Source organism: Schistocerca americana, chromosome 7 (assembly GCF_021461395.2).
Source record: "Schistocerca americana isolate TAMUIC-IGC-003095 chromosome 7, iqSchAmer2.1, whole genome shotgun sequence".
Taxonomy (NCBI): Eukaryota; Metazoa; Arthropoda; class Insecta; order Orthoptera; family Acrididae; genus Schistocerca; species Schistocerca americana.
Genome location: NC_060125.1, coordinates 574,250,690 through 574,394,868, shown reverse-complemented (window position 1 = coordinate 574,394,868; position 144,179 = coordinate 574,250,690).

Sequence of the window (144,179 nt, the reverse complement as noted above, 5' to 3'; positions counted from 1 at the left end):
CAAGGCGCTAAATTGTACGACGTTCACGACTCGTCACAGAAAGCTGGATTCGGAGGTTTGTATGCTCTGTTAAGTAGGATAGAAGCTGATCTGTGGCCTATCTGCCAAAAGAGCACAATGCTGGTGCACGCAAAAGTGTTTCGGAGCCCACCTTTCATCGTCCATTGTTGAACATGGAGCTCCGCAGAAGAACACACCTATCTGTTCACATGCTGACCCATCGATATCGACAATTGCGATTGCAGAGGGCACGGGTCCACCGAGATTCGACTTTCGATCAATGAATACGTGTCGGCTCTTCGGGGCAATCACATTTTTGCTACTCTAGCTTGATGGTCGGTTCCGCAAGCACGTCATCGAGGTGAACTGTGGCTCAAAACACGACGTCCGCACACGGATGCACACTGGTGGGAGCAGTGTTATGCCGTAGGAGACATTCTCCTTGTGACGCTACGTCACATAAATATTGACATTTTTATCGGGTATAAACCGTAATTAAACATTTTATGAATATAATTAGTGTAAAAGATATAGCTAATGTTCTTGAAACAACTGATATGCAGTGATAATTAAAGAGCAGCATCTTTGTTTAATGTCTATGAAAATAAAACAGGATCAAAAGAGACGCCATTGTACGGCCGAGGAGGAAGGACGTATTTTGTGGTACACACACTGTTTTGTTTCGCTATAGGAAGGCAGCCATTGAGCGGCTACACATATTTTATGTAAGTTATTCGTATTTATTGCTAAAATAAACTTGTTATTATTATTACAAAATGAATTTCTTTGTAATAGTTGTCACCTCAAATGCTCGCAGTGGCTACTTATGTTTAATAAGCATTTTTTCAGTAATTTGCGCTGCGAGAAGCGCATCTTCCGATGCAGCCACTGGTCGGCCATTACGCGCCGAAGTATTAATTTATTTCCCAGTGTTAACAGGATCTGTAAAAGCGAGAGATGTCGTTATAAGAACCTTTTTAAATTACAACAGATAATTAATTTACGTTAAAGATCATGTTTTTGAACTATATAGATTCCATGAGTTCGGTAAGTTTTATCTTGGCCGCTCCACGGCAACAATCGACATTCTCTCAAGCCTTGCTTTGCAATCAATAAATAGAAATTAGCAAAATTACATTCAATTCAGTTAACGGCAACTATATGGTAGTCATCACGTTCAAAATCTAAAGTTGGTACATGAATAACTGAGGCACTTCAAGAACCCGTTTCATCTTTACTTATGCACATAAGTTAAAGTGATAAGAAAAGACAACATCCATGAGGGAAAGAAGCATGCTGATAAATTAAAATTAAAAATATATAAAATATATATGTATTTTTTTTATATATGACGTAACAAATACCACCGACGTCACATCCTGCGCTTGCATGGAACCTGTGGTAGTAATCGACGACATTCTGATACCTGCGAAACAACTGCATCCCCTCATGCTTGATGTCTCCCCCGACGGCGATGTCATCTTTCAGCAGTATAATTTTCCGTGTGTCGGAGCCAGGCGGTGTGCTACAGTGGTTTGAGGTGCATTATAGTGAAGTCTCGTTGATGTCTCGGCGATAAAATCCGCCTGACGTAAGTCCTGCAGAACCCACTTTGTACTATGGGAAGCCTTCACCGCATACGGAAATCAGCGGCCCGATATTTAAACGAATTACATGACCTGTGAATTGACATCTAAAGCCACATGCCTTCGCAAAGCTACCAACAAAATGTCGGATCCCTGATACGCAGAATATGTGATGTATTTCGTTCAAAAGACGGATAAACAAGCTGTTGAGCAGGTGGTCGTAATTTGTTGCCTCATCAGTGTATAAGAGTCTAAAGCTCCAGGGAGAAGTGCTCTGGAGGCAGCTACCTGTCCCGTGACACAAATCTGTGGGCGCTGTAAGACCGGCAGAGTGCACACATCACTGGCTGTCTCTTTCACGCTCCGCTGAGGCGGAAGCGTCGGCGCCGGCGGACCCTTACCGGTTGGTCTCAGCCGCAGGCCGAAGTTGCCCGCGCGGCGCACCCTCTGGCCGCTTCAATGATTCACGGCGGCGCACTCTTCCGCTGTCGCGCCGCAGGGACGACTGCTGGCCGGGTCGCCTGAGTGCTTGACGGACGGCCACGGCCGCTGGGTCGGACGGAGCCGGACAGCGCCCTTCGACGAACTCCGCCCTCGGTCCTCCCTCGCTGCCGCTGCCGTCACATCGCGGCAACGGATTCCTTCCATTTCAAGTGAGCTACGCGCTTTCAGGCAATGAAACGGAAGATGGTGTCACACCAGTCCTCTTTCCGGTAATTACTGTAATGTTCAAATCTTTATCCCTTAAGCTACACTACTGGCCATTAAAATTGCTACACCACGAAGATGACGTGCTACAGACGCGAAATTCAAACGACAGGAGGAAGATGCTGTGATATGCAAATGATTAGCTTTTCAGAGCATTCACACAAGGTTGGTGCCGGTGGCGACACCTACAACATGCTGACATGAGGAAGGTTTCCAATCGATTTCTGACACACAAATAGGAGTTGACCGGCGTTGCCTGGTGAAACGTTGTTGTGACACCTCGTGTAAGAAGACATGCGTACCATCACGACTCCGACTTTGATAAAGGTCGGATTGTAGCCTATCGCGATTGCACTTTATCGTAATTTGACCTTGCTGCTCGCGTTGGTCGAGATCCAATGACTGTTAGCAGGATATGGAATCGGTGGGTTCAGGAGGGTAATACGGAACGCCGTGCTGGATCCCAATGGCCTCGTATCACTAGCAGCCGAGATGACAGGCATCTTATCCGCATGGCTGTAACGGATCGTGCAGTCACGTCTCGATCCCTGAGTCAACAGATGGGGACGTTAGCAAAACAACCATCTGCACGAACAGTTCGACGACTTTTGCAGCAGCATGGACTACCAGCTTGGAGACAATGGCTGCGGTTACCGTTGACGCTGCATCACAGACAGCAGCGCCTGCGATGGTGTACTCAACGACGGACCTGGGTGCACGAATGGAAAAACGTCATTTATTCGGATAAATCCAGGTTCTGTTTACAGCATCATGAAGGTCACATCCGTGTTTTGCGACATCGTGGTGAACGCACATTGGAAGCGTGTATTCGTCGCGCCATACTGGCGTATCATCCGGCGTGATGGTATGAGGTGCCATTGGTTAGACGTCTCGGCCACCTCTTGTTCCCATTGACGGCAGTTTGAACAGTAGTTGTTACATTTCAAATGTGTTACGACCCGTGGCTCTACCCTTCATTCGATCCCAGCGAAACCCCATATTTCAGCAGGATAATGCACGACCCCATGTTGCAGGTCCTATATGGGCCTTTCTGGATACAGAAAATGTTCGACTGCCGTCCTGGCCAGCACATTCTCCAGATCTCTAACCATTTGGAGACGTCTGGACAATGGTGGCCGAGCAACTGGCTCGTCACAATACGCCATTCATTACTCTTGATGAACTGTGGCATCGTGTTGAAGCTGCGCGGGCAGCTGTACCTGTACACGCCATCCAAGTTCTCTTTGACTCAATGCCCAGGCGCATCAAGGCCGTTATTACGGCCAGAGGTGGTTGTTCTGAGTACTGCTTTCTCAGGATCTATGCACCCAAATTGCGGGAAAGGTAATCATATGTCAGTTCTAGTATATTTGTCCAATGAATACCCATTTATGATCTGCATTTCATCTTGGTGTAGCTATTTTGATGGCCTGTAGTGTAATATATCAGAATAACATATATGAAGAACTGAAGAGTCTTCATGTTGCGGTTGTCGTAAGAAGTTTAGTCCTATAAAAATTATTTTGAAAATGGATCGTCGGCCACTGTGACGGAGTGGTTCTAGGCACTTCTATCTGGAACCACACGACCGCTACGGTCGTAGGGTCGAATCCTGCCTTGGGCATGGATGTGTGTGACGTCCTTACGTTAGTTAGGTTTAAGTAGTTCTAGGTTGTAGGGGACTGATGACCTCAGATGTTAAATCGTATAGAGCCACTTGAAACATTTGAAAACGGATATCCGCGGAGGAGAAGCAAAAATTTACTTCAGACCGCCGGAAGAGTAGCTTATCCCGTCCACGTTTTAATTTTTACATGTTTTTGCTGTGGTTTTCAGTCCGAAAAGTGGTGTGATGCAGCTCTCAATGCTACTCTGTTCTGTGCAAGGCTCTTCATCACCGAATAACTGTAGAAACATACTGTACTCATCTCTTGGTCTCACTCTGCCATCTTTACCCTCCACGCACCCACTCCACCCCGCCACACAGCCCTCCAGAACTCAACCGGTGATTCCTTGATCGCTCAGAATGTCTCCTATCAACATATCTCTTCATCTAGACAGGCTGTGCCACAAGTTCCGTTCCTCGTCAATTTTATTCAGTACCTCCTCACTAGCTACATGATTTGCCCATCGAATCTTCAGCATTCTTTTGTAGTGCCAAATTTCAAAAGCATCTACTCTCTTCTCTAAGGCGTTTATCGTCTGTGTTTCGCTGCCATACATGACAACACTCCACAAAAATACCACCAAAAAAGACTTTCTCACATTTAAGTTTATATCTGATGTTAACAAATATCTTTTCTTCCTAAACGCATTTCTTTCCATAGTTAGTCTACGTTTTATGTCGCCTCTGCTTCTGCCGTAATCACTTATTTTGCTGCCCAAATACCAAATCTCATCTGCTATTCGTAATTTAAGTGTTTCGTCTCCTGATCTAATCCCCCCCTCATCACCTTATGTAATGCGAGTATTCTCAGTTATTGCATTTAGTGATGTTCATCTTATATCTTCCTCTCAAGATACTGTCCTTTCTCCTCATCTGCTCTTCCAAGTTCTTTGCTGTCTCTGGCAGTATTACAATGTCATCGGCTAACCTCGTAGTTTTCATTCCTTCCTAGTCCAGATTTCACTCTGATTGCCTTTACTCTTTGCTCGAAGTATAGATTGAATAACATACGGGACAGACTACAACCCTGTCTCACTCCCTTCTCAACCACTGCTTCCCAGTCACGTCCCTGGACTCTCATAATAGCCATCTGATTTCACCAGAATTTGTAAATAGGCTTTCTAGCTCTGTATTTGATCCCCACTACCTTCACAATTTCAAAAAGAGTATTGAAGTTAAAAGTGTCATCGTCTTCTTCTAATTACTTTTTTGCAAATAAAACTACGTTTTCCTGCTGCTAGTTATTTTATTTATCCCATACGCGTTTCGCCTTCTCCTGTTCTAAGGCATCATCAGTGGGATCTATAATGATACAGTTTTGTTAGTTATAGAATATCAAACAGTTCACTTCACAACTTTTTGTAAAACTGTAATTACTTACGATTGGCTGCTCGGCGTTTCCTCACATCTGGTCTGGAACTCACACTACTCCTGCTCTATATTCACAACTTTGTGTTTTCGCAATCCACACACTGTTCACCACGTTTCTCACTCTTTTTTGTGGTGGACTATCGTTCCTCTGTCACTCCATACGACTGTTTCGTAGTACACTTCTTTTCACAGCGTAAATATTGCGACTCCATTACGTGTTTCATCGTCTTTGGTATGTTGTCAACCTAACGAAGTACATGTTCGTTGCTAACTTCTGTTTATGATGTTTATACTGTGTGTGTGCGTATGAGTGAGAGAGAGGGGGGGCGGATAGAGCCGATTTATTTTCTTTTTTTTGGTGGGGGGGTGGGGTGGGAGTGGCGGTTGTACTAGCTGTTAGCGAGTGGCTGAATACTGTGGTGACAGTTGTTTTGACTTTTCGTTTCAATATTATGGTGAGGGGTCATGGATGATTGAGTGTAAAGATGTTGGGTTCTATTGTTATTACATTGGACAGTATTATTATATTTATTCTTTTTGCGAACATTATCCTCTTACTCTATCTATTAGTGTATATAATGAATTGCTTGGCACGTGTACTTCGTCATTCAACAGGATTTTCCCCTCTGCTTTGGTTTTATGTATGTGGTAATTCTCTTGCATGGTCAGAAGATGCTTTTATTGTTGTTTCTAATTATTCTCATGTCATTTTCTCTAGTGGTGGGTTTGTGGTCATTTTTTTTACGTGTTCTGCAAATGTGGTGTGGTTTGTCCCATATTTCCATGCTCCCATGTGTTTCGAGCATTCTGCATGAATTTTACTTTTAATTTTGTTGTTTAGCTTTGCGAGTGTGTTATTATTGTAACCACTATTTTGTGCTATCTGCATTATTATGTCCTGTTCTTTTTGGTAGCTTTCTTTGGTGAGTGGTACTGTGTTGAGCCTATGAAGCTTGTGCCGAAGTGCTGCTTGCTTTTGTGCGTGTGGGTGGTTCGAGGATTGGGGAATGATATTGTCTGTTGCTGTGGTGTTACAGTAAATTTCAAACATTAGCTAATTGTTTTCTTTTTTGATTGTTATATCCAGAAAGTTAATTTGGTTGTTCTGTTCTCTTTCAATTGTGAATTTTATATTTTTAAGTATCTTGTTGTTGCCAGTATGTAGTTCTTCAATTATTGTTTGTGGTTCATCTATTAAGCAAACAATGTCATCCATATACCTGAACGAATATAATGTGTGGTATTTTTTTGCTACTATTTTTGTGAAAATGATCTGTTCAATGTAGTTTACAAAAATATTTGCTAAGGCCCCTGAAACTGGGGACCCCATTGGCATTCCATCTTCTTGTAAATAAAATTCATTATTGAACTGGAAGTAATCTTGTTCTGTTATGAGCTTTATTAGCATGCATATTTCCTTAATCTGTTCTTCAGGAAGTTGACTAAGTTTTCTGCTTCTTATGTGTAATATCAATTGTTTCTGGTTCTGGTATGTTGGAATACATGTTTTCTATATAAAATGAAAGGAGTGTAGCTGTGTCTGGAATTTTGATATCTTTCATTTCTGGTATTAGCTATGTAGCGTTTTTAATTGTTCTGTCATCTTGTAGTTTGAAATTTTCAGACAGTAGTTTTAACATGTATCCTGCAACCTTGTAAGTGGGGGATTTTCTGAATTCCAGTATAGGCCTTACAGGAAGGTTTGGTTTGTGGATTTTTTGTGGGCTTCGGAGGACTGGTGCAATGGGACAAATCTGTGTCAACGTCCTTCTCTCTGTGTTATCTAGTATGATGTAAATGCTTCTCAGAGTGTTTTTTACTTTTGTCTGTAATCTGCTAGTTGGGTCTGATTTTAATTTTGTAATGTTATTCTTTGAGATGAATTATTGTGATTTTTCAATGTATTGTTCTTTGTCTATCACTACGACTGTGAACCCCTTGTTTGCTTTTAAAATCATAACCTTTTAATTATGAAGTTTTCTCTTAAATTGTCTGAGTGTTGCACATTCTGTGTTTTTGATGTTTTTGTGTTGCTGTGTTTTTATACTGGTTATTATATTTTGTACTAATATTTTTTCAAGTTCTCTAGTTAATCCAGTGTTCACACTGCTATTTTGATTCCTACGGAATAAACATAGCACACACAACAGACGTTTCTATACAAAAATGCACCCCAAAACTGACAGAAACAGAGACATTTACCAGAAAGCAAGTATGTACCAGTTACAGTGTGACACTTGTGAAGGCACATACATAGGGCAAACTGGGAGAACATTTGATGTCAGATACAGGGAACACATGAGAGCATGGAAATATGGGACAAACCACACCACATTTGCAGAACACCTAAAAGAAAATGACCACAAACCAACCACAAGAGAAAATGATATGAGAATAATTAGAAACAACAATAAATAGCATCTTCTGACCAAAGCAGAGGGGAAATTCCTGTTGAATGACCAAGTACACATGCCAAGCAATTCATTATTCACACTAACAGATAGAGTAATAGATAAATGTTCACAAAAAAAATAAGTATAATAATACTGCCCAATGTAATAATAACAGAACCCAACATCTTTACACTCAATCATCCGTGACCCCTCCCCGGAATATTGAAACGAAAGTCAAAACAGCTGTCACCAAAGTTTTCAGCCACTCGCTAACAGCTAGTATAATCGCAACTCCCCCTCCCCCCCCCCCCCACAAAAAGTAAAATCGGCTCTATACCCCACTCTCTCTCTCTCTCATACGCACACCCACAGTATAAACATCATAAACAGAAGTTAATAAGGAACATATACTTCGTTAGGTTGGCAACATACCAAAGACGATGAAACACGTAATGGAGTCGCAATATTTACGCTATGAGAAGAAGTGTACGACGAAATAGTTGTACCGAGTGACGGAAGAACGATAGTCCAGCTCAAAAAAGAGTGAAAAACGTGATGAACAGTGTGTGGATGGCGAAAACACAAAGATGTGAGGAAACGCGGATCAGCAAATCTTAAGTAAATACATTTTTACAAAAAATCGCGAAGTTAACTGTTTGATAATCTATAACTACAAAAACTGTATCATTATACTGGGTGTTACAAAAAGGTACGGCCAAACGTTCAGGAAACATTCCTCACACACAAAGAAAGAAAATATGTTATGTGGACATGTGTCCGGAAACGCTTACTTTCCATGTTAAAGCTCATTTTATTACTTCTCTTCAAATCACATTAATCACGGAATGGAAACACACAGCAGCAGAACGTACCAGCGTGACTTCTAACACTTTGTTACAGGAAATGTTCACAATGTCCTCCGTTAGCGAGGATACATGCATCCACCCTCCGTCGCATGGAATCCCTGATGCGCCGATGCAGCCCTGGAGAATGGCGCATTGTATCACAGCCGTCCACAATACGAGCACGAAGAGTCTCTATATTTGGTACCGGGGTAGCGTAGACAAGAGCTTTCAAATGCCCCCATAAATGAAAGTCAAGAGGGTTGAGGTCAGGAGAGCGTGGAGGCCATGGAATTGATCCGTCTCTACCAATCCATCAGTCACCGAATCTGTTGTTGAGAACCGTACGAACACTTCGACTGAAATGTGCAGGAGCTCCATCGTGCATGAGCCACATGTTGTGTCGTACTTGTAAAGGCACATGTTGTAGCAGCAAAGGTAGAGTGTCCCGTATGAAATCGTGGCGGTGAATCGAGGAAGTACAGTACACACTGACGTAACTAAATGAGCTCTAACATGGAAATTAAGCGTTTCCGGACACATGTCCACATAACATCTTTTCTTTATTTGTGTGTGTGTTTCCTTAAAGTTTGGCCGTACCTTTTTGTACCACCTTGTAGATCCCACTGATGATGCCTTAGAACAGGAGAGGGCGAACCGTGTATGGAATAAATAAAATAACTAGCAGTAGGAAAAGGCAGTTTGAAATGCAAAATAAGTATTTATATTCTTGCTGCGGAGCTTGGCCACACAAACTAACTTGTTATCTTTTTCTAAGTATACAAATTCTTGAATATAGCTCTGTCTATCTTTGACCTACCTTCTAAGTTAAGTTGCAAGATCAGTATTGCCTTGTGTGATCTTTTATTTCAATGGAATCCAAACTGTCCATCCCTGAGGTTGGCTTTTACCCGCTTTTTCCATACTTGAGTAAGAATTCATGTTAGCATTTTGCAAACGTGACTTACGAGACTCGTTTTTCGGTGTAATTCATGCCTGTGAACACCTTTCTTTGGAACTAGAATCCTTATATTCTTCTAGAAGTGTGAAGATATTTCGCCTGCCTCATTCACCTCGCACACCAGATGAAAGAGTTTCACTTTATTATTCCATAATGGGCCACCGGTAACCATGCGGCAGTTAAAAGAAACTTTTACAGATCGCGTCCCTTAACAACATAATTTTATCGCTGCAGTTTCGAATCACTTCCCATTATAATTTACGAGGATAGCTCGGCGGTTTCATCTATGCCATTAAGTGTGCTAGAGCTATATTTTCCTTCGGAGTGGGTCTCATTAAATTCAACTAAATGAATGAAGAGACAATCCTGTCTTCTGAAATCTGTGGTTGTTGTTGTTGTGGTCTTCAGTCCTGAGACAGGTTTGATGCAGCTCTCCATGCTACTCTATCCTGACATCGGAAGTTCACTGTGGCTCTTTGCGGATGATGCTGTGGTATATCGAGAGGTTGTAACAATGGAAAATTGTACTGAAATGCAGAAGGATCTGCAGCGAATTGACGCATGGTGCAGGGAATGGCAATTGAATCTCAATGTAGACAAATGTAATGTGCTGCGAATACTTAGAAAGAAAGATCCCATATCATTTAGCTAATATATAGTAGGTCAGCAACTGTAAGCAGTTAATTCGGTAAATTATCTGGGAGTAGGCATTAGGAGTGATTTAAAATGGAATGGCCGTATTAAATTAATCGTGGGTAAGGCAGATGCCAGACTTAGATTCATTGGAAGAATCCTAAGGAAATGCAATCCGAAAACAAAGGAAGTAGGTTACAGTACGCTTGTTCGCACACTGCTTGAATATTGCTCAGCAGTGTGGGATCCGTACCAGATAGGGTTGATAGAAGAGATAGAGAAGATCCAACGGAGAGCAGCGCGCTTCGTTACAGGATCATTTAATAATCTTGAAAGCGTTACGAACATGACAGATAAACTCCAGTCGATGACTCTGCAGGAGAGACGTTCATTAGCTCGGTACGGGCTTTTGTTGAAAATTAGAGAACATACCTTCACCGAGGAGTCAAGCAGTATATAGCTCCCTCCTACGTATATCTCGCGAAGAGACCATGACGATAAAATCAGAGAGATTATAGCCCACACAGAGGCATACCGACAATCCTTCTTTCCACGAACAATATGAGACTGGAATAGAATGGAGAACCGATAGAGGTACTCAAGGTACCCTTCGCCACACGCCGTCAGGTGGCTTGTGGAGTATGGATGTAGATGTAGATCTGCCGGATAACCCAGCAGCACAACTGAATGTGATTTAATTGAAAAGACTTATTCAAATAATAATCAGTTAAACTCAAGGCGTTAGTGTCCTCATTGTCGTCAGACTTTGTTACCAAGCAGGGTCCTTGTTCCATTTTTTCCCTTATATGTTAACCGAGTGTCATAAGAAACGAATTGAATAGTTACAACCAGTATATCAATGGGTACTTTCAATTTTCAGAATTTTATCCTCAGTCTACATTCAATTAACCGTTGTACAACAGACGTTTCAGTATATGAGTAAATTGAAGCAATTTCATTTTTCAAGTTTGAGAATCAATCACTGGAAAAAATCCAAATCTAAAGAAATGCACAGATTAAGAGTGCGAAAGTTTTATTTATTTCACATAGAGCTTGGAGCACATCGCTGTTTGGTTTGGTACGTATTCTATTTTGCAAATTTGATTTCATTTTATTGTCTGAAGACTGAACCTTTTTTTACTGACTTGTACAGAATTAAACTGTTTCCTGTTTAATTCTGTACAAGTCAGTAAAAAAAGGTTCAGTCTTGAGACAATAAAATGAAATCAAATTTGCAAAATAAGTAACTGCAAATAAAAATGCTTATTTTTTTCTAAATTTCTTTGATGACTTTACGTTGACATCACTGAAAGTCATTGTTCACGTAAAGAAGTTCAGTACTAACAAACAGTGTAATTACATATTTTAAACTCATTATTTTATTGTTTCCTTTTTTCAGAATTTAATGACAAACATAACGGAAGAGTGATTTCTCAGTTTTCTTTATCATTATATACTCACTTAAAATTATCGTAAAAAAAACGTGACCACATCCAGTTGCCACGTCAGTGTTTAACGATACATGTTTTTCTTTCCCATGACCTTGTACAGCATTTTGGATGTAAATTGTCCTAGTGGGCTGGCGGCCGTTACTTATTTCCTTTTCGTTTATTAGTGTAAATTTTAAATTCATGATCAGTGGTACCCCTTTTCCGTCCAGTGTTGTTCGTGATTGAATGCACAAAATAACTTTCATTATTCCAAACTATAGCCCTGTTCGGTTTAATTACTTTGAATGTTAGTAGACTTCTCCATCAGAAGGGTCTGTTGTACACTTTCCTCCTACTTATCGGTATTATTTCTTCGGGAAATATAGTCTTATCCGATTAGAAATAGTCAATTAGGCATACACGCGATCCACGGGCATATTTTACGTCGCAAGCTGGATAGGCCGATTAGTAAGGGGGAGGTTACCCCACGTCTGGGTCCTTTTACCTTTCTCTCTTGTATTAAGGGCTGTGAAATAGAGTGAATTGTGTGTGTCAACACCAGTAAATTGTGAGTGATTGAATGAGTATCATTTCTCAGGTGTCCTCCTCACTGAGTGACAACAATTTTATTCATTTTATCCACATTGGTTCCCTTTAGTATGTGAAAGAGTGCTGATAACCTGGGAGTGGAGCGCCCACAGGCTCCAAACAAACCGACACACGTTCTCATTTGGTGAAGCAGATATCACCTCGAACAATGGACTATGGACCTTGCCGTCGGTGGGGAGGCTTGGGTGCGTCAGCGATACAGATAGACGTACCGTGGTTGCAACCACAACGGATGGGTATCTGTTGAGAGGCCAGACAAACGTGTGGTTGCTGAAGAGGGGCAGCAGCCGTTTCAGTAGTTGCAGTGGCAATAGTCTGGATGATGGACTGATCTGGCCTAGTAACACTAACCAAAACGGCCTCGCTGTGCTGGTACTGCGAACGGCTGAAGGTAAAGGGAAACTACAGCCGTAATCTTTCCGAGGGTAGGCAGCTCTGTATGGTTAAATGGTAATGGCGTCGCCATGAGTAATAGATTCCGGAGGTAAAATAGTTCCCCATTTTACTCAGGTGAATGTTGTCATCAGGGTGAAACAAAACTGTCGTTCTACGGATCGGAGAGTAGAATGTTAGATCACTTAATGGCGCATGTATGTTAGAGAATTGAAAAAGGGAAATGTGTAGTTTCAAATTACATATAGTGGGAATTAGTGAAGTCCGGTGGCAGCAGGCACAAGACTTCTGGTCAGGCGAATACATGGTATGATGGGAGTACGTTCAATAAAGAATAAAACAACTGGAATGCATGTAGGCCACTACGGCCAGCATAATGAACGCATTACTGTAGCCAAGAAACAAAGGCAACGCGCACGACACTAGTAGTTTATATGCCAACCAGCTCCGCACGTGACGAATATACTGAAGAAATGTATGATGAGATAAGAGAAAAGGAGACCAAAATTTAATTTTGATGGGGGACTGGCAAATGATAGTAGGAATAGGAAGAGAAGGAAAAACAGCAGGTGAATATGGATGGTGAAAAGGAATGAAAGAGGCAGCTCCCAAATAAAATAAATTAATCAACGCCGAGACTTGGTTTAAGAATCATGAAAGGAGGTTGTACAAGTAGAAGAAACCTCGAGACACCAGAAGGTTTGAGACTGATTATGTAATCAATTCCGAAACAAGATTTTAAATTAAAGGACATTTTCAGGGGCAGATGTGGACTGTGATCGCAATTTATTGCCTACCAACTCGAGATAAAAACTGAAGACGTAGCAAAAGGTAGAAAATTAAGGAGATGCGACCTGGATAAATTGAATGAACCAGAGACTGTCGAGAGTTTCAGATAGAGCATTAGGCCACAGTTAACAATAACAGGCGAAAAGAATAAAGTAGAAGACTAATGGGTAAAATTGAGAGATGAAATAGTGAAGGCAGCAGAGGATCAAATCGGTAAAAACAAGACCTAGTGGAAATCCTTGAATTACGCAGGAGACATTCAATACAAATGACGAAAGGAAAAAATATAAAAGTGAAGTGGGAGATAAGAAATAAAAACGTCTAAAAAATAAGACTTAAAGGAAGTGCAAAATGGCTCAAAGGATTGTTTAAAAAGTAAATGTGATTATATAGAAGCATATTTTACTATGTGAAAGAAAGACACCAGCTACAGCAAAATTAAAGAGGCTTTTAGGGAATGGAGAAGCAGTTGTACGAATGTCAAGAGCTCAGGTGGAAAATCAGTCCTAAGCAAGGAAAGGGAAATCTGAAAGGTGGAAGGCGTATTCTGAGGGGTTATACAAGGAAGACGAGCTTGAAGGCAATTTTGTGGAAACGGGAGAGAACGTAGATGAAGATGGGTTGGGAGATATGATATTGTGAGAAGAATTTTATAAAGCAGTGGAAGACCTAAGTCCAAACAAAGCAACAGGAGTTGACGACATTCCGTCAGAAATGCTGGTAGTCTTGGGAGAGCCAGTTATTACAGAACTCTTCCATCTGGTGTGCAAGATATATGAAACAGGTGAAATGCCCTCAAACTTTAACAAAAAATGTAATAATTTCAATTCCAAAGAAAGCATTTGCTAATAGGAGTGAGTTTTGAAAATAATGGTTGGAAAATACTAATACGACATCTTTGCAGCAAAATGGAAAAAATGGTTGAAACCAATCTCTGGGAAGATCAAATTGAATATCGGTAAAATGTAGGATCACGTGAGACATCAGTGGCCCTACAACGTAACTTAGTAAATAGGTTAAAGTAAGGGGAACCTACGTTTATAGCACTTGTAGACTCAGAGAAAAATTTTTGACAATGTTTGTTGGAATGCTCTCTTTGAAAGTTTGAAGATAGCAGGGGTAAAATACAGGGAGTGAAAGGCTATTTGCAGCTTGTACAGAAGTCAAATGGTAGTCATAAGAGTTGAGGAGCATCAACGGGAAGCCATGGTTGAGAACAGAGAGAGACAGAATATTTCGAATCAAAACATCTTCGCCCGTCTACATTTCCACTTGTTATTTTGTTTGACCATCCAGTTTCAGCGACATATTACGCCATCTTCAACCCAGTGACTGACGTGTGGAAAGAATCACACCTCTGATCCACTGAAGATAGGGGCCAGCATTCGGTGATTGTAAACGTAGATTTTTGACACAGCAATCCCTTCTATCATCACTTGACGACAAGTGATGATCGAAGGAATCACTGTGTCAAAAATCTGCTGATACCAGTCACTGAATGCTAGTACCTCTTTTGACTGGACTAGAGGCGCGATTCTTCCTACATTTCCATCAGTGGCCTAATTATGGCGTAATGAACCGCAGAAACAGGATTCTCAAACAAAATATCACATTTATATTTACACTGCTGAAGGTGTTATGATTCGACGCCTCATACGTGACACTCGAGGTCCCAAAACCATGTGCATGAAGATGGGCTTTCAGAGGAGTGAGATGTAGGTGTAGCCGATCCACGATGTTATTCAGTCTGTAGAATTAGCAGACGATAAAGGAAATCAAAATCCAAATTTAGAGTAGGAAATAAAGTTCGGGGAGAATAATAAAAAATAAATGAAAAGCACCAGTTTGCTTTTCTTTTGCAATATTACTTTTCTTTTTGTTAACCGGTTTTCAACTTACAAGCCCATCTTCAGACTTTTACTGAGTAATGTTACCAAAGAAGTTACATTGTTTGCAAACAACATTGGAAGAGAAGTAACACCTCTAGACTGAAGCAGGAACATACAGTAAGTAACATCTTTGACAGAGTGGTGATAATGCAGTAAAAAAGTAAGAAAGTGAACAGCAAATAAATAAAAATGGAGTAGACAGGAAAAATTTTAACACAATTTATTAGTTTTATTTATTAATAGTACCTGTTATGTAGGCATGCTGTTCCTAGTTTGTGTAAAAATTTTTTCTGTCTACTGCATTTTTATTTATTTACTGTTCAATGTTTTACTTTCTCATTACATTTACTTACGGTATGTTTCTGCTTCAGTCTAGACGTGTTACTTCTCTTCCAATGTTGTTTGTAAACATTGTAGCTTCTTTGGCAATAGTACTCAGTAAATGTCTGAAGATGGCCTTGTAAGCCGAAAACCGGTTAAAAAAAATAAAAGTAATATTGTAAAACAAATGCTAATTGGTGCCTTTCATTTATTATAATGTTGTTCTACCAAGAATGGACGGAAGATTCTGTTAACATAATAAACAAAAACTTCGAGGTTTGCTAATTACCTTGTAATACCGTCGGGGACAGCAAAGTACCTGGAAGAGTAGCTGAAGGGAATGGACAGTGTCTTGAGAGGAGAATATAAGATGAACATCAATAAAAGCGAAACGACAATGATAGAGTGTAGTCGAATTAAATCAGGTGATAATGAGAAAATTAGATCAGGAAACGAAACATTTACAGTAATAGATGAGTTTTGCTATTTGGATAGCAAAATAAGTGATAACGGCCGAAGTAGAGAGGATACGAGTATAAAATGTAGACTGGCACTGGCAAGAAAAACGTACCTGAGGACGACAAATTTGTTAACATCACAAATAAGCTTAAGCCTTAGAAAGTTTTTTGTGAAGGTATTTGACTGGAGCGTTGCCATGCATGGAAGTAAAACATTGACGGTAAACTGTTCAGTCAACAGAATAGAAGCTTTTGAAATGAATTGCTACAGAAGAATGCTGAATATTCGATGGGTATATCATGTAACAAATGAGGATACTGAACACAATTGAGGAGAAAAGAAATTTGTGGCTCAACTTGACTGCAGAAGGGATGGAGAAATACTACACATTCTAGGACATCAAGGGATCACCAATTTAGTACTAGAGCAAAGTACGTGGAGTAAAATTCCTAGAGGGTGACTAAAAGCTGAGTACAGTAAGCAGATTCAGATATAATTAGGTTGCAGCTGTTATTCGGAGATGAAGAGGCTTGCACAGGATATAATAGCACGGACAGCTACGTAAAAATAAATCTTGAGACCGAAGTCCAGAGTATCAATAACATCTCGAATTGTGTGTGGGCTGTTTCTTTTCTTATTTACCTTGGTTTAGTTTCTCCAAAACACTACTGGTATTAGTGCGAAGTATGGGTGGAATGATACTTAAATCGCTGGCTTTTGCTTCCGTTACTCTCGTTATTCTGGAAACTGTCTTCATAAGATATTTATGAGTGATATGGAGATGGGTTTCCGATATTTTAGAAAAGAAAAATCATTCCCGTTTAATTTATCGTGCACAGTGAAGACAATGTATTTACTGTCTGTCATAAAATGAGAAAAAAAACCAAGACACATTTACATGAATATCAGGCGCAGAAAAAGCGATCGATAATGTAAAATACAGCATGGTTTTCAAAATTCCTAGAAAAATAGGGGTAAGCCATAGGGAGAGACAGGTAATGTACAATATGTACAAGAAACAAGAGGGGACAGTGAGACTGGAAGACGAGGAACGAAGTGCTCGGATTGAAATGGATGTAAGGCATGGGTGTAGTCTTTGCCGCTACTCTTCGATCTATACAACGAAGAAATAATGACGGAAATGAGAGGAATTTTCAAAAGGGATTAAGATTCAGGGATAAAGGATATCAATGACTCGTCTCGTTGATGATTTTGCTATCCTCGGTGAAAGCGAAGCAGAATTACAGGATATGTTGAGTGGAATTAGCAATCTAAAGAGGACATTAAATGAACTGAGTGTGGAAAGAAGAAATACGACTGTAATGAGAAGTAGCAGAAATGATAATAGCAAGAAACTTAACATCAAATTTGTGAGCTAAGATGTAGACGAAGTCATGGAATTCTGCTTCTTAGGCAGCAAAATAACACATGATGTACGGAGGAAGGAGGACATAAATAGCCGACTAGCACTTGCAGAAAGGACATTCATGGCCAAAAGGAGGCTACTAGTGTCAAACATTGGCCTCAATTTGAGGATTAAATTTCAGCGGATGTACATTTGGAGCACGGCGCTGTACAGTGATGACACACAAACTGTGGGAGAACCGGAACAGAAGAGAATCGAAACATTCGAGAGGTGTTGCTAGAGAAGAATGTTGAAAATTAACTGGTCTGTTAGGGTAAGGATTGAGGAGGTTCTGTGCGGAATCAGAGAGGAAATGATTATGTGGGAAACACTGATACGAAGAATGGACATAATGATAGGACATCTGTTAAGACGTCAGGGAATAACTTCCACTTTACTAGGGGAACTCCAGAGGGCAAAAACTGTAGACGAAGACAGGGATTTGGAATATATCCAGTAGTTAATGGACGATGCAGATTCCAATGGATACTCTGACATTAAAAGTTTAGCACAGAAGAGAAATCCGTGGCGGGCCGCATCGGACCAGTCTGAAGACTGATGACTCATAAAGGAAAGACCTTGTTGCTGGTTGCTGAATCAATACGTTATCGTCAGAATACTTCCTGACCGTCATACTGAACTACAATGTCGAACTTCCGGAGTAGTAACCTACGAAAGGAGACAGTATGACAATGTTGTTGGAGGTCCATCTGCGGGTTAATTTACAATATGATTTTACAAAACGAGATTTCATTTTTCATTTCTTATTAATGATAATGTTAATTCATGATAAAACGAAACAATGTATTGTGCAAGGTAGAGGCACACATTCCATCAAAAATTACGACGCCACCTAACGGTTATTGTTAAGAAGTTGCTCTTCCTCGCATCAACCTGCAGGAATGAACCAGTTGCGTCTTTACCTTTGATTGCTCGTACTTTAGGTACCGGGACTACGCACGCCTCTGTTTGTAAAGAATAGCTGGATGTAGTCATAGGACCGAGCCTCGCAAGTCTGCCTTCATGACCCACAACTAATTCACTATCAGTAATAATCTGTAGCTGTGATCCTCCAGTCAAACAGTCTATGCACTGACTAGAATTACGAATTCATGAAATACACAGATAAACAGAATAGAGTTAAATGAATAATTCAATAACAGGGTTTCTATTATAACGTCTGCAACTGATGTCCACAGAGAATTATGTTGAATAGTGTTTATTCAAAAAAGGACATCACAAAGAAATAGGGAGTGGTCCTACGATATTCAGGTTAAATACAGAGGAAAATATCCTTTCAAAACTTAAGTGCATTACAAGAAACGTAACAAACTCCAAACTAATAGTCATCTAGGACTCATGAAAACTAAATCCATTTCGTGATCACCATATACAAATTATTCACCAGCTCAAAATAATGCAGAGTTCAACATGACGATTCACAAATTAGCACATGTGATACGAATAATCATCGCTTCTAAAACAAAATTATGCACGCCACTGGAGGCAGGGTCTGACTTCTTCAAGAACTTGACATCAAGTCTGGAATTACTCCGTTGAGCTCTTCACTCGAAAGTTTCAGATCTCCACATGACTCTCACTGTGTTCTGCTAGTGTCTGCTTTTCTATTGGCTGAAGACCATACCCACGACAAACACATAGTTCTTACATGCTACAGAGATGATTTTAATCATCTTGACTACTTCTTGGACCATACTAATATAGTATGAAAACATTTAAATAAAGAACTGCTGTAAACATTCTGTCATAGTCAAAACGTTCCCAGTAAACACAAATAAAGGTTTGTCCATAAATAAATAAGCCAGTATACACTAGCGTTTAACCGTACAACAAATTTATCTTACGTCGTACCAATTCTAGGCGGCCGATTAGCTTGCCTACTTATGTGTAACGTTACAACATCAGCTGATGGCACGAAGTCTCATCAAACCAGCCAGAATAATGATGACTCGAGAAAGGAACAAAGATGGAGTGAGAGAGATAGAGAGAGAGAAAGAGGGCGAGAGAGAGAGACACAGAGAGTATCAAAGTACAAGTACTTCCACACGTGATAAAATCAAAAGTAATCAGAAGTGTTTTAACAACAAACGCTAATGAAAGGAAGAAGGAAACATAGTAAAGAAAGGCAGTTTATGTTTGTTTTAGTCATAAAACTAAATGAGCTTAATATCTTGTAGCACAAATCAAAGAATTGTTTTTTGATGCTCAATTTTTTCGTTAGTTATACGAGCCACGTTTGCGAAGAAACGATGACTAATTCGACGAATAACAGTCTTTAAAGGCTTGTATTTGCTCACACACACATGCTATATAAAAAAAGCTGAATTACAGCGTCCTGAAACATGAAAGTCTCACATGTTACTCTTTCCTTGAGTTTTCAAAAATATTCACTTCAGAGAGCACTGCAGAAACATTCGTATGTCTCGGTTTCACCAACAAACATATCAGAGAGACACAATATTATTCTCACATGTAGTATTTGTTCGATTCCAAGAAGGCAAACAGAAGAGAACGAATATATTTCTTCCCACATACAGAAACGCCATAAAATAGGTCATCCTACGCGCATGGTAGCTTTTCTATTGGACTGTAACAACATGTCGTGAGTAATGTAGCATATTTTCTTTGCTTGTACCAATGGACTTTGGTTACTGCCTTCAGGTAACACAACGCCAAACAAAGAAATTACAAAAAATACAGACATGACCTAGTGAACACGAACGACACTATAGACAAACCGTTACAACGAAGTAATTGAGAATAAAAGTTACACAATAACTATGTTGATAGGAGACTATGAAGTTGCACTCTATGCGGAGTGTCATCCCTTCGTTTTTCGATGCAACGTTTTAGAAAGCTGTGGAAGTTTGAGAGAAGGTCACAACTGTTTCTGTGAATCATTATCACGTACAAGGAACGCCTTAGACCTCGAACGCTCGTAACTCTGCGAAACGATGCTTAGAATAACACGCGTTCGTAAAAAAAGGTGGTCTCTGTCATTTTCATGCAAAACGTGGATTCTACCACAAGTGACATTCCATACACAGAAACAAAGTAACAAGATATCAGTACAAAATGATGACATTATACGTAATTCCGTGACGCCAGTTGTCCATTACATTTTCGATGAAGAGTGTTAAAAACCTTCTGCTCACAAAAGTTGTAACAGTGTGAAACACACATATCGTGTACACTGATAGAGCTTATATTAGTCCTCATTATACAGATGCACGATTTCGATGAAGTGGTTAAAGTAATGTGGAAGAGAACAAAATGCATGCCTCACAAAACCCACGGTTTTAGATACCAAAGCCCTTTGGCATTCAAGCAATCAAATAACAAAAGCAAAACTAATCACATTTTTAAATGATGACATGGGCATTTCAATGTCATAACCCACCTCTCGCCAAGCATATTGCAACATACGCGTGTACTTTGGAGCATTAAACTGATTGTGAATTACATAGTGAAGTTTGATGATGAAATAAAGTTCTCGCATCTTCACTTTTGTTTTGACACATTTTAGTCTTACAAAATTGGTAGTCGTTCTGATACAGGGCTTGTACTGTCGAAAGAAGTAAACATAATGGGTTGGCAATATTTTGCTGTTTTCGGTGGCAGTATCATGAGCATAACATGTTTATTTGGAAAACTTGACCTAGAAGGTTACGATATGTATAACGTTACCAAGAATCACACAGTAATAGGCTCTTTTTATTTGTTACATCTTCACCAAAGGCTGAAATTAGAAAACGTTTCAGTTGTTCTATAGAATTTTTTCCACTTTTTCTTACCTCCAAATGAGTGTTTCGTGGGCAGGTCGTTCCAAGTTTCTTTGATGTATATGGGTGGAAAATGTTATGCCTCTTGGAAACTGATGTGCTACTCGCTCGCTAGTCTGTCTGTTAGTGATATAGCCACATCAGTTGTGTAGCTATGGGTAGAACTATGACAGACTGAAAGCTGTAGTTTTGTGTCCTACGCGTAACAATGTTGGTGATGAAGACATTTCATTCCGAAACAGACTCTGGTCGCTGATCCAAACATTTCCTATATCCACACCGTGCTCCGACATAAACATGTACACTTCCTCCGTTTTGTCTTCTACGTATACTATTATCGCCTTCTCTTTCCCTACATGTGACAAATGTAGTTATATGCATTTATCAAATTTCCGTATTGAGCCAAAAGATTGTTGATGAGAAGAATCGAAGCTTCTAAATTGTCGAAACCGACCATTTTATACGCTTTTAATGCCCAAATTTGCAGATGGCAATAGTGAACTGTAAATTCATACGACCTTGCTCTATCAAACTGCCATATTACATGCTCTTTTATAGTTCGTAATTGTAACAGTCTGTTTTCTCTGAAATGAGCGCCTGCCCACTTTTCCTAGACACATCATTTAGAGTTAACCTGCAATTTCATTTACTTTTAATACATTTATAGCGCCTTCATAAATGTTCTGTAGTACGCAGTCATCATTATCTTCTCATACGCTGTGCCTGGACTGTTTGGGTGGAGGCAGTTGGCACTCACTTTGACTGGTCTGTTAGTATTGCTCTGGAGACGACAGTCGTTCGCTGCTTCAACAGACACACTCAGGTTCACGTTGTTCCTGTTCTGCAGAAGCAGTATCTCCATCCTGCGTAACGCCATCTATTTCTGTGTCATCCCCAATATATTTCTTAATTATTATGTTATATAACACAGCCGCGAACTCTCTATCCCCTACACCATTTGATTTTCGTATTGAGGGCGACGCAACTTTGCCCCCAATATTTGGTCCACATCAGTAATTTATTTCTCTTGGTAGCCTTGTGCTCAGTTTACGCAGTAATCCACATGCTAACGCTCCAAGAGACACATTCATACTGCAGCTATACCATCCACGCAACTCAAGCACTTGTTAATACAGCTACAACAAGCCACCGTCTGATGGTGTTAGCATACATGTGCGGAGTTTTGCACGGAAATGAAAGAGATATCTGTTGTGTTTATGATCAAATGATAGTCTAAGCGTGGTTTCGTGCTGTTCCGAGGATTAGAGGACAAAGGGGTTCCTTCTTAGTGTAAAGAGCGGTGTGTCAACAGTGCTACGCAAATCGCGCAGTTGCATATTACAGCAAGAAAGCAAACAGGTCGATACAGGGACTAACACGAATGTACGCCTTGTCGAAATCAGGAGAACTGATATAAGTTCACCCCGCTATAACGGAAATATGTTTGATATGTGGTTTCCAATGAAAATTTATCACGACCGACGCGGAGTCCTTTAATTCAGACTAAGTTTGCTGGTAGCACTGCACAACGAGACTTTGGTCAATATGGCGGACAATAAAATCGTAGCCTTTGCCGAACTGGATGGATACATGGCACCTGCAACGAAACTCTGGTGGGCATTCCACTCGATAGCAACCAGCAGTTCGGTGTGTTCACTCAACGACTAATAGCGACAGATGTGAAAATTACCGAACTATTAGTGTAATAAATCACAGCTGGAAAATACTATCGCGAATTCTTTACAGACGAAAGGAAAAACTGGTAGAGGCCAACCTCGGGGAAGATCAGTTTGGTTTCCGTAGATATGTTGGAAAACGTGAGGCAATACTGACTCATTTTATATCCTCTCTACTTCGACCATCATCAGTTATTTTACTCACAAAATAGCAAAACTCATTTACTACTTTAAGTGTCTCATTTCCTAATCTAATACCCTCAGCATCACCCGACTTAATTTGACTACATTCCATTATCCTCGTTTTGCTTTTGTTGATGTTCATCTTATATCCTCCTTTCAAGACACTGTCCATTCCGTTCAACCGCTCTTCCAAGTCCTTTGCTGTCTCTGACAGAATTACAATGTCATCGGCGACCCTCAAAGTTTTTACTTCTTGTCCATGAATTTTAATGCCTACTCCGAATTTTTCTTTTGTTTCCTTTACTGCTTGCTCAATATACAGATTGAATAACATCGGGGAGAGGCTACAACCCTGGAAAATTATGTATCAATAAATCGATACATTACAGTAAATCGACATATTACAAATATAGTCGCTAAACTACTTTTTATAAATAAGAGTTTTTGTTGATATAAGTGGCAGACAATGTGTTTCGCCAAGTCTCTCCAATAAAACATGGCAAATTATTCCATAAAATATTCTTATATCGTGCAAAGTAAGTCGTTTTCTACTTAAATGAACGTCTTTACCAAGAGAAGGCACTTCCTGCAGAGCGAAAGACTGTTAAAACTAAGTTTTCCAAAACAGCCATAAGTTGCACTTCGTATTTTTTTACTATGACGGGTTTCGCTCTTCAAATGAACAAGAGCATCGTCACAATATAAAGTTTAAAATTGGCTGGCAGCTATAAAGTTTAATTTGGCTGTACTATGGTACTTAAACTTACGTTTAAAGTATATCTAATGTAGAGTAGTAAACGGTAACATTATCGGTGACAGGTCCAAAGATGAACTGCATCTGTTAAGAGTTATCCATAACACAAGAGGTCGTGAGTTCTGTAATGATGTTGGTTACAGCTGAAAGAATATGCTATGCTTGTGAACGTGGTAGTACCAACCATGAGCAAATACGTGTTTCTATCAAGGACTTGATGATAAGGCACACTTAGTAACAATTGAAGTATTATCCAACGAGACAAAGGCATTTAGTCAAGAACTTGGTATATTCAGTAGCTTGGCTAGACCGATGATAAAGGAACCTCTTAGCAGTAGGAAACAGACTCTGACACAAGTAGTGCAGCCTGCCTTTTAAACAGCTTTTTCATTTTGAGCTACATTACGCGGCGCTTCAGAGCGGGACGTGGTACCAAGGAGCTGACTGGGTAAGTGAGTAAATTCCAACTGACCAAACAATGTTGTCGTAATTGTTAGTTCATTATTCATGAATTGAATACATGACTGATCAGTGTTACCTGTTTTGAGTTGTTTCCATTCTGAGTTGTCAGTTCGGGGTAAACAGGGTCGGCTGGCATAATTAAAATATTTATCTTGTGTGAAGTTTTGTTTTTAACAAATCATTTGATAGTTATCGTAAAATGCATTGCACAGAACCTCGTTCTCCCATTCACCTTGTACCTCGCGTGTTGAATCCTACGAGGGCATTAACTTGGGGAAAGTGCATTACACTGAAACATAATTCCTGCACACAGTGCTCGCTGGGCTTATCTTCCAGTGTACAGTTCTATAAGTATTTGAAAGCTAGTCTCCTATTTCAACCTCAGAGGCAAAGTAAAAAAGGCAGTCTCTTTTAATAGTGAACACTCGGGTTTTGTTAATGTTAAAACCATTTTCCTTCAATTTTTATTGTGCTTCGTTTTGCCTGTTTCGAAATAATGAGGTTGGTCCAGTGCAAGAGAGGCTATTGGGAAATGAAATCAATAAATACATTCCTAAACGAAACTGAAATTGCTAAATTGTCACATAGTCACGTAAGACATATGGTAGCAGAATTTCTGAAATACCATAGCTTTAATCATGCAGTTATGTACCAGCCGTGCCCAAATTAATGACTGCAGAAAATAATCACAAACTTCTAGCATACTTTAGCTACGATCTTAAACAAAATTTGATCCCACAGTTCGCTTAAAATAACATGATAGATGTCTCATTCCTTATATCATATTTATTATTATTAATATTATTATTAACATGGCTACAATTATTTCATGAAAGGCTTATATCAAAATCGACAGTGGAAGAACAGACAGGTGTTTGCTACCAGTAACTGAAGGTGAAAATCGAGGGTCAAATAAAAGGTATGTGACAGTAAAGTATGTGGTAATATAACTCTGGAAGCCGAACGTTATATTATACAAATAATTTAATGTATTTATAATGAATAGGGGGATGAAATGTCAAGGATAATTTACTCCCTTACCAAAGGCTCCAACATTGAAAATGTAGCCAACAACGAAAATAACATGAAATTACAATGAAATACAGAACTTTAGCTGCTTACAGGTGTTGATAAATATCAACGGGGACAGATTCAAATGAGTGCCCCTACCAGGACTCGAACCCGGGATCGCCTGCTTACATTGCAGACGCTCTACCTTTTTTTTTATACCATTAACCATGAATGCAGCTTTAATGTTTTGTGTTTTGATACTGTGAGACACATAAGCTGACAGTCTCGTAAGTTCTGTACATTAGCTTATAAAACTTCAAAAACCATTTTATGATGTAGAAGAGGCACACATTAAAAATTTACAGTAAAAATTTAAATAATATCCTTAAGGTAACTACAATACATCAGTGCCAACACAGTATTCTCTTTTTATAATAACCAATGCCCATTCTTTCAAACATAATTTTTTACGTATTACCGAACATCTTCTTGGGATTCGAATACCTTCTAATTTTGTGGTATTCACACGGCATGCATACCTCGTACTCAATGGTGCTGTCTGATTCTTCTTTTTTAATGACGTAATTATCAAAATTTCCCAGCAACCAGTAAACAGCGTTGTTTTTTGCCTGTGGGAACTAGCGTGCTTCAGGCCTGTGTATCAATGACAGCAATAGACTCTCAGGTGAAGTCCTTGTAATCAGAGCTACTTGCTCTCGGATCCACTGACAACTATTCATTTGATCCCTGCAAGTGTATCTATGAATTACAGTGTCAACTAGATGGCATTGTTGACATAAATCTGTTTCACAGAGTCCGATTGCTTACAGTCTTCCATTGGCGCTATCTATGTTGTTAACTGTACCATGACGTTTTCGCATTAGACGTGAGCACCTTAAAACTTATTTTTCTCCAGATCTCAGTCCAATCAACGTTTGGAAACTGTCGTTCTATTTTGTTCCCTCCGTGGCTTTTCTTCCGTTCCTGCATTATGGCTCTTGATGTTAAGTGTCGTGACTTATTTTGGCACATACGTAACTGAACTCAACAATAAAACCTCACATGCTGTAAACGACTGTTGATTTTCAGCACGTCAATTGGGGAAGCAGGCTTCGAGGTTAAATGATCTCGAAAAGTCGCCTGGTTATGCTTCCTCACGAGTCTCACACTAAATTAATTTGCCTTTTGATGAAACGTGCTTTGTCCATTATATTAGTTAATACCAGTCCATCATTTTTAAGATCTGAAGTGGCCACATTAGCAGGTCTTCTGAATACTTCACCTTTCCACAAAAAGTTTGTGATTTTTGACATTATTCTCCTTGTTATCATTCTCGGTACTGGAAACGGCTGGAGAGTACAATAAGCTTTAGCAAGGATGCATGAGGTGACATACTTTATTCTTTGATCTTGGTTCATATATCGAGTTAAATTCTCTATAATGGCTGCTTGCACGTTATCTGCTGCAAAATTCCAATTTAAATCCGTCATTTTCATGGGGAATGCTGTCAGGGCGATGTCAAGTGTTTTATGTTGTCAGACTAATTTTGCCCACTCGACGTTGATATTATAAAAAGCTCTGACCTAACATCTTACTTTTTTTCATTTGCTCCAGATGCTCTACAGTACGTATCAATCACTATTACTAACGTGGTTACCTCTTCATTATTCCTTATAATGACCCCTATATCGAGAGCATAGGCTCTTATAACCGTTTTATTTTCCGGTAGAGCTAAGCCTTTTAATATAGATCTCAGTCCAATCAACGTTTGGAAACTGTCGTTCTATTTTGTTCCCTCCGTCGCTTTTCTTCCGTTCCTGCATTATGGCTCTTGATGTTAAGTGTCGTGACTTATTTTGGCACATACGTAACTGAACTCAACAATAAAACCCTCACATGCTGTAAACGACTGTTGATTTTCAGCACGTCAATTGGGGAAGCAGGCTTCGAGGTTAAATGATCTCGAAAAGTCGCCTGGTTATGCTTCCTCACGAGTCTCACACTAAATTAATTTGCCTTTTGATGAAACGTGCTTTGTCCATTATATTAGTTAATACCAGTCCATCATTTTTAAGATCTGAAGTGGCCACATTAGCAGGTCTTCTGAATACTTCACCTTTCCACAAAAAGTTTGTGATTTTTGACATTATTCTCCTTGTTATCATTCTCGGTACTGGAAACGGCTGGAGAGTACAATAAGCTTTAGCAAGGATGCATGAGGTGACATACTTTATTCTTTGATCTTGGTTCATATATCGAGTTAAATTCTCTATAATGGCTGCTTGCACGTTATCTGCTGCAAAATTCCAATTTAAATCCGTCATTTTCATGGGGAATGCTGTCAGGGCGATGTCAAGTGTTTTATGTTGTCAGACTAATTTTGCCCACTCGACGTTGATATTATAAAAAGCTCTGACCTAACATCTTACTTTTTTTCATTTGCTCCAGATGCTCTACAGTACGTATCAATCACTATTACTAACGTGGTTACCTCTTCATTATTCCTTATAATGACCCCTATATCGAGAGCATAGGCTCTTATAACCGTTTTATTTTCCGGTAGAGCTAAGCCTTTTAATATAGATCTCAGTCCAATCAACGTTTGGAAACTGTCGTTCTATTTTGTTCCCTCCGTCGCTTTTCTTCCGTTCCTGCATTATGGCTCTTGATGTTAAGTGTCGTGACTTATTTTGGCACATACGTAACTGAACTCAACAATAAAACCCTCACATGCTGTAAACGACTGTTGATTTTCAGCACGTCAATTGGGGAAGCAGGCTTCGAGGTTAAATGATCTCGAAAAGTCGCCTGGTTATGCTTCCTCACGAGTCTCACACTAAATTAATTTGCCTTTTGATGAAACGTGCTTTGTCCATTGTATTAGTTAATACCAGTCCATCATTTTTAAGATCTGAAGTGGCCACATTAGCAGGTCTTCTGAATACTTCACCTTTCCACAAAAAGTTTGTGATTTTTGACATTATTCTCCTTGTTATCATTCTCGGTACTGGAAACGGCTGGAGAGTACAATAAGCTTTAGCAAGGATGCATGAGGTGACATACTTTATTCTTTGATCTTGGTTCATATATCGAGTTAAATTCTCTATAATGGCTGCTTGCACGTTATCTGCTGCAAAATTCCAATTTAAATCCGTCATTTTCATGGGGAATGCTGTCAGGGCGATGTCAAGTGTTTTATGTTGTCAGACTAATTTTGCCCACTCGACGTTGATATTATAAAAAGCTCTGACCTAACATCTTACTTTTTTTCATTTGCTCCAGATGCTCTACAGTACGTATCAATCACTATTACTAACGTGGTTACCTCTTCATTATTCCTTATAATGACCCCTATATCGAGAGCATAGGCTCTTATAACCGTTTTATTTTCCGGTAGAGCTAAGCCTTTTAATATAGTATGGACATGTCGAACGAATGGTTCAAGTGCAATGATGAAGAGTGACAGGGGCAGAGGACTTCCTTGAGGAACACCTCGTTTTATTTGTATCGGCCTGGATTGTTGACAATTCACCCGTTTTTGCATTTATTCCAGTTTCTATATTCTTTATCAACTGTATGATCCTATGGTTGGAACCTATTCTCGGCGACGTTTGTAGAACATATTCACGATTTACTACATCGAAGGATTTATAAAAATCTAAAAGAATTGAAGCACACTTTATGTTTGTTACAGAAGTTATTGCAGTGATAATCTTGAATTCTGCTAGATTTTGGAGAATGGTTCTGCGTGCAGTTCTGATGCTTACTAATAATTTTATCTGTAAGGCATGAAGTTGTCTTGTTTACTATTCTGGCTATTAAATTATAATCAAAATTCAGCACTGAAACTGGACGAAAATTATTTATATCTTTTTTCAATTATTTTATGGCACGAGAAAAGTTTTACTGTCCTTAAAGTCAGCCAGAGTCATTTTACCCTGAATCACCTCATTAAAAATATCCGTGATTTCCGCACCCACTATTAGCCAGTAACGGATGTAAAACTCTGTTGGCAGACCTTCCGGTCCTGGGGATTTTTTTGGTGATGAGACGCACATAGTCTCATACACGTCCTCTTCACTGACTACCTCGAGAAAATTTTCGTTGTCATCTTCTGTCAGCTGTGAGGCTGGGATGTAAGGAAATTCTTCCAAGGATGCATCACTACTTTGGTGTACAGAATACAGCTCGCAATAATAGCGATAAATCTGGTCCATGATATCCTGCTGAGTTCTGAGAATCACGCGGTTTTTATTTTTCGTATTTCATCACTAAAAGTCCTTCTACCGTTTTTCGTATACTTCACTAAGTGATACAGGGAAGTAGTTTCGTCTTCTGACACCGAATTTACCTTCGGTTCTATTTTCAACCATTCCATTTGATTTCTCTTGACATTAAGTAACTTGGCTTCGACTTTTTTGATGTCTGCTAACCGAAGTAAGGAACCTGCTGAGACCTGATCATATGGATCTCTCAAAACAGAATAGTAGTATTCTATAGTGCATTTCATGTCTCTTGCGCTCTGGGCACTGTATTGAATAAGAAACTTCCTCAACTTTTGCTTCACCGTTTTAACCCACCAGTCGTTAGCAGTGGCATATCTACTATGAGCACACAGGCATATTGCCCATACTTATTTAATCAGGTCTTCTAAATAATGATTTAGTAAGAAGGAAGTGTTCAAATTCCACTGATTCCTGAATCGGCGAACTGGCTGTCTTATTGATTTATGCAAGGTAACACACTTGAATGGTCTGAAAAGTACGTAGATATGGTTTCTACTTTTATCACGGAAGTTTCATGATTTTTGGAAGTACAGTATATAGCGTATCAATCCTGCTACATGATGTTGCCGTGGCATAAGTGAATTCAACAATGGAGGGGTATTTGATTTTCCATATACCCTTTAATTCTAAACCAGTAACTAAGTTTTTGGTTCAATTCAGAAATTAAAATTAGGTAATTGATCTTTTCGATCTAAAACATAATTAAAATCACCTCCAAGTAATAACTGTCATGGATTTTTCCTTAACAAGTATATCAGTTCATCGTTGAAGAAACGGACACTATCATCTCGGCGCGAACTTCCTGAAGGGGCATAAATGTTGATGATAGCCACATCATAGATATTCAGTCCTATTCCCCTCCCGGGTTCCAGTCGTTCCACCTCACTTGCTAGAATCCTTTCCTTCACCAAAACGGCTGTTCCAACATATGTGTCATGAGACACATTTATGTAGCTGAAATATCCGGGAATTACTAAATCCGACATCAGAACTTCTTGTAACAGGGTAATATCAGTCGCGGATTCGTAGAAAAGTTCCTTTATTGTCGGCAATTTCAAACCGTACGTGAATTTATTTATGTTTATAGTGGTGACATAATAAGACTGCGTCATTGTGCTGTCACTGTGTAGTTGTTTTGATGAACTAATCTATTTTCCTGTGGTTCGAGGTTTAGTTAGGCTATTAACAGTTGTTCTCGGAATGCTGAACATGGAACAACGCTTCAATCAGTGATTTAGTTACCGTCCCGGTTTTTCTACTCCTAAGGTTTTCTCTTATACGGCTAGCAAAGTGACTCCCTTATAAACTTTCTGATTGTTCCTCCAATGATTCGTGTAGGACCGTTCCGTACCGAACATTCTTTGGGCTTGGGTCGCCCTTTCCGGAATTTCCCTTCCCTTGGTTATGAGCTACATTCACATTTGGTTGCGGTTTCTTTTTACTTCGCGGCTCATCTGGAGCAGCAACAGACGCTTTCGCTATTTCTGTTGCTGGCGCCTGCCCTGTGGTGTTGACCATGATTTCATTTTGGTCACCACTTCCTTGTCCTTTATGAACATCAATTACTTTTTGCCGGCCGGGGTGGCCGAGCGGTTCTAGGCGCTACAGTCTGGAACCACGCGATCACTACGGTCGCAGGTTCCAATTCTGCCTCGGGCATGGATGTTTTTAATGTCCTTAGGTTAGTTAGGTTTAAGTAGTTCTAAGTTCTAGGGGACTGATGGCCACAGAAGTTTAGTCCTATTGTGCTCAGAGCCATTTGAAATTACTTTCTGCTCGAGGGAAACAAATGGGGACGGCAGTTTTGCAACCTCTCCCTGAATTTGCTTACTACCAGATAGCTGCTGATCTTTGCTGTTATCTACTTCACCAGTTGTCTTTTGCAAATTAATACTGCCTACACCACCTTCATTTTCTGCTACCGTATGCTTATTATCTTTCTGTTCATCAGTTTCCATTCGCATTCTGCCTTCCGGTTCCTCTGCCTCCTCATCGCACTGTTTTCGCTTGCGTAGTGAGGGAGTTTGACAGGACAGCTCGTCCTCTGAACAAATATCAGTTGTCTCCAGAGGGCATTTATTCGGGTGCATTTTAGTTTCACGAATAGTGGTAACAGGGTTTCCCTTTGTTGTTAACGGGGCAAATTGATTGACATCGTGAAGGGGGACATTATCTTGGCCCGCTGCGTTAAAGTCCTCAACCAGTTGATCCGGGCTATTCGTTGGTAACAGATCATTTACGTTTCTGACGCTGTATGAAATTAGTTTGAACGACAACACTTCGCCACGGTCATTCCTGTCAGAAGTGACCGGTTTAGTTACGTATATGACCTGTACAAACAATTTGTGCATTATACCCACAAATAGTTAAGTGAGACGGAATATTTGTCTCAACGTCCATCTCTACACAGCGAAACATTGTAGTTTAAAGCGAGGAGGCCATGTTTCATTTGCAATTGATTTAACGTCCCAGTAGTCTGAAAGAGCTTCCTTAATCTTATCATCGTCAGTTTCAATGGGACGATTCAAGACACGAACCGTTTTGTAATCAGTGTCAGTTCTATAGATGGAAACCTTACTTTTATAACCATTTCTACCCACAAAATCGAATTCATAGCCCCATTTTCGTAACACATTATGAACAGTCACAGCACTGAATAAGTTGACAAAAACACAGTAATTTTCCTGATCCAGTAGCTAGGTATGGACGGTTTCAGAATTGAGACCAATTACCTCTGTAATCCAGTCATATATTTCCAGGGATGTCGGCTGAACAGGACGGAATTCCTTGTCAAAAAGCAAATACCAGAATATTCTTCCAGAGGTTTGTAGCCATGGCTAACTCAGAAACGAAATTTCGGTTAAACAACCGAATTTCCAATTAGTAGCAGCATGAACAGAAGGAGCGATCAGATCGCTAGGAATATGAACGAACACGGAGATTAACGGACGGACAGCACTCGGCGAAGCGCAAGAACAGCGATGGAAACACGGAAGTACAGAGCACCAGTAAATAACTCCCACTCGCTAGTGCGGCTGAAACGGAACTAAAAAGGTTCCCGTAAGAGTTCGGGCAATGTAAGTGCATCCGCACTCAAGAAGAACATTGGCTGGTAAGCATTATCTTTATGAAGATGGTATACCATATATGAAGATGGTATACCATAAGGGAACCGGTAGTTTGACTGCCGCGAGTAATTAGTGGCCAGGGGCACTATAGAGGTAGTGTGTAGACAGTAAGTTGGAAGTGTGCGTCTCGCGGGGAGCGTGCTAAGATAAGCCCCTGCAGTCGCACTATACTCTTTGTCCTCGGTGGCTCAGTCGGACAGAGTGTCTGCCATGTAAGCGGGAGATCCCAGGTTCGAGTCCCCGTCGGGGCACTCATTATCAACTGTCCCAGTTGATATTCATCAACGCCTGTAAGCACCTAAGGATCTGTATTTCACTGTAATTTCGTTCTTCGAGAGCTGCAAGACATGTCCTAAAGAACAGATACCATCTTCAAATACAAAAATAACAGTTTGACAATTGAAGTGAAATTGATATAAGAATGTAGCACACAAATAGACACGAGGTAATTAGAAAATATGCCTTTTTGAGATTAGTAACTCCAGCTGTAGCTTCACTTTCTTCAAAATTCTCTTAATGGAAGATATTTTTATAAATAACGATAAAATTTTTTGTCTTGTAATCAACCGGCGAAGAGACAGTTGTTCTGTCGTTAGCTAGTTACCGATATTTCGTGTATGTAGATAATATCTTTCCGGGAAATAAGTTCCACAACTTTTCTACACTAACTTACGTTACAGGTGTTGCACATACGCAATATGCGTTCGATTAGAACGCAGAATGTCTCATCAGGTACCAATACTCGCTCTGCATGCGAATTTACGACAGGTGCTAATGAATATTGCGGCCAGAGGCAACGTACTGGTCTATTCAACCACAGTTTCCCACATCCCCCTTTTTCCCACTGCAGAGAGGTGAATTACTGAGATCGGTACTGCGCCACAGAGGTACTTTAATCTCCGCGACAATTATGAACTGCCCATTACTCGCGCTGCCGAAATTGTTAATTGACGTGTCAGCCGAGAGCCAAAGGGCTCTTTCCCCGAGCTGTTCTGTGGCGGGCGCTAATGAAACTCGAAGCCTTTCACTCGCCGGACTCCGCTCCAGTAGCTGTTTTTAAACGCTTAATACCTCTCAGCAGGGAGGAAAGAGCCGGAAGTTGTGAAGCTGAAATTATAACAGGACCCCTCTCCTTTCCTATAAACTGTGAAGTATTTTTATTGGCTGCTGTTAATGGTACTTGTAACTCAGTGATTTACATGGATAACAACAATGTTCGAAATTCTACGACGAACATTTGTTTTGAAATATACCAGAAAAACGAGTCGTACGTGAAATATCTTATTGGTATGAGAAAATCAGCACATTAATTGTCTTGCCGGGATTTGAATATTACAGACAACAGCAATAGTAAAACAGAGATTTTGAACACGATCCATTGAACGATAGAAAAACAAATAAATATTAGAAAAAGTTTCAGAATTTGAATCAAGAGAAACTGCTAACAAGAATAAATGAAAAATAGATACCTGTGGTATGGCAAAACACCTTCAGTGACATAATACAGAAACGTCTTCTGATTTAGATTATTTTGTACCAATTTATTCTTACGCCTATGCGCTGACGTAGTAACTTATTTTCAGAAGCAGTGTCCACCAACTCACTTCACTGAAAATGTATGCCTAAAAGGTAGAATCCAGCATATGTCACGCCATACCTGAAGAAAGGAGCAGAATAAACTCGCAGAACTGTAGAATCGTCTCATTAATATTGATTTGTGGCGGTTGAAGAACATATATTGTGTTGAAATACCACGAAGGAAAAGCATTGATGATACACAACCATCGTGGGAAGTATAACTGAAGGGAGCTCATCTAATGAGACAGAAGTTTTTCGTTCTTCATCTTTATTAACAATCAGAAAAGAATCGGAGCAGGCAGCTTAGAGTGTTAGCAGTTAATGCCGTCGTTTACCGTCTAGTAAAAGCAACAATAGCTCAAAACGGTAATGATGGTGCTAACACAGGTAGTCTATCTTGATGAATAAGAAGTGTGACTTTTCTTCATGACTACAAAGAGACAAATGTACAAATGTACTTGTCGATTCATTTAAATATCTGAGTGTTACAGTTAGGATTAACGCAAACTGGAATGACCACGGAGGAAATGTAATACGGAAGACGAGAAGAACACTGCAAGAAATGGACTACAGAGAATGGTAGTAAGCTCATAGCCTGGTAACTTCCCCAGATTTTGCTCCGGAATCTGTCACTTAAAATTTGGTTCATTTACCACTCGCACTTGAATTATAAGGCGATCCATAGTTTCCTCCGAAAGTTCTTGATGCGTACATTTTGAATGTCATCTAGTTTTAATGTGGCCCAGTGACAAAAATGCCAAATATTAATGAAGTAGTTATTGCGCATGTGTGTTTTAGCAGATTATTTCATGGCCCCTTTTGCCTTCTTTCTTCCGTTTTAAATTTTGTAGATGTGTTACCAATAGGTACATATAACTTTTGGAAATATATTGTAACTTAAGCAGCGGAAGTAGGGCTTTGTGTATTGGAATATGTCTGTTTTTAGCCTCGATTAATTTCATTGATAACAGGCCGCTGTGGCCGAGCGGTTCTGGGTGCTTCACTTCGGAATGACGCTGCTGCTACGGTCGCAGGTTCGAATCCTGCCTTGGACGTGGATGTGTGTGATATCCTTAGGTTAGTTAGGTTCAAGTAGTTCTAAGTCTACGGGACTGTACGGGACTGATGACCAAAGATGTTAAGTCCCATAGTGCTTAGAGACATTTGAATAATTTCATTGATGCCTTAATGTCAAGCTGTTAGGTCTTATCCAAAAAGCTATGAACGTTGATACGCAGGTGCCGGTACTCCACTGTCTTGTGTAGCTGTTAGGCCGCGTCCCATGTGAGCGTCAGAAGCGACCGGCAGCGAGCGACTTCTTTTTACTCGACACTCCAGTGACAAGCAGCAACATCGGGCGAAAAGCTCGGGTGTCCTGCGTGCAAGTCAGCATGTCGCGCTACAAGATGGCTGGTTAGAGCCAACCACCTGTTTCTACAGAACGGCGCCCCTAAACTGTAGAATACTGTAGCTGGAGAGTAAGACTACAAAATTAGGTTTACTTAAGAAAATAAAGCGAAAACGAGTGCTCTGCATGAAATTTACAAAGGGAGGAATCTCAATGGAGAATTTCATAAATATCAACTACGAAGATCACCAGACAAATTCTTCGAATGCAATTGAATGAGCATTAAATACGAATGTCTTTTACATGATCACGAACTTTTAACAGCCAATAAGTGCAGAAGAATGATTGACCACATGACTAACTATCTAAATACTCACATAAATACACAGATTGACTCTCAATTTCCATATGTAGTTGCGGTGTAGCGGTAGCATTATAGAGTGTGATAGCGTGCATCGGGAAGGTCCTCGGTTTCGATGGTGGGTCGTTATTATATTTTGACTGACTCAGTTGCAAATCTGTATACTAATTTTTATGTATACTGTTTACACTGCATCGCTAAGTACGTTTTGAAGGTGTTGGCAAAGAACTTGACCTGTAAGTGTGTACACATTTACACCAGTTTATCACACAAATTGAATTCCTAATAAATTACAATGAACCATGAAATTTTACAGATATTTGGTGTTGCTAACGTAATTCATCAGCAGTCATTGTTAAGGCCAAGCGTTTCAAGTAATATAAATAGTCTGTAAAAGTAAAGCATACAAAATTTTTGGAAAGAAATTCAGACGTCTTGTGTAATGATTTGTCTAACAGAATGGAAAAAAAAAATTAGGGAAACGTTTGGTGCACCTCATTTCCTGTCCATGATTTCGAGCATGGAAGTACAAAATCGTATCGATTGTTAATCGCACGATAAAATAGTCCCTTCAACGTGCTTTCATTTCCAAAAATCGTCGTTTCGATATCTTGTACCGTCTATGACATACGACGATTATTACGGAAATTTGATTCCCGAAACGCAGGAAATGTTCGGACGCGCCACAAGCGACCCGTCCGTGGATATAACGACCAATATCTCAAGAATGAAAAGAGAAATCATTCCGGTCTCAACTTTAAATGCAATTTAGGTATGTTGGTTAGATTTCATACGCAATAATGGAAGACCTTAAATGAACTATACTTAAAGTCTACGCAATGTGATTTTACCTTTGCAAATACTTAAAAATTTCGTGCAGCCATGTACTCAATTTCATGCGGCACGGTACCTGTGACGAGTAATAAAAAAAATAAATAAAAAAAAAGATACGAGAGCATCTCCACATAACATATGGGAAGAATTCCTACGCAGCGGCTCACTAACTCTGTTCAAGGACGCACTGGCTTAATTATCAGAAAACTCCGGTGGGCAGGCGTGGTCGTCTGCAGGCTCACAGGATAAACTGAGACATTTGTGGAGGTTTAATACGAGTGGGGAGTTCTTGCCGGCTTCCAGTCAGACGCTTGCATCGAGAATGGGCTTTTACTGCAACTCGAAATTCTGTGTGGAGTATTCCCGATTTCCTTCGCGTCTTTGTTGATTCTGATCGGCCATGTGGTCGGGTCGTCAGTTGCTATGTTCAAAGATGCTGCAAATCTGTTTGTTAGATCGCTAGATGCTCTTGGCTTAAGCAGCAAATTGGGAACGCAGTCGGCCGCATTCATCTAGGACGGATTTATTTTCCGGTGTTGCACTGAAATACAGTAATTCTTCCACTTTTTCTTGGACTTAAATCTTTGCGTATGGATTAATGTCATGAGCCCATATGGACCAGGATACCCATGCTTTCTATTGACAGTCACTCAATGACAAATCATTTAGATTCTTCGACCAATGACTTTCAATGTACGTTTGCCTATTCTCCAAAAGTAACAGTTTTTCTGATAGAGCAAGTTATCAACAAGCCTGCCATCACTAGCCTGTTTTTCCGAAACATGCTATGTTCTCCCCGTAAACACGTGCCTATAGAATATCATGGAGTACAACAGTCCACTTTATTTTTCGATGACCTGTTTAACTATACTGACACTCACATACCTCTTACACATTCCCTGACCCAATAAGGAATAAATTTTACGTGATTGTCAGCATTGTTAGATCAGTAATCATACAGATGACTGACGGTCAATTCAGCAGTGCAGTCAGCACTTTCTGCAAAGCAGTTTTTACCAAAAACACACGGAAATGTTCGTTTTTTATTCAGAGATCTATTTAAGTTATGTTAACAGATGTTATAAGAGGGTTGGAAGTTTAATAGTGGCAACTATTTATTTACAGCTCGTACAAAATATATGCGTGTTTACTGGCCTTCAAAGTAGTCACCAGCGTTGTGTATAGCCCGTAGCCTGCAATGTGGAAGTCGTAGGATACTCTTAGCAGTGCCAGTTGTATTGACAGTTCCTGCGGCGAGGTCTTTTGCCCGATGAATTTCTAGCAGTTGTGAAGAGAATACCGTGAAGTGCTTCCTTCAGTTTAGAAATCGAGTTGAACTCATGAGGGCTTAGGAGTGTCGTTGGTGGGTTCGTGGTACAGCACTTAGTAGCCCCATCAGTCAAATAAATCAGTAGCTACCCGTCAGCTCTAAGTGTATCTGTACTAATCCACAACTTACGCATGTCAGAGCTTCTCTTGGCATGTGTATCAGATGTGGGTATGATGATTAAACGCCGAAGCTAGTAACTGTGCCTAAAAATATTTTTTTTTTTTTACCGTAAACGAAAGATATAAAAATCATTCTACTACAGTGATCGCTGCTTTCTGCATTGATCACGTCATTTACAACAGTTGGAGAAACCCAAAACGACTAAATTAGTTGATCACTAGTACTCTAGTCAAGTGAGGAGAGCTGTCCAGTCCGCAACGATCAACTATATCCTTCCTTGTGCGGCTCAACTTTCAGTTGCTAGTCTTTGAATTTCGATGTCACTACAGCGGTTTACCTGTCCCGCATCTATCACTGTTATCCAACCGAGAAAAGGGAACCTATAGTTCAGTGTGGATCCGAACGACGTGTCTTCCCTGGCGACTCCTTGCGTCGCTTTGACGTAAAGGTTGAATTAAAGGCAGACTGAAAATTTCAGCTTTCCGATAGGATTTCGATCCAGCGACTTTCCGTTTTTCATGCTCGCTCCTTACCACTACATCACCTGGGTTGTCACAGTGACAAAGCCTGTATCGCCATAACACATGAGTCCGAATTCGGCTAATAGTAGTTTTCAGCATCAGCAGGAGACGCTGCGTAACCTACGTTTCCCTTGGCCTGCGGCTGTGAAAACCAGTCTGTGGTTTTCACTAACACCATTTTTCTTATAAACACTTCTCCACCTTAAAATGATACTATGAACCATCTAAACGCATAGTGGCAAAATAAATAAAGGATTGATGCAGAAAACTATTTTCTTTATAATATTAGTAAATTGCACTGCTGCTGTGTGAAAGAAGGAAAGAAGGAACTAAGATTTTTAACGTCCCGTCGACATCGAAGTCATTAAAGACAAAGAAGAAACTTAGATTAGGGAGCGGACGGGGAAGGTATTCGATGGTGTCTTTAACATAGTAATAATTCTGACATTTGCCTGCAACTACACAGATGGAATAAAACTCACAACACAAAGAAGCAGTTGTTTCTACATATGAAAGATAAAGTCTATTCCAGTTTCGCGCCAGTCACATAAGAGTGGCGCTACTATGAGGAAACAAATCAAGTGTTCTTTAAATACATTATGTAATGGTCGCTAGCATTAGTGAGCCTTGAGATTGTACTTGGTGAGTTGATAATAGTCAAGAACGCCTTTAAGGCGACAAAGACACTATTATCAAGAACTCAGTAAGTTTGCATGAACTCGTGTATCAGGGCTACGAAAAGCTGAACGTTCCTTCTGCGTCGGCCGGTGTGGCCGTGCGATTAAAGGCGCTTCAGTCTTGAACCGCGTGACCGCTACGGTCGCAGGTTCGAATCCTGCCTCGGGCATGGATGTGTGTGATGTCCTTAGGTTAGTTAGGTTTAAGTAGTTCAAAGTTCTAGGGGACTGATGACCACAGCAGTTAAGTCCCATAGTGCTCAGAGCCATTTTTTTCGTTCCTTCTGCGAAATTGCAGAAAGACTTAGCAGAAATGTAGCCACTCTATGTGATTGCTGACAGAGGTAGTTACGCGGCTATTGACGACCACGTGGCACCACTGAGAGGGAAGACGATCGTGTTCGGTGTATGCTGTGGCGCATTGTACTACCTCTGTAGCAGCAGTCTGCGCACCATTTGGCACAACAGCAACACAACAAATTGTTACAAATTGGTAACTTTAAGGACAGCTTACTGTGAGGCTGGTTCCGGCGTAGATTCGAATCCTCCTTCAGGCATGGGAGTGGGTGTTTGTCCTTAGGGTAATTTAGGTTAAGTAGTGTGTAAGCTTAGGGACTGATGACCTTAGCACTTAAGTCCCATAAGATGTCACACACGTTTGAACATTTGAAGGGCAGCTCAGAGCGAAGCGCCCTGTAGCTTTCATTCCACTGGTCCCAAACTACGACCGTTGGCGACTTCAGAGGTGTCAAGCGACGGCCCATTCGAAGGCAAGGTGTAGATTTGTCGTGTATTCTGATGAAAGGTGATTTTGCGTCGGTGCCATTGATGGCTGTGTGTTGCCAACGAGGAGGCCAGTTGATGGCCTGCAACCAAGCTGTCTAGACACGGCGGATCTACATCTGGAGTTATGGTCTAGGGAGCGATTTCGTGTGACAGCGGGAGCACTCTCGCCCCACCATGATTGCAAATTTGTACGTCAGTCCGGAGATTCGATCTGTTGTGCTGCTATTAACGACCAGCACACCAGGGCATGTCTTCCAACAGGATAACGCTCGCCCACATACCGCTGTTGTAACCGATTATGCTCTACGTAGTGTCGATATGACAACTTGAGTTGTTCAGTCACCAGATCTGTCTCCAATCAAGCTTATATGGGACATGATCGGACGACAGGTCCAGCGTTATCCACAAACGGCATTAACTTCTCCCTATATTGACCGACCAAGCGCAACGGTCATGGAACTCTATCCCACAAACCGACAGCCAGTACCTGTACAGCACAATGTACGCACTTTAGCATGCTTACATTCAACACTCTGGGAATTACAGCGGTTATTAATGTGCCAGAATTTCTATTTTGCAATGGCCATCTCGCGCTGACATTAAGCTGCTACCATACTGTGTTATTTACGTAAGTGTTACCATATTACCTAAAGTTTATTACTCTACATTATTTTTTGGTGTTGCGATTTTTTTCCGTCAGTGTTTTTTGGTAAAACATAGTAAATGCAAATCTCACTGTACGGACAGGGATCCAACCCAACGTCCTCCTGAATGCGACTACAGTGCGCTAATCACTAAATGTCCGGGAATTCTCAGGGTGCATCTTAACCTACATCAAGAGTAGAATTCTTCTGATACATTCCATGCTCTTAAGATGCCAGGAATTCAGTCTCATTGTAATTTGCCTTGCTACAAAGCACTTAACGCTTTGGCATACACTCCTTCCGATCAGGGTTTACGTCAGAAGGCATCAGGCAGTCGTTTCCAATGAGCCACAGCGAAGACTGAATACACTTCCAGTTTTATAGGTGGGCGGTGTACAGAGACAGTCTTTTATCAGGTACTGCCGGGAGCTCATGTACGTGTTGCCTACCGCAGCAGACAAAACTTCTGCACCTTGTGGGACGTTGGTGCTTGTTATCCTAGTCTTGACAGGGGCAATTAACGGCTCATGTGCCAACGAGTTATCACGAAGAGATAAAAATGTCAAACAACAATTAAATCAAAGTAGAGGGTATGACAAAAGATTCCTCTCCTCTCGGCCGGTCGTGAATGAAAAGGGAAACTTGGTTTCGAATCAAACTTACTTATCGGAAGATTAACTACGTTTCGGTTGTGTTACTGGTCCATGTGGTGACCCGACAGGTGTCTAGGTGTCTCGCTGGTGTATCTTACTGGCTCTTTCTTAAGCAAATGTGCATCGAACGGATATAGCAATAACAGAGCATCTAAAGGCGTTTTGGTATCTCCGTTTCAACGGACGTAGGTGTGCGGCTTAAATTTCATCTGGAGCATAGACCTGTGTGTCTTGGAGCTAAGAGCTCCTACAGTTTCAAGATATTGGTTGTTTATGTAAGAGAAATGGAAAGCCGCATGATCTCACGATGTGTGACTATCTTGGTGGAGGTCGTTCAAAAACTCTTTCTACGAAGGGCTTTCAACACATTCTTTTCTGAAACAGTTTGGTTTTACTAAGGATTGCAATAAACTATATTATTCCCCAAGATAACCTCCGTTCAATGCGACGGCCTTTCGCTACCTTACTGCATGACCGCATGGTACCACTCCACTCGTCGACGTCGGAGCCATCCTTTTGCTATATGATTAAAGTCCTCACGATCCACGTGCTGTTTGCCGTCGAGTGCATCCTTCATTGGGCAAAACACATGGATGTCCGCAGGTGCGAGGTTCGGGCTGTACGATGGACAAGGAAAAACCTCCTCTCTTCTACGCGGTCTTGTACAAGGCCTTGCATTGTCATGGAGAAGGAGAGCTTCGTTAGCATTTTTGTGACGATGAAAACACTGAAGTCGTTTCTTCAGTTTCATGAGGGTAGCACAATATGTTTCAGAGACAATAACAGAATAACCCCATCAGAGTCCCAGAAGACCGTCGTCATGATTTTACCAGCTGAGATTGTGTCTTTCAACTTTTTCTTCGGAGGAGAGCTAGTGTGGCGCCACTCCATGGATTGCCGTTTTTTTCCGACTTGAAGTGATGAACCTATATTATATCGAATGTGACGATGTTCGACCGAAACTTGTCACGATCGCCTAGTAAAGCGCAAGCAATTCCCACAGATGGTCCTTCGTCGCTCTTTACAGTCTTCTGTTAAATAGCGAGGAACCTAGTCGGAACAAAACTATGATTGCCCCAACGGATGTACCGTCTATCACCTGGGAGAGTGTCCACACTTGAAAACTCTGGCGGAGTCACAGCAGTGTGCGGGCTGCCGGCCGGCACGCGGAAGATCGAATACGTTTGCACAACCTTGTGGCGATGGAGACTGACTCCTCGTCCAACGACTCACAGAGCTTTTGTTCGCTGCCAAGTCTACCAAGATATTCACCAAACGCCTACGAATATCTGTAACCCATTGTTTTTCTGCCAAAAGAAGCTTAATAATAGCTTGAAAAGCACCTCCTTTAAAGACGCCGTTTTGAAGACTAGTCATAGCGCTGCCACCTATTGGAGTTTCGTGAAACTATACGGGTTGAAACGGGAAAATTCCCCGATTTCCCACAGCCAATTCCGCATTTCCTTCAATCGGTATTGTGTCAAACTACTTATTGAACGCCCACATATCCACCTCTCCTTCGAACAACAGTGCCACCCTATAGCGATATCAATTAACGTTGTAAACTCCAGACTTGTTTGCAAAACTATTTTCACTATGATCTCGTTATCTGACGTGTGTTCGGTGTAGGGTGCAGTGAACGTCTCTGAAAGATAGATGAAAACTTTGATCCTGAAAGTAGTTGTAAAACGTACCCAAGGATGCATGTCAGCGCAGGTGAAAACTGCTACACGTGGTTCATTCTTTTGAAAATAAAAATTTGATAATCCCTAAGCATAAGTTTAACTTCCCTCCTCGTGTATGATTCCATTCATGTAGAAGATATTCTTGTAAAATCTGATGCTTATTCATGAAAAATCTTGTGCAGTTATGTTCTTATCTATACATGACAAAGGCGTCAGAATTAACAAGGAAAATATTACCTGGAAGGACACGTACGCTGATATAGACTGCAGTCCACCTATGCAGCTGCTTGTGAAGTTACGGGGCCTAGCACTAGGTAACCGTATTAGTTACCGTGCAGAATAGATACTGTCGCCAGCACGGTGTAGGAGGCCGCTTTCAGAGGGACTTTGGCGCTTATGCCGACATTCATTATCGCACGCGGCGTCCAGCCTCCCGGCGTATGTCAGCTTAGCGAGTTTTCAGCAGCGCTTGCCCAGCGCGTCGGTTTAGTGGCCGAAGGACACAGGTGCCGCTGGCAGGCAGTAATTCAGGAGGCGCGATTAAGCGTGGCTGCCACCTGCCCGGCTAGGCAAGTGGGGGCAGCACTCGGCGTGCAGCGTGCGAATCCTGGCCACAGTATCAGGCCAAAGCCTCTGACGTAGAGAGTCCCAGCAAGCCCTGTGCTTCCAGCGGCCGTCCTGTCGCGGCCCAGTGGCAAGCAGCAAGCAGCCCTAGAGGCTTCGACTCTTAGCTCGCGATCAATCAGAAAAGAAAGGAAACTGTGCGGACATAGTTTCATAGAAGCTTTCGTTACTGTCTACGAATTTTTCCTCCCATAGCTAAATTTTATTTCTTCGTGAAACTGGTATTAAAGCACATACACTACTGGCCATTAAAATTACTACACCACGAACATGACGTGCTACAGACGCGAAATTTAACCGACAGGACGAAGATGTTGTGATATGCAACTGATTACCTTATCAGAGCATTCACACAAGGTTGGCGCCGGTGGCGTGCTGACACGAGGAAAATTTCCAAGCGATTTCTCATACACAAACGACAGTTGACCAGCGTTTCCTGGTGAAACGTTGTCGTGATGCCTCGTGTAAGGAGGAGAAATGCGTACCATCACGTTTCCGACTTTGATAAAGGTCGGATTGTAGCCTATCGCGATTGCGGTTTATCGTATCGCGACATTACTGCTCGCCTTAGTCGAGATCTAATGACTATTAGCAGAACATGGAATCGGTGGGTTCGGGAGGGTAATACGGAACGCCGTGTTGGATCCCAACGGCCTCGTATCACTAGCAGTCGAGATGACAGGCATCTTATCCGCACGGCTGTAACGGATCGTGCAGCCACGTCCCGATCCCTGAGTCAACAGATGGGGACGTCTGCAAGACAACAACCATCTGCACGAAAAGTTCGACAACGTCTGCAGCAGCATGGACTATAAGCTCGGAGACCATGGCTGCGGTTGCCCTTGACGCTGCATCACAGGCAGGAGCGCCTGCGATGGTGTATTCAACGACGAACCTGGGTGCACGAATGGCAAAACGTCATTTTTTTGGATGAATCAAAAATCTGTGTGTAGCATCATGATGGCCGCATCTGTGTTTGGCGACATCGCGATGAACGCACATTGGAAGCGTGTATACGTCATCGTCATACTGGCGTATCACCCGGAGTGATGGTATAGGCTGCCATTGGTTACACGTCTCGGTCACCTCTTGTTCGCTTTCACGGCACTTTGAACAGTGGAAGTTACATTTCAGATGTGTTACGACCCGTGACTCTACCCTTCATTCGATCCCTGCAAAACCCCTTGTGAGACATATACTTCCACATACGAGGGCTGTCCAGAAAGTAAGTTACGATCGGTCACGAAAAGGAAACCACTGGGAAAATCCGGTAAAGCTTCGCACAGATGTGTTGGTCAGTGTGTCTAGTATGCCCGTCAATCGTATCGCGACGCTCTTTTCAGTTTTGAGTTAACAGTGAGCACGTAAAGATGCGTAGGGAATAGCATCCCGCCAAGCATGAGGGCCCGGTTAGAGTTTTCGCCAGTGTCATGCAGCCCACTGTCGAGCAGTTCCTGCTTCAAGCCAATTCTCGGCCGCACACTGCAGGGGCAATGAAGACGCTCCTGCAGCGTTTCCGATGAGAAGTGTTTGATCACCCACAATACAGTCCGTAATTGGCTCCCCCTGAGTCTCATTTCTGCTCACAAAAACCTCTGGCCATGAAAAGAAAATTTTTCGACAGACAACGAGCTGCAGACGTGGCCGAAAGCACAGGCGGCTGCTTTCTATGACGAGGATATTGGAAAGTTGATACAACACTACGACAAAACTCGAAGTTGGAGCGGCGACTATGTAGAAAAGTAGGTGGAAGGTGTACCTGACTGTTGCAAATAAAATGTTTCTGGTTTTCACTGTGGTTTCCTTTTCGCGACCGATCGTAACTTACTTTCTGGACAGCCCTCGTATCACACTGTCTACATACCAGTACAACAGACTCGTGCAGTGATCATTAAGTGCTCACGGCTTTACTCTGTATTCCTGTACCGGTGAGAATGAGACTATGGGGAATCGAAACCTAAGGTGTTGTCGTCATTTGCATATCTCAGCAAGCGATACATACTTGCATTTTTAAATCAGCATTTCGACTTAATTTCAGACGTCTGTATATTGTCATTAATATCGTTTAATCCAGATATGCAATTAAATATTACATGGCGAGGCGGGCATAAGACGATAACACAGACCCACTGCAATTTGTACGGAATAAAATGTAAAACTCCTGGTCCGTGAGGCGTGCACGGATAGCCAAATAGAATAACTCGATAAGCGGAAAATGCTGTGTCGAGTCCCGGTCTGGCAACAATTTTCACGTGTCACCAATAAGTGGTACATCTATACCTAACACAGCGGATGCCAAGTTATTCGCATTAACCGAATTTACGTCGTAGGAATAACATACAATAGTTTCTGCTGGTAGAATTGTGACGCCACAAGTTTCTAATGAGTTTATTGCTGATTACAATAATTGTATAATAATCGGCAGCCAATTTCTAGGATATAGGAAGGTTAAAGACAAGAAGTATAGAACCACATAGTGATCTGACAATTTTAGAGTTATTTCGTCTATTATTTTGAATATGGGACGGAAGTGCTCTAAAACATCAGAGGCCTAAAATTTTAATTTCTATTACGCTTTAAAAGGCGCATGAAACTCAGTTTGTTTTCGGTTCGCTTCCACTATTTTTCTGAGACAAGAGAGTAAACTAAGCTTACCAAGTGACGTATGAGGTTGGTATGCATGCATCTTTGAAGTGAAATTTCTGAAAGTTGCACCTGCAAATTCGACAACACATCATGTATCCCAGCATCGTGGGTTGCCCGCTTGCCAGGCGACTTGTCACCGAAAAGCGCATTTCCTGGTATTCCACTAGGGTACAGGAAACTAAGCTGCTCACGAGAGTGCATGACGTACCCACCATTCCTGATTATTGTACGAAGATTATTGAGAGCTATCATCAAGGTAGGCATTGCTTTTTCCGAATAGAGGGTCAGCGAGCCATCATTGAACACCTGGTAGACCGCATCCCCTCACACGTCCTTTCTCTTCCCGACTGTATTCGTCTCGTACGTGAATGACCCGCCGTTACTGCACAACTCGCCTCTGAGCAAATCGCAGACGATATGATGATTCATACCAGCAGCCACAGAGTCGATGCAGCTATACGGTGCCACGAACGTCAGCTTACACTTACAGAATTATGGACAGCAGCAAGCTGCACGACAATGAATGTAGAGAGAACACATGTCATTATGCTTACTCGCCGACGATCTGAACTCAGACCATCCCACACAGCACAACATCGCACTCCTTTGGACAAATCAGACGAAATACCTTGTCAGTGACATTGGACTGGAAACTCCTCTTCAAGGGACATGTTCAATGAAAACGCAACAGCGCCATGTACCTGTTTCACCAATAATACCCACCGCTGTCCACTCAACATACGAACGTGTGTACCAAACTAAGAGTCTACCGCACAATGATCCTGTGGTCTATCTTATATGGATGGTTCTCCCGGGGTATCACCTGTAACAGACATCTCATACCTCCGCAAACCCTACACAACCGACGCCTACGGTTAATCCTTGGGGCACCTAGATGGGCAAGGATCGGGGATCTCCATCAGAAACGGCAATGCATCAGAGATAACGCATTTTCCACTCAAAAACAGCTCACTTCCCTTCAAGCAATAAGGCCCATGCAATTGGTTGCTTATTATTTCATTATGTACAGCTACATTTGCTGAGGGTGGGTAAAATAATAAATGTAATGTCAATTAATAAAAAAGGAAGAAAAAAAATATTGTAGCAGTGTGTAACAGAAATGTGAAGTTAAGTGAAACAGTAGGTCACATTAAATGAAATTTAAGGAAGTAACCGACACCTTAGGAGGTTTTAAGGACTTTGTTCATAATATTTCCCTGACGGCGGAGTAAAGAGAGAATCATCCCTTCGGCATTTACTCCTCGGGAGTCCAACTATGAAATGGTAGTACTTCCGTGAAATCCTTCATGCGGCCCTAGCTAGCAGCACCGGCAAAAGTCGCAGATCATGGAAACCTAATTGCTTCCACCATCCACGTGACCGAAAATAGATCCCAAAATATCCTGCCGCTGGCCTTTTCTCGGCCGTACATCGTCAGCTCACTACTAGCCAGGACTCCTCGTAGTTATGTAGTTATGGATGTTGTAAGACTTAGCTTTGATTATGCTTGCAGCACATTGACTGTTCACTCTTCCAAGGCAATTTTAACTCCGCGCACTGACGAAAGAACACATCTCTGTGTTTAGATGGAAGAACTTAAAGTCTTAGTTTAATTTTGCTTCAAGACTGTCCCACCAAGATTTAACATTTTTATTTCTGTGATACATTTCTTTCCGAAATTATCGTCATCCAATGAGTCTCAACTTGTGAATACTGTATTATTCTTCGTCAGAGTAGACGAACAGTTTTCTTGTTTTTGGGTATAGACGTTTTGAAGAATCTGTAACATTTTTTATGCCTCCTGCTTCATGAAGAACAAAGGACACTGCATACTAATATACACACATTGTAAAACTGAAAGTTCTAATAGATCCCTCGGCGGGCTGAAAATGACGGTAATAGCGTGGTCTGTACCTGTTGCGGGAACACATACTGTGAGAACATTAGGGGATGAGGACGTGTGGAATATAGATGTTTGGGTCGCTACAGGGATCGCGCACAGGTATATGAAGTGCTAAAGCGACCGCTCCCGACAGATGGGAGGTCTAGGTTCAAGTTCCAGTCCAGCTAAGATTGTCAAGTATCACTAATAAACAGTACAGCTGATGTGAAACTGATTTCGCAGTCGTTAGTGTCTGTTTCTTCAGCCATTTGTGCATGTCTGAAGGACATTATACATAAACACACAGACTTTGTAAAATACGCTTATTGTAAACTAAAATGAGGATGGATAGTGTCGTCAAAAGTCGTTATATAAATTCCATCAACAAAAATGAACAAGGGAGTTAGAGTGTAGTCGAATTAAGGGAGACTATGCTGAGAGCATTAGATTGTGAAATGAGACAGTAGAAGCAGTAAATGAGTTTTACTATTAGGGGGAGCAAATAATAACGACTTCCCAAGTAAAGATGGCATATAATGCCGGCAGCAACAGCAAGAAAAGTGACTTTGAGAAATAAAAACATTTTAACTTGCAACACAACATGAAGTTCTTAGCAGCATACTTCTCAAAGTAACTGTCTGGAGAGTCACCTTGTATCTGCGGTAGCCAACCCGCGGCCTAAGTTTGGGCCGCTTAGTTTTGGCCCGCGGAGCTGTTGCATATGAAAGATGAATTTAACTTTTATTTCATGCAAAATCCACAAAAGAGGGTTCCATCAAGCGTCTCTCGTATCATATCCAACTACAACTGGAATATCTCAGTTCGTGGATTCAACTATCGTTAGATTTTCGTCTATATTCCTGTCTGAAAAAAATCACTGTGTTTTATTTATTTTGGAAAGCTCGCGCGGAATCTTGAAGAAAATGTAGTTCGCCTTGGCGGTATCCAATCAACAGTCAGCAACAGTAGGAACACCAGTCGACATCAGCAATGGTTTCTGACTCAGTACCTTTTCTAATGTTAGCACTACAAAATAAATTAATAATTTATTGTAATAATGTCTTTTTGGCCATGACCTTGCCTCAGTGGATACACCGGTTCCCGTGAGATCACCGAAGTTAAGCGCTGTTGGGCGTGGCCGGCACTTGGATTGGTGACCATGCAGCCGCCATGCGCTGTTGTCATTTTTCGAGGTGCACTCAGCCTCGTGATGCCAATTGAGGGGATAGCAAGAAGTCACGAGATTTGTTGGAAGGAATTACATCCACATTAAGTCGCTTTTCGTTAAAACTTAACAGCCTATCGGGACTAACAAGGGAAGGTGCTCCAGCAATGACTGGTGGACACGAAGGTTTACTTCAGTTAGTTGTAAACTAGACCGGCCAAGTTCGAAACACGTCGACCCTAAACTTTCATTGTATTATCCATCAAGAGAATTCATGTGTCAAATCTCTCGAAATGGACCAGGCTATGAATTGTTCTGATTCCTCTAAGCACTATGGGACTTAAAATCTGAGGCCAGCAGTCCCCTAGACTTAGAACTACTTAAACCAAACTAACCTAAGGACATCACACACATCCATTCCCGAGGCAGGATTCGAACCTGCGACCGTAGCAGCAGCGCGGTTCAGACTCGAAAGCTTAGAACCGCTCGGCCACAGCAGCCGGCCAATGCTATGAAGGTAGTTGTCAAAACAATGAACTTTACTAAGTCGAATGGGTTGAATTACCGTCATCCCACAATTTTTGAAGTCTTTGGATTCAGAGCGCGATAATGTTTTGTATTATACACTAGTAAGATTGTTATCCCGTGCGAAACTCTTGAAATAAGCGTTTGATTAGAAGCAAGATATAGAATTATTCTTTGGAAGCAAATGAAAGCGACTCCCGCAGTTAGAAAATACAGAATAGCTTTCCAACTTTGCGTTCTTGGTCGATATAACTCTCCACCTAAATGATGTTAATACTCGACTCCAAGTAATAGATCAGCTGATTAATGTCATGCATGATCTTTCTTGCATTTCAAATGAAACTTCGGTTTTGGAAACAACAGTTACGAACAAAGAGCTTCACACATTTTCCTACACTGTCAAAGCAATCGGACGTCTCACAGGCGGCAGCGATTAAACACGCTACCTTGATATATGACTTGAAATACGAATTCGAAATCCGATTTTGAGAGTTTAAGAAACATCGTCTGAGTTTTTCTGTATTTGTTACGCCATTTTCCGTAGACACCATTTCACTACAGGGACATTAACAAGTGAACTGCTGAGAAATGCAGTGTGTGTCACAATTGAAAGAGAACTTTAATCAGGTTGGTTTCTAAGAGTTCTGCTAAACATACTTGGACAAGAAGAAATATCCAGCGTTTTACAAGCATGTTTTAGAAATGACTTCAATTTTTGGATACAAATAACGTGTGGACAGATTTTTAGTCGGATCAATTACATCAAACTAGAAATGAAAACTCGAATTACTGATGTTCATCTGGAAAACTATTTGCGTGTAGCAACAATTTTAGCTGACATCAACATTGACTCACTGAGTTCAAACAGTTCCGTAACCACCCTCCCCCCCCCCCCAATCAATTAACCAATCAGTCACCAAGTCAGTCAAACAATGCTAGATACCACCATAACACTGTACTACATTAAATTGTATAATGAATATTGTTTCCGTAGCTTTGTTTTATTTTCTTTAAAAAATAAATTAATGTTTCTTGCTTGTTCTGGTTCGCAAAACAAAAATTGGTAATGCGGCCCTCTCATAAATCTGGCCCAACTGCCGAAAAAATTGGTCGCCAATGCCTTATACAAAACTAAAATATGAACGAATTACAATTTGGAAACCCCATGCCGAGATTCAAGTTTCTTCTTCTTTGCGCTGTTTTATGTTGGTTTTATGATGGTTTTCATGTACGTAAAGCATTTTGTGGATGAATACCAAAAATCCAAAACCTTAATAAGTCACTTCAGTAATATGTGGCTATATCCTTAACCGTGATCCTTCAAACAATGACTATATGTGTTAAAAGGAACAATGTACGTTAGACGCCATTTACCCGAGACTTCTGGTAAATCATAATCGCAAAGCTGGGCTACAGTTGGCTGCATATCTTTGATCGATATAGGAAGATTATTTGCGTTAATCTGTTTAGGCCTTGATGCGTTAGGAATGATTTCCTAAGTAATGTGGAATTCTACAGTTAGTATTATCACAACTTTCCTGTCTCTTACATACGTTCTGTAACTTATTTTCGATATGATCTGGTTTTATAACAAATGTTAGTCTTTCAGCAGCGTTTTGTACTTTCTCTTTTCTGTCGTAGTCGTCTTTGTGAACGGATGTAACAGAAGCTTGTGTCTCACAACGTTAATTTAGATTCGCTGAATTACAATAATTGTGTGTTTGCTTTATTCATATGTATTACTTAATTTTATCCTTGTTCTCCTCTAATAATTTTAATGTTTTTCATCAGATATTCGTTGTTGGTTGTATTAATACGATGAAGCAATGAATCGCCCACCATTGTCGTAACCTTAGTTGCTGACAGCACGTTCCATGAAACGAACCAGTCTTCATTCATTTACGCAATAACGATGTCCGATGCCGATTTATAAGCGTACTTTTATTGCAAATTATTGCACGAAACTGAGTCATCATCTTTCCATGGCCTTTCATCAACGCGTTAAAGATAGGCCTTTGCCGATTTTAGTTATTCATCGTTATAATTGCCCTGCCTCTTGCTTTCGTCATCCATCTTATCATTATAATCGGTCTTTCTCTTTGATGACCTTTATCTTTACGACCACCATTATAAATAACATAATAAACGGTAAGAACAGTTATAAGTAGTAACAGTATTAGTAGTAATAGGAGTACAAAGGCGTAATCATGATTATCTAGTCTTTACTTCTTAGTACTTTCGAGTCAGATTTTGCATCAGGCCAGTAAACCTCCGATTCTTTAGAGAGTAGTGGTCTTACGTATAAAAGAAATTAAAGTATCCAAATACTATAGAAATGAGTTTGCGAGTTAATGTTTCATGTGAAACATATTGTACGCCAGAAAAAGTATAGGAAAAATTCTAAATTACGCTTAAAATTTGTTGGAAGTCACAAAATGGTCTCACTTTAAACACTGGGTGATTATAATCTGTACAACGTGCACTCCATTTTAACCGAAAGAGCGTTTTTCACGCATCTGGGTGTTCACCACGTCATATGTCCTCAATTCTGTGGGCTACATTGATATAATTTTGCAGGTACATTCAGTGATATACGTGAATAGTGTCTGTCAGCTGTGTTGCAAAAAAGTTCGCACTAAACAATGCAATAAAATAAAACGTCATGCCTCACGGTGATGTTTGAGTCCACGGAAATTTTGAACTTTGTAGTACGGTCTTGTGGGACCAAAATACTGAGGTCATCGGTCCCTAAGCTTACACACTGCTTAATCTTACTAAAACTAACATACGCTAAGGACGACACACACACACACACACACACACACACACACACACACACACACACACACACATGTCAAAGGGAGGACTTGAAAGTCCGACGGGGACAGCCGCGCGGACCGTGACAAGACGCCTGAGACCACGCGGCTACCCACCGCGGCTTTAGTCCATGAACAGAGAAAATGCAGTAAGCGGTCGACTTTTTTTTTTTTTTACAACTTTTCGTGGGGTGAGAGGGTGTCAGCGAGAAAAAGTTTCGTACAAGTATGAAAATATGCGTAAAGTTTTTTAGGTTCCGCTAAATGCTCTCATTATGAATACAGGATTACAGAGTCCGGGTATTTGTGCGCCACCAGTTACGCTGCCTCAGCGCAAACACGAGATTTATAACAGTAACATTTGTGTTACTGCGTTAAGATTTTAACGTAAGGTTATATATCATAATGAGCGCATTATGACAGGATAAAATTTTAAAATTCGTCAATAATTAAACGTGATACTGAAAGTCAGATTATTGGTACCCCTGGAAGTCGTTGGATAAGCAACTGGTAACTGTAATCCGAGGTAGTCGCTTAGTAATGTAGATAACGTGGGCGTCACTCTTAATACTGTAGATTGTACTGTTTTCCGTGAGACGACTTTATTATGACTACCACAGTTGTACATTCAGTACATGGATCTGCAGTGGAGTGCTCGAACACTCATTGCACTATAACACAGCGACCAGATTGAATGCACATACAGTCATTTTAGAATAATGGTAATTTACACCTTTCAATTCGGAAAAACGTAATACTTCCCTACTTACATTCGAGCAAAAGTTTAACATAGTTGACAGGGGAAGAAGCCAGTAAGCAAACTAGGACATATAATTTTGGAGTATTCGTGTTTGTAGTCCTAAGGAAAGACTTAAACTACAATGTATCAGTAGCCTGTAACTCCCGCTAGCAAACAGAAACGTTTTATTTGTTTCATGAAATGCTACAAAAATTTGTTATTATTCTTTAGAAGGTGAGCGTGAAGCGCCGTACCCCTGTACACCCAGTTTAGTATCAAATGCTATTGTGCTGTTTGGTGGCTATGTTAGTTCTTATCAGTTGTTGGAAATCGTGTTTACATGTTTTGAAGTAGCAGCTACGGTGGAGTTTTAATATGTGGCCGGAACAGAAATAACGTTAATAATTACACTACTGAGGAGCGCTTAGTGACAAGTGCGTGGGTGCACGAACGAGAACACAGAGGACAGACAAATAAACAGATTATAAAAGCATTCGAGGAAAGATTTAATAAGGCCCCCCCCTAGAAAGGCAATACTTCTTGATTGGGAAAGACGTGCTTTTGCTTTTGGCATTGTTAATGACATGCCGCGGAGTGGAAGGAACAAGCCACAAGGTGAATCATGTGCCGAAACCTCTGCCTCGACTGGACAGTCTCCTATAAAGTTGACGCGTAAACGCAGTTCGGAATTCGGGATACTGAGGACAACATGATACTGAAGATAACATGAAAAAATAACTTAAGGTCAGACGTTTTCTGCTGACATTCGTAAAAGAGTGACACAGCCTGGAATAAGCGCATTTTGGCATAACTGCTCTGCTAAATCAATTTTTAAATGAACTGAATCGTGCCAAGATTATGTTTCCAGATGAATGTGCCATTTGTCACAACTAACGTGCAAGAAATATTGTCGTTTGGGCCAAATAGATTCCTCATTACACAGTCGAGCTAGAAAGGAACCCGTCTCACGTAGTGGTATGGCCAGCGGTGACATGGCATCTGCTCGGACCGTACTCTTTGAAGGGACTGTGAATGGCGCCAATTGTTTACGTATGTTACAAATATGGTTACCATCTCAGATTGAGGAACGCTTGTGGCTGCAGCACGCCACTCACTGTGCTCTTCCAGTACGTGAGTCCCTAAATATCGACTCTGCAGGATGGTGGGTAGATCGTGGTTCATCAGCAACACCAGCTCCCTTGAAGTGGACAGCAGGAAGTCGTGACGTCACCACACTTGGCAACTCGCTAGGGCAGTCATTAAGGTGATTGCATCTGCACATGGGTATGCTACAAACAGAAAACTGCGCAATTGCTATTGAGGATGCATTTCGCACAGTAAATCCAAACATGCTCAGAAGTACAGAAAGAAGAATATGGAGCCGCGTGGGATTAGCCGAGCGATCTGGGGCGCTGCAGTCATGAACTGTGCGGCTGGTCCCGGCGGAGGTTCGAGTCCTCCCTCGGGCATGGATGTGTGTGTTTGTCCTTAGGATAATTTAGGTTAAGTAGTGTGTAAGCTTAGGGACTGATTACCTTAGAAGTTAAGTCCCATAAGATTAAAAAAAAAAGAATATGGAGGCATGCGGCAATTTGTTTACAACATGATGGGGAAAATATCATTATATTTGACACTTAATATGTAAGTACCTGTGCTAGAACAATCGAATCGATTAGCATTCGATACTAGGGGGTAAGGTCGGCGGTTCGAATCCGCCCGGCGTATTAACGACGATGGCCGGTTTGCAGGCCAGCCTGGATGTGGTTTTCAGGCGGTTTTCCACATCGAACTAGATGAATATTGGGCTTGTCCCCACGTCCCGCCTCAGTTACACTACTTGCAGACATTTGAAACTTAATCACACTATTTCACGATTTACACTAAACGCAGACCACCGGGCACACTAATTCCGTCCCTGGGAGTGTGGGGTGGCGGGAGATAGGGCATCTGGCCACCCCTTAAAACTAACCATGCCAGCAAAAACAGACATAATGTCTTATGGGACAACCGCAATCAGTGATTTTATAATGTTACTTAAAATCCGTCTTCATTGCAAATTTTTTTTATTATTCATATGACCGGTTTCGGTTCATTCAGACCCATCTTCAGATCTGTAAAAATAATTATACTGATATTTAAGTTACAGGAGTAACCCGTCCAATTCAGCAACTTTCACATGCTACGTCACATGTGAAAGTTGCTGAATTCGACGGGTTACTCCTGTAACTTAAATATCAGTATAATATGTGCTACGTCACATGTGAAAGTTGCTGAATTGGACGGGTTACTCCTGTAACTTAAATATCAGTATAATTATTTTTACAGATCTGAAGATGGTTCTGAATGAACCGAAACCGGTCATATGAATAACAAAACAATTTGCAATCAAGACGGATTTTAAGTAACATTATAACCATGCCAGCTCCGCACTTAACCCTGCCGACCCTGCGCACAATGCGGGATAAAGGCAGTAAGAAAAGAAAGAAAGAACTATGGAGTACGGTCACTTATCCCTCACCCTATTTGTATTAACTTTATCATGCAGTGTCCTTTTTGCTGGAATGGCATTCATATTTATGAAGTCGAAACCGAAATATTTCTGTCACAACAGGAATGGGAATGTGGCTTGCTTTTACTGGAACTTTACCCAGCACCCACTCGGACTGGGTTTTGTCGTCTCGCACAGTGTGTCCCTCACGCTGGAGCCGAAACACTTTACTGTAATCTCTGCCGGCGGTGCGGAACGTGTGGAGGCTACAGCGCCGCCGTTGTCTGAGACTCAATAACGCCGCCCTCTCCATGCAGCCTGCCCAAGCCTGGCTTCCTGCTCGAGGTACTCCAGGCACGCCGGCCTCCCGGAGCAGATATAGTGCACCTCGTCCCCTCGGCCGAATAAATCGCGGCTCCTGAATAAAGACTTAATGGCACAGAAAGCTCGTAATACACTTATCTCGTGCCGCGGAGCGGCGCACGCCGCCTGCGAGGGTCCAAAGTTGTACGGCAGTGCCAGCGACGGTGGCGGCCGCTGGGGGTGGAGGGTGAGGCAATCGCCCCTCTGGGAGCCGCGCACGGTCGCTCCTCGTGTCATCGCCACGGCTGAAGACCGACGGAGAGAGATGTGGGGCAGGAGCGCATACCACCCAGTTCGTAATCGTGTACTCTCCACAATGAAGTGCAACTTCTTCAATGCCTAAACACTTGACTACTTCGAACTACGTTGCAGCAGGCCAAAATTAGTTTTTGGCATACAGTAACTAGCAGAATATCTTTTGTCATGAGTTCCTTAGGGAAATGTGATACGATCCCTATTATTTTCTACATACGTGTGTGACATCCGTCGGGAAGGTGGGTTGTCGTCAGGATATCGGTGTCTGTACAATCCCGCTGCCTGTGTAGCAATTCGCCTAACTTCAACAACAACAATAAAAGAAATGTTATGTTGATGCAGTTTGTAGGAAGGACACCCTTCACTGTATGCCGAATCTACACAATAGTATTTAAAAAGATTGAACTACTGTACTAAATGAACCTATGCGTAAGAAAACAGTATTGCTTTTATTGTTCTGCTAATTTACACCCTACATTGATGAGAGGAATTTCTACCTTCTCTTCGTTTGTGTACATTCTACTCACACAACTCTTCAACTGAAGAAGGTTGTTTACATTTGTCCTCTGTCAACGTCAAAATCAAATGGCTCTAAGCACTACGGGACTTCACACCTGAGGTCATCAGTCTCTAGACTTAAAACTCCTGATACATAACTTACCTAAGGACATCACACACATCCATGTCCGAGGCAGGGTTAGAACCAGTGACAGCAGCAGCAACGCGGTTCCAGACTGAAGCGCCTAGAACCGCTCGGTCACAGTGGCCGGTTCTGTCAAAGTCAGCACGTAGACGTGTTCCAATACCCAGAGTACCTGCACTAAGCGCTGGGAGCGTCGACGGCAGTGTTGTGCTATGAAATTAACAACTTTGTGTTTCAGTGGATGATAGGCTGTGATACATTTTTGAATAGGTCTTTAGGAGAGGAAATGAACTACCGAACAAAAAATACAGGGTTTCGTTTATAAAAGTCAAACCGCTGTTCATATATTTGTAAGAAACAAAGCTACAACGAAGGCAATCGTGCTGGTTGATGTCCCCCTGACGGCTAAAGAGCATTTACTTGAAACGTTTTGTAGTTTGCATGTGGTCAAATAGTTATTTAGGATGGTCAGGATAAATGGGACACCCTGTATTAACAATGACAACTCAACCAAACGCCGCTGCTCTCGGTCGTTATGTGAAGGCCAGTGGTCACTGCGCTGTCCTTGGTGAGAGGCAACGCCTGAACTTTTGTGTTCTCGACACACCCTTGACTCTGTGGATCTCGTAATACTGAATTCCCTAACAAATTCCGAACTGGAATGTCCCATGTGTCTAGCTCCAACCACTATTCCGAGTTCAAAGTCTGTAAATCCCCGTCGTACGGCCAGAATCACGTCGCAAACTTTTCACATGCATCACGTGAGTATAAATGATAGCTGCGACAATGAGCTGCATTTTCACATCATGTGCACGCGCCCGCTTGTGTCATCCCTGTGTACAGCTCACTCATTAATTTCTCAATTCACATTTCAGAATAGAAGCGCTAACGTTGGGAAAACGGTAATGTAAAGGCAGAAGCTCAAGCTGCTGCTCCGCTTCGTCGACAAAATGTCACTGTTTTGTGCACAATGCGTTATTGGTCCCATTTTTATTCAGTAACGTGTCACAGACAAGTCCTGGAACACGAATCAGTACCGACTGCACCACGCCGCCGAACGCAAACTGTTTGTTCATGCAGGATGGGGCACATACACACCGTATGGCAGACATGTAGCATTTTCTTCAGGCGGCAGTTGGACACTGGATACTTCACACCTTAGGATTCACTGAACGTGGTGTTGAATGTTGCCCGTATACTCACAATTTCAGCACATATGATTATTTCTTACTGGGCTATCAAACGACAGACTTCCTGCAACACTCCAGGATCTTCCTACGGAAAGTTTCAGAGAGATTCTTGCAATAGAAAAAGATGTACTTCATAAATTCCTCATGGAATTCTACACAGTCGTAGCTGCAGCAGAAAACTCCATGAAAGCCTTTTAAATTAAATTTCAGGTTGTCTGCTATAGCATAGATATTCTTATTTTACCCCATAATACACCGTAGTAGAGTAACTGTAAGTAGCAAAATTAATAATGTTTATGTTTTAAATGAGGCACATCCGGTCATTTAAGTATGAATGTACCCACTACACAGACAAAGACACAGAACATAAAACACTACAAAACCTCCACCACACTATGATAAATCAGACACGATCTTTCAATGCTTTAAAACAGAAGAAAGATCATGTTCACTTTCTATAAGCAGTATTTTATACAGAAAAACGTAAACTGAAACGAAAAATAAAATCCTGCATGAGAAGAAAAGCAGGGACAGAACAAGAATATTTCCATTTCTTCCCAAGTCATAATAGAAACAAGCACACACATCAACAGACTATTCCTCTCACAAAACTATTGAACCAACCTCCCCCACCCCCAACCCACTTCCCATTCCACCGCTACTCTTCATAGATTCCATGATTACTAAGTTATGCTGACCTCTGGGAGAAATGCAGTGCACAGCGTGTTTATAGCAGGACGTTTATGCATAATAACGATATGTAGCTGATTGAAAACCAATGGGCCGGATAGTACAATATTCTCAAAACTTCGAGGTGATTAGAAAATGTTTTGCTGTCAACAAATTCACCATATTTCCTTGCAACTCAAACCCGCGTTTCTTTGATCGTAGGAATCCAACAGACATATCAGCCTACAGATAAATACATTAGGTATCATTTTGGCTCAGTTGTCGACCTGATAACTGGCTTGTGAAATAATGCATGACGACGATAAAACAGGTTTGAATATCTGGACGTGCCGTGATAAGCACTTGTGCAATTGCAGAAAAATTGGATCATCGGTAACTGCACTCCAATTAAAAGTAATAATAATAATAATAATGTTGTACATAAATGCATTTTACAACATGCGCTTCTGCAGCATCACGTCATGCCCTAATGGTCGCAATTGAAGTTTTAGGTAAATAATTGTTGAGACAAAGTTTTATGACCACTGTCCACCTCGAGACAGAATCCTCTCTGGTGGCCTTGTCGACATGGCATGCAGAAAGGAAAGAGCATAAGCGGAGCAGAGGCGAATGGGAAGCGACTATACGGGCCGCAAATAAGGAAATCAAGTACCAAGCATCTTGGAAACGGAGAATCTGGTCGATTGTTAGCATGGTACTGTCGTATGTATGGAAAAATGCGGGACCACAAGAAGGCGACAAAGCGTAGGACTGCCAATTCGGTAAAGTAGTACAAGCAGATGTCAATGGCTGGTCTATCGAAGGAGTGCAATGCTGTAGGAGTCACAAGTGTCTTGGAACACACAGTTTAGTGCGTGTTTTTCAACAAGGAGCTTCTCAAAAGATGGTACGTACATTTTCCCGTGTTGCGGCGGCGACATCGTCAGTTATGATTGCAGGGGACACGGGATAATCCAGGTTGGACCCATGGATCAATGGAAATGTGTGGCCTGAGTCGCCTCAACCAAGTTTCTTGTCACACCAGGTCGGTAGTCGTGACCGGATACACCGTCAGTTTGATCGGCAGCTCGACATACGCATAGCGCCACGGATGCTGGCCAGAGGAGGCAGAGTTGTGCTATGTGGCACATTTACTATTGCAACAATAATGGTAGCAGAAGACCTATGCATCCCCTCGTGCTTGATGGTGATGACACCTTAAAGAGGATAAGAATGTCGACATCAAGGCCAGAATCGTGCTATACTGATTTGAGGAGCATGATGAGAGGCACACGATGGTTCAAAATGGCTCTGAGCACTATGGGACTTAACATCTATGGTCATCAGTCCCCTAGAACTTAGAACTATTTAAACCTAACTAACCTAAAGACAGAACACAGCACCCAGTCATCACGAGGCAGAGAAAATCCCTGACCCCGCCGGGAATCGAACCCGGGAACCCGGGCGTGGGAAGCGAGAACGCTACCGCACGACCACGAGCTGCGGACGCTCACGATGGTGGCTTGGCCGATGAAAGACTTTTGTGCCGTTATTTGGATCATCTCTGCAACCACAAATCACTCGTAATTTACGAGAACTGCGTGACCTGTGCATGTGTATCTTTTACATCACAACTATGGTTCAAATGGTTCAAATGGATCTGAGCACTATGGGACTTAACATCTGTGGTCATCAGTCCCGTAGAACTTAGAACTACTTACACCTAACTAACCACACACATCCATGCCTGAGGCAGGATTCGAACCTGCGACCGTAGCGGTCACGCGGTTCCAAACTGAAGCGCCTAGAACCGCACGGCCACACCGGCCGGCACAACTATGGAAATTGAAATTTGAGGTAAGGTCTAAGCTACTAAACTAGTGAGGTCATCAGTCCCTAGGCCTACGCACTACTTAATCTAACTTAAAGTAACTAATGCTAAGGACGACACACACACCCATGCCCGAGGGAGGACTCAAACCTCCGACGGGGGGAACCACGCGAACCGTGACAAGACGCCTAAGACCACACGGCTACCCCCCTCTGGAAATCATTAAATGAAGTTTTCCAAAATAAAAATTTTGTGCATAGTAGGGTACCGTAGGTAAAGTATCACGTTCTGTTTCCCCCGACAGCCGTATTGTCCTCCGCAAATGGCGTCATCGAAAGCGGTATGGAGGGACATGGTGTCATCACCCCGCTGTCCCAGGAACTAACTATTATTCACCGCTATAAAGGGAATCTTTGTACCTCTGTGTTCTCCATCCTTTGTGCAGTTCGTATCTGTATAGACAGCCAAGGACAAGGCTGCTAGTTTTTAAATTTTTTATTTTTCCTGGAAAATAGAAAAAATAACAAGCAGCGTTGTCCTTGTCAATATATACAAATTAGCGAAGTCGGCAATGCTTCACAATTGCGAAATATGTAATTATGTATCAGAACAGCAAATACGTTGTAACACACACACACACACACACACACACACACACACACACACACACAGGCATGGCCTAATAATTTTTTTCTGTACACAGGGTGTTCTGAAATCTTTCTTTACAAACTTCCAGGACTAGCAGATGGGAGTGAGTACGCAGTATTTTGAACCCTTGTCCTGAAACGTCACTCAACGACGCTGCAGATCGTCGAAATTATAGACGCCGTCCACTGTAAATGTGTGTATATATATGCAGGATGATTCCGTTATGACGTTACAGTTTTTCTAAGATGATGGGGAAGGATAAACGCTATTTTTCTTCTTTAGGTTCAGCAGCTTAATACATGTCTGATAACGATATGGTTATTGGAGCACATACACCAAATAGCTGCTTGTAACAAGTAATCTTTATTTACGACTGACTGTTTCGGCTTAATCCGCATTTTCAAGTACGTCTAGATTGATGTGACGTCCTCATTGCGTCGTTAGTGGATTCTTTTCTAGATGTCATTGCTTCAATACGATCGTAAATGATGCCAAGATACTGAAAGTAAAATACTGTCGTAAAAGTGGAACTGTCAAACTGCTGTCACGTCGTAATTAACATTATATTTTCAACATCTTCACATCATTTACGATCTCGTTAAAGCAATCACAGTTACAAAAAAGTCCACTAACGACGCAATATGGACGTCACATCAACCTAGACGTACATAAAAATGGCAATTAAGCAGAAACATTCTGTCGTGAATGAAGATTACTCATTATAAGCAGCTTTTTGGTGTACGTATTCTAATAAAGGATAATTGAATCTATGTGAGGCAAAGGTCCCTGTACTGGAAACGAACGAGTCGAAAGTTACATGTGAAAACTATTCTGATACCTTTGAGGATAAAATACATGTACTGATACTGTTTATGCTAAAATTGTGGGGTAGGTAATTTTCAGAGGTGACAGCATGTGCCAAAAGCAGGAAAAATTCTTCAGTAAAATGGGCTGGAAAATGCATACCTGAGGAGCTATGACCACTTGCTCATCTTCACTACTGCGAAACACATCTCCTCTATTGCATGGTGCTCATAGCCCTTAATGTATGTATATCAAAGCCTGTGTTTGCTAGACATTTATTCTTGTTTTGTTCTATACTACCACCTCTGAAATATGTCTACTCTACAGTCTTAGCAATAACAGTGTCAGTACATTTATTCCACTGTCACAGGTACCAGAACAGCTTTTCTGGAGCCGGCGCCTATAACTTTGAACACATGTAGCGTCGTTGGATGACGTTTCCGGACATGGGTTCCTCTTCGAAATATGATGTACTCACTCCCCTCTACAAGACACAGAAGTTTGTAACGTGAATTTATGAACACCCTGTACATTAAAGAATACGCAGCCTACGTCTGAACATTTATTACAGTATCATGTAAGAATCTGAAACTAACCGGCCAAGAACCTTTAGCGAGTTTTGCTACCAACGTTTCCCTTTTATGTAATACACGTACACTGACGGAAAAAAATCGCAACACTAAAAAATAATTAATGAACTGTAATGAAATTTCGGGAATGTACATGTGTAGGTGATTAACTTTGCAAGCTCACAGGTAAATGTAAGCGCAAGATAAGCCACTGCAAACGTGAAATGCTGGTACATTATTAACAGGACTAACAGCCACATTGTTGAATACAAGCACGCAAATGTGCATGTATTTTTTTTGTACAGGTTTCGGATGAAAGATTCTGGGATCAAGTTGCATGTATGTTGCACTTGGTCGGTCAATACAGGGACGATTAATAGTGTTTGTGGGTGGCGCTGGATATGATATCCCATATGCTGTCGACTAGAAACAGGTCTGGTTATGGAATTGGCCAAGGCAACATGTTGACACGTTGAATTACAATAGCGGTATGTGAGTGAGCGTTAGCCTGTTAGAAACCACTCCCTGTAATGCTATTCATGAATGGCAGGCCTACGTACCAATTTGCAATCAGAGTGACTAGGATGGTCACGACAGGGCTTCACAGACCATCTCTGCACTTGCAGTTCATTGTGACTAGCACGCAGACAAGTTGGTAGGAGGCCATTTACTGGCCTACTTCTAACCAACACACGGCCACCACTGGCACAGAGGCAGAACCATCTGCCGTCAGAGGGCACTACAGACCTCCACTCTGCCCTCCAATGAGCTCTCGCTTGACACGACTGTAGTCACAAATGGCCGTGGTTTGCTTTCAGTGCAGTTGCTACAGGGCATCTGGCTCGGAGCTGTCCTTGAAGTAAGGGATTTGTAACAGTTCGTTGTGTCACTGTGATGACAACCGGTCATCAGATTGCTACTGCAGATGGAGTATGACGTGCCCAGTCATGTGCCACAGCCGTACGCCGAGCACGGTGGTCTTCCTACTCGGTAATGCCACGTAGCCATCTGGAGCCCGGTCTTTTTGCGACCATGAGCACCGCAGCCAGCAGTAATCTAGAGTAATTACATTCTAGCCAGTCTTTTAGCAGCAGTATCGCAGAAGGAACATACAGCTTTTCGTTGCCTTGTTACACGATCCAGTTCACACTCAGTGAGGTTTTTATGATGGCGTCATTGTCGCGTTAAAGGCATTCTTGTCTAATTTCCAAATCACAACGTCGAATCTCGAAGGTAACTAACGCTCGCGATTGTGAGTGAGAATGTGTATTTGAAGCAAAACTGACTTGCATACTCATAGTGGCACTACTAGCGCCTCTCCAATGCGGCTGGTGAGAAATCTGAATAGGCGTCATCTTTCAGATGTAAGAACGCTTACCACCTCTCGTCTATGTCGCACTTCTCCTAGGTATTGCCACTTTTTCCGTCAGTGTTTATTTATGTAACATGAATATTTTATAAAAAGTAGGGTATGTCCGTCTGTATCTTTGTTATTAGTATTGTAAATGAATTTGAAGTAATTTCGTCAAGAACGTTTCTAGATTTTTAATAACAACCTTTTTCATTTATGTAGTGTATTAGTATTTACATACCATACAATTTTTAAAAACTGTGCAGTCTCTGTACGTCCGAAGGTTTAGTAGATTATCGTGTACAAATTTGAAGTAAATCTCTCAAAAGCTTTTCAACATTTTTGGTAACAGTATTATACTATGACTTGCTTTTGTATAATTGTATACATAATGTCGTTCATCAACTACGAGGAGTAGTTTTTTCAGTCTCCAACCGGCTGCGAAATTGAAACGATAATAGACATAAAAATGTTTTATTTGCAACATTTAGCTACACCTTCCAGTTTCTTGTCTACATAGTCGCTGCTCCGACTTAGAGATTTGTAACAGCGCTGTGTAAAGTTTCCAATACCCTCGTCATAGAACGCAACCGTTTGTGAGTTCAGCCAATTCGCTACGTTGGTGCCCTCATAACCATCGGTTTCTGTGAGCGGAGAGATGAACATTACAGGGAGCCAAGTCCGAAAAAGCAGGAAATGCATGACAGTTAAGTTGTGTGAACTGCATGATATCAGGCGACACCCCACAACTGGCACATCACACATGGCGAGAAACATTGTTTTATAAGAATCTCCACTTGCTCAGTGTGCGTTCAGAACTGGAAAACGCAACGTGACGCAACAGATGGGGATACTAGAGACACTGCACAACACCTCTCCGGAAAGCTTCACCGGATTTTCAATGTGGTTTTAACCCTGTGATCCATCGGAGGTCGAAAAAAAACATCCCCGTATATAAAGATGCCACGGAAGTATACAAACATGGAAACAGTTTAATAGAAAGAAGCCGCCATGAAATTTTGTGACATGTGAACAGTAATTCTGTAGAACTGATAGATACGTTTTATCTCTAACAGACGGTAGTACCGTCTACTTTTGCAAAGGGATTATTTGTCTCTACGTCAGTCGCTAAGACACATTGGAACTTCTCAGGATTTTCAACAAAGCCCTATACGAAACTGAGGAACCTAGCGGTTTCTTGAAGCACACTCATACAAATGATTAAAATGGCTCTGAGCACTATAGGACTTAACTTCTGAGGTCATCAGTCCCCTAGAACTTAGAACTACTTAAACCTAACTAACCTGAGGGCATCACACACATCCATGCCCGAGGCAGGATTCGTACTTGCGACCGTAGCGGTCGCGCGGTTCCAGACTATAGCACCTAGAACGGCTCGTCCACCCCGGCCGGCGCACTCACACAACGGGGAAGATTTACCACCAGTAATCGACAGTCATACTTGCCATGTACAAATCACAAATGAAACAGGGAAGTGTGAAAATGATACTGTTAACAGAGAAACCTTCTGTTATTTCCTGACGAAACTAAAATCGACTGGCCATAAGTGTGGGTGCTTTGATTGTTCTGGAAGATGGCTGAACCGATCTTAACATGCAAAACAACAGTTAAGTTTATCACAAACATAATAAAGCGATGTATTTAACTTTATACATCACTATGTCGAATATTTACAACTGTCTTTGAACAGTCAGGCCGCCATGCGCTGTTGCCATTTTTCGGGGTGCTCTCAGCCTCGTAATGCCAATTGAGGAGCTACTCGACTGAATAGTAGCGGCTTCGGTCAAGAATACCATCATAACGACCGGGAGAGCGGTGTGCTGACCCCATGCCCCTCCTATCCGCATCCTCCTCTGAGGATGACACGGGGGTCAGTTGGTCCCGATGGGCCACTTGTGGCCTGTAGACGGAGTGGAGTGGTGATCTTTGAACAGTAAAGCATCACTTGATGCACACAGTTGCTTTCTCTTTTCTTGAGGTACAGGTTCAAATTTACAGAAGTACACTTCCATCTGGGACTTGAATAGTACTGCTGCCCTAACTAGATGATGTTGACTGCTACATAGGATGTCACGAACTGGAGCAGAGCGAGTCCCCACGTTCGGCCCTATATCGACCTCCATGTGCTGGCGCTGTAGTGCTGAGAGAGCGGGCGTGTCTTCGGGGCCGCCTCACATTCGTTGCTGGCGACTGCAGCGAGTCGTCACTGATGCCTGTGGTAACGATGCGCCTTGTCGACTTCGTTGTGGCAGCAAGATCTTTGGGTGATTCCACACCGTCTGCCATTCGCTGTAGATGTGGAAATCCGATAATCGTCACACCAAATAGCACTCAACGCCAGTGTGCTAGTAGGTTATATTCAGAAATCAGTGCACGAACGCCGACGAAAACTTTACAAAGTGATGTTGATGCACTGACTGAGAAATTCAGTTACTATTACTTTGCGTCAATAGCCAACCTGGCCACTGCAACCAAGCAAGATGCGGTTCAAAATGGTTCAAATGGCTCTGAGCACTGTGTTACTTAACATCTGTGGTCATCAGTCTCCTAGAACGTAGAACTACTTAAACCTAACTAACCTAAGGTCATCACACACATCCATGCCCGAGGCAGGATTCGAACCTGCGACCGTAGCGGTTACGCGGTTCCAGACTGAAGCGCCTAGAACTGTACGGCCACACCGACCGGTGCAAGATGCGGAAGTTGATTCCCTAATACTATATATTTCCCTGTGAAGAATGACTGGAGTTGTCTGTGGACATGAAATCTAAGAAAAGTCGATGGAGAAGTTGCTAAAACCCTGGCCAATTACATCAACAGGCACTGAATGATGTGAAAGCAGCAGTATGGACGGTAGTAACTGCAATGTACTATTAAGTCGATCTTCTTCCAACAAACCATAAATTATGACAGGTGCACTATCCAGGCACGCATTGGTGGATACTAATACGGGTAGCTCGGTCAGTAGAGGAGTTGTCCGACAAAGGCAACTCTGGCGCAGCACAAGGCTTTAATCTGCCAGGAAGTTTCAAACCGGTGCACGTTATAAGACGCTAATCATGGCAAATTTGACAGTTAACATCATCATATTCACTTTAATGCTTGTGAGTACATAATGTTTTATAGCAGGGGGCAATTTTTCAGGCGTATGATTACGTGATAACTTCAGTCTTCTGGAGACCTCTGATCTGAGAATGCTAGCATGCTATTAATGATTTTGTGATGCTCGTACGGCGGTTCCTAAGCTCACTGGCTCTCCTATTCCTGTTCTACAGCCAGCACGGCCTCTGTGGAGAGCGGGCGTCCCGTGTCCACCGTAATTGGAACACGGCGTCCGGCCTAGTGACCGTCAATTAAGCTGCCGCAGCGTCATCGCCCACACAGCACACTGAGCCTCGTGCAATCTGCCGGGTACACCTCCAAAGATTACAAAATGTGGGATATCGACATGCTCCTGGACGATTTTCTGCGTACATTCACTTCTTGAGAATTCTGTGCCATCTAGATGGGTGGTTCATAATGCGGTCGTAATAATTTATACGTGGGGGGAAGGTGGGTGGGTCAAATGGAAATGTAACTTTGTGAGAGAAAATAATACACTAATGCCCATTAAAATTGCTACACCACGAAGGAAGACGCGAAATTTAACCGACTGGAAGAAGATGCTGTGATATGCGATTGATTAGGTTTTTGGAGCATTTACAAATCCAACCGATGTCCCATACACAAACAGCAGTTGACCGGCGTTGCCAGGTGGAACGTTGTTCTCGTGCCTCGTGTAAGGAGGAGAAATGCGTACGATCACGTTTCCGACTTCGTTTCCGACTTTAATAAAGGTCGGATTGTAGCCTATTGTGATTGCAGTTTATCGTATCGTGACACTGCTGCTCGTGTTGGTCGAGATCCAATGACTGTTAGCAGAATATGGAATCGATGGGTTCAGGAGGGTAATACGGAAAGCCGAGCTAGGTCCCAACGGCCTCGTATCATTAGCAGTCGAGATGACAGGCATCTTATCCGCAGGGCGGTAACGGACCGTGTAGCCACGTCTCGATCCCTGAGTACAACAGATGGGGACGTTTGCAAGACAACAACCATCTGCACGAACAGTTCGACGACGTTTGCAGCAGCATGGACTATCAGCTCGGAGACCATGGCTGCGGTTACCCTTGACGCCCGCATCACAGACAGGAGCGCATGCGATGGTGTACTCAACGACGAACCTGGGTGCACGAATGGCAAAACGTCATATTTTCGGATGAATCCAGGTTCTGTTTACAGCATCATGATGGTCGCATCCGTGTTTGGCGACATCGCAGAGAACGCACATTGGAAGCGTGTATTCGTCATCGCCATATTGGCGTATCACCCGGAGTGATGGTATGGGGTGCCATTGGTTACACGTCTCGGTCACCTCTTGTTCGCACTGAGGCACTTTGAACAGTGGACGTTACGTGTCAGATATGTTACGACCTGTGGTTCTACACTTCATTCAATCCCTGCGAAACCCAACATTTCACCAGGATATTGCACGAACGCATGTTGCACGTACTGTACAGGCCTTTCTGGATACAGAAAATGTTCGACTGCTGTCCTGGCCAGCACATTCTGCAGATCTCTTACCAACTGAAAACGTCTGGTCAATGGTGGCCGAGCAACTGGCTCGCCACAATACGCCAGGCCCTACTCTTGATGAACTGTGGTATCGTGTTAAAGCTTCATGGGCAGCTGTACCTGTAGACGCCATCCACGCTCTGTTTGACTCAATGTCCAGGCGTATCAAGGCCGTTATTACCGCCAGAGGTGGTTGTTCTGGGTACTGATTTCTCAGACTCTCTGTCCCCAAATTGCGTGAAAATGTAATCACATGTCAGTTCTAGTATAATATATTTGTCAATGAATACGCGTTTATTATCTGCATTTATTCTTGGTGTAGCAATTTTAATGGCCAGTAGTGTAAAAAGACTGAATTAAAGTGCAATGCGTGGTGTACGAAACTAGCGTTGTTTGGGACGTTGTGCGCTATCCAAATCTGGCAGACAAGTTTAAATTCTCGCATGTGCTGCCGCCCATGCGGCGGACTCTAAGAAATGGGGTATTGGTTTTAGCAGAGTTGTGTGTGTTAGAGCCCAGCCTAGGAAGTAAGAGAGACATTCAATAAGTAATGTAACATTTATTTTTTCTCGGACAGTTTCGAATGAAAAACGCTTAGTATATGGAACATCAGGAAATATTCCAGAATCAGCATCTGTAGTTTCATAGTTGTGGTAGGTGACGGAGATATACATAGCTCTCAAAACAGTGTCTGTAACGAGGTGCATTCCAGGCATAGAGCTGGCATCGAAATGGGGGGAAAACCAAAGCATCGCAGTTAATCGTAGGTGCTTGCAGAATGTCTACGGAGATATGGCAATGAATGAAAGCACTGTGAGTCGTTTGGCGTCTCATCTGTCACCACTGCAACAAGGTCGAGCATACCTATCCGTTCTCCCGCGTGCTGGGCGGCCGCGTACACCTGGGATTCCTGCACTTTTGAAATGTGCGAACACTGTCATTCAAGGAGATCGACGAACCATACCTCACAGCACAATTGTACTTCTCTGGTGGTAGTGCAGCCAAACCCGTCCACCACTCGGGGAACTCAAAACTGTGTGCCCGCTAGGTTTCCTCACCGACCCGCCTCACTGAAGACCATAAAGAGCAACGAAGTACCACCTGTCCGGAACTGCTTGAACATCATCGAACATCATCACAGGTAATGAAACATATGCTCATGACTTGGAAATGGGAAATATGCAGAGCCCGTGGAGTGGCGTCACACCACCTATTCTCCAAAGACACACCCTCAGGCGATAAAGTTATGACGACGGTCTTCTGGGGCCCCGAAGGGATTATTCAGTTTGATGCCCTCGGTCATGGTGCCACCGTCAACTCTGAAGTGTACAGTGCTACCTTCCGAAAATTTAAAAAACAACCTCAGCCATAAAAATGCAAACGAACTCTTGTTTAACTATCATAACAGAAGGACTCAAAAAGGCTGTGCACACGAGAGGAGCTCGCAAAACTTCATTGGACAGTTCTGCCTCATCCACCCAACAGCTCGGATCTTGCACCTTGGGATTTCCAACTTAGCCCAATGAAAGATGCACTGTACGTGGATGAAGCGGAGCTTACTGATACAGCAAGACGTTGGCTCCGACACCGACGAGTAGAGTGGAGCCATGAGGACTTACTGTCTATCCAAGTAAGATGGCCTAAGGCTATCACATGGATCAGAGAACCTGTTGAAAAGTAGCGTTTTGTAAAAGTGGGGAATAGAATAGTTTGGACTCCTGAAAATACCATTTATTATTGAATGCCCCTCCTAATTCAAAGAAAATCGTTGCTCCAGTTAGTTATCTCTAATGGTTTGTCAGTAACGTCTCATACTGCTGTGCCCAAACACAAACAGAAATACTAAGAAGAAAAGTTTGAGCGTCGACTTATCCATACAAATACTATTGGTCGATGACAGTGCTGCTGATGGCAGATGCAGCACGTTCATAATGGTGAGGTTAACCCAAAATTGCCCTTTTTACAGACGAAGCATGGATGCATTCATCGGTTTATATGAACTCGCAGATGAACTGCGTTGCCAGCCTAAAAATTACCAACCTTTCCATGTCATATCACCACCATGTATTAGTAACACATTCAGAGACATGGTATGTGCTCGTGCATTGCCCTACATGAAGCATAACTGGTCTTTTCTTTAGCTCTTAATTGCCGTGTGTTGTTCATACACAGTGTGTGATCAAATTTTCTGGTGTAATGCGACAATATTTTGCCACTATATGTTTAATATTCCGTAAATTATTTCCGATTCAGATTTATACTGGATCACAGTTTACGATGCACAGCCAGATTATTAATAATTTCATTGGCTGATACCGGCTAGCACTAACAGCTTCGGTAGTACTGCCTGCCTGGGATTTAATTACTGTCGAGCACTGGCAGAAAGGGTGACAAAAGCAATCCGTTCCTCAGAAACCGCTGTCGGCTAAATAGGGGATGGCGAGAGAGTTGTGGTGTTCTGCAGGGGTAGTGCGGACAGTACGGGAGGGATGTCGCACTCTGGTGGTACGAAAAGAAATTCACAATAGCGTATATGGCAGAAGATCATCGTGAGCAGAACAAGACGAAAAGACATCCATTTTACCGTGAAGGAATGTATGGGGCCACAAATGACAGTAGGGATCTGCCCTCTCAGGTATCTTCTCATGGAAAGTGCAGGGGCACGCTTCTCACCAAAAGCAGAGACGTGTTTGATTGGTGAAGAGCTCAGGATGTAGGAGGGGAAATGTAAGCTTCCTGAAAAAAAACTTTTGAAAAGAGCATGAGCTTCAGGTGATGCCTGGAGATTCATCACCCATGGAGTAGCAGCAATGTTTCTTCGATCCGTCACCTTAGTGCAAACGTACACGCCACTTGTCCAGGACGGATATGCGTATGGCGTGTTTACACACTTCCCTGCAGGGGTCGTTCGATGTAATTCCTTCTGGAGATCGACCTAGAGACTTCGCTGGCAAGACCTACAGTGGAGAATCTGGTGGTTATATTCTCAGAGGTGTTGATTTCGTCACAGGGAGTACATGAAGTCGTTTCTCTGGGAACAGGACTGTTATTCTGTTAACTCAAGTGACGATTCTTTAGCTCTCTGTAGAACCTGACACACGTTAAAGTGCACTTCTCTACGGATGAATACTTGAGTGGAATTTCTGTTCCTGGTTAGAGAGCAAACAAAAACCTTGAATCAAGTTCTGTCGTGTACTGACGTAGTTTCAGCCCTAGGAGTTTGCAGACGGCGTATTGCGTCCACTGCGTAGGCAGAGAATTACAAGTAGGCCACCTGCGTCATCTGCATGGTGACTAGCGGGTCAAGGAACTGACTGCTGATGTAGTATAACTGTTGTCCACAACTCAATAGCTGATGTTCACACTTTGGTTCGGCAGACAGAGACACACTCACAGTAAATGTGTTCCATTTGCTTGTCTACTGAGCTTTTTCAGAAACTGCCAGTTAGGGCGAAGATCTTTTGTTTCTCACCGCTAATCAGTATCACCCAAAATTATTTCCGTCTAGGCGCGGTCTCAAGGAAGTCAAACGTACATTCTATCAATTTCTAAATTATGTTTAGACGAGAATCTAACATTTATACATTTTCGCACTCTATATTGTTTTGATGAGATTAATGTCTAACGTCCCGTCAACAATGAGGTCGTTAGAGATGGAGGAAAGGATGGGGCAGGAAATCAGCCGTGGCATTTCAAAGGAAACATCCCGGCATTTGCCTGAAGTGGTTTAGGGAAAGCACGGAAACCTTAATTCAGGATGACCGGACGCGGGTTTGAACCGTCGTTCTCTCGAATGCGAGTCCAGTGTGCTAACCATTGGCACCTCGTTCGATATATGTGTTTTCAGAGTAAATCATTTAAAGTATGCTAGTTGTGATTCATTCTAGTAGCATCCTGATAGGAACAATTGGTTTGATTTAATGAACTGAGGTGAAATATATGTAAACGGCGAGGTTTATGTTGTCAATTGCAGGGTCCTTTTAATCATTTTTAGGTGTGAGAATTCCATTGCAGAGACAACATTAAGCAACCTCAGATAGACGCGCTGTATGTTACAAACACCGCAGGGATTTATACTGGAGACCACTGTACAACGAGGAATCGACGGCTAGAGGTCACTAGAGTTAGATCCACCATTACAAAAGGAGATGGGGCTATTGTGTTGACCGTAGGAAAGCAGTATCAGGAGAATGTGACGGTCAGGAGAGCTAGACTAAATTTGGAAATTTGTGGTAAGTTCTTATGGGACCAAACTGATGAGGTCATCGGTCCCTAAGCTTACACACTACTTAATCTAACTTAAATTATGCTAAGGACAACACACACACCCATGCCCAAGGGAGAACTCGAACCTCCGACGGGGGCAGCCGCGCGCGCCGGGGCAAGGCGCCTAAGACCACGCGGCTACCCCGCGCGGCCGAGAGTTCGGTGACTTCTAACTTGTAGTCATTGCTTGTCACCTGAGTAACAAATCCATCAGGGACATGTCAACCCTTCTAAAGCTATGTAAGTCGACTGTTGGTGATGTGACTGTCAAGTCGAAACACGAACTGTAGCAGGTTCAGGTAGACATCTAGAACTCATTGAAGGAGATCGTCGATCATTGCAGAGGCTGGCTGCTAAGACTCGCATGAAATCAGAAGAAAGAATCACCCGTGAGTTTCAAAGTACTATCAGAAGTCCAGACAGCACAGTGACATTGCGTAGGGAGTTAAAAACATGCTTCTCGTGATCTACACATTTCGGTGGCCAGTGCTAAGCGCCAGTTGTTGTAGCGTGAGGGGCGACGCTTTTGGAGTTTGGCTGGCCGGAATAAAATGCTTGAAGTGATGAGTCATGCTATTACATGTGGCACTCCCAAGGATGAGTTTGGTTATGGGGGCTGTCTGGAGAACCATGCCCATCATTATGTGTCTTGCCAACAGTGAAGTACGAAGGAGGTGGTGTTAGGGTATGAGGCTGAATATAGTGGATATGGTGTCGTCCCCACGTTTCACTTAAGAAAAGGCTAAATGTGGAAGTGTTGGAACGAATTGTACAACTTAGGGTACTGCGTACAGTGCAGGAACTGTTCTGAAATGAGCAATGTTTGTAGGAGCGCGATAATGCCCTGTGTCATAAAATAACATCTGTGAGGCATTGTTTCGTGCACAATTAAATTCTGGAAATGAGCGGGCCTGTCCAGAGCCCTAACGCTGACTCAGTGGAACACATATGGGTCAGTACGTTGATATCGCTCCAGACCCGAGTGTCCAAAACCACTATATTCTGGTTTCTGCTCTCTAGGAAGAATGGGTTGCATTTCCTTCACTGACTTTCAGACATCTCACTGAATTCCGGAGAGTGGATACACCACATATTAATGGAAAGGAGTGTCAGTCCTACAAGTTATATGGAATATGTGATGACTTCTGTGAAGTTTGAAAGGCAGGGGATGAAGAATTGACGGAATTAAAGCTGTGCGGACGGGTCGCGAGTCGTGCTTGGGTACCTCAGTCTGTGGCTGCACCATAGCTCAGCTGTAGAGTAAGGCGAGTGGCCACTATCTGTAACGTAAAAAAAAGGCTGAGTGAAGTTTTCGTTGATAGAATTTGAGAAATAACATAAGACATCTGCACAGAACTAACGCCTGAAGAGGAATAGAAAGTCGGCTGAGCCCTTGCACCGATGTTTCAGTCTGAGTGTGCCTTGAACTGCTAGTATTTTCAGTACAAACTGTACTGGCTAATAACTGCATCTGTCCAAAATTCTGTAAACTGTATACATTAATCCTTACACATGTCGAAACATCGAAATAAAGCGGTAATATTTATCAACGAAGCGAGCATACTAAGTAAACGGAAGAAGAAGAACCATCACCAGAATGCTTGTGGTTTACTAGTTTTTAAATAAAAGCTCTGAGGAATCTGAAATGGAAGGTTAAGTGCATTATTATTATTTTTATTCTTTTATCTTGAATTTTTCCGGGTCTCTTCACGTTCGGCATTGATATATGCTTTTTGGCGATGTTAGTGACAGTTGGTAACAGGTTGCCCTTCCTGCCACCACCAACGAACCCTGGAACGGAATCTGTGCTCTCATCTGTTTGCGTCTACAGTAAATCTAATGTTTAAGTACAACAATGTTTTCGGTGTGTTTGCGTAGAGAGAGCAACTTTCCTGAATATAAATAATTAATATGTTGAATGTTATGGTGTATATCAGTACACACAAGAATGTGAGACCGCAGTGTGAGAGTGAGAATGGGTGCGTAACAAATTGAGTATAAATTGAATTTTTCGTAACCTGCAAGTGATAACAACTTTGAAATGAAAATTAACTGTAAATGATACTGAGGTGTTTGGACTGTGATACTAAATTTGGCCTAATTAATTTTCATGGCTTACGTGTGGCAATGAAAACTTGGTACTAATCGAAAGTGATGAAAACGAAAATACAGCGCAGCACCAAGTCATCTAAACGGAAAGAAAGACTTGCGCAGTCCACTCCAAAGTCATGTAACTATTCTAAGCACATCGTGCTTCAGTTTAGGCAGCTGTGTTCTACACAATGCAATGCGGCGGCGCCTTATCAAAAATACAAAATTTTGTTGGAAGACGGAGGAGAAAATTGCATTTACTATATTATTGAAAAGATAATAGCACAAAACTACACTGTAACTGTAATTCCTTCCTTAACATTACAATCATCTTTACAGAAATTACATCTGATTGAAGATATGACTACTATGAAATGAATTAGTGGAATGATTAGGGAGTGGTAAATCTATAGCTTCTCAGAGCAAACGTCTGTACGAAAAGCTTTCTTCAATCAATTCTCAGTGATCGAACTAACTAACCCTAACCACAAAAATAGAATCCCATTAAAATTTTTCCTTTTCTAAACACTTCGCATTTTAAGCCTGAACAAGCAATACAGTGACAACACTACCTGAAAAAATCCACTCTTCTCAAATCAATATTCACCAAATCAAATTTCCAGAAATCAACACCCTCTGTATCTTTATCTCTGTGGTCTTTGACAATTTTCAGGTCACTCAGTAGTGTGACCAACACCTCTCTCACTCAATTTCCTTCTCACAGAATGCTATTGACAACCAAAGAACACACTGCTTGTACTCAGAACATCTGTAGAGTAACATATGGACTACTGAAATCCACTGTTTGAAAAATATCTAGAGTGTAGGTATGAAGTACGACACATCGAAAGAAAATAGAGCTGATATCACTTACGTTGCACACCAGAAACAAACTAGAAAACTTACACGTGGAACCACCCAGGACATGGGCATCATCCCGGTATTAAATTAGCTATATGTTGGAGACCCCTAAGCGTGGCTGGCTCACCGACTCTTGTCATTAATGCGTCAGGCGGACCTGATCCGGGACAGACCTGCATCCCTAAATCCCGGAAGTGGCGCTTTAACGCGCTCGGCATTCCGGGCGGCTGTTTATAAACAATGTGTGTTAATAATTTTGTTTTATGGCAGTGAACCACAGACTTTGATGCGAAAACCATTCAAAAAGTGAATGCTGCTCCGAGTGCAGTGGAGACACGCTGAAATCGTACCGAAGTTGTTTTGCAAGGCCAGGAGCATGGCGTTAACTCGGACCCCGCTATGTACTGCTGACCGAATTTCATGAAGTAATTGGCTTTGAGACGGTCGGTACTTGCAGAAATCAGTGAAGATTCTTGCAGAGGAGTTGTTCAGTTATAGGAAACGTCATCGTATTCGTGCACTATTTACGTTCCATGGGACTACAACATACTGAAGTCAGTCTGATATCAGCACATCTGTCTCCTAATTCAACTGGTTTTTGGTTCATTACTGTATTATACTACTACTAAACTCCACTTGCGAGTACAGAAACATGGTTGCTGTAAATAGCACACTACATTTACCCTCATTATTACTACAACCCCACCACTGAACCTTACTTTCTAAGCAAATAACAAACCCCACGCTGGAGAGCATTAAGATCTTGTCTAGATTGCTTGAGATTAATGATAGTTAGGTCAGTCAGCTCTAGAGATACTTCAACAAAAGATGGACAAAGCATTCGAACATCGTAAGGAATTTGGCTGAAAATTAATCACAGTGGGATCTAAATAATATTTAAGAAATGTGTTTCTCAATGTCCTTGCTATACGGACATCATCATACCGTACATTACGTGGCTTGTTTTCATCCGGAACGTGTCTCGTAAATGCTGACTCTCGTTTGTCTCATGTTCATGATGTACAATCGTCACCTTTGGTATATCCTGTAAAGCGTAGTTTACAAGGAGGCGCTACGTTGAGAAACTTGGCTTCGAAACCGTACTGTCAGCCACCTAGAAAGTCGCTGGATAAAGTAATCTGTTTCAGGGAATTACAACTCTAACGACACGAGACTACCAGTCTTAAGTTACGTGATCTTTCAATAAACACAGTGGGAACGTGGGAAATCGTTGGTTTTCCCGCTAATAGTCTACGCGTGGTTTAATGATAAGCATTACAAGCACGGCTGCTCTTGCTACATTTCTTAGCAATACGAGCATCGAAGGATTGAAAGTGTTGGAATTAATGACAAAAAAATCCCGTAAGAAACTATAAGGCATAAGAGAACAAGGAAGATACCTTTCTGTATTTTGAACGTCATATAGGTGCGACATTGCAGTGCCTGTGTCATTCTGAATTACTTTGCATCGTAATTCAGAATAACACAGGCACTGTAATATCACATTTATCCGCCGACACCGGACAATCGTCTTTCGAGTAAAATGTCTCACCTGCAAGGGAATATAAATAAAATATGTACAAGTACAGTTTGTAGACTCATGGCTGACGACACATGAATGTTTGGGTCTGGCCTAAGTCGTGCACTGACAGCCAAACAGTTTGCGGTAAGCAGGAATTTCATGATCGTGTTCCGGTGCGGCACAAGGTTTCATTGTAGTCATTCCATTCTACAGCTGACGGATGTCCATATTCGCAATTGCGAATATTGTTAACGTGTTATGGAGATGCTTTTAGGCAACATATAGCCATTGTAAAAAGAGTGACTTCACTAAAAGCACGCCTTCTCAGATATGGAAGTCGACCATATGCAATGTGCATATAACTATGGAAATAGTAAATTTGGTATGTACGGAGCGACAACTGTTTTCATAATCAGTGCTTCAGAGTACGTAACACAGTACTTAGTTAGCGTCACTTGGCTTACAAGGGGACCGCACGAACTTTGGCCTCAACGATTTTATTTACACTGACTCGGTGAGTAGGACTGTAACATACGCAAACAGCAAGCGCTTTCGAGAAAATCGAGTTTGAAAGTTTTCGGCATACTTACAGACTTTCTGTTGCCATAATAATCAATGACTCCATAGCCTAGCTAGCAATCTCTTGGTTACATAAAAGAGACATCTCGGGATAGAATCTCGCTGATGGTACTTTTCTTCTCTCCGACTTAATTCAAACTGCAGATTTATTATTACTGTGCAAATGATCCGTGTATAGCTCCCCAGTGGTAGCATAGAAACTTTTTTATATAAATTAACAGAAGTTCTAGATCGAGTCTCAAGTGCAAGGGTCAACGTAATTCGGTGTGGGGACATTAACATCAACACTAATATCATAAATGAATCCTGCAGCAACTTCATAAACATCCTACAAAATTTTGACATGATCCTATTGGACAATAGTGCAACAAGGGTTACTACAGTGACTGCATCAGTAATTGACAATGTGGCCACTAATATGGACAGGGAAAAATGTCCTGTAGATGTAAAATATCTCGTACTATCAGACCATATCTGTCAAATAACAACAGTAAAATAAGGCATCGAATCATTCCCCAAACTACACGCCTACAAACGTCATCCATCAGAAATCAAAATAAGATTTTTCAAAGAACTGGGAAAACAAATTTACGATGAAGTGTTTAAGAAATTCAATTTGAATGTGAAAAATCTCTAAATTCTACACATTGTTTAAATTGAACTTTGAAAAGGAATTTCCAAAAGTATGCATGTCTGTATGAACATCTCACAAAAACAGATGGAAAACAGCAGGTATTAAGAAGTCCCCCAAAACAATTAAACACCTTAGTTCCATGGAAAAGATTCGCAATGACCCAGAATCCGTACATTTCTATCACAGATACAAAAAGATCTATAGGAAGCTTCTGATTTCGACAAAAAAGTAGTTTAATGACAAAATAATATATAATGCAGAGAATAAAAGCAAAGCAGTCTGGGATGTTATTGAAAAGGAAATGGGGAGAGGCAAACAAACGAAGAGTAACGTGGTGCTGAGGGAGGGGGATAAGGTAATAAATGATCCACAACCCTTGGCAAACTATGTAAACGAGAATTTGTCAAGTATTGCAGAGAAGTTAAAGCAAAAATTCCCCAAAACAAATACAAGCCTGTAAAAATGTTGCACTTAATACAAAGATGTTACTTCCAACCATAGAGAATGAAGTCAATAAAACTGTTCAAAAACTAAAACATGAAAGGTCACTAGGCTTAGATGAAGTACCAATGTGTGTACCGACACAATGCATAGGGATTATACAATGCCCCTTAACAAACATAATATATGCATCCTTCACATCAGGGTTATTTCCAGAGCAGTTAAAACAGGCAAGAGTTGTACCTTTGCTTAAGAAAGGGAATGCAGGAGGCATAGAAAATTACCGGCCAATTTCCCTGCTGTCAACATTTTCAAAAATAATAGAAGCAATTCTGAAAGACAGATTAATGAATTACATGAACAAATACAATCTCTTAAGCGAATCACAGTTTGGTTTCCGAAGAGGCAAAAATATTGAGTGAGCCATAGAAGAATTCACAAAAGTTGTACTTGATGCTCTTGATAGAGATGAGTGTGTCACAGGCATATTTTTGGATACTTCTAAGGCGTTTGATACAGTCCACCACAAAATTCAATTAAATAAATTACAAAATTTAGGAATAAGAGGGGTAGCTAATGACTGGTTTCGATGATACCTAGCAGACAGGGTACACATAGTAGAAATAACACACACTTCAAATGAACCTAAACATCTAGTGAAACACCAAAATACATTAATATAGGGGTTCCACAACGTAGCATATTCGGACCAATACTATTACTGATACACATCAATGACTTTCCCAGTAATGTTACTCATGGTGAAAAAATTACCATCACTGATGACAGCAATGTTATGGTCACTGAGAAAACAAGAGAACTCCTTGCCGAGATCACAAATGAAACTCTCAGGGAAGTTTAAGATTGTTCAATAAGCAATAAAATGACATTGAACATAAAGAACTAATGTCATGAATTTCAGTCTGAAGAGGAAAAATTACAGTGTTAAAATAAACGTAGATGGCGCCTCTGTAGACTGTGTAACAAATGCAAAATTTCTGGTAATGAATATTGATTCTCAGCTGAAGTGGTGTGAACACACAAAGGTACTTGCAAACAGAATGTCATCAGCATGTTATGACCTTAGAATCCTCTCATCAGCATGTAACATGCAATGTCTTTTAGTTACATGTTATTCATATGTGCACTCAATTCCTTTTAGGGGAGCAAACGCTCAAAATATGAACACAATTTTCAAACTCCAGGAAAGAGGCATAAGAATAACAAAGAAAAGTATCAGTCGAGTGCAATGTAAATATCCGTTCAATACACTGGGGATTTTTAACTGCTCCATGCAAATACATTTTCCAGTGAGCTGTACACATCAAAAATAACATTGGTAATAACGGCACAAACAGCTGTGTCCATGACCATGCAACAAGAGATAGACTCAACTTACATTTAGCAAGAAAAAATAAATATAAAACTCAAAACAGCATTTTGTACCAAAGAATAAAACTGTACAACAAATTACCAAAAGAGATTAAAGAAATAGTAAAAAATACTTATTTAAAAGGCAGCTAAAAAGTACCTGTTATGCTTTATATTTTATACATTACTTAAATAAGACAGAGTAAGGATTTGATAAAAAATGTTTTAGATATAAATAATAATAATAGTAATTATAATAATGATTACAAAACATTTAACATTCCGCGTAACACCTTCTCTTTATGTTTCTTCCTTCTTTTTTTCCTTTCTAGAAATACTTACCCCTAAGCTACGTGTAGCACAATACTAACACCCCTTCCTCTCTCTCTCTGAGCTCAATATCTCACCCATTATGAAGGGATGCTGACTCAATTTTTCAGGGTAGAAATGGGAAGTTGAGCTAAAGAAAAGGCCCCAGAGATCACCAGTGTGTGTGTGTGTGTGTGTGTGTGTGTGTGTGTGTGTGTGTGTATGAGTGTGTATGTGTGTGTGTGTGTGTGTGTGTGTGAGTGTGAGTGTGTAGTGAGGGGAGTGTTATGAAACAATGTGTGTGTAGTGTGTGCAGTGACTGATAGTGAGATACGAGTGAACAGTGCGGCATTGTGTTATTTATTAAGAGATTTGTAAAAAAGTATTGTATACTGGGAGTAAATCTAATGATTTTCTCTAACGAAAAGTCTGTAAATTTATGTGTATACGAAATAGCTTATTTTAAATTGGTCCAAACTTGTAAATACTTTGACATGTTCTATACCTTTGAAAAAATAGGTCTGTGGATAAATAAAGCTACTACTACTACTACTACTACTACTACTATCTACTACCTACTTTCGTAATCGGTAGCCCAAAGAAAGCAGAATCCTTTTTGTAATGAGATTTGAAATAAAAAAGAAATACACAAGAACTTGTAATCATATCAGTAATGGCATTTCATTTATGTTGCTTTACCAGAAGAGAAACCCGACATTGCCCAAGGATTTATTTACATACCACTCAGCGTCACAACTATGTGTAGTACAATAATATAATTTTGTAGGTATATTCATAGGAAAATGTGAATAATTTGCGCACAATGTGTTGGGAATGGAGTAGTATCAACGAAGAAAGAAATTGAAACGTCATGCATTATGCGGCAATTTTCAACGTGCCTCAATGTTTATGAGGTCATAGGTCCTGAACTATATGTAGTACAATTGTATATATTATGGAAACATTCAAAGACATATGCGGATACTGTTAACAAAATTTATTGCGAACAGAGATAGCAGCGAAGGAATAATAAAGTTAAACGTCATGCACAATGCAGCAGTTTTTCACGCATCTCACTGTTTATGACGTCATGTCTCCTAATCTGTGTTGTACTATGATACAATGTTGCAGTTGTACTCAGTAGTATATCCGCATTCTGTCAGCAAAATGTGTCAGAAACACAGCGTGTAATAAAGAACTAACATGGTATAATGTTACGTCTCTTTACTTTTAGTGCTTTACAAATGCACTAAGTACACTCTACACATTTTTCGCACCATATTTTCGATTTATATTCAATCACTCTATCACTTCTACTACTCAACTTAACTGTTTTTATTCACTGAATGTCCTACGTTTCCGGTTCTCCCCTTCGTTATTGATAAGAAACTGACGTTCGAAAGCAAAGTGCGATTCATCTCTGAAGAGATATGAGTTAGCAGCCCTGACGCTGGCTACGAACGCTTATCGTTTGCTGTGTTACGAGATAATGAATTTATCTTGTAATTAATCGTTTTTGCTGTATATTCTATAGTATTTACATGCATTAGCGTCAGATGGACGTGATCAATTGGAGGTTTCGGTTCTTAGTTGCGTCTAAATACGAAAGAAAAGTTTCTGTGTAGGACAGTTTCCAGTGTATGCAAACGTTTGTTTACATTATAAATACGAGGGTTAAACAGTTTGTTTACAATACTCAGTATTCACATTTATTTGTGTCATTTAGACTCGATACATTATTAGGAAAAGTGATACTGACTGTGAAATCTAACCTCACTTGCATAAGTTTGACTAGCGCAACCTGCGCCCGTTAACAGTTAAGCAAACGTAAAATACGTGGCAAATTAGTGTTACACTACAGTATCTGAGTACATCAGCGGTACAATACAACTTCTGAGCCCTTCTTACATACGGTTTAGTTAGCAGAAAGCTAAAACTTGCCTCACCATCTGCTTAAATTCCTTATCTTGTTGTGGGCTTTACTGATCGAGTACTGTAAGTCCATTGGTTCCTATAAAGTAGAGTTCGTATTTGTGCTTTACATTCTGAACTCTTATTATTAGCTAAAGGCTTTGTTTTGTACCTGCATCTGTCAGTGTACAATAGTACTTGTGTTTGTTAGTGTCATTTTGATTCGGTACATTTAAGGTAGTAGTTTTTATAGGTTTATTAGGTCATTTCCGCGTGTACGGAAATGCTCGTTTATGTTGCAACCCGAAACAGTCGCGGGGTTGAAGTGACAGAAATCACGGCGGGACTCGCGGAGTGGCCCGCGAACAACAACACAATTGGACAGGACAGACACGACCAACGAAGGACAGAACGAACAACAACAAGATCGAAACAATGGAATACCAAGAAAACCTAACAACCATGCCCACTCGTACACAGAACAAGAGAGTAAGTAAGCTGTATAAGGCGAGGCGATGTGTCCAGACACATGTACGCAAGAATAGACTCGCTCGCTGAGCTTTTTTTTTTGTGATTTCATTCCCCTGCCCCATATGGGCAGGGGAGTGCTGTCAGTGGCACAATCCGCCGCTCTTCAGCCGAGTGACACGACAACTAGAACGAGAATAGAATGATACATACATAAGGCGACAAGAAAGGGGAACATAAATCAGAGTAAGGGGAAAAAATGGAGGTAAAAATACACGGACATGGAGACGTTCATGGGGGACAGTTAAGAAAGTCACAAGAAAGTTAAAAAACACAGTTGGTGATTCTTAAAACACGGAGAAGACACTGAACGCACATGCACAGGTTAAAGGTCAGCCACAGTATTAAAAACACTTCGGAACAACACACTTAAAACCCACTTGGAGCACACACGACTAAGAATAAAACTGTCAGGTGGGACCTGGCAAGGGAAAGCTCTCCGCATGGGGCAGCTGGGGAAGCGGCTGGATGAAGGGAGGAGGGGCAGCAGTGGATTCACAAAGACGCAGGAGACACGTAGGGCAGGAGAGGAATAGGGAAGACAGGGCAGGAGGGAGCGCAGAGACACTGAAAGAGACAAGAGATGGAGGGGGAGTAGGAGGGTGAAGCCGCTCAGGAGGAGGGAGGGGGAGGGAGGGGGAGGAGAGGGAGCCCTGAGGAGGAGGCAGGAAGATGGTGTTAGAGTTGGTGGGAAGGGTAGATGTCCGGGCGAAGCTCATCATCCGGGAGGGGTAGACGGTGGAAGTTGTGTTGGGAAAGGAGATGGAGGGTGTGGAGATGGAGAGAGGGTGGGACACAATGGTAAAGGCGCAGCAACTGGTTGGGGTGGAGAGGAAGGGAGACACCAGGGGGTGAGGGGGATCAAGGCAGCGGCCCTTATATAGTGTGCGGATGTGTTTAAGGAAAATGAGATGCTGGGGGAAGGCAATGAGGTCGTATAGGATGCACGTTGGGGATGGAAGGTGTATGCGGAAGGTGAGGTAGAGCGCATGGTGTTCGAGGATTTGGAGTGCTTTATAGAACTGGGGAGGGGCAGAAATCAAAGTGACACTGGCATAACAAAGGATGGGGCGGATCAAGGATTTGTAAGTGTGAAGGATGGTGGAAGGATGCAGTTCCCACATCCAGCCAGACAGGAGTTGCAGGACACGGAGGCGGTTGTCAGCTTTGTTTTGGATGGTAAGGAGATGGGGACTCCAGGTGAGGTGGCGGTCGAGTGTGAGGCCAAGGTATTTGAGGGTAGGAGTGAGGTGGATAGGACAGCCATAAATGGTGAGGTAGAAATCATGGAGGCGGAAGGAGCAGGTAGTGCGGCCTATGATGATCGCCTGGGTCTTGGAGGGATTAACATGGGGGAGCCACTGGTTGCACCAAGCAGTGAATTGGTTTGGAGGGTATGTTGGGACTGTTGAAGGGTAGGATATATGGCTAGGAAGGTGGTGTCATCAGCGAACTGGAAAAGATAAACATGAGGGGGAGGTTTGGGCATATCAGCAGTGTACAGGAGATAGAGGAGAGGGGAAAGGACAGAACCTTGGGGCACGCTGGCAGAGGGGTAAAAAATATGGGAGTTGGAATTGTGGATAGTCACACTGGAGGGACGATGGGAGAGGAAGGAAGCAACGAGACGGACGAAGTTGATGGGGAGAGCATAGGTCTGGAGTTTGAAGATGAACCCATGATGTCAGACACGATCATACGCCTTCTGGAGATCAAGGGAAACAAAAATAGCGGAGTGACAGGAGTTAATTTGGAGGGAAAGATGATTGGTAAGGTTAAGGAGCTGGTCGTTGGCGGAGAAGGAAGGCCAGAAGCCACACTGGGTAAGAGGAAGGAGGCGGTGCTGCTTAAGGTGGCGGTGAATACAGCGAGAGAGGATGGCCTCGAAGACCTTACTGAACATGGAGGTGAGGCAGATTGGACGATAGGAAGAGGTATCAGAAGGAGGTTTGTTAGGTGTAAGGAACAGCAGGACATGGGAAGTCTTCCACAGGTCGGGGTAAAATCCAGTGGAGAGGAGGACGTTGTACAGGGTAGCAAGGGCAGACAGGAAGGATGGAGGGGATTCCTTGAGGTGATGGTAGGTGACGCCATCATGACCAGGGGCGGTGTTGCGTTTGGAGCCGAGGATGAGTGTGATGTCTTGTGTGGAGATGGGAGTGTTGATGTCTGAGGGGGGTAACCGATCCAAGTACTGGAAGCTTGGGGTGTGCGGGGGGACAGAGGTGTCAGTGCAGTCAAGGACAGTGGGGAAGAGGGAGTAATCAAAATGGGGATCGTCAGGAATGGAGAAGACCTTGGATAGGTGGGAAGCAAAATGGTTACCCTTACTGAGGTTGTCAGCAAAGGGTCGATCGTCATGGAGGATGGGGTAATGTGGGGTGGGATGGCTACCAGTAAGGCGGTGGAAGGCTGACCAGTACTTGGAGGAGTTGACAGGGAGGGTGGAGTTGAGGCGTGTGCATGTCTGGCGCGAGTCCCGCCGTTTCTTTGCTGTAAGGAGGTTCCGGATATGTCACTGTAATTGCCGGTGGCGGGTGAGAGTACCCCGGTCATGAGTGCGGAAGAAGGAGTGGTAGAGCCTGCAGGATTCATGCAGAAGAAGGATGGCCTGTGGAGGAAGCGTAGGGCAGTGAGGGTGGATGAGTTTGGTAGGGAAATGAGCCTCCACCTCGCTGAACGAGAGACAGGCGCTTAAATACTCTATTGGGGCGCCGCTATTGTCCGCTGGAACCACACGTTACTGTGGCGACCTCACACTAAATGCAGGACAGGAGGCGTTAGCCACCACAACTTACGGCGCGATGGTGCAGAGACCTCTAGGGGTCTTTAACATCCATGACGCCTGGTGGGGATTCAAATTCCACAGCGCGCATTACCAGAGTTTACAGTATAAACACAAGGGATAATCAGTAAGTGTAGCTTACCGTAGGTTACTATTTAATTCGTTAATAATATTCACTAGATAGTCCCTAGAAGTTTACTTTAAGTCACTGTCTTGTTCTTTAGTATTCACTAGACAGCCCCTAGCAGGAAAATAATCACCGGATCTAGTTTCTGCCATACATTATTATTGTTTTTCATTGTTGAGTGTTCTTCCTGGTAACTAGGGTGTAGTTGTTAACCTTGTGTGGCAGTAGGTTTCCTTAAGTAGGTTTCCTTAAGTTTCTTGTAGTAAATCAGTTATTAGCTTGATGGATAGGTATGGTGTCTTTTGTGTGAAGATGCAGGAGGTGTTGGCCACAGTCCAAACGCAGCTGGAATCTTTGTTGGCGACAGTCAAGAAGCTCCAGAGCACCACCTTCAGGTGAGGTGGGGATGGGGTGCCTGAGGCAGCCTCTGCTGTACTAGATGTGCAGGGGGGGGGGGGGATGTCACAGCTCTGTGTCTCTGAGCCTACCTCATGTGCGACTGAGCCGTCTGGCCCGCTCTCACCACAGTGTCGGACGTGGACTGTGTCGAGGTCTCGAGCATCAAGGCAAAGGCTGCATGGGGAACACAGACTCTTGCCATATCCGATGCACTTTGCTAATAGATTCAGTGTACTATCTGATGCTGGGGGGAATCTGAGCCGGATCAGAATGCACCTTCTGCCAGGGTAGTGGCCACACCTTCAGCAAGGTCCGGACAGGCGCGTAGAGGTATGTGAGTTATTGGGAGCTCCAATGTTAGGCGGCTCACGGAGCTCCTCAGGAACAAAGCGGCAAGGGCAGGGAAGAAGTCCAACGTTCACTCAGTGTGCTTGCCTGGGGGTCTTCTCCAGGATGTGGAAGAAGCTCTTCCGGCAGCTTTCAAGCATGTGGGGTGCAGCCAGCTGCAGATTGTTGTACATGTCGGCACCAACAATGCATGTCGTTGGGGTTCCGAGGAACTCCTTGGGTCCTTTCGACGGCTGGCTAAATTGGAGAAGGAGGCCGCCATCTCTCGAGGAGTAGAAGCCAAGATGTCGATCTGCAGCATTATACCAAGGGTAGACCAGGGTCCTCTGGTTTGGAATCGCGAATCTAAACAAGAGGCTACGTCGACTTTGTGATGAAAATGGTTGTAGATTCCTCGACCTACGCTATGGGGTGGTAGGTTGTAGGACGCCCCTCGATAGATCAGGGGTGTACTACACACAGGAAGCAGCTACATGGGCAGCACAGTACTTGTGGTGTGTACATGGGATGTTTTAAATTAGGTTCCTCCCATCGAGAAACAAACCGTTGGCCTGAAAAATTAGCAGTTAATGACACTGATGTGGGTGTGTCAACTGTAAAAATAGTTAGATCGCCTAAACAGGTCATTCCAAAGGATTTAAATATGCTAAAACTCATGTTAGTAAATTGTCGAACTGTCTGTTGCAACCTACCAAAGTTACTCTCCAAAATAAAGAGTAGCAATTCCAATGATGTGTTAGGTACCGAAAGCTGCTTGAAACCAGACATAAATGTCAGTGAAATTTTGATCTTGGATTGGACAATGTTTAGAATGGATAGGGCTGATTCCATGGGGGTGGTGTGTTCATTGCAGTTAAAAGCTGTTTAACCGCAGTTGAGATCGATCCTGTGTCGGACCGTAAAATAGTCTGGATAAAGCTGTCAATCAGACAAGGATTGAGCTTTGCATTAGGATGTTTTTATAGACCACCAGTATCTGCAACAAATGTCGCAGAACGTTTCAGGGAAATTCTTGAGTACATATGAATTAAATATCCCAATTATCCATTAGTTATAGGTGGAGACCTTAATATAGCATCCACTGACTGGGAAAATTACACGTTAATCACAGGAAGCAGAAGCTAAGACTCGTGTGAAGTTATTGTAGGAGCACTCTCAACGTACAACCTTGGTTAGGAAACCAACTCGAGATGGGCACATATTAGATATCTTGGCGACAAACAGACCTGATCTTTTTGAGGAAGTTATTATAGAAGAAGGTATTAGCGACCATAATGTCGTTCTGGCTGTTATGTCGCAAAAAACCAAAGAAACAGCGTAGATTTTTCTTGTTTGAGAAAGCAAATAAAAGTACCATTAATGAATATCTTCATAGTCAGCTCCAAGCATTCACCGCCGGACACAATGATTTTGAGCATCTTTGGTTGGAATTTAAAGGTATTTTCCACCACGTGCTAGAGAAGTATGTGCCTAGAAGAAATATATGGGAAGGATAGGATCCACCTTGGTACAATAAACATATTAGGAAGTTGCTGAGAAAGCAGAGAATTTTACACAGTCGTTTCAACGTAGTCACTGCCCCACTGACAAACAGAAATAATGCGGAATGAAAGCAGCTGTCAAAAGGTCAATGAGAGATTCTTTAAACGAATTATAAAGCAATATTTTATCTGCAGATTCTAAAAATAACCCCAAAAAATTTTGTTCGTACGTAAAAATCTATTAACGCTACAAATAATTCAATACCTTCCCTTGCCGACAGTACGGGTAATGTAACGTATGATAATAAACAGAAGGCCGAAATTCTAAGCCTAGCTTTCAAAAACTCGTTTACGGAAGAGGACTGCAGCACCATTCCCCCTTTCAATTATCGAACAAACGCAAGGATGCCTGACATAGTGTTTAGTATATCTGTGATTGTAAAACAGTTAAGATCCTTAGACGTCACGAAGGCATCTGGCCCAGACGGTATCCCCGTTAGATTTTATGTTGACTATGCTACAAATACAGCACCAATATTATCCATCATCTATCAGAGATCACTGGAACAGCTGCAAGTTCCACGGGACAGGAAGAAGGCCCAGGTCATAGAAATCTATAAGAAGGGTAGAAAATCGGCTGCGCATTATTACCGACAAATTTCGCTGTCATCGATTTGTTGTAGAATCATGGAAAATATTTTGTGTTGAGACATGACGACCTTTCTATACTCCGAGAAGCTCATCTGCAGAAACCAGCACGGTTTTAGGAAACTGCGGTCATGCGAGACACAGCTGGTCCCCTTTGTACATGATATACAACAGGCTCTAGATACCGGCTCCCAGGTTGATGCCAAATTGCTCGACTTTCGAAAGGTGTTCGATTCAGTTCCGCAGTGTCGCTCTCTCCAAAAAGTGCGCTCTTACGGTTTATCCGATGACATATGCGGTTGGATAGAAAGTTTTCTAACAGACAGAGAGCAGTATGTCGTCCTAAATGGGGTGAATTCAACGGAATCAAGCGTAACTTCAGGTGTGTCCCAATTCAGCGTAATAGGTCTGCTGCTTTTTGCGATTTACATAAACGATCTGGTTGATGGTATTGACAGCGGAAAAAACTGTTTGCCGATGATACACGGAATTTGTGAACAAATCAATGAGGACTTGCAGAAAATAACTGCATGGTGTAATGACTGCCAGTTATCTCTCAATACTAGTAAGTGTCAACTATCTGGGTGTGACTATTCGAAATGATCTCAAATGGAATGATCAGATTACACAAGTAACGGGTAAGGCAAACTCTAGATTGCGGTTTACTGGTAGAGTCCTGAAGCGATGTAGTCCAACAAAGGAAATATCGTACGATACGTTAGTTCATCCAGTCTTATTGTTCGTCTGTATGGGACCCTAACCAGTTGGGTCTCATTCAAGAGATTGAAAGGTCCTAAGAAGAGCGGCAAGATTCGTGACTGGTACATTTAGCCATCGCGAGAGCGTTACAATTCTCATAGAAAGTTTGAAGTGGGATAAACTTGCAGATAGACGACGCGCTAAACAGAAGGGGCTGCTCACTAAATTCCGAAATCCGATCTTCACCGAGCATGTAGAGCATATGTTATTACCATCAACTTTCAAATAGCGCCATGATCAGTATTGAAAGATACGGGAAATTAGAGCTCGTACATTCTCGAATGTTGTGGAATGCTCTAAAAAATGTTATTGAATGTTCTGGAATGTTCCACAACACGCTCGAGGGTTCTGGAATATTTATTAATTTCTAGAGTGCGAAACATCTCAGTCCTTAAATCTTCAAAAGCACGTAGGCTAAAACGGGAACCTTCTTCACGGATGGGGAATAGGGGCCTACACACCATATGACTCTTTTCATCGTATCGGGACTCGTTTCTGAGTTTTAGCGCCACGCACGTTATGCACTTGCTTTTATAATACAAATATTGATTTACGCTTGTGACTAGTGTAACTTGTAGTCAATGAATGCGCGAAATCAGGTTGACACTGATCGTATAAATTTGCAAAACAATAGTTATTTTGACGTACAGCACATGCTATGAGCGCCAAATTTTTGTATGTGTAAGGTTTTTTCAATGTGTGTATTGCCAAACAAATATGATGAACACTCACGAAAGGTTTTCGATTATTACACGATTTCGCGTGGTACCGCTCATGCATTGATACAGATACCTGATGGCGTACCAGAGAACGAATTTCTGCACAATCCTCTATAGCAAGTATGTCTCTCTAATCTGTTCAATTATGCATAAGCGATTTAGTAGTCGGTTTACTGGGGTCTTGACCTTCCTGTAAAACTAAATGTAGCAAGGCTGCACCAGTTGAGATTTTGAAGGAACTTCTTCAATAATGCACATTGACAGACAAACTCCACCTTGAAAAGTTTAAGTGAGACTTAAAAACAAAAGCAGTGTCGACAGCGAGGTTCTACACCGAAACATCGCGTTTATGAAACGATGCGCACATCCCTTAAATACCAGCAGACATGCAAAGGTAAGCAGACTGGCCTACAACTTTCCAAATAGATTTTAGCCAAAACGTTTGAGAGTGTCGTCTTTCTAGTCGTGCTCTCAGACTATGGTTCGAAAAAGAAAGTCGGTGATGGGAAATTCGTACCGTCCCTTCGTTAGACAGAAAGATGGGGCCCCTCATGGGATATTAAATAGTTTATGTCTCTCTGAACTAAAGCAGCAACCCCTAACTGAGTAAATACTGCAGATGAAAAAGTAGAGAACGATTGGGGGGGGGGGGGTTTGGAGGGAGGCAGGGAGGGAGAGAGTTACGCCAGTGTGGAGGCAACCTGCCAGACTTCGATATCCTCCAATTAATGGGTTTCGCGCTGCGTGCAGCGGCAAGGCTGTAAGCCAGCCCACGAAACCCACCTCCTCACAGTTCCTTCTAGTAGAGATACTAGTGAAAATGGTATCCCAAGATCATACGTAGAGCTTCGGATCGCAGACGCTAATTTCAAACAGAGACAGAAACCCATGGAAATGTGATTAGCTGAAATATGGTTGTTACAATAGATGTTATAAAGACTGCAAGATTGTTGCTATGGTCAACATGGCACAGGAAGAACTGATGTTTCATGCCTGTCTCGAATCGTCAACAGTGGTCGCTTCGAAATGCTAAGTTTTAATGTTATTTACGGGCTCTCTTGACACAATCTACTCAACGATATTACATTAAGATTTACCTTACTATAAAAGGCTACCTGGCAATATTTTCAGATTTTTGTCAATGTACTCGAATATATACTCTAAGACAGAAATATCTACACGTAAAAGTATAGAAATGATTACAATTTAAGAAAAAATTGTATGATATATTGAAGAGCAAGAGCTTCACGAATCGAGCAAGTTAATAATCTGTTGCTCCACCTCATGCTCCAATGCAAGAAGTTATTCGGCTTGGCATTGGTTGAAAGAGCTGTTGGATGTCCTGCTGAGGGATATAGTTCTATAGTTTGTCCAACTGGCGCGTTAGTTCGTCTAAACCCCGAGCTGATAGGAGAGCCCGGCCCGTAATCCTCCAAAGGTTGTCACCTGGGCAGATACCTGGTGGCCTAGCTAAGCAAGATAGGGTTTGGCAAGCAAGAAGACTAGCAGTAGAAAATTTCGCAGTGAGAGAGCCGGAATTGTGATGCTGAAATGTAATCTGAATGTCTTGCCATGAAGAGCAACAAACAGGCAAGTAGAATACCGTCAACTTTCCGCTGTGCCATAGGGATACCGCAGATGACAACCAAAAGGGTCCTGCTATGAAAGAAAATGGTATCCCAGAGCATTACTCCTGGTTGTCAATTGAGTTCACATCCAATTGTTGTTTGAGGCGTCTCCGGAAACGTCTTCACTCGTGATCATGGTTAAATTCGAAGGGGAGAAACACGGTTCTAATCCAGTCAATGTCTGGGGACACCCGAGACAGCGATAACCGTCGACCACCATAAGGCCCCAAACTCAGGAGTTATAGTCTGGGGTGTGATTTCGTTTTATAGTAGGACCACGTTGGTTGTCAACCGCGGCGCCTTTAGAGTACAGCTGTGCGTCGACGACATTGTATGCCCTGTTTGGTTGCCCTTCGTGGCAAGCCATCCTGGGCTTACATTTCAGATAGACGAGGCCCGCCCGCACACGACGAGACATCCTACCGCTTGTCTTCGTGCTTGCTAAACACTAGCTTGGCTAGCAAGATCGACGGATCTCCATCAACTGAGGACGTCTGGAGAGTTATGTGCTGGTCCCTTCCACAAGCTCGGGGTTTTGATGGTCTGACTCGTCAACAGGGCAGAATTTGGCACTGTATTCCTCAGATGAACATCCTACAACTCTATCAGTCAATGCCAAACCGAATAAAAAGTGGCATCAGGGCAGGACGTACACAAACTGTTATTAATGTGGTCAGTTTGTGAACCTCTTTCCCTTTAACAAACCACTAAATTTTTATCAAAGTGCCATAATTTGTCTTTCTGTACTTGTGCATAACATCTACCGATTTCCCTCCCATTCGGATGATTCCTCGTGATGATCAGTTTCTTTTCTTTTTTGTCATTGAGTAATCAAGGGGTTTAAAAATCTTAGCATCAAATGTCTATGTGCATAACGCATGTCATGGGTACCCTCTTGTGTTGGGACAAAGAGTTCGCAGATGCTTCCCAGCGACGTTAAGTGCATTTGGTATTTGTTATGCTCCTGAGACGTGGAAGCGTGTAGGCAATATGTGCAGTGCGTATATCTTACGTGTTGCCTACAACACAGTCATCACCTCTGGATGAAAAGGTAGGAACAGCAAAAACTCAAGTTCCTATTCCGCTTCTGAAACATATTTATCTTCTTAGACAGACACATTCTTACGGTTTGCTTGTTTAAAATCACTCTATCAGCGTACTGGGGTAAATAGTGTGCAGGACACCTGATTAGTAGACACTGCCACTTGCGTTAAGTCTCGCCGTCCCAGTCGTCGCCAGTACCGTTCTTGCAGGATCTTTTTCCGGCCGCAGCCATGTCGGAGATTTGATGCTTTACTGGATTACTGATATTCACGGTACGCTCGTGAAATGGTCATACGGAAAATCCCCACTTCATCGCTACCTCTGAGATGCTGTGTCCCATGACTTGTGCGCCGACTATAACATCACGTTCAAACTCACTTAAAGCTTGATAACCTGCCATTGCAGCAGCAGTAACTGATCAAACAACTGTGCCAGACACTTGTTGTCTCATATAGGAAGCGATGTCGTCTGTCTGTTTGCATATCACTGTATCTGAATACGCATGCCTATACTAGTTTCTTCGGTGCTTCAGTGTGTTACCTCTCTTTACATGAGTAGAACTACGAGCGGTTCACGCACCAGTGTTAAGTTTCACTTACAACGGTGGTCTTTTGTATCGAGAAAGGTATACAATAAATTATCAAATTAAACAAATCGATGGATCAGAATGTAACATAAACGTATCTAAGTGAGAACGTTTCGGAAGCTGTCAGAAGAATCCACATGGTTCATGCACAGAAGGTTTACCTAGTGTTGGGGAAGAAGCAACTGTTGTTGTTGTTGTGGTCTTCAGTTCTGAGACTGGTTTGATGCAGCTCTCCATGCTACTCTATCCTATGCAAGCTTCTTCATCTCCCAGTACCTACTGCAACCTAAATCCTTCTGAATCTGCTTGGTGTATTCATCTCTTGGTCTCCCTCTACGATTTTTATCCTCCACGCTGCCCTCCAATACTAAATTGGTGATCCCTTGATGCCTCAGAACATGTCCTACCAACCGATCCCATCTTCTAGTCAAGTTGTGCCACAAACATCTCTTCTCCCCAATCCTATACAACACCTCCTCATTAGTTATGTGATCTACCCATCTAATCTTAAGCATTCTTCCGTAGCACCACATTTCGAAAGCTTCTATTCTCTTCTTGTCTAAACTATTTATCGTCCATGTTCTATTCTCTTCTTGTCCGAACTATTTATCGTCCATGTTTCACTTCCATAAAAAAACACCACCACATTTCGAAAGCGTCTATTCTCTTCTTGTCCGAACTATTTATCGTCCATCTTTCACTTCCATGAAAATACTCTCAGAAACGACTTCCTGACACTTAAATCTATTTTCTCTTCTTCAGAGCCACTTTCCTTGCCATTGCCAGTCTACATTTTATATCCTCTCTAGTTCGACCATAATCAGTTATTTTGCTCCCCAAATAGCAAAACTCCTTTACTACTTTAAGGGTCTCATCACCTAATCTATTTGCCGCAACATCAACCGAGTTAATTCGACTACATTCCATTATCCTCGTTTTGCATTTGCTGATGTTCATCTTATATCCTCCTTTCAAGACCATTCCGTTCAACTGCTCTTCCAAGTCCTTTGCTGTCATCGGCGAACCTCAAAGTTTTTATTTCTTCCCCATGGATTTTAATACCTGCTCCGAATTTTTCTTTTGTTTCCTTCACTGCTTGCTCAATATACCGATTGAATAACATCGGGGCCGGCCGAAGTGGCCGTGCGGTTAAAGGCGCTGCAGTCTGGAACCGCAAGACCTCTACGGTCGCAGGTTCGAATCCTGCCTCGGGCATGGATGTTTGTGATGTCCTTAGGTTAGTTAGGTTTAACTAGTTCCAAGTTCTAGGGGACTAATGACCTCAGCAGTTGAGTCCCATAGTGCTCCGAGCCATTTGAACCAATAACATCGGGGAGAGACTACAACCCTGTCTCACTCCCTTCCCAACCACTGCTTCCCTTTCATGTCCCTCGACTCTTATAACTGCCATCTGGTTTCTGTACAAATTGTAAATAGCCTTTCACTCCCTGTATTTTACCAGTGCCACTTTTAGAATTTGAGAGAGTGTTTTCCAGTCAACATTGTCAGAACCTTTCTCTAAGTCTACATATGCTACAAACGTAGGTTTGCATTTTCTTAATCTAGCTTCTAAGATAAGTCGTAGGGCCAGGCTAGATACTGTCGGAGAATCTAGGCCATACACCGCCTTCTTGTTTGCGGGCAGGTGTTATCAGTATAGAGTACGGCCGTTTGGACTTAATATATCTGTGTCCGTATTCATCAGGGCCCTACATAAAGTGCTAGGGCCGGCTTTGAGTTCAAGATTAACTGTATATGTTTAGAGCATTGCGCCGTGGCGGAATGACTCTAAAGCTAGAGAAATGCGAATTTGTGAAGCAGGAATTGAAATTTTTAGGGCATGTAATTACCACTGCTGGTATTACGAAAGACCCAGAGAAACTAGAGGCAATAAGGAATTGTCCTCCACCCAAGTCTAGGAAACAGTTAAAAAGTTTTCTAGGGCTCACAGTATTTTACCGTAAATTTGTAAAAGGACAAGTGTTTAATGAAGAAAATTTGAATAACCTCTTACGCAAAAATGTTCCGTTTGTGTAGACTGACGGATGTCAGGCCGCTTTCGAGAGATTAAAAGACGAGTTGTTAAGATCTAATATACCATTTCATCCTGATTTATCGCTACCCTTCCGTCTGGGAACGGATTCGTCGAATTACAGGGTGGGGGTAGAACTGTTCCAAGAAGCTGGTGAAGGAGAGGATAAGGAACACCGAACAATAGCGTTCGCGAGTCGGACTTTGTCAAAAAGTGAGCAAAACTACACGATTTCTGAGAAGGAGTGTCTCGCTATCGTGTGGGGATTCAAGAAGTTCAAGGGTTACTTATGGGACCGTAAGGTGATTATTCATACGGACCATAAGGCGCTCACTTATATGAAGGATTGTAAACTACTTCACGAAAGACTGACTAGGCGGTCGCTGTATTTACAGCAATTCAACTATGACATCTGTTACGTAAAAGGGACCGACAATTGCGTAGCGGATGCGGTGTCGCGGTTGCCCGAGTCTACTCAAGATGTATTGAAAGATGAGTCAGATGGAGTGGTCAAATTATACTATTCTAAAGAAGTTGAGGGACGTAAAGTAGTAGTGAACATCTGTAAGAATGTACGTCGTCATCAGAACGAGGACGGTTGTTTAAATATGGTGAAAACCCGATAAGACGAAAGGAGTCCAGAAGGAGAGAAATTAAGAAAGTATTACGAGATATACGATTATATCTTGTACATACGTAAGGGTGAAGATAGTAATATTCGGCGGGTATGCTGGCCCACCAAATACGTCACGGAAATAATAGACTACTGCCATTTGGCGTATGGTCACTGTGGACCAAAGAAATGTACGGAAAAGCTGAGTAAAGTAGTGCATTTTAGCAACATGTTAAAACGCGTTACTGACAGAGTGAAAACTTTGATTTATGTCAGAAGGTGAAGGTCACCAACTGTACGAGTCGTGCTCCAATGCAAAGTATAAGGCCTAACGACACCTTTGAATTACTGTGCGTGGACGTGTACGGACCTTAGCCCAAATCATCAGGAAACTTTGCTACATTTTAGTAGTGCTAGAAGCTTATCACAAGTTCATCAAACTATACCCAATTAGGAAAGCTACAGCCAAAGCGGTTTATAGCAAGCTTGTAAACGATTATTTTATTCATATTGGTAAGCCCAAGGCGATTCTATCAGACAATGGGGCACAATTTACTTCCAAGTTGTGGAATGAAGGCATTGCAAGTAATGGGGTCGAAGTGATCCATATTTCACCTTACTGTCCGGCTGGAAATCTCGCTAAGAGGTATATGAGCGAGCTAGGCCGACATTGCCGTACCTATTGCCACCACAACCATAGGGCATGGGGCAAATATGTAGCAGAATTTGAGAGAATTATGAATACCTTGAAACATGAGTCTACGGGATTTTCTCCAGAGGAAATCCTGTTACATGACAGAAGTAAAACTTTAGTGAAGAGATAATCAAATTCCCTCCACGGATTGACATTAGTATTGGTGTGAAAAAAGATCGTTGGCGAGAAATAATGAAGCTAAAAGCCGATGCTCGCATACGTCGTCATGACGCTAAAGCGCGTTTTGCTAAGTTTGCAATCGGAGACTTAGTAATTGTAAAATCTCATCAGAAATCGAGCGAGATAGACAATGAAATCTCTAAATTTAAGTTTGTCTATAATGGACCATATAAAGTCATTGGTATACCTCACACAAATGCTTATTGCTTAGAGTATCCAAGCTCTGGAAAGCTATTACGTATACGGAACATTGTTGACCTGAAATTGTACCAATCAAGGATTGATTTATACCACAGAAAGGGTAATTTGTACAGTATGTAAATATAGAGTGTAAGGTTTAAGGATGTGTCATGTTGCGATGCTTTTGGCAGACCTAGAGGTCGTTAAAGAAGTTGTCATTAGTAAGTAATTAATTTTGATTAAATGATTTAAGAGTAACTGATTAGTAACCAATTGAAAAATCCAAGCTGGTAGTTTAAGTTTTCAGCTGAGTCACAGTAGATTAAGGAATGTTAGTATGATTTTGTAACTAGCTGTAAGATTTCATAAACATGTGATTTACTTGTCATTGCCGATGTACGTAGACGCTGTTTTAAGTTTCAGGCTAGTACATGCGTGTGATGATGGACACTGTCGAGTTATCCACTGTGACAGTGTTAATGGACTGCTTGAGATTACTCGAAAGTGAGTTTTTCCGAAAGAATTCAGTGAAACGGACGTTCTGGAAATGCCGTTACAAGGGCGAGTGAGATCAAGCGTGCCGCACAGGCGGGCGCAACAATACTGGCGTGGCGGAGCCGCTGTCGGCTCTTGCGCCGCCGCTGGCTCTTGTGCCGCTGTCGGCATTCTTTGTACTTGCGGGTACCGAAGGCGGAGTTGTTTTTCTTCCCGGATGGTTGATGTGAAAGAATTCTGTTGTCAATATGTACGTTTTCTTCGATCTGCTGTATATTATTTTCATGTTTACTGCTAAGTGGACCCTCATGGCGAGAATATTAATTATGAAAAGGTTGTATAAAAATGTGTATTCTATGTAATTAATTATTAATATGCGTATTTTGATCTACCTGTTTTTATGACCATGTACACTGATTGATTTTGTAAACAGTATTCCATTTCTTGATACTGTTAGGAATTTTGATTTTTTGAATAGCTGAATAATTGACATGAGTGGGGGAAAGAAATACAGTAGAAGAAGAATGGGTAGCTTTGAGGGATGAAGCAGCGAAGGCAGCAGAGGATCAAGTAGGTAAAAAGACGAGGGCTAGTAGAAATCCTTGGGTAACAGAAGAAATATTGAATTTAATTAATGAAAGGAGAAAATATAAAAATGTAGTAAATGAAGCAGGCAAAAAGGAATACAAAAGTCTCAAAAATGAGATCGACAGGAAGTGCAAAATGGCTAAGCAGGGATGGCTAGAGGACAAATGTAAGGATGTAGAGGCCTATCTCACTAGGGGTAAGATAGATACTGCCTACAGGAAAATTAAAGAGACCTTTGGAGATAAGAGAACGACTTGTATGAATATCAAGAGCTCAGATGGAAACCCAGTTCTAAGCAAAGAAGGGAAAGCAGAAAGGTGGAAGGAGTATATAGAGGGCCTATACAAGGGCGATGTACTTGAGGACAATATTATGGAAATGGAAGAGGATGTAGATGAAGATGAAATGGGAGATATGATACTGCGTGAAGGGTTTGACAGAGCACTGAAAGACCTGAGTCGAAACAAGGCCCCCGGAGTAGACAACATTCCATTGGAACTACTGACGGCCTTGGGAGAGTCAGTCCTGACAAAACTCTACCATCTGGTGAGCAAGATGAATGAAACAGGCGAAATACCCTCAGACTTCAAGAAGAATATAATAATTCCAATCCCAAAGAAAGCAGGTGTTGACAGATGTGAAAATTACCGAACTATCACTTTAATAAATCTCAGCTGCAAAATACTAACACGAATTCTTGACAGGCGAATGGAAAAACAAGTAGAAGCCAACCTCGGGGAAGATCAGTTTGGATTCCGTAGAAACACTGGAACACGTGAGGCAATACTGACCTTACGACTTATCCTAGAAGTTAGATTAAGGAAAGGCAAACCTACGTTTCTAGCATTTTTAGACTTAGAGAAAGCATTAGACAATGTTGACCGGAATACTCTTATTTCAAATTCTAAAGGTGGTAGGGGTAAAATACAGGGAGCGAAAGGCTATTTTTAATTTGTACAGAAACCAGATGGCAGTTGTAAGAGTCGAGGGACATGAAAGGGAAGGAATGGTTGGGAAGGGAGTAAGACAGGGTTGTAGCCTCTCCCCGATGTTGTTCAATCTGTATATTGAGCAAGCAGTAAAGGAAACAAAAGAAAAATTCGGAGTAGGTATTAAAATTCATGGAGAAGAAATAAAAACTTTGAGGTTCGCCGATGACATTGTAATTCTGTCAGAGACAGCAAAGGACTTGGAAGAGCAGTTGAATGGAATGAACAGTGTCTTGAATGGAGGATATAAGAAGAACATCAACAAAAGCAAAACAAGGATAATGGAATGTAGTCTAATTAAGTCGGGTGATGCTGAGGGAATTAGATGAGGAAATGAGGCACTTAAAGTAGTAAAGGAGTTTTGCTATTTGGGGAACAAAGTAACTGATGATGGTCGAAGTAGAGAGGATATAAAATGTAGGCTGGCAATGGTAAGGAAAGCGTTTCTGAAGAAGAGAAATTTGTTATCCAGTATTGATTTAAGTGTCAGGAAGTCATTTCTGAAAGTATTCATATGGAGTGTAGCCATGTATGGAAGTGAAACATGGACGATAAATAGTTTGGACAAGAAGAGAATAGAAGCTTTCGTAATGTGGTGCCACAGAAGAATGCTGAAGATTAGATGGGTAGATCACATAACCAATGAGGAAGTATAGAATAGGATTTGGGAGAAGAGAAGTTTGTGGCACAACTTGACCAGAAGAAGGGATCGGTTGGTAGGACATGTTCTGAGGCATCAAGGGATCACCAATTTACTATTGGAGGGCAGCGTGGAGGGTAAAAATCGTAGAGGGAGACCAAGAGATGAATACACTAAGCAGATTCAGAAGGATGTAGTTTGCAGTAGGTACTGGGAGATGAAAAAGCTTGCACAGGATAGAGCAGCATGGAGAGCTGCATCAAACCAGTCTCAGGACTGAAGACCACAACAACAACAACAACAAACCATTTTCTATGTTTTCTATGAATTTTAATATGTTGTCAACCTGTTTTCTTTTGTGTCAGAGTGGAATAAGGTTAGGAGTGTCTCCACTCAATTATTATGGTCTAAATATTGGTTTATGGTTAATTCGCCTAATGCTAAATTTTCTTAATGTTTTGAGCATATGCATTTCCGCTGTTTCTTTTCCTTTTTGGGACATTTTCTGAGTCTGTTTAGGTTACACGAACATCCTCCGACAATGTGGGGCATGTGTAACGCCGGAAATGCATATCCTCCTATTTCCATCTATTGTACAATAAATTTTCTTCCTTATTTTGTTACCTGAAGATATGACGTTTCTGGGTCTTTGTATATTGTAATTGTTTTACTATTTGTATGTACATTCATTTATGTCGATGTATAATTGGTTTGTTTTGTAAATACTATATGTATTTTTACGCTGGATCTTGCCTAGGGAACACTATGCTATCGCACGATTACATCGATAGGTCGTGTGGAGAACCAAAGTGTTTAGGATCTTTGGTAGTGTGAACTCGGCCGCGTGGAGCGCGGGCAGAGGAGAGTCTGGCTGTAGTAGTGCAGTGGAGCAGGTGTGTTGTGTGACGCTCCCGCGAGTCGCCGCGCTTTCGGGGTTTGGCAGCATGTAATTGCGCTCGACCTGCTATGTTAGCTTCTGACATGGTGTCGCGGACGGGAGCGTTAGCTGGCACACATCTAGAGCCCGTTTCGGCTGGAGACCGTGTCGAGAAGAAGGCGCGCCAACATCCAGCTTCTGCAACAGCGACGGGCGACAATGTGTGACTGTCGCCACCTCCTCGATCGACGACTTCAAACCTTCAATCAACCAACAAGGAAGACTGGAAGCACGTACAGTTTTAGAACTGTTTGTCAGACCTCAGCTTTCAAACTGTAAAATTATTCTCACTGAATTACAGCAACGTAGCATGAACCTTTGTTGCTCATTGTCCAAACTGCATTACCAAGCAGGGTCCCTTCCTTTTCCGGAATGAACCCGAGTGTCGTTGAAATTCATACCCCAGCATTTAAGTAATTTCACTCGATTTCACTGCTTTAATTGCAAAATTCTGTTAAGGTATTCATAGCTGGCTACAATATTTAGATTACACAAGCACAAATTAAGAGTGCAAGTTTTGTTACCGTATTTTAGCTTACTTGTGACTGCAGCTCAGCTTGGTACGTACTAAATTTTACTATTGTTATTTGTTCAGAATCATTTAATTCAAGTTCAAAGTTAAATCTCTTATTTCTAAATTGCATAGATTCAAGTAGCTTTTGAAATGATTGTTGAGGTAGCCCAAGACTAACCGTATTTTACTGAATTTCGATGTGCTTCAGAAACAAAGCTCACTATTAATTTCAGTCACTAAATTAATTTTCAATTTTCCGGTTTTATTAATTCTTTTGCTAAATTAAGTCAGAGTGTAGCGAAATTTATTACTTCTGACAAACTTTCAGTTTTCACACTACACGTGTCAACCTTCAGTTGCCACGCTCCTAGTGCTAATTATATGTGTAATAACCTTTCTTTTTCAGTTACTATAGTAACTGTCCATAGGACTGGCGACCGTAACTTCCCCCAAATCAGAAATATCTAATTACCGCTAGTTAATTGTTAACGTAACGGCAGCACATTTACTTTCTTTATTAACTTTACCCCATTTCAAAATTAATTTCCACCAGTTTCATTCGCATTTTTCCTTTCATTTAGATGTAACCCTTTCCTCCCTCTTTACCGATAGATTAACTTCGGTGACGATTGCTGTTCCCAAATTTCCAATAGGTACACGCGGTTTAATTTTCTTCAGGAAACACACGTCTGTCTGGCCTCTCAAGACATACCCCTCTGTTGTGGATGTACCTACAGTACGGCTATCCGTATCGCTGAGGGACGCAAGCCTCCCCAGCAACGGTAAGATCTATGGTTTAAGGGGGAGGCAGATTATGTTAGAACATTAAAATTTATTAATATTTAGTTGCATGAATAGTAATGGCTGTTGTACCTAGTAGAAACATTCAGTTTTATAAGATTGGATACTTTAGTGGCAGACAGGCGTGGAAATGTTATTTATATTGGAGTGTGAAGAGTTTTCCCCGGATTTTTTTCAGGAAAGGAGTGTCAGGGTGCTCAGTCTGATCGTTAAGAACATTATTAGGGGAGCGGTTTTGTCTGTATGTATGTGTGTGAGTGTGTGCGTGTGCGTGTGTGTGTGTGTGTGTGTGTGTGTGTGTGTGTATTTCTGTTTCTTCTAACAGATTTGTAGCGGCTCGTCTTTCTGCTAAATGTAATATTTTCATGTTGTTTTTAATATTTCTCATTAAATGGTTCTCTTCAGCGATAGGACTGAGTTAAAGAAACCTGCGAACTCAACAGAAATACACTTACTCTTGGGCACAATTATTTTAGCTTTAATTGCTATTTTTACCAACGGCATGATGACATGAAATGGGAAGAATCATCGTTGGGATATTAGCTGAGATTTACATCTGCCACATAGAATAAAAATACTTACCAAGTAATCAATAAATCACAACCGAAATAATATTCTATAAAAGATTTGTTGATAATACAGTCTTTACTTATTGATGCTACAAATGATGAAATGATGCGGTGGCAGCAGACCTCATCAAAATGCATAACAAATTAAATTCACGGTTCAAAATGAAGCTACAACAGCATAATGTTCTCGATCTTAAATTTTTTGATGGGAACTATACACATCAATTCAACACATGTAGAAAACCCGCCACCACAGATGTCAGCATTGACATCATGTCATCCCAGTCACCACAAAAAGTCATATTTCAGAGCCATGGTACACCGAAAGAAAACACTACCTACTAGTTACACAGATCAACAAAATAGAATCACCGTAGTTAATTCACCTCCTCACAATAATGGGTATGATCCTACAATAATAGAGAACACAGCAACGTAAAATTATAAACCACTGGTCCACAGAAAAACAGTTCGCAAAAGTCACTCCAAAGTAAATCGATGTCCTATAGAATTCCAACCTAATTGTACTATTACCCCACACATAGACCTGCTATTATTCCAAATAGCAAACTTATTTAGAAAGAAGAGTATAAAAATCAACTTCTCTGCTAACAGCACATTACAGAAAATGTGATCCAGGACGAAAATCTTTCCAAAACGCATTACAGTAAATCAGGAATGTATAAGCTACAATGTGACTCGTGCGCAAAATTCTACACTGTGCAGACAGGCAGAAATTTCGAGACTAGGACCAACGAATACATTGACGTTTTCAGGCTCGGCAACTGGAAAATAAAATTACATTTGTAGCCCACATTTCTGAAGGAAGCCATTCAGTGAGAAATATCAGACCAACGCGAAAGTATTACGTTTAGCAGAAAAAGTAGCCACTGTGAATCTGTTGGAAGAGACAGAAATACACACACCCAAAGTAGTTCCCTGGTAATATACATTATGAATTTGCTAACATTTCTTCGAAAAAATATTTCCCACACTATAATGTAAATAATATTTTGATGCCCATCTGCAGATCAAGTAACAGATCTTATAATATTGTTTGGATCTACAATAGTCAATATTATTCATGGAACTAAATATGAACACATTTTACTGTAGTCTCATTGTCTCTGTTTAAGTATCACATACGGATTTCACGTATGTACTTGTTCACATTTGTTTCTCTGTTATTTGCAAAATAATTTTGTAATGCTGGAGTTCACAAAATTCCATTTATTTATTTGTATTTAGTGCCTTGCATTTAATTGAAAACACTTTTTCAACTTAACACAACAGTAATCTACGCTTGCTTTCGAAAAATGCCATATCACTGAGTCACTGTACCGCAGCATCTTCGACACTCACGTACTTTGTAAAATGTGTATTTGTTTTCATATGTCATAAGTCAAAATATGTTGTTCGCATTCACAATTCATTCTGAGATCAACCGATGTTTGTCAATGCAAACCGACGTATATAACGGTGAAAATGGAAACAACATTGCGAATATGATTCGCTGGAAAAAAAAAGGCAAAACAAATGCACCAGACGGACATTTCACGTAAGTTGCATTCCAACACAAGTCAGTAGCAAAGCCTCTTTACTCCACGTTTGTAACAGTGATATACTACTTAATATAGATTAACTCACCAGTAAACCAAAGTTTAACATGTTTTGTGGGAGGTATGAAAACCGTTTGATGATGAACTTTACAGAATCGAAAATTGTAAAGGTCCTATTTGAATAAAGTAACTTATATCCAACTTGTGACTGGTTGCTGTACAAGACCAGCCATTTATTTTACACAACAGCCGCGGCATCTATCCTCTCTAAATTTGACAAAATTGCTAAGAGAAGATATTGCTTGGAATGAAATTTACGAAATAACTTTACTAAAAGAATCGATCTACTGCCGGAACTAGTAGTATGACATTTATCAATAATTTAACAACGATCTGACCACGGCAGTGGACTGCTGGCCAATGTTCTAACAAAGCAGCTTGCATATTCGAGGTTTTTAAGATATTTCCCATTTATGTTTAGGCCAGATCTGGGTATCTCTTTATTTCTGCTTCAGACCTACAGCTCAAAAGCAATTGAGTATCCTAAGCAAGCCTCATGTATCACGAATCGGACGCGGGATAGCAAAATTAAGCTCTCTGACTCCATGACAACGAGTTTGTTTAGGTGATTTGATGTACAGGAGCTGATTACATAATACAAGAAGTTTCACATTCTTATCCAGTAATTCTGACATTGCTTTTATTAGTCGCCCTTAATATTCCCTTGATAGTATGACTCTTTATCACAAAGCACTGTCTCGTCTTTGCAGAAATGTGGAGATAGAAATTAGCAAAGGATGTGCTTCTGTACCCACTCACCCTGAGTTATAAAAATGTTGCAGAAAATGTAAATATAGATGAACGGACAAGGATTTTAGTTTACTTCTTACATCTACTGCAATATCTTATTTACTGTGTTACCTTGTACCGTGATCTTGATATACGTTTTTGTAGAAGAAATAATGAAGACTTTATATACGTTCAAAATAATGTCGACTCATCTATATACTGACAGCAGTGTCGACTGGACGTTAATGAGGGTCTAGGTACACTGAACTTCAGTATATTTATCAGAGATCCGAACGAACTGTGTACTGTTCATTGTCCTGTTTACATACCGGATAGCTGTTTGCTAATAACGTTTCAGCACTGTTGGTTTTACGAAAATAGAGCAATGAGTAACAAATACGTGTGCTAAATATCTGACAGTTAATACATCGTTTACTGTTCGTATTCTGTCTGAAATTTAGCTGTGAATAGCCAATTATAAAATTAAACTGCGCAGTTCTGCCCCTGTATCGAGAGCTGTGTGAATTGCGAGAGAAACTACATTGGCGCGATAGGAGAAAATATGAGTTCACTCTACGAATAAATGAATCCAGGTACAACTCCACAGTTTAATAAAGGTATGAGAATAACTCACTAGGTGGCATAGTAATAACTGCGTCGTATAGGCTATATGGAATGTCAGTTATAGTCAGTAATACATTCGTCAGCATTTTTAATTCACAGTCTGTGTGTAATAGTACATGTGTGAAGCAAAAGAACAAAGGAACTTGGTGTAAGGAAAGACACAAAAAAGCAAACTAAAATTTATTTTTAATAAAAGATAATAACAAGACAGAGAAAAGGTTTCCGTTTCTCATAAGGCACCAACTTAAAACATTGAATCAAGATGGAAGAATTTCAGAGAAAGGATTTCTGCTAATGAAGTTGCCTCGTAGCAAAAGAGCAAGTAAGCAATAAAGATCCTGTCGTGAGTGCAAGTCTGAAACGAGAAATACTGTACATGCATTGGCATCCGCGTTGTCAGTGACTGAGATTTATGTACCTCAATAGTAATTACCAGAAAAATTAGGGATCAAATTATGTAAGCGAACGGAAAATGATTGCTTACGGAGGATGGCAGAGTTACTCACATCCGTCAGCAGCCTTGTCGAAAGGTGATGAAACATACATGCACTTGTATGTACGGTGCATAGTTAAGTGATTCTGTTCTTGTCTACTCTTAATTAAAATGACCATATAATCATCTGTAAGATTTTGTTTAATTTGTGACTAAGAAGTGGTACGATTTAAGTGAAAACAGTTAATTTATGAGTGGTAAACAACAGTATCGCATAACGGAACTTTTCGATACGCCTCCCACTATCTTATAAAGGTGTGTATACACTGAAGGTTTCTTTAAGAAATTACTATTAGTTTTACTGAGTTTCTATTTATTAATTTTGTTTTGGGAATTTCTTCGCTGCGATTCTCTGGAAGGTTGTTTCAGGAATTGCGTCTGTTGCAAACAGTTAAGCGACAAAAAAGTTAAACTGACTGCGTGATTTGCAAGGAAGTGTACTGAGTCGCCTGACCAAGAAAACCACATTCTACCTAAGTTCCACTCAAAAATTGTAACACTGTGTTACATACTTCTCTACTTCTCTTACACGAAATTTTAAAGGACCTTAACTAATTTCTGACCACATGGAAGGAAGCCCATTGGAATCGGAAATGTGATTTTTTTCTCCTTTGGCTAACATGTGGCAATGAATAACGACCGGGCAGCCTTTATCTCGAAACTGTTGTGGCTACTGCTGCCACTGACTGGTACTAAAAAGGCACTTCTCATTTACTGAGCGGCAGAATATCTATTGGTGAACCCCGTGTACAATGAGTCCACGTAATGGGTCCACAGTTTAAATTGCAACTGTGAAATTTTGTCTAGTGAATGACAAAGATTGGGAAATGGATGATGAGGTGATAAATTACGTTAGTGCTGAAAAGTATTCTTCATTATAATCAATAACTGTAAAGAAGTGCCAAGCTCTGTAAATACTTGTTGTTTGTTCAACAGCTTCATATTCAGAGAATTGTTACAAAATATATAAGTTCATCATAGATTATAGAAGGTTGCTTTAACTGAATTAATCTTTAATGAGTTGTTACCTAATTCGAGAAGGAGGAAAGTTTTCTGTTGGATACTACATTACTACAACGGCGTGCAGGCAGCAACTCGCACGCAGTTGAAGCAAAGGAAATTAATTATTACCTTATCATGAAGTCTCAATTTAATTAGTTTAAAAAATCTTTCTCTCTCGCTGTAAAGATATCAAAAATCATATTATGAATTCAGTTTCCTTAAGAATTTCATTACTCTTACCATGTCGCTTTCTCTGCCGTGGATCAGTTTCTAACCCCTCGATGCAGACTGTCTTTGCGACGCAGAGATGTTATTGCAGACGCGCAGTGTCACAGATGAAATTGAATGTTGTCTGAGATACAATGCAAGCGCAACTGCTGCCTGTGAATCCAAGTTTTAGAGGAAGCTGACAATGAACATATACCAACACCCCTATCGAGAAACAGAAATGCAGTGCAGAGTTACTGTTTTATGTTTCTTTGAGATTTTGAATCACAATTTCCATTCACCTATTAATGCGATATCTTTCACAGTGTGAGATTCTGGGGATACGCAAAATAATGTGAACACCTGCATTTACTTGGGAAGGATTTATTGATATCTGGTTGGACCCCCATTTGCCCATAATAGAGCCGCGATTCATTCTTCTGGCATGCAGTGATATTCTCCACTGAAATGTTATGCCAATCTTCGATAAGAACCTCTTCTACCTCCTGTTGTGATGAGGGAGGCAGAAATCAGCACTGGAGTCTTCACTCCAATACCACCTTCAACGTGTGGGGCTGCGGGTGGAAAAATTTGAATTTTATATATATATATATATATATATATATATATATATATATATATATATATATATATATATTAATTACCGTTCTCAACACAGGCTCTCTAACTACAATGTTGGCTACCACAAAGTGATTAGCAAAACGTGATGCCTGTAATTAGAGTTCACTGTGCCCACTCTGATGGAGAATAAAAGTTTTTGATTATTGAAGTTCATTACTCTGAGGATTTAGGATGATGTCTGAGATTCATAGAAAATTCGGTTTACTATAACAATTTCACTATATTCTGAAAACGATAAAGCGTAAAATTCCAGACCAATGAATACCCATATCACCTATTGTACTATCAGAGCGGTTCAGAGTCTATTGTGCAGATCCTATTATCCATAGATAACGAAACTGTTTAATAATCGTTATCGATGTAAATGATCAAAGTGAATGCTCGCCAAAATTTGATGTTAATACTCATACGCCACGCTAGTAATGGCAGAAAGTATGTCCTGCGGTGCCACGTGAAATTACGACATACACAAACTGAGAAAAAAAAATCACTTGAGTCATTCCGCAATTAACACTGTACCCCAATGTGAACTCATTGTTACGGGCATAGTGAGTTACATAATATGGCATCCAAGGCTGTTCCTGGCAACTGCACAAATGCGACGCGGCTTCCAACATGGAGTGTATGCTGATACGCATCTAAAAAAGAACTGGGGCCTTACACTAGGTCGCACGCTCTTATTTAAATAGCCGCTGTGAGGACTGCCGAAGGAGCAGCCGAGAACATTTGCCCTACTGACTAGCCACAGGGCTACCAAAACACCACTTCAATTTATTCAATAATTAATTGCTTCATTCGCTGAAGGCCGATGAAGCTCTTGATTTAATTGTGCAATCAGCACAAGGTAAGTATTTACAATAAAATTATAATGTGGCTAGGTTAAATACTTTTGGCGAGAGAATTATTTTAGTTGTACTGCACGCAATAGATGAGCTCTGAACTTGCCATTTGGATAGATGCTACAGCTATAGTCTTATAGCTACCTTTTTGAAACTTCTCACATCTTTGTTATTATAGCTAATTTCCACTCTACCTAAATCTAAACATTCTAGCCTTATCTAATCATTTCCTAAACTATCTTTCTTCCGAACTTTTAGGACACAAAAACAGAAAATTAAGAATTTCAATCAAAATATTACTTTGTGAGATCCAGCATGCTGTTTTCATTAAACTACAAGGAAAAAGGAATCCGATTATAAATTTTGAGGTTCGTATGTCCTTTCTGTTGCGCCGATGATTTTTACGTAAAATATCCAAATTTCAAAAACTGTTTGTTACCAAACTGAAACTTAACACAATATAATTCTAGCATCACTCCTGACATGCTATCAACATTTCAGATTATTTACTTTATTTTTAAGGTATTGCGCAACATTTGTGACGTCATAGCTAGTTACAGCGGACTAGGCTGGCACACAATGGAAAGCATATGAATTTTAAATGGATGCTTCTCTACAGACGGTTCGATAATGTTCATCTCCGAGGACTGTGCGGGCCAGGGAAGACGCGGCAGTTAAGCTGTATGCTCCTCAAAGCATCGTATAGATCATTATTATTTATTTCTTACGAAGTTTCGTCTAATGCCACCTTCACTCAACAAAAAGCTTAGAACTTATGACAGACGGTTCAGTGTCAGAAACAAAACCTATTCTCTAAGTAGGCATAGGTTTCAGTGCTGACTCAGAACAGTGTTAACTATGTTCTACGCTTAGGGATATCAGACGACTGCAAGAGCAGGAACTTCGTTATAGAAAAATTTCAATAAGCTATGTAGACGGTGTCATTCACAAAAGATGGATAGCTGTATTTCAGACAGACTATTAACCAGACAATGGACAAGTAGACTTACTGAGATATGGCTCAACATGGGTTGATCAAACCATGTAATGTGGCTTAATTACGACGTAGTTGCAAGCGCCTTTGGAAGAAATTGCTTTGACTAATGATTTTCATGCGAGATACCTGGTTAGTAAAGCAGAAACATTGAGGCATGTGGCCTATTAGCGAGATATAAATATTTTGAGTGAGTGAGTCCTCTCCCAGGACATGAGTGGAAGTGTTCAAGAACGGTGCTATGATATTTGACGACGACATCGAAAGCTGTTTCACACCTGCGAAACTTGAATAATTGTGAATCGCAAGGAAACCACTGGGCAGCAGCAATATTATTCTACTACCTTCGTTCTATAAGCAACAGCAAACGAAAAATAAGGGAGAACCATAGCAGTAATGTTCCTAAGATCTTAAAGCTTTATCATTGAGTTGATAGTCTCCAATTATCAAGTTTGAGGCCAGATTCTAGTTTTACTTTTTCTCGACATTTCTTACAACTTTCTACGATTTTATATGCTGATGGCCATCCAAAACGAAATCCAACTCCATGAAGAAACAGAGACATCACAGCCAAATTGATTTTTAGAAATAACGCGTTGTACATAGGTCATCTGGTTGAAATTACAGCGGCATGTGAAGTGGGAAAGATGATGAAATCAGTACTGTTACTGCCTTTGCTGGCTATAACCGCCGCTACACGATTCGGCACTGAATGAGAGAGGCTCTGGACGTAATGTTGGGGTAAAGGAGTCCATGCTGCTATCACCTATTGCCAAAGTTAAACTGGTGTAGCAGCAGGTGCTGTATTCTGGGCCAGTCGTTCCGCATCACCACCAGACGCTTCTGATAAGTGAGACATCAGGAGAAAAGGGCGGCACCAACACAGTCCTACGGTCGAGGAAGGCGTGGGGTCCTGCCCACTCGTCTAGTATAGGGTGCCTAAAGGGTGCTGCGTGCTCGGAATGCTATACAAAAATTCAAGCAAAATCTTATTAATAGTTTTTATTACAAATAAGACGAATGACTATACTTAACTTGGATTCACAACAAGTGGTCGCAAATGATGGGTGACACGCAAACAAGTGTCCTTTGCTATATACAGTGCTCATGCAAGCAATTGATGTGGATCACACGTCACTGGTACCGTAGCACTCAGTGATAGGCCGCGCTAATACTGTCCGAAAACTGAGCGAATATTGAGCAGATACTGATCTGAGACTGTGCCGATACTGAGTGGCCGAGGGTGGCAGGAGCGGCGCTTGTATTCTCCTCTTGTAGAGGCCGCTCCTATCGTGGTGCCATCCTAACCAGCGCACCACTGGTAGACGTCGTTTCACCGCCTTCTCTTCTCTTGAGTTCTTCATCTTCGTTCCGGCGCTTGTGGTTACGTCAGAGCAGAAGACGTCTTGAATATCACGCCTCATGTGTGGTCGCGCGTTATCCCGTTCGAATGAGGCCGTCGAAAAGCTCCGAAGGTACGGTAGGACAACTCAACAGGCTCTAACATTTCAGGGACGTAATGCTGTCTGGTAGGTGTGCCGGCAATGCGTACTTGACGTGTATGGGAGTAGAATCTAATATCGCCCCAAACCACGGCATACGGTGCAGGACTAGTACGGCGACGCATAAGGCAACGGTTCAACAGTCTCTCATCATGTTGTTTTCAGATACCAATCCCATCGTCATGGTGGTGCAGGATGAATCGGGGTTCGTCGATTAAAAACAATGTCGTTCCACTCGGATGTTCGTGTGCGTCGTTCATCGCACCATTGCTGGTCCAAACGTATGTGGCGTTGACTCAGTGGTAAACTTAGCAATGGACGTCTTGTGGACAGTCCATTCTGCTGCAAACGACGTCAAATGGTGCGCGTGGACACTGCTTGTTGCTCAAGAGACCGAATTTGTTGTCACATGGTTCGTGTTGTGGCAGAGCGATGCCTCACTGCTACGCGCACAATCAGTCTGTCTTCTAGTGTAGTGATGAAACAAGGCGGGTGCAATCCCTCCCGTCGGTCCGGCGTGCCCTCCTGCAGCAGCGATTACAGATCCGCATCACAATTGCTTGGTTCCATCCGACACGATCACCGACTTCTCGGCAGAATAATCCGCAATCTCTTGGAACAACTACTATTCCTCGGTGGAACCCCTAAACGTGATCGAAAGACGCTCGTGGCATACTGAAGCTGCTTACGCAGAATATCCGCACGAAAGAACAACTACATTACGTCGACATGGCCGTCTGTTCCCGATTTATATAGTGCTTTCCAATCCCAAAGAAAGCACTTGTTGACAGATGTGAAAATTATCGGTCTATCAGTTTAATAAGTCACGGCTGCGAAGTACTAACGCGAATTCTTTACAGACGAATGGAACAACTGGTAGAAGCCGACCTCGGCGAAGATCAGTTTGGATTCCGTAGATATATTGGAATACGTGAGGCAATACTGACCTTACCACTTATCTAAGAAGCTAGATTAAGAAAAGGCAAACCAACGTTTCTAGCATTTGTAGACTTAGAGAAAACTTTTGACAATGTTGACTGGAATAGTCTCTTTCCAATTCTGAAGGCGGCAGAGGGTAAAATACAGGGATCGAAAGGCTATTTACAATTTGTACAGAAACCCGGTGGCAGTTATAAGAGTCGAGGGACATGAAAGGGAAGCAGCCGTTGGGAAGGGAGTGAGACATAGTTGTAGACTCTTCCCTATCTTACTCAATCTGTATATTGAGCAAGCAATAAAGGAGGAAAAGAAAAATTCGGAGTAGGTTTTAAAATCCATGGAGAAGAAATAAAAACTGTATGGTTCACCGATGACATTGTAATTCTGTCAGAGACAGCAAAGGACTTGGAAGAGCAGTTGAACGGAATGGTCAATGTCTTGGAAGGAGGATATAATATGAACATCAACAAAAGGAAAACGAGGATAATGGAATGTAGTCGAGTTAACTCGGGTGATACTGAGGGAATTAGATTACGGAATGAGACACTTAAAGCAGAAAGGAGTTTTCCTATTTGGGAGGCAAAATAACTGATGATGGTCGAAGTAGAGAGGATATAAAATATAGACTGGCAATGGCAAGGAAAGCGTTTCTGAAGAAGAAAAGTTTGTTAACATCTAGTGTGGATTTAAGTGTCAGGAAGTCGATTCTGAGAGTATTTGTATGGAGTGCAGCCATATATGGAAGTGAAACATGGACGATACATAGTTCGGACAAGAAGAGAATAGAAGCATTCGAAATGTGGTGCTGCAGAAGAATGCTGAAGATTAGATGGGTATTGAACAGAATTGGGGAGAAGAGGAATTTGTGGCACAACTCGACAAGAAGAAGGGACCGGTTGGTAGGACATTTTCTGAGGCATCAAGGGATCACCAATTTAGTATTGGAGATCAGCGTGAAGGGTAAAAAACGGAGACCAAGAGTTGAATACACTAAACAGATTCAGAAGGATGTAGGGTGCTGTAGGTACTGGGAAATGAAGCAGCTTGCACAGGATAGAGTAGCATGGAGAGCTGCATCAATCCAGTCTCAGGACTGAAGACCACATCAACAACAAACTGGTGCCGCTACAGGCGCCCGCCTTGCGTACCTGCGCTGAAATGCTGATCATCTGCATCTCTCGTCGCCGCAAACACGCACTGCAAATTTCACCTGATTTGGGTGTTTCTTTCAGGTTGTTGCATTTTTGGTGGTCAGCAGTGTGGATTGGTCAGATGACATGCTGTCTGCTGTCTGATCTGGGATCTGGATCTCTTACGCACTGCCATTTATAATCTAGAATACTGTCTAGCGCAGTTAAAGCTGTTCCATTACGTTGTCGCCCCCAAATCGTTTCCCGTATCGGATTCCTATAATTTCCAAAGAAACGTTAGAAATGTCGGCGCTATATCTAATACTACACGTTAGACTGAAAAACGTGACACACTAAATTCGATTGCCTCTTTTATTAGACTACCCCACACACACACATTCGGTGCTTACGATACGGTGCAATAACTCAAATATTTTATTTCTTACTGCTCGCAGATATCTGATTTAGTTTGCTTCTGGAGTCATGTGTAACGTTGGAGTCGTAAACACGTATCTTTTGCAATCTCTCTGCAGAATTTGCACGAAAAATCAATCTACGAACGAACAAGAGAATGCTCTTTACACAAGGAACAGCGGAAATCGGTACTTCTCCAGTTATAATGATCTATTTCATATAAATTATCACAGTGTTTAGAAAACATTTTTTGAACTAGTTTAGTCTCCATCAGTGGCACCTTACTCACAGTTTTCGGAAGGCCAGATCATCCAGGGACCGCACCATGACTTTAGAGCTTGTGAAGCAGATACCGAAGGTGTAAAGAAATGATGATTTTAAAGTTTCCAGTCATATTTGTCTCACAATGAGTAAAATATGTTATAGAACGTGGATCTGGAAATATTCTGTTTCTGTGTTTCTAATTAGTGTTTATAGAACATCGAATACAATAAAATTCACAGGACTAAATGTTATGTCTGTCTTTATCAGTTCGCCGAGGAGGCACTTCATGCACGGCTGAAATCCTACAGAATGTACTGTTAATGTCCGTCGGCTTCCAACAGCAGATTCCACCATAGATATATAGGAAAAAGTGGATCAATTTCTTGGCCTGAACCAGCCAGACATTTAATTTGTAGAAGATTTTGAAAGTTCTTGTATGTAACACTGCTCCCATATTTTGCGTGCTGCGAATACATGTGCAGTATCTTAGGAATAAACCAGCTCAGATCGTTCGTTGCGACGGCGGGCTGATGCAACTATGAGCGATAAAGTTATATTTATCACGTAGAAAAAGTTTAGTTACTTAGCTATCTCTCTGATTGTATCTGCAGTTACAATGTAGATTCAAATCGCCGAGTCCGAATACCGTAGTAAGCTGATACGGGAGCGAAAACATAATCGAGCAGCCCAATGATGAAGAGAGGTATTGTACAGTAGTTCGTTTCCTGCATTTGAAAGAGAACAATGCTACAGTAATCCAGGCCGAACCTGCGGAAGAGTACAGCAACAGTGCATCATCATCAGGGCCAGTTCGGGTCCAATTTTCCGCATAAGTGATATACTATTTCGACTTTTCTCCAGAAATAAATGTAAATCTAGTGACGGTGAAAATGGGCTGTGTTTTCGTATAAAATAACTACGATATACACGTTCCTCTGCAACAAAATAAAATTTTTGAATTTTACTCCAGTGCTAACTATCAAAAATAAAACATTTCTCTCCTAATTAACGTAATTCCTGAGTATTTGTAAGGATTTTAGTGAGAGCAGAAAGACCTAGACCTAATGTACTGTTGTGTAGCTTCAATAAGAATGTCCTATCTATTAAACTGAGTGCAAAGTTTAGTAATAAACTTTTTAATTCTACGCCATTACAAATTATTTTACTTCCCATTGGCAAAAGTGGACCGGGAATCCAAAAAAAAAAAAAAAAAAAAAAAATCAACTAATTAAAAATTGGTGTGTTAAGCAAAAGACACAGAAGACTAAATAATTTGTACAGGGCTGTTACAAATGATTGAAGCGATTTCATAAATTCACTGTAGCTCCATTCATTGACATATGGTCACGAAACACTACAGATACGTAGAAAAACTCATAAAGTTTTGTTCGGCTGAAGCCGCACTTCAGGTTTCTGCCGCCAAAGCGCTCGAGAGCGCAGTGAGACAAAATGGCGACAGGAGCCGGGAAAACGTATGTCGTGCTTGAAATGCACTCACATCAGTCAGTCATAACAGTGCAAAGACACTTCATGACGAGGTTCAACAACGATCCACCAACTGCTAACTCCATTCGGCGATGGTATGCGCAGTTTAAAGCTTCTGGATGCCTCTGTAAGGGGAATTCAACGGGTCGGCCTGCAGTGAGCGAAGAAACAGTTGAACGCGTGCGGGCAAGTTTAACGCGTAGCCCGCGGAAGTCGACGAATAAAGCAAGCTGGGAGCTAAACGTACCACAGCCGACGGTTTGGAAAATCTTACGGAAAAGGCTAAAGCAGAAGCCTTACCGTTTACAATTGCTACAAGCCCTGACACCCGATGACAAAGTCAAACGCTTTGAATTTTCGGCGCGGTTGCAACAGCTCATGGAAGAGGATGCGTTCAGTGCGAAACTTGTTTTCAGTGATGAAGCAACATTTTTTCTTAATGATGAAGGGGACAGACACAATGTGCGAATCTGGGCGGTAGAGAATCCCCACGCATTCGTGCAGCAAATTCGCAATTCACCAAAAGTTAACGTGTTTTGTGCAATCTCACGGTTGAAAGTTTGCGGCCCCTTTTTCTTCTGCGAAGAAAACATTACAGGACACGTGTATCTGAACATGCTGGAAAATTGGCTCATGCCACAACTGGAGACCGACAGCGCCGACTTCCTCTTTCAACAGGATGGTGCTCCACCGCACTTCCATCATGATGTTCAGCATTTCTTAAACAGGAGATTGGAAAACTGATGGATCGGTCGCAGTGGAGATCATGATCAGCAATTCATGGCATGGCCTCCACGCCCTCCCGACTTAACCCCATGCGATTTCTTTCTGTGGAGTTATGTGAAAGATTCAGTGTTTAAACCTCCTCTACCAAGAAATGTGCCAGAACTGCGAGCTCGCATCAACGATGCTTTCGAACTCATTGATGGCTCTGAGCACTATGGGACTCAACTGCTGAGGTCATTAGTCCCCTAGAACTTAGAACTAGTTAAACCTAACTAATCTAAGGACATGACAAACAGCCACGCCCGAGGCAGGATTCGAACCTGCGACCGTAGCTGTCTTGCCGTTCCAGACTGCAGCGCCTTTAACCGCACGGCCACTTCGGCCGGCGAACTCATTGATGGGGATATGCTGCGCCGAGTGTGGGAGGAACTTGATTATCGGCTTGATGTCTGCCGAATCATTAAAGGGGCACATATCGAACATTTGTGAATGCCTAAAAAAACTTTTTGAGTTTTTGTATGTGTGTTCAAAGCATTGTGAAAATATCTCAAATAATAAAGTTATTGTAGAGCTGTGAAATCGCTTCAAACATTTGTAATAACCCTGTATATTTCACATGAAGAAGAAACAACTGGTCAGTCGTTAAATTTTAGAAAAATTTCCGTAAAAATGATTGTAAATTGGCAGTCCACATTTTTTTGTATGAAAGTGAAAACTGTGATACGAAAGAGAAATAATCTACCAATAAAGTGATGCATAGTTCTTATAGTTGCCAAGGACATGTACCAACACATTTAACTTGGATGAAAACATTAAACTGAAATTTTTGTAGCTTTTAACTAAAAAAAGTCTTTCAAATTGTACCTCAATCTATTGACCTCCAGGTCACCGAAGTTGACAGTCCACACACTAGTTCTTGACTAAATGTTGACATAAGGCAGGGGCGGCCAGAAACTCGCCACTTGGCGGCACTTCGGCTCGCGGGCCGCTCTCTCTGGCCTCACTGAACCATGGTGTCTGAGCGGGAACTGCAAACGCGTCGCTTAGACGTCAAAACAGTCGGACACGTAACACAGACAGGCGTGAATGCAGCTTGGATTTCCGTGACGATGATATTTGGTTTGTGGGCCCAATTTTTACACAGTCCAATTTTTACACAATCCAATCTAGCTACTGTCACGAATCGAGATGATGATGATGATGATGGAATGATGAGGACAACACAAACACCCTGTCCCTGGGTAGAGAAAATACCCAACCCGGCCGAAAATCGAACCCGGGACCTCGTGATCCAGAGGGAGCAACGCTAGCCACAAGACCACGAGCTGCGGACTGCCTTGGATTTCCGTTCCGCTGTATTAGAAACTTCTAAAACCTTAAACTGTACATCATAAAGATCGGTACTCTACTGTTGCTAACTGTTGATACAAGGGCAAAAAAATGGTTCAAATGGCTCTGAGCACTATGGGACTTAACATCTATGGTCATCAGTCCCCTAGAACTTAGAACTACTTAAACCTAACTAACCTAAGGACATCACACAACACCCAGTATACAAGAGCAAACACATACAAATATAAATAATTAAAGTAAAATTTAGTTTGCAATTGCATCATACCATGAATATTGTGTGTGCACCATTGTTCCATGTAAAATTCTTACAACATCCATGTTGACAAATTAAAATAGTGCAAAAACAAAAATTCTCTATGTAATGCCTTTAGAGATTGAACTGCGAGGTCGTCGGTCTCATCGGATTAGGGAAGGACGGGGAAGGAAGTCGGCCTTGCCCTTTCAAAGGAACCATCCTGGCATTTGCCTGAAACGGTTTAGGTAAACCACGGGAAACCCTCATCAGGATGGCCGGACGCGGGATTGAACCGTCGTCCTCCCGAATGCGAGTCCAGTGCGTTTAGAGACAGGATAAATTATCATAGCTACATGTGAAATGTGAAGAAAATATTACGTAGTACTTCTATATCAACATTTCCGTGGATAAAATTCTCAACAAAATAGATCAACAAACAAAACAATATTTTTTTTATCTTTAATTAATTACTTTTGGTTCTCTGAAGACGTAATAATTTGATACCTGCTACAAATTATAGGTACACTGACAGGCGCAGGCAGCTTATCATACAGTCTTCACCCAGGCTGTCACGTAACCGTGGCTCATTTAGCTTCAATATCGAAAAACAGCTTTCGTACACATAAATCTATCAAAACATGAATATCACTTTTGCAGCCTCATTACGGAGACGTTGATACCCTGCAGGAACAAAACTTTCATAGAATTTTTGGTCAGCTTGAACGTACTGTAATTTGGCTTTTAATCCGTAATTACAATGGAGGTCGACTAGTTCCATCTCCAAATAAACAGAAGTGTCCTCATCTGTCACGGCAAATGGGCCTGAAAACGTATCGAAAATAGCTGCGAGATTGACAGTGTCCTATAAACGATATGAAATAGTTCCTCTATTTCTTCCAATATCGAAGTGAAGTACTGAAAACTTGCATTTACTATAGCATCAGAGAACTCAGGGAAATGAGCGCTGTTCTTTTTCAGAAATTGTCTCCTTTGCAATCTGATTTTCATTTCAAATTCATCCACCTTCCCCGTTGTATCATATACACCTGGAAACTTCTTATTGGGGATGTTCAAATATGCAGTCGTCAACTAAAAATGCGACGTCCGCAATCCATTCCGTATTACCTAATCTTGTATCTTGCTATCCTTTTTCATCAAAGCTTTAACAACAGCACCCCTTGACGCAAGAATCGTCCCATGTATGCTGTTGTGTTTAAACAACGTTTTTGCTGCATTTCTATCAGAAACTGTTAACATTAACGATTTTATGAGTGTGCCTTTTTAATTTACTATTCGGACCACCAGCTCCGTGACGTGCTTGCAAAATTAGCACAAAGTGCTTGTTTATGTACATAATAATGTTGATAGTTGCAATTTTTATCGCACCAGTCCTAGGAGCCCATTTTGTGCCCCACGCATTGCTAGCGCTCCATCGGTGGAAAGGAAGACCCAAATATTCCATTTCAGGCCAAGGGCTTCAGTTGCATCTACAACAGTTTTCAGCAAGTCAAGCGCTCTCGTTGAGTCACTTATTGGCACCCAATATAGCAGCATAGACTGTTGTCGATTCTACGAACACAAATCGCAAGCTGTGCTGTGTCCTAAATGTTGACCGACTCGCAATCGAAATGGCAGTGAACCTAACTGCATTGTCAGTTAACTTTCTGTAGATATCCGATGTCACGACCACTATGAGGTAAGTTATTGTTTGTCCGGGAAAACTAATTTCGGGAAACTTCTCTGCTTCCAATGGCATCACGAGTTCCGCTAGCTAAGCAATGCACTGTTTGTTTAATGAACTTTCCATCGATAAAAGGTTTAACAGATCTGGAAATTTTTAGGGGAATATTGTAGCTTGCTTTTAATATCAGGCCGCTACATCTGGTTGCCGGCAAAATAATAAAACTCAGTAGAACGGACTGTTAACACATTAGATTTCTACAAGCAAACATGTACAAATACATGCAACACAATCACAATGATTTTCATGTGTTGCTCACTTTTAGATCACCTTGCTGTGCAACAGCGCACATATTTTGATCCAATAATTCGTTATTCTCATTCACCGCCAAAAAATATCTGAATTCCTTGGGTACTGTAGTATAAAGCCATTGTGTAGCGTATTGAAAGGGCCCAGCGATTATGCGACTGCATAACAGACACTGATAATTTTCATCCTTCTCTTCCAAAAACTACAGTAACTCCTGCTCACATTTAAATGCTCGTGACAGAATGTCGCTAGACTCTTTCCCAATATATGCTCAATTGTATAAACCACTGTTACACTACTGGCCATTAAAATTGCCACACCAAGAACAAATGCAGTTGATAAAAGGGTATTCAATGGACAAATATATTGTACTAGAAATGACATGTGATTAAATTTTCAGGCAATTTGGGTGCATAGTTCAAAAAATTGTTCAAATGGCTCCGAGCACTATGGGACTTAACATCTATGGTCATCAGTACCCTAGAACATAAAACTACTTAAACCTAACTTACCCAAGGACAGCACACAACACGCAGTCATCACGAGGCAGAGAAAATCCCTGACTGCGTCGGGAATCGAACCCGGGAACCCGGGCGCGGGAAGCGAGAATGCTACCGCACGACCACGAGCTGAGGACTGAGTGCACAGTTCCTGAGAAATCAGTACCCAGAACAACCACCTCCAGCCGTAATGATGGCCCTGATACGCCTGGGCATTGAGTCAAACAGAGCTTGCAAAGCGTGTACAGATACAGCTGCCCATGCAGCTTCAACACGATACCACAGTTCATCAAGAGTAGTGACGGGCGTATTGTGATGAGCCTGTTGCTCGGTCACCATTGACCAGACGTTTTCTATTGGTGAGTGATCTGGAGAATGTGCTGGCCAGGGCAGCAGTCGAACATTTTCTGTATCCAGAAAGGCCCGTACAGGACCTGCAACATGCGGTCGTCCATTATCATACTGAAATGTAGGGTTTTGCTGGGATCGAATAAAGGGTAGAGCCACGGGTCGTAACACATCTGAAATGTACCGTCCACTGTTCAAAGTGCCGTCAATGCGAACAAGAGGTGAACGAGACGTGTAACAAATGGCACACCATACCATCACACCGGGTGATACGCCAGTATGGCGATGATTAATACACGCTTCAAATGGTTCAAATGGCTCTGAGCACTATGGGCCTCAACTTCTGAGATCATTAGTCCCCTAGAACTTAGAACTACTTAAACCTAACTAACCGAAGGACATCAAACACATCCATGCCCGAGGCAGGATTCGAACCAGCGAGCGTAGCGGTCTCGCGGTTCCAGACTTCAGCGCCTAGAACCGCACGCCCACTTCGGCCGGCAATACACGCTTCCAATGTGCATTCACCGCGATGTCGCCAAACACGGATGCGACCATCATGATGCTGTAGACAGAACCCGGATTCATCCGAAAACATGACGTTTTGCCATCCGTGCACCCATGTTCGTCGTTGAGTACACCATCGCAGGCGCTCCTGTCTGTGATGCAGTGTAAAGGGTAACCGCAGCCATGGTCTCCGAGTTGATAGTCCATGATGCTGCAAAACGTCGTCGAACTGCTCGTACAGATGGTTGTTGTCTTACGAACGTCCCCATCTGTTGACTCAGGGATCGAGACGTGGCTGCACGATCCGTTACAGCCAAGCGGAAAAGATGCCTGTCATCTCGACTGCTAGCGATACGACGCCGTTGGGATCCAGCACGGCGTTCCGTACTACCCTCCTGAACCCACCGATTCCATATTCTGCTAACAGACAATGGATCTCGGTGAACGCGAGCAGCAATGTCGTGATACGATAAACCGCAATCGCGATAGGCTACAATCCGACCTTTATAAAAGTCGGAACCGTGATGGTTCACATTTCTTGTCCTTACACGAGGCATCACAACAACGTATCACCAGGCAACACCGGTCAACTTCCGTTTGTGTATGAGAAACCGGTTGGAAGCTTTCCTCATGTTAGCATGTTGTATGTAGGTGTCGCCACCGGCGTCAGCCTTGTGTGAATGCTCTGAAAAGCTAGACATTTGCATATCTCAGCGTCTTCTTCCTGTCGGTTAAATTTCGCGTCTGTAGCACGTCATCTTCGTGGTGTAGCAATTTTAATGGCGAGTAGTGTATTTTATACTTTGTTCAGACCGCAAGCAACCGGTCGAATACAGGCAGAAATGTCGCCGCTTCGCCTTACTACATGAAATGTCGCGCAGTACCGAGGACTTAACGAGGAGGACCGAACAAAGCCCCCGCAGGCCGAGCCTCCGCCCACCCGTGACCAGCACGTCGGGCACGCCTGCCGTTTGGCGCGTTCCGCCCGCTACCGACTTAAAATATATCTGCATCAAATTCAGTTTTAAAAAATTCATCTCCGTGCTTGCTACAGTCAGGAGGATTTGTAAGCTTAAGAAAATATCCGAAATATGAAAATGTAATTGCTTTTTCTTATTAAGCTAACAGGCTTTGTAAAGGATTTCCAGCAAAGATCAAAACTTCATCGCTTACCTCCACCTTATTTATGTCAATTTCCTCAACGTCAATCAACACAGTTTCAAGAGCCCTGCATCCGACTTTCAGATTTCCATCATCCCGAATTCGCAGATCATAACTATTGAACAGACGACTAAAGCTCTTACCATGACTCTCGATCAGCTCAAATCGAGTGGGGCCTATATCGTGACCATCAATGATGATGATGATATTTGGTTTATGGGGCGTAGTTATTGCCAATCAGATCAGCGTCGCCACATCCACGAATGATGCTGAAATGACGCGGAGAACACAAAACACCTAGTTTCCGAGCGGAGATAATCCCCGACCCGGACGGGGATCGAACATGGGATCCCGTGAGTGTCCATCAAGTTCGTTTGACAGTCCTATGGGTATCTCTGTCAGGCATGAAGTGAGGTGTACACCTTTGTAGCTGATGCGATTGAAGGATTGGCCGGCCGAAGTGGCCGAGCGCTTAAAGGCGCTACAGTCTGGAACCGCACGACCGCTACGGTCGCAGGTTCGAATCCTGCCTCGGGCATGGATGTGTGTGCTGTCCTTATGTTAGTTAGGTTTAAGAAATTCTAAGTTCTAGGGGACTTATGACCACAGCAGTTGAGTCCCATAGTGCTCAGAGCCATTTGAACCATTTGATTGAAGGATTAGAGCAATGAATTATCCAGTTGTGACAAAATGTACGATGCGCTCTGGGGTGTACGAAATAATTCTTGACACACTACGGAGACATGTGCTGTGTTGCATCGCAATAGTGGACTCAGAAGAAGAGTTAAATTTGTACTAAATACGACATTACTTCATACAGAAGACGGTGGCGGCTCGTAACCACACGTCCACAGTAATTTCGAAAACTGCTCCTTTGTTTTGGAAAGTTTTCGCTACTGTTATAATATTCCTTCACTAGCGTCAGTTTTCGCTACTAATACCCCACATTCAAATTTCGCACTTCGATCTTAGCGCCCCTATCGACAGCTTAGGTCGTTTCTGCCTTCAACGCTCCTGACACTAATATTACGCGGTTGTTAACCAGGACAAACACTTCCAGTGATGATAAACGAGTTTGAATGATACAGAACGATGTGGAAGATCACCTTTCTCTGAAGAAGTGGAAATCGCAAGAAGAGACCCTGGTGCTCGAAAACTAATTTATAATAGATGGTGATAAAAATGAAAATCATGAATTTGTTTGGCACATCTTGCACCACTTTATGAACATAACAAGTGCCACCAGGCGCTGAGTTCCGCGGTTGTTGAAAATTCAGTTCATTCCGCACATGAAACAGAAACCTACTTCGCCCTCTCTTCCCCTCCCGCCGCCAAACGAAAAATATCCTGAGAATGTTTCCTATCTATGATAGAACAAAACATTGCGTCGCTGGCTTTTCCACAAAAATGAGGAGGTGGTAGAGATTTTTGTAATATGCTAGTACATTCTATTACTGTTGATATTTCAAGAGAAACTGACTAAAAAGAGATATGCATGATAAGTGCCAACAGGAAAATAAACATTCCGTATAAAATATATTTTTCTATTAACAAGGAACGTGTTTCAAAAGTTTGGGCGTACCATCTAGCTACGTGCCAAATAGGATGTCTACCCAGACATTTCTCACCTTCCACACGACGGTGTAATCAGCACAAAGACCACTAGGAAGCCGCCCGTAGTGAGCGAGCGGTTCTAAGCCCTACAGTCTGGAACTGCGCGACCGCTACTGTCGCGGGTTCGAATCCTGCGTCGGGCATGGATGTGTGTGCTGTCCTTATGTTAGTTAGGTTTAAGTAGTTCGAAGTTCTAGGGGACTGATGACCTCAGCAGTTAAGTCCCATAGTGCTCGGAACCATTTGAACCACTAGAAAAATACCGATGTGAACGTGTGATTTTACTATTTCATTCGCGGGAGTGGAGCTTAAACTTGTGCCCTGTGATCCAGATTTAGGGATTGCAAGGATACCCTAAATCGATTAGAATGAATTCCGGAATGGTTACTTGGATAAGATGTTCAGCGAAGTTCCTCATTTGCCATTCTCCTATTCGAACTGGAGGTCTGTCCCTAATGTTCTGTTCATGGGCGCGACGGTAATCCCCAATCTGCCTATTTTGGTAAGTCAGCCGTTAGATCAAATCTTAAATGTTTCATTTTCTGTTTGATTACCATCTTGGTCTTCCGGAATGAGGTACATGTGTCCCAATCTTTCCACCTACAATCATTCATGAGCCAGCTGCTTCCTCGAATAATTCGGCCGAGAATAAAGGTGAGGTCTGCAGCAGCAAGTCCAGTCTATTTATGTAGGAAACTAAATGTGTCCAAATCAGTATTTGGATGAGGGCTACATTTGAAGAATCGAGAAACATCTAAATACCTAAGTTTAGATTTACTTTTATTGATGTTCCATCAAGTAGCTAAATAAGTGGATAGTTGTTTTACATTACATTTTTGTAAGAAGTTGTACAAATGAGCATACATTTTGAATACTAGATTTTAAAATACGTAGTACAAGACCCAAATAAAAAAACTCCAAGTAATGTTAGACTGATAAATTGGAAGGAGTGAGTTTAAGACTATTTGATTAGGAACGAAACACAAAGAGCGCAGGAGAGAATGTGTAAAATCCCACCACCAGAGTATCAAGATGACAAACCTCGGTAGTGCACATCTGCTTGGCATATTCAGTCCTAATCCTAGTGGTGCACTGAATGTTGGAAATACTTCAAAATTAACGTGTAGTCGATCTCTTAAGTCTGGCTGCTGCGCTGCAGTATTCAGTTTTCTTTCTAACACCTGAATAATATATCATACCTTAAGCATATCATACAACAGCATTTATTTATTAGTTTTGTTCACTTCTATCAGTTTAATGTACCTGTACGGCTGCTAATGTTGTGCAGGAAGAATACTGTAGAACAGAAGGGTTCTTCTTCAACAGGTAACTGCTGGTAAAAATACATGATAATTTTAACCAGCAATTTTGGCTCTGGAGGATACGTCACTGCTGAGTGGGGATTTGGCGTGTTGTAGCCTAGCCTTGAAACAGCTAAGATGGCTTTTATTCACCTGAACAGATTTTAAATCTTAAGTTTATAACTTAAGGACAGACGATGCTAAATTTTCATTTGTAACTACTTCTTTTTTGTTATCGAAGTTGATTTTATTGAAGTTTACCGTTAAATAAATCGAGATTGTTAACATGATATTATGTTTACCGCTTAAGCAGACATCTTTGATAACCATCATATCCTCTATATGCAGTTAATATTGATACGTAATGTCACTGAATTCATTGTTGATTGTCACTACCTGCACTTGTTCTTCCGAGAGTGCGGCGGGCGGAACAGTGGCAACCAAACTGGTACTCAGTTTGGTGTGTACAATCTATGAGACGGGCGACATATCACCATCCATACAATTAATCTACCTAGAATATCCGTTCGACAATGTAAAATGGTGCAAGATGAGTGAATTTCTCAGTAAAATAGTAGTGAGATATAGGGAATGACTGGCAATGTACACTATGCGCAAGACCAAGAGTGAACAATAGGATTAATACACCAACAAGGAAGAGCTCGAATTGAAAATTGTGTAAGACAGGGGTGTAGTCTTTCATATCTACTGCTGAATCTACTTATCGAAGTAGCAATGAGACAAATAAAAGAAGGGCTGAAGAGTGGGATTAAATTTCGGGGTCATAAGATACCAATGGTAAGATTCGCCGATGACAATGAAGAAGAATAACAGGATCTGTTGGATGGAATAAATCTACATCTACATCCACACGGATACTATGTAAATCACGCTTAAGTGCCTGATAAAGGGTTCATCGAACCACTTTAATTAATACAAAATCAGTATTGAAAGTAAACCGAAGAAAGACGACAGTGTTGAAAGAACTGGAACGAGAATAGTGGCAGATCGAACATCAGTATTGGTGATCACGAAGCTGGAGTAGATAAGGAATTTTGTTATCTTGGAAGTAAAATGACACATGATGAACGAAACAAGGGGCATGGAACCATTAAGTCTATCAAGGACGAACAGGGAATTTCTGGCCAAGAGAAGTGTAGCAGTATGGAACATAGGCCTTCATTTGAGGAAGACGTTTTTGAGAATGTACGTTTAGAGTACAGCACTGTACCTTAGTGAACGATGGACTATGGGTATATCAGAACAGGAGAGAATCGAAGCATTAGAGATTTACTGCTACAGAAGAATACTGAAACTTAGGTGAACTGATGTGGTAAAGAATGTGGAGGTTCTTCGCAGTATCGGTGAGAAAAGGAACGGATAGAAAACAGTGAAAAGAACAAGGGACAGTGTGATAGGAGAATGGTCAACATATCAGGAAATAATTTCCATGGTACTAGAGAGAGCTGTATACGTTAAGAACTGTTGGAACAAGACAGAAATTGCAATACATCCAGCAAATAGTTGCGACCGTGCGTTGTAAGTGCCACTCTGAAATGAAGAGTTTGGCACATCAGTGGAATACGTGGCGGGATGTTAGAAAATGATGATTCAAAGAGAGACACAGAGGGAGTAAGAGAGAGAGAGAGAGAGAGAGAGAGAGAGAGAGAGAGAGAGAGAGAGAGAGAGAGTTGGTTGGTTGCCAGCAGCAAAGACAGTCAGCTGGGATCTCGTGTGTCGTAGAACCGCTCAGTTTCAGGTACCAACGGGGCACGAAAGGGAGCCTATGGACATATTCAGCTAGGAGGGCGGTCGCTGTCTTTCGCTGATTGTAAGAGAAGACGGCAATGCCAACAAGATACGCTGAGCATTGTATTTGTTAAAGCTGTTAACACGTGCTAGGAGTGTGCTTTGGAGGCCTGAACTCATTGCTTGTGATTTGGGAGTAGTCAAATTTAGACTCGTGCACCGCGAATACTGTGTACGGTGTAGGAGATTTTACATATGTTGCAGTGCGGTAGTTCATTACACTTATTATGAGACTTGTTTCTTTATAGGCAGCTGTCGTGTGTTAATGTTTCTCTAAGCACGACCTCTGTGCATTACTTGTTTGTCACACTGAGAGCGTAATCTATACTGTACATACTTATAAATTACTTAATTTGTAGTCATTACCGCTCTTCATAGAGCAGGTAAGTTCGTAGCCAGCTTGACTGCAGAGGCAGTGAGGGTGGTAACTAGTATAGTTAGGTGATACTCTGATTTTCTTCAAGTGTTCTACTATTCTGAGTTGCTGTCTACCGGAAGAGAATGTGAATTTTTATTTCGAATTTGTTGTTCTTGTTTGGTCAATTGGGTTTCATCTAAAATTGAGTTAATTTATGATATAGTATAAAGCATTCTTAATTTACTGTGTGACAGATGCCCAGTTTATACAAGTACTAGCTCTCGGCAGAATACCAGAGGTTGCTCATTATTGTGTAATATTCCACTCTTACAATCAGTTTGTGGAAGGTAGTTACGCTTTTAATAAATGTTTTGGGTAAAATAAGCCCAGGCCAGATCAAGGTTCATCCCAGCCCGTCTCTCCCAAAATCCTGCGCTAAAACATTAAATTCGAAATACTCTTATTACAGAGAACGTCGCCCTTCTGCGTAGGCGGAAGACGCAGAGCTTGGTCTCACCTTGATCGGCCACACGTAAATTGCGTTCGCACTGTGGACAATATAAGTTTTACCAAATTACGTCTCCCTACGACGTGTGCTGCCGACGTAGTGTATTCTCTGACTAAAGAGCTGCCTGCTGGGACTGTGGCAGCCACTGCGGAAACGCAGGACCATTTCCTCTGAGGTGGCAGGAAGCGTATCTCCCGGGAAACCCCGCTCTCTGCGAGCGTGCGGCCGTAGGGGAACACGGCGAGCACCACTGCTGGCGGTCACTTTTTGCCGTGCGTCTCCTTTTAGCGTCCTAGTCGCGTTGTCCTGTTTATTCAGTGATCTACTAAAAGAGCCTGTTCTTCCTGGTCGCGACACCCATTCACCTTGTTTACTACTGCGTGATGTCCGTTCACTGTCCGAGTGTATTGACAGGCAGAAGATTCGCTGGTTAGCAGAGGTAGCTCCGAGTGTTCATCATCAAAGCTTTTTATCACTTTATTTCTGCTGAATCAGTGTCTAATGAGCAAGATGTATGAGGCAGACGAAATACCCTTAGGCTTCAAGAAGATGTGTAAATTACCGAACTATCAGATTAACAAGACACAGCTGCAAAATACTAACGCGAATTCTATACAGACGAATGGAAAAACTGGTAGAAGCCGACCTCGGGGAAGATCAGTTTGGATTCCGTAGAAATGTTGGAACGCGTGAGGCAATACTGACCTTACGACTTATCTTAGAAGAACGGTTAAGGAATGGCAAACCTACGTTTCTAGCATTTGTAGACTTACAGAAAGCTTTTGACAATGTTGACAGGAATAGTCTCTTTCCAATTCTGAAGGTGGCAGAGGGTAAAACACAGGGAGCGAAAGGCTATTTACAATTTGTACAGAGAGCAGATGGCAGTTATAAGAGTCGAGGGGCATGAAAAGGAAGAAGTGGTTGAGAAGGGAATGAGACAGGGTTTTAGCCTCTCCCAGATGTTGTTCAATCTGTATATTGAGCAAGCAGTAAAGGAAACAAAAGAAAAATTCGAAGTAGGAATTTATATCCATGGAGATGAAATAAAAACTTTGAGGTTCGCCGAAGACATTGTAATTCTGTCAGAGACAGCAAAGGACTTTGAAGAGCAGCTGAATGGAATGGACTGTGTCTTGAAACGAGGGTATAAGATGAACATCAACGAAAGCAAAACGAGGATAACGGAATGTAGTCGAATTAAGTCGAGTGACGTTGAGGGAATTAGATTAGGAAATGAGACACTAAGAGTAGTAGATGAGTTTTGCTATTTGGGGAGCAAAATAACTGATGATGGTCGAAGTAGAGAAGATATAAAATGTAGACTGTCAATGGCAAGGAAAGCGTTTCTGAAGAAGAATAGTTTATTAACATCGAGTATAGATTTAAATGTGAGGAAGTCGTTTCTGAAAGTATTTGTATGGAGTGTAGCTATGTATGGAAGTGAAACATGGACGATAAATAGTTTGGACAAGAAGAGAATAGAAGCTTTCGAAATGTGGTGCTGCAGAAGAATGCTGAAGATTAGAAGGGTAGATCACATAACAAATAAGGAGGTATTGAATAGAATTGGGGAGAAGAGGAGTTTGTGGTACAACTTGATTAGACGAAGTAATAGGTTGGTAGGACATGTTCTGAGGCATCAGGGGATCACAAATTTAGTATTTGAGGACAGCGTGGAGGGTAAGAAACGGTGAGGGAGACCAAGAGATGAAGACACTTAGCAGATTCAGAAGGATGTAGGTTGCAGTAGGTAATGGGAGATGAAGAAGCTTGCACAGGATAGAGTAGCACGGAGAGCTGCATCAAACCAGTCTCAGGACTGAAGACCACAACAACAACAACAACACCGTCAAGAAAGTGTACAGTTGCTTTTACGGGAAACAATAATTCTCTGAATTTTCTCCGAAAATTTGACATGCATGCATGTCCGAAGGAACATAATATAGTACTTCTTAAGAACACAGGCTCTGGAATGTCTTATCTGCCCTAAAGACTGCCTAACATTAAAATCAAACATCATCATTTGACACAAACCTTTTGTTTCATAAGTGAGTTTGTTCGATCTTCAAGTAATTCCTTAACGTGTTAATTAGTGGATCACACATAGTTGAATGGCATTAAAGTCCATAATGCTGCAGAATACATTCGTTCGAACATAAATAACTGCATCTCAGAAACGATCAGCTGTTTTTACAAATGTAAATTTGTGTATGGAGTAGAAATTTTCGAAAATTACACTTATGAAACCATAATTTGAGAACAGGACTGACAGCATACTCAATAAGCATACACGTTTGTAACACATAAAAAAATTAAATTTTCACTCTCCTACCTTCCAGACTACACAGACGCTCCACTACGACATGGGGTTCGAAAAGCAAAGGTCCACTGTTCGGGTATCGGTGCGACGCTATGTTTTAATCTGCTAGGAAGTTTCTTTCGAACACGTTTCTGTGTCTCTCGTTACGGGATCTTGAAGATCATAAATAGTTTGGGCGGTTAGGGTTTCTATGATTAACTGATCAACGTAACAGTATAGATAGCAACAACGTTAAGTACTTTCATATAGGTTGTTATCTTCAGCTTGGCACCTGCAGTTAAAATATCTCCCCTACGGCGAATCTGTTTGAACATTCGGTCGTAATCAAACAGAAAATGTTAGCACATGTATGACATAGCTATATTTGTTTACTTATTATAACTCCATTTTTCCGTATTTTACTGGAAGAGAAATATAGCATTAATTTTTCTGCATCATTGGACCTTTTTCAGAATACTGATTTCTGAATAACCATTTAAACTTTTGTTTCTATGCTACGTGCTTAACTTGAAAGGTGTCTGTCATGACCAACTTTCATGAGAGTAGCCTACTATCTTTAATGATTACAGTGGCTGCACCCCAATCGTCCATACCCACGTGTGGAGAAGAACTACGTGGGGAGCCAACTTTATTGAATTCTATACCCTTCTATAGCATAACAGCATCCTATGTTAGCCACATTCCGTGTTCGCTCTGTGATGTAGGAATATGTTCTTAGTGGGAGTGCACGTCAAGTAGCAGAATCCGTATAGATTTCTTGATTTTCGATTCAGAAGCGTGGGAACATCGATCGAATCCTTAGTTTTCAAAGCTGGCTTCTGGCGGGCTCGGGCTGAGGACGACAGATACTATGGTTTTTCCAAAATTTTCGACTACAGATTGGTCAGACATACCAACGCAGGAGTAGTGGAAAAATCCAGGTTGTGTTTGTTGAAATTTTGTGACGAGAGCTGGTGGACGATTGAGCGATGGAGACTGTCATTTTTAATATCATCCCGGTGCCTTAGGGCGCCTGGGGGCGCTATGTCGTTTCTGCACGGGCGGCTGGGCCTCCGCATCTCCGCCTTCAGGGATGAAGTGCCAACCAAGTCACAGCGTCTCGAAGCGTCAGAAAATTTCTGTTTCAGTTGCTTGTGGGCTGATGTTGTGGTCTGTAACATGTGCTGATGTGCTGCTTTGGTGAGGATTTAGAATGAAACTTTACGTCCATGCAGTGATTAAATTCAGCTATCAGTGGAATTACGTGCCTAGGATTTTTCAACCTGGTTTTATAAACGGAAATTTGGTTTCAATTATTTACTGGTGTTAGAGTAATTTTATGCATTTTCTTGAGATGTCACAGGCAACGTTTGATGGCAACAATCCATGATTTACAGAAATTATTAAATTTTGGTTTGACTGGTGAACTTATCTTCTGGTGACTTCCTTTTCCAAGTAGTAATGAATGTTTGAGTTCTGATGTCTTTAGCTTAGCAACTATGTTTCATCCTCCCAATAGCACGTCCCTTTTGCTGATAAAATACTGCCGTAAGTAATTTATGTCTCAACATCAAAGACTGAATTGTACTGCAGAAAGTTTATCTCTTGCACTTATTCAGCTGTACGTATAATTTTCGTTCTTCTATTGCTTTAAAATGCAAAACGCGAAGAGCGTCTCACTCTTGCGTTTTTTGCTGTCGAAGATTCAAGATGAGAAAGTTCTGCATTTTTTGCTGTCATAATTACTAGTGAAATATTAATTAAATACTTACAAATCGTATTACATGTGTTTAATAGTTGTGTAATCAGAAACTTTCTCCAGTAAGACAGAAACTTTTTTGTATTTTCAGCTTGTTAATATGTTTGATGTGATCAGTTTGGTGACGCGAAGATCGGTAAAGTACTTCATTCGAGCCTGCAGTTTATAATGCTAACGAAGTCCGATCAGTACTATTACATCACGCAAATCATTCTTCACATTGAAACATTACATTTACATTTTTAAAAAAATCCGCTTTCTAACGAGGTCGTCTGTGCCTGATGATTCAGTCTCTTGAAGTTAATAGGTATTTAATTAATTCAACAAATAGGCGAATCAGCTGAATTTCACTTCAACTCATTAATTGTAATTTCTGAATTTTCCTGATGCTTGCTGTTTTCATTGAGGTGCGACCTTATTTGGTGAACATTTTACCTAAGACTCTATAACATTTTCAAAAACCGAACCAGTTGGAACAAGGCAGTATTACAATGCCTAGAGTGTATGTTAAGATATCAAACCCTGTAACGAAACATAATATTAAGAAGATTAGATCTGTTAAATGATTACCAAATTTTAAGGATACGCCAGTTCAGTTATCATAAAAGTCCTTCTTCATCGAGAATAATTCATTAGTCCTTTGCTCCGTGTGCATTCTGCCACTCCTTATCATTTACTATGATTGTTGACGGTATTTTTCCTAATTCAGAAGTGTTTTTCAAAATGAGTAATAAAAGTCCTTCCATGATCGTCTATTCATAATTCACCACAGTCAGCCTTTGTTGCGTACTTTAGATTAATCAATGGCTCCAATTCGCAAACATTCTCTTAATGACTTGAGATGACACTACACTCAGTGGAACTTCCAAATAGAGATGCACTGACTGCTCCAGATAAGAAGTGCAGTGCCTTCACCAAGTCCATGGGATGTGGCAGAAATGTTGAGGCCTTATTTTATGAAAATCCAACTTCACAATTAGTTAGTAACCAAAGAACAGGTAGCATCAATATCTAAAGCTAACACTGAAGGAGGAAAAGTAACGGACATCGTTTAATCTCTATGTTCAACCAAAATACATTCTCTTCGGCTTCTAATCAAAGCGAATAGCAGTTGAATTTTTTACGAGAGTGTTACGAATAATTGATACATTATAAAGTGGAAGAAAGGAGAGTGAAGAATAAACATAGTCGGACGGAAGTATCAATCCCATGTATATACGTGCGAATGGCCGTTACAGTTTAACGTCACGTGGACACAGGATCCCTATGAAACTACGACAAACACATCTGAATAATTACGAGTATGTAAACAGCCGGTAAGGACATGGGATCTTTTTATCATATTGATTAAGTGGAACAACACAGAAGAAATATGTTACCTTTCTTTGCACGTTCACAATCGTAAACCTATGTAGAAAAATATGGAATGTACACCATAAATTTCTACATTGTTAGATAACTCAAATGAAGACATAATGTCAGAAGGAGAAAAAGCATCAGAATATGCTGTCATTTCTTTTATTCATGAACGTCGGCGTTAGATAAACAGAATACTGCCTTCCCTTTATAATAACGTTTTTGTGGCTTTCTGCTAAAGTGAGTAACACACGTTCTGCACAGCTGTAATTGAAAACGATAAACGACGAGTGTTGAAACAGTTGACGTAAATCTTGCAATAAATCCTGACGATAAACCACACCAGTAGTGGACGACATATATTTTTAGCCACTTTCGCTGGCTACCAGTGACGGATGGGCCACAAGGGAGACGCGTTGCAGATGGGGTTTGCAGAAGCTAAAATAGTCATGGACCATCCGTTTCATAATGTAGCCGGACCAAAGACGCCGATCCCACAAGAGCAAGGCGCCGAATTCCCACTGGTCGTAAGGTTGTCTTTCCGCTAAATATGAGATACTATACTTATTACTTGTAATAACCTGTGAGATAAAATGTTACAACAAATGAGAATAATAACTTACCATAAATTTGGCCAACAGATATATAAACGTAGATTTACTCGAGCTGAAAGAGTTTCAGAGAGATGACGAGTGTTGAGGATCATCAAGTTTCTAGATCGCCACTACAGTATTTTCAATGATTAATTTAAAGAACAGATAGTACATTTATTCACTAGTCTCTAATCCTCTTCTGCTTATTGATTCTATTTCTCTTTTTCTTCTTTCTCTCCTCCACGATTATCTGAACATCTCTTGTTTGGTTTTTAATTGCTTATTGTGGTTCACATCTATCATTGATCATTCAGAATACAGCGTTTGCTCATTTCTTCTTACTTAATTCTTAGTCATTCTGTATTTATCAATTTTGGATGTTTATTTGATCTTCTCCTCTGTGTACCCAGGAATCTGCTTACGAGACATAAGTACGACCCATCCTGCAGCACTACCCAAGTGTGTTGGACCCGTATCAAGATTAACATAAATATACAGAACATAAATATAACATAAATGTACAGAAAGACAACGCAGGTGGTAAGAGGTTTGTGAGGCCTACCGCAGATCGTCACGAAATTGCAGAAGAACCTGAAGTGGTCGACGCTTGAAGGTAGAGGTGAACAAATCCACAAGAATATGCTTAGAATGTTTCGAAAACATCCTCTGTGAGATATTTCACCCATACAAACAGTGAATGCAATATTTGACTAATTATAGCCCCCACAGAAATTTTTAAGCAGCCATTCTTTCCGCGTTCTGCAGACGAATGGAACGAGCAGAAACGCCGATCTCAGGTGTTGCATGAAGTAATGTCAGCCATCCACTTGACAGTCCATAGCAGAGTACACATATAGCTGTAGATAAAAGACTTTTATCCCGAGTGACAATTTCTTATTCTTACAGTGTAAAGCTTCATTTCTTTAGTAGTTTTTGAAATATTCATCTCGTTTCTGTTAAGTGCAACAGTTTAATATCACGTTTACCGTCAAGAATGACGAGAAATGGAATAGTGTCGTTTGTTTCACTACCTGTCTACTTTAGTTACATTAATGCAGCTCTGCAAATCTTTTCTGAATACCTCTAACGTTTCCAAGTTAGTGGCTCATGACGATTGTATACTACTCGTGCGATGCTTTCATAGTTGTTTCTCTCTTGTCTTCTTCACCGGTATCATAATTGATGCATTTCCGGAATTATTTAGTTAATATTGAGTACTTCATACAAAAAAGAGTGTGATATAAAAGCCGTATGCAAGGCGTTTCTAAGTCTTTGCATCGCGTGTCTAGGGGTGGTACATCACGTCTTGATGAACACTTTTTGCTACAGACAATATGTAGAATGATGTTTCTTTTTAACACTAGGGGTCCCTTCGTAATTTAATGCCCCGAGACGACGAGATTTCATCGAACTGGAAAGATCTAGTTGGTTCAAATGGTTCTGATCACTATGCGACTTAACCTCTGAGGTCTTCAGTCGCCTAGAACTTAGAACCAATAAAACCTAACTAACCTAAGGACATGCCTCGGGCATGGATGTGTGTGATGTCCTTAGGTTAGTTAGGTTCAAGTAGTTCTAAGTTCTAGGGGACTGATGACCTCACATGTTAAGTCCCATAGTGGTCAGAGCCATTTGAAGCATTTTGAAGTTATACGTCAATAAATTAGATTACCTTTCCCGCAGAACGAGAAGGCGTTCTCTTTATCAATGATTATTTATATAGCTGATTATTTACATAACACCAGTGGTAGTACACTGGTTGTATATTTACATAGCGGTAGTAGTGTCATATTCATGAACCAACTCTTGACAAATTTATGAGAATTGTATATCAATCTTTTGTTGATACTTAATGGAGTATGGAAAAAGAAATGTCTGTACAAACAGGAATCTGAAATGAAGCTAATCACAAAATGTTTCTTCCTGTCGTAATGTAAACAAAATATGAAGACAATATAGAAGAAAATAATACGGTAAAAATAGTAAATGAAAGTAAACTAAGTACTTTTCATTCGTAGGTGGTCTTATTCGAGAAAATGAGATTTGGTTCCATTATCTCTTATTAACGGCCATTAATAGTTCGTAATAAAACGAAACAACAATGTATTGTGCAAGCTACAAGCAGACCTTCCATCAAACATCCGTTGCTGACGGGAGGCAATGGTAAGCCATGCCTGTTGAGACATAATCTACGAAGTAAAGAAATACTTCCAACGCATCACTGGTTACAGGGCTACCACTTTTCGTTGCTATGATACGGCAAGTGAATTGCCGAAGATATACACTTCCTGTTGTTCCTAGTAAGGGTTTTTAGGTGGCGTTCGCCACGCTCGCGTAGTTACGAAAGCCACCGGCCGTAAATTTGTGTCGCTGCTGGGACCACCTGCTGGAAGTTTAGCTGCGGCTAACTGCGCCCGCGGTTAGACTATACGTCACACCCACGCAGATGCCGAACAACAGTTTTCCGTCACGACGCTATGTACCAGTAGCGCAATAACGCTTGGCTAAAGTCTCTGGTGCTCTTAAAGGACCTCCAAACTAATGAGTTTCTAACGGTAGTGAGAAAATTCATACCTACATCGCTGGCTTGCCTTTCACATTTAGCTGCCAGCGCTGTATCATTAAGTCATGAATTTCGTCTTCGTTTACAGCAGTCGGTTTTGTTAGAATAACGTAATATGGCATAAATCAATTGGAGACTTGCTTACAAGCTAAACTGTCTTTTTTCTGAACATGCACGCAACCATTTCTACAGTTACTATTAAATTCGCTCAATTGCGAGATCTCCAGAAGAGGTAAGGAAGCTCTTTTGGTATGAATGAAAAGAGATATTTTAATACTAAACTCCAATAAATCTCTGAGATTATCACATGATTTCAGGTCCTATTTTTCCTTCCAATATAGAATCTATGTTATTTTTCTGTGTTATATCGAATAGTAGCACTAAGAACTACAATTGAAATTTCTAACTGTATCGGTTTTTAAAAGTTTAAGATTAAGATCTGGGGCTTATCAAAATAAACGAACTAAAAGATTTTAAATATTTTAAATATACTTTCGCGGAGAGATAAGTTTGGAAAAGGTCACAATGTGCATTTCAAAAATTCTTAGATCCCTCTTGTAAATCTAGTCCTGATGAACAAATCCTCATCCCTCTTAGAGTCAGGAAGAACAACACGTATCGCTAATCATTATCGCAGTTTTATGTAAAGCCCTTATTACAAACATCTTGTTCATCTTCACTTACATATTTCGTGTACCGTCATTCATGAAACATACACTCGCATTAGGATCTAGCATTTCGTTGATTTACTAAATTATATCCTTTCTCGCACAGCAATGTAAAACGGCAAGACCTAAGATACCCAGTTTCTTACCGGAAAGTGGACGCGTGCAAATAAAGATAACTGTGATCCAAGGATGCCTGTCATAGTACTCATAAAAAGTCTTTCAAAACACGTTTGAAGGGAATGTAAGATGTCGAGCAAAGAATTTTGAGTACTTCTTACGATAACCATACACAGGCCCCGGGAGCTAATAACAGAATTTCTATTTTATGTATCCGGACGAGTCACGTTGTGTTAGTCATACAGTAAGCTTTTTTCGACTGCTAGCAATTCATCTTCAGGTGAAATGTTGCAATATATATAGAGCCTCGGGACCCCTAAGATTCGAATGCTGCACTTCCCCAGAGTGCATAGTAGGAATTATGCAGGGGCTCTTTCTCCATTAGCCAGTTTATTCGCCAGTCGTGTGTCGTATAGATCAATTTCATTAATTCTGTAACCATATCGAACATTTTACTTCATCGGAAGTTGGATTTATCATAAATGTTACCATGTGAAACGTGTTACTCGGACAAAAAGTTATGCACACCCATTCCTGAAGCTAATATGTATCAATGTCCTTGGCACGTTTTTAACTGACTACTTTTTTCCACTTGATATTTTCTTGTACGACACAGAAGACATGCCAAGGAGAAATAAATTTCATCTGCCTTTGAGAACAGTGTTGTGGTCTATCGAACATTTTTATTTTTGTGGTTAGACTGTGATAAACTCTTTTAACTTCGAATATCACTGCTTTCTGTGTCAGTCTGATTCACTAGAAGGTAGTGCAGATCATTCTCAGTTACAGTTTCTCTAGTGCTCTCCAAGTTAAATGAAATTTTGCTAACCAATTTTGTTGCTAAAAGAGAACCTTAAACAGATGCCTACAAGTTTTACAACTGTTAATCGCAACCGCGAGTATGATTACATCATTTTGAAATATAAATAATTCCCTTATTGCGTCAAGGTTATTCCTTACATCTGCCAGAAACTAGACTAGCAACAGATGTCGGTTGGAAGTTATTGCGTTTCTGTTACCTTAGAGAGTAGAACAGATCGACGTCGAATGAAGACCACAAGCCCTGTGGACTGCTGAGTGCTGCCTTGGACATGACGACCGAAAGACAACGTCTTGACACGATGATGATGTGCAGATCACAGGAACTGTCGATCATATAATGTCTGCACTCATTGAGTGTAAGGTAACTGTCATACCAGTTATTCTGAAACATGAGTCCCTTCTAGTGTACTGCAGTGATCACAAAGTGGTTGGATGCAGCATGCCAGGGTCTTCTGTTTTGGTGACTAGTTTTCACCGTTAACTACATCAGTTTGCCAGAGGTGACACATAGGTACAATGCACACATGGGTACGCCTTATTGCCCTGTAATCAAACAGTCACCTTTTTAATCACATTTTCGACATGCTTAGTTTCGAGTTAGGTCAGTTAAAATATGAAACCTGTTACAAATTTTTAGTGTTCCTGGAGAACAGGAATTTAAGTGGGAAAAGTGACTCTTGTATTGACTAGTAAATCAAGGGAGCAGAAGGCGAGTCCTGCGTCGTGGAGCCTATTTCGGAAACTTCCATGTGGAAAGAGACAGACTGTAAAAAAAATTACCCCATAGGTTTCCATTCAGGACACACTGGAAAGTCAAAGGCCATCCTGTATCCCAAAGACTGCTGTCTCTTTCACTTTGTGATTGCAATAATATCATGAAATGCGATATATAGAACGAGCTGAGAATGCTCGCCACCAATAGGAAGAGATTTTGGACACACTATTAAATTTTAAAAACTGTGAATAGAAGGAAACGTATACATGACTAAGTACTGGGAAGGCTACAGAAGCATACGCACAGAGAGAGGGAGAGGGAAGTGAAGGATCGGCTAGAGGGTGCACCTGTGTCTCGCCTCCACTACCGTTATCGCACTCCCTCCACCGATAGGTGGGATGAGGACAGTAGAATAGCGATGAATCAGTCTCTGTTGTCTTTTTCTTTGGTCATCACATTTTCCATAAATGCCAGTAGCTGACACTCACTCCCAGGTTATGACTCGTACACTGTCAACATCTGGTGTTGCATTAGAACCGGCACCTGCTATCTGGTTATGATACATGTACCATCAGTTTCTCTTGTTACAATACCATTTGAAATCCAGTAGTTGACACCCACCCAGATGTTTTGTTACATATATTAGCACATGCCGAATGGGTAAGACCAAAGAGACCTGACCTATGTAAGTAGACGGATGCTCTCCTGTCTTAGACTGGTATTCCTATAATTTTATTTTCTAAAGGTATCAAATAAATTGGCATGGTAGCATCTCAAGGAGATAAGATTCTGACGAAGGCGGAGGATTTTTCTCAGCTCTAACCACAGTGGCGTGGCGGTCTCCACTAGGATACCATGTAACTTCACTTTTAGGGAACATCTGTCGAGTGATATCAAATTAATGAATGCAGGAACTTGCACAGGCATTAGCTTTGTAATGTCTGCTTTGCCTAGTTTTAACTCCTACTAAATCTACACAGGATGGACAAATATTCGGAAACACAAAAACGAACAACACAGTACCATACACAATGCGGTGGAGAAAACAAGTTGGCATTCAAAACAGCTACCAGTCTTTTAGGAATGGATAAATATAGATCATATACGGTTTCCAAGGAAATCTTATACCACTCTCCTTGAGAAATACTGGCAACTTCAGGTAACAATGTTTGAGGTGGTTAGCGATCACGGACTGTTCCCTCCAAAGTCTGACTGGAAAGGTTCAGTAACATTCGTAACTGATGACAGTGATCTCTAAGGCGATGGACAAATCTTCCTCGTACTCGCGAAGCCAGTCTCGGAAGATGCGAGGTGTGCGAGCAGGGGCAGTATGGTCTTGGAACACAGTGCCACCACTGGGGAACCAATACTGTAAATGACATGGATCTGATAAGACAAAATGGTCACAAAATCCCTGTAAGTAGTGCGATATTGTAGATTAACCATGGAGCTCATGGAATACCACGATATGACTGACAAATCATCACAGAAAACCCACCATGTTTCACTCTTGGGACTAAAATTGGACCAGAGCCTGAGACGGTGTGAAACAAGACTCATCCGACCAAATGGCCTTCTTCCGTGCTTCGGCACCACGTTTGATTGTTACGAACATTTGCATCGGTGATGTGTGGTTTAGGAATTCCATTTCGCCTTACAATTCCCAGCTTAAGGAGCTCCCTTCGAGTTCTGATGTTGCTGTCAAGATTCGCAACTGCGACTTTTAGTTCTACTGTGACTTTTACCACTGTTGTCCTCTTATTTTTCGTGACAGTCCTCTGCAATGACGACGATCATGATCACTCGACACACACTTTCGGCAGCGTTCTGACCTATTGGGTGACGTTTTCCCACTTTCACTGTAACCTGTACAAATCTTTGATGACTGTCTCTTTAAACACCAGCCGCTCGGCTTCCTTAGATACGATAGCATCCACCAAACGGGCACCAATAGTTTGCAAACGTTCAAATGCACTGAGCTCCGGCATAATGCACTCACATCGGTACTGAACATTGTTCTGATCACGGCTGACACTTGCAAAGTATTGAGGACATTACAGAGGCATCGCTTGTGGTGAAATATAACAGTGCAAGCCTGCTGGCTTGGTTAGTAACTGCATTTATACTCAAAAGCATTTCTCACGGAGCTTCCTTTTATTTTTTTGTCTAACCCCAGTAAGACCGCATTAACTGGCGCCGGATAAGTAATAGAGTGCCAAAGACCCATCAGACGCCTGCTAGCGGTAAGGTCGAGCACTCCATATTCGTGTGTTATGCATGCTGTGACTCACTTGGTTGACAATGAATTGTTTGGTACACATCAAACTGCTGATCAGTCTCTACGAATCTGCGTTGAACAAATACTGAGACGGCGCATGAATCTGCTACATCTCATCTGTTTGCAGAACACTGGCGGTAAGGGCAAATTTCTTCTGCACATCGCCGGTGGCAAAATCTTTAAATTAGTACCACCATTTGAAGACGGTCGTCTCAGAATAATAGTTAAAGATAGAACTCCTTCTACGTCGTCGGTGCATATGACTGTGGAGGTGTTCCTTTTCTTCTTGCATTAGGGTAGGACAAGTGTTACAGTGTTTGTTGGATGAATGTTTTGTTCAAGATGGACTGTCTCCTTCAGTTTCTACAACTGTCCAACAACACAAGTCCTAAATGGTCTAATGCATTCAGCTACGAGCAGTTGTTAACCACATACAAATTTAACCCAGCCAGGCAAAAGAAGTGAAGCGCGTAGAAGGCATGATCAGATATCCATGTAACTTCATACACGTACACACTTTCGGCGTGTATATAACGTTCAGAGTTACAGTTCTCAGTGACAAGTAGAACGACCACGACAGATAATTAGTGCTATAATTAATAAGGCTTCCCTGGAGATTCATTTTCGTATCGTAGAATCAGGTTTACTGGAGGTAGTCTGCGTCTTCCGAACATGACATTTCGATATCGTAACTCGGCGTCTTTGTTGACTGGGTCCCCTACGATGCCTAGGCGATACCTAGTGTTCGCTGTGCTATCTGCGCCCTCTGTAGCTGCTTATAGCGGTGGTATTCGTCTCCATGCGTTCCCTGTCCCGTCCGCACCAGTTGTGGCTGTCTTTGGTGGTGAAACTCCTTGAGTTAGCCAATGTACATCGGCTATTGTAACGCATCCGTGACATGCATGAGAATTATGTGAAAAGGGTGCACGGTTCGTAACTGAAACCATTTGTACCTCGTGGCAAGGGCTTCACTGTTGAGACAACAATAACCACAACGGCATTGTGAAGTCACAGAATAATGCTATGATAAACATCAACCTATGGTGAACTCTGCTAGAAAAGCAGAACAAAATCCCTGTACATAAATGACAGTCAAGTCAAGTAGAAATACACACCACCGATCAAGATGGAAGAGCACCAAGAGCTGATACTCCGAAAAACAAGAACATGAAATCCTTTCGGATAAAGAGAGGCTAGGCTAGGCCATCCCATGGCATTCCGTATTAGGTCCACGTCCGCCAGGCGTGTTCCTAGCACTATCGTGACGCTGTAGGCTTTCATTATGCTGTTCAAGGTCACTGTAGCTTTCTCTCATGGAACTCATCCACTTCAAGTGGCCGGCCGGAGTGGCCGAGCGGTTCTGGGCGCTACAGTCTGGAACCGCGCGACCGCTACGGTCGTAGGTTCGAATCCTGCCTCGGGCATGGATGTGTGTGATATCCTTAGGTTAGGTAGGTTTAAGTAGTTCTAACTTCTGGGGGAATGATGACCTACATCTACATCTACATTTATGCTCCGCAAGCCGCCCAACTGTGTGAGGCGGAGGGCACTTTACGTGCCACTGTCATAACCTCCCTTTTCTGTTCCAGTCGCGTATGGTTCGCGGGAAGAACGACTGTCTGAAAGACTCCGTTCGCGCTGGAATCTCTCTAATTTTACATTCGTGATCTCCTCGGGAGGTATAAGTAGGGGGAAGCAATATATTCGATGCCTCATCCAGAAACGAACCCTCATGAAACCTGGCGAGCAAGCTACACCGCGATGCAGAGCGCCCCTCTTGCAGAGTCTGCCACTTGAGTTTGCTAAACATCTCCGTAACGCCATCACGGTTACCAAATAACCCTGTGACGAAACGTGCCGTTCTTCTTTGGATCTTGTCTATCTCCTCCGTCAACCCGATCTGGTACGGATCCCACACTGATGAGCAATACTCAAGTATAGGTCGAACGAGTGTTTTGTAAGCCACCTCCTTTGTTGATGGACTACATTTTCTAAGGACTCTCTCAATGAATCTCAACCTGGTACCCGCCCTACCAACAATTAATTTTATATGATCATTCCACTTCAAATCGTTCCGCACGCTTACTCCCAGATATTTTACAGAAGTAACTGCTTCCAGTGTTTGCTCCGGTATCATAAAATCATACAATAAAGGATCCTTTTTTCTATGTATTCGCAATACATTACATTTGTCCATGTTAAGGGTCAGTTGCCACTCCATTCACCAAGTGCCTATCCGCTGCAGATCTTCCTGCATTTCGCTACATTTTTCTAATGCTGCAACTTCTCTGTATACTACAGCATCA